This window comes from Eulemur rufifrons, chromosome 6 (assembly GCF_041146395.1).
Source record: "Eulemur rufifrons isolate Redbay chromosome 6, OSU_ERuf_1, whole genome shotgun sequence".
Taxonomy (NCBI): domain Eukaryota; kingdom Metazoa; phylum Chordata; class Mammalia; order Primates; family Lemuridae; genus Eulemur; species Eulemur rufifrons.
Genome location: NC_090988.1, coordinates 94,923,615 through 95,045,640, shown reverse-complemented (window position 1 = coordinate 95,045,640; position 122,026 = coordinate 94,923,615). Strand labels below are relative to the sequence as shown.

Sequence of the window (122,026 nt, the reverse complement as noted above, 5' to 3'; positions counted from 1 at the left end):
AATGAAGCTCCTTTCACCCAGCCAAGTCACTGGGGCCAGCACTGACACAGGGCAGAAACCTTAGGACAAGGAGGCAGAACAGAGCCCGTGATCACCTACTTAGATAATGGCTAACATGTACAAAGGCAAATGTGTTATGAGAATTAAGTCTCATGTCAACAACCCAATGGGGTAGGTACTCCTCTTTTTGGGGGGGAGGGGTGGGGGGGAAGAGTCTCGCTCTGTTGCCTGGGCTACCCGGGCTAGAGTGCCGTGGCATCAGGCTAGCTCACAGCAACCTCAAATTCCTGGGCTCAAGCAATCCTTCTGCCTCAGCCTCCCAAGTAGCTGGGACTACAGGCATGCGCCACCATGCCCGGCTAAGTTTTCTATATATATTTTTAGCTGTCCATATAATTTCTTTCTATTTTTAGTAGACGGGGTCTTGCTCTTGCTCAGGCTGGTCTCGAACTCCTGAGCTCAAACGATCCGCCCACCTCGGCCTCCCAGAGTGCTAGGATTACAGGCGTGAGCCACAGCGCCCGGCCGTAGGTACTCCTCTTATTCATGCTTTACTGATGGGACACGGAGAGGTTCAGTTACTTGTCCATGGTCACACAGCTATCAGGGGCAGAGCTGGGATTCAAACTCCGGCTTTGTGGATCCTGAGCCCACAGTTGTAAGCATTTACCACACTGCCTCTCAGAACGTGGTGAAAGCTCGGGGCTCTCCTCCCAGGGTGACGTACACACAGACTCACACCCAATCTCAGAGCTCCCAAAGCCCATCCGTGGGGCTCAGTGAGACGAAGCAGTTCTGCTCAAGCAACTGGAGTTGTTGACCATGGATAAGGCTCCAATACAGGTAGTGAGCTCTGCTCCATGGGAGGTATGTAAGCAAAAGCTGGGCTGTCATCTGGCAGCTGGTGCAAAAGAGGCATTTCATACAGATTAATAAAGTGAGTGAATGAATGAGCAGCCCCTGAACACTTTCTCTCCCAGGGACAATGGGAGCCTGCTCACCTTCAGGGGCCAGGAGCAAGGGGAATAAGAACCGTCCTAGATTTTCTAACAAGCAGGGATGAGGAAGCTGGATATCCACGTGTGAAAGAATGAAGATGGATCCTTACCTAGCACCAAATACAAAAACTAACTCAAAATGGATCAAAGACCTAAACGTTAGATCTAAAACTGTAAAACCTTTAGAAGAAAACATAGGGCAAGATCTTCATGATGTTGGATTTGGCAATGATTTCTTGGATATGACACCAAAGGCACAGGCAACAAAATTAAAAATAGACAAATTGGACTTCAAAATTCTTAAAAATTGTGCACACGAAGACAATATCAACAGAGTAAAAAATACAACCCATGGGAGAAACTATTTGCAAATCATATATCTGATAAGGGATTAATATGCAGAATAAATAGAGAACTCCTAAATCTCAACAACAAAAAAACCCCACATAGCCTGATTCAACAATGGGCAAAAGACTTGAACGGATATTTCTCAAAGAAGATAAACACGTGGCCAATAAGCAACGGAAAGATGCTCAACATCGCCAGTCACTAGGGAAAAGAAAACCAAAACCGCAAGATACCACCTCATACCCATTAGGATGGCGATTACATAAAAAAGATGGGAAATAATAAGTATTGGAGAGGATGTGGAGAAATTGGAACCCTTGTGCACAGTTAGTGAAAATGTAAAATGGTGCAGCTGTTGTGGAGAAAACAGTATGGCTGATTCTCAAAAAATTAAAAATAGAATTACCATATGATCCAGCAATTCTGAGTATATGCCCAAAAGAACTGAAAGCAGGGTTTTGAAGAGATGTTTGTACACCCAGGTTCACAGTAGCATTATTCACAACAGCTAAAGCTCGGAAGCAGCCCATGGGTTCGCCATGAATGGATGAGCAAAATGTGGTCTATCCATACAGTGGACTATTATTCAGCCTTAAAAAGGATGGAAATTCTGGCTCCCATTGTCCCTGGGAGGGAAAGTGTTCAGGGGCTGCTCATTCATTCACTCACTTTATTAATAATCTGTATGAAAGAGATGGAGCCATCTCTTTTGCACCATCTGCCAGATGACAGCCTGGCTTTTGCTTACATACCTCCCATGGAGCAGAGCTCACTACAATGTGGATAAACTTTGAGGACACTATGCTAAGTGAAAGGAGCTAGTCATGAAAGGACAAATACTGTGTGATTCCTCTTAGACGGGGTTCCTAGAGCAGTCAAATTCCTAGAGACAGAAAGTAGAACTGTGGTTGCCAGGGGCCGGGGAAGGGGAAATGGGGAGTTAGTGTTTAGTGGGTACAGAGTTCCAGTTTTACAAGATGAAAAGAATTCTGGGGATGGATGGTGGTGATGGTTGCAGAACATTATGAATGTGTTTAATACCACTGGACTGTACGCTTAAAAATGATTAAGATGATACATTTTATGCTATGTGTATTTTACTATGATAAAATAATTGGAAAAAACAGAGCCATCCCTGATAGCTCCAAATCTGTGTGCCTTGAACAGGGGGCACTGGGGTCTGTGGTCCAAGCTCTGCAGGCAGAGTCGGGAAGCAGAGAGAGGCAGGGGTTCCTGGGGGCAGGAATGTGCTCGTGCCCCAGCTCTGGAGAGGGCGAGGATGGCCAGAGGCTGACCCCCACCTCCCAGCACCAGGCTGGTTGGCCCTCAGGAAGGGGTCTGGCACCTGCTTTGGGTAAAAGACAAGAGAAGGGCTTGAGGGAGGCGGTGGCAGGAATTGTACTGGACAGAGCAGGGGTTACCTGGGAGCAGAAAAGGAAACATTCAGGACTTTGGAGTGGGCTGGGGGAGGATGGAGAGAGCGTGGAGCTACTAAGCAGGAGATGGAGAATTCCTGGGAGCTGGGGCATAACCAAGGAGTTGGCCTGCCGTCTCCAAGAAGGGCCGGAGAGGTCTGGGCTGGCCGCCTTTGCCCCCATGGCCCCATGCTCCCCTTTAGGGCGCCTCTCCTGTGTTGCACCTGCTCAGACACCTGGTGTGGACCTAGTGGAGCTGGTGGCCTGGGGTGACCCCCTCTTGGGGACAGAGGTTAAGGTCCTCTGATAGTGGCTCCCACCCCACGCAGCCCCAGCTCCTTTGTCCTCGGTATCTGTGACGTGCCATGTTTTCCCAGGTGAGCACAGCTCTGGACCTGGCTTCCTCAGCCTTTTCTGATCCAATCTGACCTGATCTCGGTCTTGTTTCTTTCAAGTGGTGACCTGAGTCCTGGTTTCCAACCTGTGACTCTGCCACATTTGGCTTTAGGGGAGGGAGGCTGGGGGTGTGGCCGGAGGATATTTGAAGCGCCTGTCCCGGGTCTCCTGTTCCGGACGGGCAGAGCCGGGGCACTCAGCTGCCTGCCCCCCAAAGGACCTGGAGCAGCAGCTTCGAGGGGCTTCACGCCTTGGCCTGGCGTGGGAAGCAAGGCAGCAAATGCAAGTGGAAGGTGTTGCCGTCTTCTTATGGCCACCTCCTGCTTTGTATCCTTGGCCAGGTCCCTGAGTACCAGAGCACTCACGAGCCCCTTGCCTTGTCCATCTCCTTGTTCACTGATTCATTCTTTCATTCCGCACGCCAGGCAGTAGGCTTGATAGAGATGAATCAGCCATGAATTTTGCCTTCAGTGGGTTTACCTCTGAATAGAAGACCCATACTCGTGCTGTAATGTAAAGCAGAAAATGGTAGTAACGGTTAACCAGGGCAAGATACCACAAAGGGGAGAAAAGGGGCAACGTGCTATGGGTCATTCAGGAAAAGGAGCTCCCTTCTAGGGGACATCTGGGAGGCCGCCATGGAGGAGGAGGCATTTGAGCTGAACTCAGCCCAGGAGTGTGTTCCCCCTTCCGGGGGTATCTGATTTTTACAAGGACCTGAGCCTGGCACAGAGGACTGTGGAGAGAGTGGCTGAGCATCAAGCGCTCGGGCTGGCCCTCTGGCATGAGGTTTCAATTGCTGAGATAGGCAGAGGGCTGCTGGGCCTGGCTGGGGGTCCGAAATCACGTTGCTTATGGAGGGGGTGGAGCCCTGGGCCTGCCCCGCTGCCCCAGCCCACGCCCCGTGACTGGCCCAGGTAAGGCTGTGGGCAGGACTTGGCCAATAGGCCCGTATGGGGGTGGTGGACGTGGGGTTCAAGCAAGAGGTGTCTCAGTTTCGATTTCTATGCTGAGAGCTGCGACTTGGGCTGAAACAGCTCGCCCTCCTGCCCTCTGCTGCCCTGGGCCATGTGAACCCTCCGGTGGGCCATGTCCACCCTTGCCTTGGGCCTGGGCACACGCCCTTCCCTTTGCGTGCACGTCTCTCTCAAGACCTGCGGGGCCTGTCAGAGTCCTGCGGAAACAGGCGGCGCACCCAGAGCTTCGAAGAGACATGGCGGAGGGAGGACGTGCAGAGGAGTGGGCAGGGGTAGAAGACCCAAAGGGGTGTTGAGGCGCTGGGGCCAGCAGCAGGGAAGCCAAAGAGGCCGGGGAAGGGAGCTGCGCTGCCCGAACCTGGCTTGAGCTGGGGCTGGAGGCAGAGGGCACGGAGCCGCGGGGTCAGCCTCCGGGCTCAGAGCAGGGCAGATCGCGGCAGAAAGCATGGGGGTCGGAACAAGAAGAGCCTCCTGCTAATGCTACCTACCCTCACATCCGTCCCTCCCTCCAGCCCTGCGGCTGCCTTGTCCCCCAGTCCCCAGCAGATGGCGCCCGACCACCCACAGCAGACTGTGAGCTCCAGGCCGGAACCAGTCTCACCATCCTTGCGCTGCGTCACCTGCCCTGGCCTGGCAGGCAGCACGGAGCAACTGGTAGGTAGAAATGGCCAGGGGAGCTGAGACGCGGAAGTCAGGCCTGCGTTCAAATCCTGCTCCCACATCAGTGACCTTGAGCAGTCTTTCTGTGAGCATGAGTGTCCTCATTTATAAAGACCGGCGATCGTGCCTAACCTGTTGGGCCATTGACCAGAATAAATAGGTGCATAGTAGGCAACAGAAAAATGCAGGGCCCTTCTCTCCTCATTTTTGTTGTGGGAAGGGAGAAAGTGTGACCTTTTTATTGCCGAAGCAGTAGAACAATATGAGAAACGAAATCACGGATGCCTTCCGCTTCCTAATGTATTTGCCTTTTTGTAGGAAGCTGTATTTTCCATTGGCAGGAAGTTGTTTAAATTTTTTTTTAACTTTTTATTTTGAAAATATTTTAAGGCTGGGTACGGTGGTCCATGCCTGTAATCCTAGCACTTTGGGAGGCCGAGGTGGGAGGATCTATTGGGCCCAGGAGTTCGGTATCAGCCTGAGCAACATAGCAAGACCCTGTCTCTACAGAAAATTTTAAACAATTAGGTGGGTGTGGTGGTGCACAACTGTAGTCCGAGCTACTCGGGAGGCTGGGGAAGGAGGATCGCTTGAGCCCATGAGTTTGAGGTTGCAGTGAGCTATGTTGACACCACTGCACTCTAGCCTGGGTAACAGTGAGACCCTCTCTCAAAAATAAATACATACATAAATAAATAAAATTTTAGATCCACAGAAAAGTTGCAAGAATGGGGCAACAAATTTCTATATACACTTCACCCAGATTCACTTATCATTGACATCCTACCATATTCACTCTCTTTCTCTCTCTCTCCACACGCGCGCGCACACACACACACACACACACACAATTTTGGTGGGATGATTTGAGTCAATTGCAGACATCCTGACCCCTTGCTCCTAAATCCTTAGTGTGTATCTCCAAAGACATTTGCTTAGACGGGCAATGTCACGGTGATCCCATGCAGGGACTCTAACACTGACAACAATACTATTACTTAACACACAGCACATATTCACATTTCACCAGTTGTCCTAAAATTAATTGTCTTCACTATAGCCCAAGAAGGAAGAGACTATTCTGTCCTGTGATTTTTTTTTTTAGTTTATATAATTTTACAGCTTTATTGAAATGTATTTTATATATCATACATTCTACCATTTAAGGTGTGCAGTTCTGTGGTCTTTAGTATGTTTGCAGAATCGTACAACCAAAACCATGATTTTTTGTGTGTGACTTTTAATTTTCTGACGGAGGGTTGTACATTATTTTTGGTTGCCAGGTTTCTTGAGTTTCCTTCGGTCTTGAACAGACCCTCAAAAGCCTGCCTTTTTTGTTCTGGACTGACATTTTTGAAGAGTACAGGCCAGTTTTGCAAAATGTCCCTCAATTTGGGCTTATGTGATGTTTCCTTATGGTTAGCGTGAGTCTATCTGCTTTTTAGCAGGAATATCACGGAAGTGATATGTGTGCCTCTCGGTGCATCATATCGGGAGGCACCTAGTGTTGACTTGTCCCATTAGTGGTGACAGTAGCTTTGGTAATTTCCCTGCTGTTAGAATATAGGTTGGTTTCCAAGTTTCACGGGTATAGATTGATTCCCTGGGAGAATCTTTATAGCTAATAAATAATTTACGACTACTAATAATAAATATAATATTTATTTATTTGGGGTATATTTGTCAAAGTGGGATTCGCAGGTCTAAAGGTAGGAGAGTTTATATGACAGTGGTTTCATGTCACTAAAGAGCTGTTCAAGTAGGTGGGACCAGTGGGTAGGTCCGAGACATGCAGAGAGTATGTGTGTAATATCCATCTTGGCCACTAGGTGTCAGTCCTCCACTGACCCTTTGCTCCTGGAGGACCTTTTTCCCTGGGAGACAATTCACTCCAGCAGAAACCCAGGTCAGCCCAGCAAAGGTAAGGTCTTCTCTCTGTTGGAGGTCTTTCACTTTCTTTTATAAAATAATGCTTAGCTTTCCCCCGATCTTAAAAGCAATCACTGAAAAAAACTAAGAGAAATATAAGAAGAGAGGAAAAATTGCCCATAGAGCTACCTTCTGGAGATAATGGCTATTATAGCTTTCGATTAACTGTTAACCTTTTGGTCCTTGATATATATTTGAAACAGTAACAGTTTATGCTACTATGTGACTGGCACCGTTCTAAAGGTTTTATCCGATTAATCCATTTAGTCTTAACTACAGCCCAAGAAGGAAGGGGCTGTAGTTCTTTCCTGGGATTTTTTTTTTTAGTTTATATTAATATAATTTTACAGCTTTATTGAGATGCATTTCACATATCATGCATTCTCCCATTTAAGGTGTACAGTTCAGTGGTCTTTATTATGTTCACGGAATTGTACAAATAACACCATGATTTAATTTCAGAACCTTTTCAATACCCCAGAAAGCAATTCCGTTCTTATGAGCATTCCTGCTCTTGTCCTGACTGGAAGGGACTCTTCTTATTCCAAATTTACAGAACAGGAAACAGATGTCCAGAAGTGAACTGTTCCAAGGTCGTGTGACTTGTCAGAGCTGGGGTTTGAACTCAGTCAGAAAGGCTCTGGGACTTGCATGCCTGGCCGCCATGCCTTACTGTCTTCTGTGCACGTAGCAAGCCTGGGGTCATGCCATCCTGTACTCTATTCGTTTCTCTTAACAGCATATTTCTCATGACATTAAATATTCCCCCAAGACCTGACGTAAGATGGCAGGCAGCATGAAGTTCTATCTGTGCTGTGGACATTCCGTGTTTAACAGACATTGGGAGGTTCCAGACTTTCCCTTGTGTGGGAGACTCTGAAGATTACATCCTTGCTCATTCATGTCTGTGGGCATTTCTGACCATTGTTTTAGCATAAATCTTGGAAGCAAAATTGCTGGGACAAAGACTATACATATTTTAAGGACAAATCATCTCCAAAAAATCGTACCAATTTATACTCTTACAAGAAGTGTTCAACAGCCATCTTTTTTCCCCCCAAATAAATGTGTTTTATTTCTTAATATGCTTTAATGCTTTTTTCATGTTACCAAAATTATAACTGCAGGCTAATGTTATCACGTAGAACTAAGGACACTTACTCAACACAAGCTACTGATAGAAGTTATTGTCAGTTGCTCCAATTTCTTCTCACTTTTTGGGAAACAGCGTAAAAATAACGAGAAGAATAGAATGAGATTCTTTACAGAAGCTCTGAAACGAATCCCAGGTAACATGCATTAATAACAAAAGCCTCTCTAACTGAGGGACTCTGATGCAAAACCAGAAGTGGGAATCATTTAACCCAATTCTCTTGTTGAGGTCCCATACAACACAGGGATACCACAACTCTAAAAAGTTTTAAAGAGAAGAAGTTTAGATTTGGTAAGAGCTGTCTTTTCCTCCACAGTCTCTGTCACCAAAGGCAATAAATCTGTTTGGCCTGCAATTGGTAAAGGACAAAAGTGGAGGGGGCAGATTTTTGCTATGAATATCAGAATGCATCCTCATGTTGGTGGCATGAGTCATAAGTATAGGGCCCCAAGGGGCCTGGTTCATTAATAGACACCAGCTCCAGCCTAGGCCTCGGGCACATTTAGGGGAGCAAACCGTGATCTTCTGTGGTTGATATAATTGAAATAAGCCATGTTGACACCAGATGTGTCTCCTGCCCGAGGGGCAGCAGTGTGCTCTAGTGGGAGCACTTACAATTCACTCACTCATTTATTTATATTTGTTTATTTATTTAGTTTTTGAGACAAGGTCTCGCTCTGTTGCCTGGGCTAGAGTGCAGTGGTGTCATCAGAGGTCACTGCAACCTCAAACTCCTGGGCTCAAGTGATCCTCCTGCCTCAGCCTCCAGAGTAGCTGGGACTACAGGCCTGCGCCACCATGTCTAGCTAATTTTTAAATTTTTTGTAGAGATGGGGTCTCGGTCTTGCTCAGGCTGGTCTTGAACTCCTGGCCTCAAGCGATCCTCCCGCCTCGGCCTCCCAGAGTGCTAGGATTACATGGGTGAGCCACCGTGCCTGGGCTTCATTCATTTATTCAGCATGTATTTCCAGAGGGACTGCTATGTGCCCGACACCAGGTGCTGGAGCCAGACAGATCTGAGGCGGCTTCCCTCATCTGGGGGGACAACATTAACCACCTTGCAGGGAGTCGGGGGAGACAATGAAATAATGTATGGAAAGCCCTCAATAAATCAGTTGGAGCTATTTTCTTACTCTTATTGGTGGTTTCTGACCAAGAGAAATGTCGCCTATGGTTCCATGAAGACCTAGTTGGAAAATGACTTTTACAAACCTGAGTCTCCATGAAGCCCAGTTTGTATTTACTGGTTGTTGAAAAACAAAACCACTCTGGTCTCACCCTTTCCTTGCCCTTAACACTATACACAATCCTGCGCCGTCCTAAAGGGATGGCGTCCGCACAGCGGTGCACAAACAGTGGGTGTGCACATAGGCAGGAACTGCAGGGCTTTGGGGTGTGTTTTAGGGGGTGGTGGCAAGAGGGGGCTGCTAGTCTTTGGGGGAACCCTGGGAGGCATGTTTCCAAGGCGGACCTGCCTAGGAGTGGAGTTTGTTGAAGTCCCCGAAGATGATATCTCAGTGGTGAGGGATGTGGGATGTGGGGATGGGGTCCAGGGACAGATGATCTCTGGGACTGTCACAGGGAGGACACCCTTTCATTTGCGGGATGGCCTGGACAGAGGTAGGACATCAGACCAGGTGGCCCTTCACGGTCCTTTCTAGCCTGAGGGTCCCCTGAAATCAGGAAGGTGTCCTTTTGTGACCTGGTGTTTGCACACACACTGCCTCTGTGGCCTGGGGTGGCCTTCCTCCTCCAGAGCTGGGAAATTCCTGGTTGTGACTCAAGACTGAGCTCCACGTCACCCCTCCTGGAAACCTTTTCCTGGCTCCCTGGAGACAGCGCATTGCTCGTTTGGCGACCTCCCGACCTCCCGGCACCTCTGTGGGTCCCCATCAGGCCCTCACTGTTGAGTGTTAGAATTCGTCTCTTTATCTGTCCTCGTGACACAATGGCCAGCCCTCTGCCCCAGGGGTCCACCGCAGTATCCGGCACATGGTGGGTGGTCAGTAAATGTGTGCTGAACGACAGGATGACGAAGGAAGGAAGGCAACATCACTCTTGCTGATGTTTGTCCCACCGGAGTAAAGGGTATTACTGTGCATTGAGTTGGGCGTTATTTTCTGTTTTATTTATTCTTCCTGCTCCTTCTTCCACCTGGGCTCCCCGCCCTCTGCCTTTGACCTCTGCTGCCCTCATCCTGGGCCGCTGCCTGGGCTCTCCAAGTGGGAGGAAGCGATGCCGCCACCCCAAACTTCCCTAACCCTGGCAGCTCAAACCAAGTGGTTTCGTGACTGTGCCCGGTGGAAGCTCAGGGTGCCATGCTCTGGAAGGCTGGGGGCTTTGTCTCCCTTGGTGCCCTTCCATATGACAGACCCCCTCCCCAAGACAGTCTCTGAGGCCAAGGGAAGGGCCGTGCTGGGTGTCTGTGGGGTGGGAACGGCCAAGGAGTCCCTGTGAAAAGCAGGACTGGAACGGACATTGCAGCTGCAGGTGGCAGAGAGCTGGTGGCCCAGGCCCTGTGCCTGCCTTGTGGGGAGCCAGGGTGGAGCCACCCCCATGTGAAGGGCCTTACCCAGAGCCCACCTTGAGCAGAAGGCCACTGTCAAAGGCCCTTTGAAGGTGGGAAGAAGAGAATCTGTTTTTAATTATCCTTCACCGTCCTTCTGCATAAAGCGGTGGCAAACGTGGGTGGGGCAGTCACAGACTGTTCCACCTGTCTACAGCACCCCTCTGCCACTCCTTTTGGGGCCTGCTCCTGCCTAGCTCCAGCCACGTGGTTCTAGAGGAAGCTGTCAATCACCTCCAGGTCCCAGGCCAGGCCAATCATGGTACCCTCTTCCCGGGCCATGATGCTCTGTCCAGGGCTGAACACATGACCTGAGGGGAACCAATCAGAGTCCTCCCCGGTGTGCCCTGGTGTTCTCTGAGCTTCTTTCTGGTTAGGTGCCTTAAGGACACAAAGCCCTGGGGTGGGCAGCGGCAAAGTCTTCCACCATGGGCAGAAGCCTGGGAAAAGAAAGCCATCAGGCGAAGAGAATCGGAGATGAAACAAGGAAAGGAGGGAGGTAAACAGTGAGTGGATGGTTTGTGACTTCTTGGGTCCAGTCACCAAGATCTCTGGACCTGGTCTGGTTCTTGCAACTGCCCCGGAATCCTGCCCTGATAAGCCTCCCTTTTCCTTCCAGCCAGCTGGGTCTGGCTCCTCTCCCTTGTGGCCTGGACTTGACCTAGAGTCCTGCTTCGTTGCGATGTGCCTTCCCGGCCCAAGCAGACCATGACTGTTAGCACCATTGAGAAGAAAATCTTTTATTCTCCACTGAGATTAGGGCTTTGCAGAGCACCACACACAGCTCAAGTCACCCCCGGCCCCGGGCGAGCAGCCCCCGCGGAGGAGTGTTGGAGTTTGTGTTTGGGGGGGGCCTGGCAGCTTTCTGGAGAAGTTACAGCGATGCTGTCGCAGGAGCCAGGCCAATCATGTTGTTCGCCCGATCGAAAACGCTGAAATACAGCCTCAGGAAAACGTCTCCCAAGATCCAGGTGTTTGTTTCTGGCGATTTGCTGTGGAAACTTTCGAAGTTGGTGTAGCAGGTGCCTGCGCGGGACTGGAGAAGACCACGGAGACACGCAGCGGTCAGCCTGCGTCCTCGCCTGCTGCCCCTTCCGTATCCAGTCCTGGTGGCTTCTCAGCTTGGTGTCCCTCCTCTGCCAGGGGCCCAGGGGCTCTCTCTCAGGGGGTGGGGGGGGAGCAGCTGCCCACCCAGGACCCAGAGCCGCTGTGTTCCCCACACACTCGGCCGTGTCTCTCCATCCGACCCTCGTTTGCGCTGTTCCCCTGTGAGAATGCCTTTCCTTCTCCTCTTCCCCCCTCATCCTTCAAGGCTCAGCCCCAGCACCCCAGCCCATCCCAGGGCAGCCTTGCTGGACCCAGGCTTGGCCTCCTCAGCCACTCCAGGCTGGGACAGGAGACTTTCCTCGGTGGTTCCCTGGTCCCAGCTGCGCCCCCAGCCCCCTACCATGGTGGCTCACCCGGTCTGCCAGCTCCTCTGCCCCGGGCTGCCCAGCTCCCCAGGGTGCCATCTGAGTGCAGCCCGGTGTAGACCTGCCCCTAAGCCAAGCAGGCCTCTTCCGACCTCTGCGAGGCTGGAGCTTAGGGTTGTTTAGATTCCCTCTTTCCTCACAGCTTTCTTCTAACCAATTCAGCCTCCCTGACTCCCATGGGCCTCAAATACATGGCAGGTACTGTGTGGTCCCCGAGTGTCCTTCCTCGTGTCAACCTCCTGAGCACCCCACAGAGGGAGGGGCTGTTACCCTACTTTGCAGAGGAGGGAACTGGGCCTCAGCAAGGTGAAGTGTGGCCTGAGACTAGGGGGACCATATAAGTTATCATCCAAACCAGGACAGTTTGGAGAAGGGAAGGGAGCACTGTGAGTAACTGTGGTGGGACAACACACTGGGACTGTCCCCAGCCAACCCTGTCTGTCACTATTCCTTTGGCATATTCCAAGCATTTCTGTAGCCGACGTCCCGAGTTCCGCCTTTGGAGTGTCCTGGTTGAGCTGAAGCTCCTTGGGGCAGATGCTCTTCCTGTCCCTCCCACCCTGTTCCAAGCACCGTGCCAGCATGGGGGGATTATTGCTCAACGTCTATCGGAGGTGTTGGGTGTCCCAGACTGCCCCCGCCAAGCAGGAGTTTGTTGTGGGGGCTGGGCAGGGTCTGCAATGGCTCAGCTTGGCCTCCGGGGGGCCCCCTCCTCCCGCAGCCCAACCGTTCCTGGGAGTCCTGGGATGTGAGGACCAGCCCGGGGCTGGGCACCTCACCTTCCGGGTGTAGGCACTGGCTGGCACTGGGTAGCTGATGCCGTTGATGACGAAGGCGATGTTAGGCAGGGTGTCAATGGTGTCACAGTGGACTCTGTACTGTCGGGGAGAGAGGAGAGAAGGTTGGCCCACCTGGCCCATCAGTGCACGGAGGCCCCGGGTGACCTCTGGCAAGACCCTTTACCTCGCCTCCGTAGGAATACAGGGCACGGAGCTTGTGATTGATGTCGGCGACAGAGGTAGGCGGGCCGGTCAGCATGGAGGTCCCGGTATCAATAATGGCCTGGCAGCCGCCTTTGCACGCGATAACCGTCCCATTCAGGGTGATGCTGAGACGGGGCAAAGCAGACACCAGGGTCACTCTACAGCCTCCCTCCATCCTGCCCCTCCCTGGCTGTCCCCAGAGCAGCCCTTCAGCTCGTGTCCCCACTCTCTGTTTCCCCTTGCACTGGACACACTGACCTTCTGTGACTTCCTTTTGGTTCTTGAATGCTCCAACCTGTTTCTTGCCTCAGGGCCTTTGCACATGCTGGCCTCCCTTTCTAGAACTGCCCTTACCCCCTCTGTCTGGATAATTTCTGCTCATCCTTTAGGTTCCGGCTTAATTGTCACTTTTCCAGGGAAGTAGATCCGGCTCCTCTCTTCGCCTCCCTCGTCATCCTCTTGCTCGTTTCTAGCAGGTACCCAAGTGGGGACTCATCATTCTGTGACTCACTGGTTCATACCCTGCTGCCCTACTGGATGGTGAGGACTGTAGGAGCAGGCTGTGTCCTCAGTGCTTCCACTCAGGTGTCCGGCGCACAGTGGATGCTCTGCGTTTGTTTGTTGAATGAATGAACGAGGGAAACTGGAGACCTGTATCCGGTATCTGACCAATCTCGGGGCCCCAGAGTGAAGCAGGAGGCCTTCTCAGAGAGCAGATGCTCCGAGTGGTGGGAAGGGTGTGCAGGCTGCTCCGGAAGAGGTTGACTCCCAGGAGTCCCAGCTCGGATGCTGAGGCCCGTGGCCCAGGCAATGCCTAAGGCAGCCCGAGGGGCTACAGATGCCTCCAAAGGACATTGTAAGCTTTTGCCAGTGGCATCACACGGAATCCAGGTGGTTACTGTCTCTGTGTTCCCTGGCATTCCAGGACTCCCTGATTCTCTGATTCTCTGTCATAGTCCCTGACCTCACGGTATGCTGAGGATGGGAGTTGGGCGGGGACTGCCTTTTTGTGTGATTCTCTTTCAGTTTGAGAATAAGGCAGACCTCTCTCCGTTGCTGGGCATCTTCTCCCTGGGTTGACCAACCTTCCGGGTTTGCCTAGGACTTCCTCTGTTTTCAAACTGAAAGTCCTGCATACTGGAAGCCTCCTTGGTCCCAGGTAAACCAGGACAGTTGGTCACTTACCGTGCCTCTGTTTGGCCCGGTGGGTTTCTCCCTGATGCTCAGACCACCCTTCCTGCCCACATCACAGCACGCCAGGCCCCCTACACTGCATGGCCTCTTCCAGGGATCCCAGCTTCCCAGCCCTGTGGGGCTGCCCCGCTCCTTCTCTTAGTGCCCAGGACTCAGACCTGATCTGTCTTCTCTCATCAAGACCCTGGTCAGGAGGCCGGGAGGGATTAGGAGCCACAGGTGCACTGTGTGTGCAGGTGTCTGCGTGGCTGTTTCCGTGCGTGGCGTGGCTGTGTGTGTGTATGTCTCGTGACTGCATGAGTTTGTATGTGTCTGTGACTGTTTATCTGTGTAGCTATGTGTACATGTGTGTTTGCGTGTCTGTGCATGCACGTGCATGTGTGTCTGTGCGTCCATGTGTGTGCACGTGTGGGGGAGTGTGTGGCATCACTTGGGGCAGGAATCAGAGGCAGGGGCTTACCTGTCCATGGCTACCTGCCAGTAGAGGGGTTGGGACACTGGCACCCAGTTAAGCTCCCCGGCGTAGTAGGAGGGGTCCACCCCGCCGAGCATCAGCACACTGCCTCTCTCTTTCCTGCTGCGGAGGAAGAAGAGGAAGGGCCCATTGCCATGAATACTGGGTAGCATTCTTCAGGCTCAGCGACACACCGGGCGCTGCCTAGGGGTTTGCTATCGTTGCTCACCCAATCCACACACTCACACAGCCTAGGGAGCAGGCGCTGCTACGATCTCCATTTTATGGATGGGGAGGTTGAGGCAAAGAGAGGTTGAATACCTGCCCAGGGCCGGTCACACGGCTAGTGAGTAGCAAAGCTGAACTTTGAACCAGTCTGGCTTCTGACCTGGGCTCCGACCACCCCACTCTTCTGAGAAGGGCCAGGTCCCCTCCAGCAATCAGAGCAGACTCTAAGTTGCAGTTAGAGGATCCGTGGCGAGGGACGTCTGACCTCCACCTTGTGCAGCCTGTCATTTTCTAGAAAAACCTAGGCCCGAGGGGGACCAAGGGTCGTGTGTTCAGGCTCACACAGGGCTGGCATCATGGGCCTGCGACCTATGCCATCCACAGGGCCCTGTGCCTCTGCTGTTGCTGTTTTGAAATTCGTAATACTTTTTGAACAAGGGTCCCCACATTTTCATTTGCACTCGGCCCTGCAAATTACGTGGCTGCTCCTGGGCTCAGGGTAAAATCTTAGTGTGGGAGGAACATCCCTGCAGACCCCTCTCCTCCCACACGGAATCCATCAGCATTCCTGTCGTCTCTCCCTGCAACCCCAGCCTGCCTCCCCACGGCGCTTCCTTTCCCCGGGGTCCGGCCGCCACCCTTTCTCTTCCCTGGCCTCCAATCCGTCCAGTCACCCTCCAGCGGGCACCCAGGGTGAGCTTTCAAAAACGGAAGTCGGATCCTGTCTCTTCCCTGCTTAGCCCCCTGCCAGAGGTCTCTGCTCCTGCTTAGGACAAAGCCCCAGGGCGGCATGGTCCCTGCCTCCCCCTCCAGGGCTCCAGCCACGAGGGTGCCCTGGCGGGTCCTGGTGCCGCAGCTCTGCACTCGCGTGCGGTTCTCCTCTGGGCTCTGCGCTCGCGCTTCCCCACGCCTGGCTCGCAGAGTCTCAAACCTGGCTCTTTCCCATGGCAGAGGGCCCGGCTCAGAGTGCCCTCTCCCCGCCGCCCAGCTCAGAACTCACCCTCACCCCTGCCTGTTCTGTCAGCCTGATTTATTGCTTTCACAGAACCAGTTACTGTCTGGAATTGTCTTTTTCCTTTATTTATTTACTTATTTCGTGTCTGCCTTCTCTACTTGCCTGTCTGCTTCAGGTGTACAGAGCGGTACCCAGCACATAGTAGGTGCCCAATTATCTCCTTTGATTGGATGCAAGTGTTCCTGAGGCTTAGCGAGTTCAAACCACCTGCTTACAGTCAGGGTTTGGAGCCGGGCTTTGAATCCAGGGCCCCTAGAGCTACAGCCTCAACCACCACACCCTCCTGCCTCCTGCATGACTCTATGGGGCCAATCGCTGCCTTTGTGGGCAAGACATGGTCTGTCAATAGGGTCCTCCTCTTGTCTGTGCTCCACCCCTCTCCCCACCCCCTACCAGATCCTAAGCCAGTCAGGGGACTGCAGCTTTTCTTTACCGAGCCCAGTGAGGGGAAACTTGCTGATGGATTCACCACCTGCCATGAGGGAGAGCCCTGAGGGCTGGGTTTGAGTCCTGCCACTACCAATACCCGACTGGGAAACCTTGTGCAAACCCCTCTCTGAGCCTATTTCCTCATCCATTGAACGACGGGACTGGACGACAGGGGTCAGCAAACTTTTCCTGTAAAGGGCTTTGCGGGCTGCACAATCTCTATTGCACTGCTCAACGCTGCCGCTGTACGTAAAAGTAGCCACAAACAACACGTAAAGGAGTGAACACGGTTGTGTTCCAATAAAACTTTGTTTTTAAACACGGGTGATGGGCCAGATTTGGCCCCCAGGCTATAGTTTGCTGACCCCTGGACTAGACTATCTCCAAGGAAACTTCTGGGTCAGATACTCTATAATTTTCATGCAACCAAAAGTATGTTAGAGCTGAATTGAAGAAAGGGCTTGTCTAGTTCACTTACCTGCTCAAGTAGACAGCAAAGACGTTCTCAGAAAGGAGGCCTTTTTCCCACAGGTTGTCAAAGACAGGGGTGGTTCCTCTAATGGCAAGGCCAGGGTAGCCCAGTCCCAAGATGCCATCAAAGACTGAAAAATCCATGAAATTGCCATGCATTTTACGGCTCAGGCCAAGGGCCTGGTTTTCGTCCACAAGGCCCCCGATCTGTGGGAGAGGAGGATGTTCCCGTGTAAACGTTTGGGGGCGGGGCTGGGGCTGGACTGGGGGGAAGTGGGTGAGGAGATGCCACTAGCACCACGGTCAGGTCCTCAGATGACCACGACCAGCAAGAACAAGAGTGTGGGTTCCGCGTGGGCCGTGCTGCTGATTCTGACAACACCCCCCCTCATGCCACCTGGAGTTAGTCTAATAGGCCTGATCCCCTTTTCCTAGGCGGGGAAACTGAGGCTCTGAGTGTGACCAAGCGGCTCGCACTTGAGGAACCATTAGAGAGAGTAAAGTCATCTTCTTTTTGGTGTCACCAGGGTCTAAGGACAGGAATGGAGGAACCCCAAAAGTGGTCTTTTCTGCACCCACTAGGGAAACGGTTGCCCATGATACCATGTCGCCGCCAGGGTTCTTAGAAAGTTCTGCCTGGGAAACTGTGTGTGTGTGTGTGTGTGTGTGTGTATACTTCAGCACTTTGGCGGAGGGAGTCCCCCAGTTTCCTTAGAGTCTCAAAGGTCTCCGAGGCTTGCAAGGGTTAGAAGCCATTTGTCAGGCAGGGCCCTTCTGAACCTGTGGCCACCCCCTTTCCCTGCCTGGGCCAGAGGCCACAGACTGGGGCCCCACACCTGCGTGGGTCCTGATCCCCACCCCAGCTCTGCCACTTGCCAGCTGTGTGACCTTGGTCAAGGCTCGTACTCTCTCTGTTCCTTCCTCTGTAAAGTGGGGATGTCAGCAGTGCCTGCCACGTGGGGGCTGCTGGGGGATGAAACAGGCAACTACCGTGGCGCACAGTGCCTGACACGGCGTGAGAGCGTGAAAGCGGGTGGGTTTGCCCACCTCTCTTCCTGCTCCCAGCCAAGTCAGCCTCGTGCTAACTACGGGGAAGGGAGCTGCAATTTGTGCCTCCTCCACCCAGGCAGCTCCAGTGGATGCTCCTGCTGTCTGGGGTCAGCTTCCTGGAGGAGTCTGCATGCCAGCAGCGGCACTCCCTCCCCGGGGACACAGCCCCACAGGGGGGGTGGCCTGCCGGTGGCGGACTTTGGGAAAGACAGGTACTCCCTGCTGACCCTGCAACTGGACCGGGGAGTGGTGGTCACACCTAGGGCCAGCCCTGCCTCCACCTCTGGTCCCCATGTTACCCGAACAGTGTCATAGCCAACATGTCCCGATATCTGCCCGGAGCCGTAGGCGATGTTCATGTGCCGTCCCGAGGGCCGGAACGTGGAAGATAGCTGAGGCTTGAAGATGTGGTGGCCACCTGCGGACACAGGGGTGGGTGTCCATCGGGTGCTGAGGATGGAGGGGGCGGGGGGGCACGAGATGGGGGCAGGGGACACTCACCGCAGGGCATGCTGTTGCAATAGGTGGAGGGCACCCACAAGTCAGCAGAGCCTGTGTCAAGGATGACCCTGAACTCCTGAGGGGGCGTTCCGATGGTGATGATGCCAACGTAGGCCATCTGCCAGGGCCAGAGAGGGGTTACGGCAGGCCTGGCCGCCCTGGCCATCCCCTGGTTCCCAGGGTGCCTGCCTTCATTGGGTGTCCCCATGCGTCCTGAAATCACTTTCCAACTGCTCTACCCCTGCTCAAGCCAATGCCTTCACTCGAGAAGCCCTCCAGCCTTCCCTGCAGCTCTCCAAATCCTTTCCACCCTGGAAGGCCCAGCCTGAGTGCCTCCTCCTCCAGGAAGCCCTCCTAAAGTCACCAAGGCCACTGTGCTGTTTCCTGCCTCCAAACTCAAATCACATAATCTCAATACCACAGAGTTGGCCCTTTTATTTGACATTTATTTACTCTTTGCCTGTTTCTCTGGCTGGGGTACAGGTTCTTGAAGACGAGACGGGGCCTTTGGTTATCAGTGACAATGACCATATTGTTAGTGTATCATAGCCTCCCACACCACAGGGCTCAGTAGCTTTTATTAGTGTGATTCTTGGGGCTGAAGAGGCTGAACTTCTCTAGCCAGGGCATCAAACTGGATTTGCACTTGGTTTTGTTGTCATTTGATCAGACATGGCTCACCCTTCAATGCGGCTCTGTTGGCTTAGTGATCCACTTAGTTCAGACAGAGCAAAAATACCCCAACCAAGCACCACTGTGGCTCACAGGTGCCCAGTGACATGTCATTGGCACAGAAATGGAGGTTTACCTGCCATCTGGTCATTGCTGCAGGGCCCAATCAATGCACAGCAACAACGGAGGGTACGAGTGCCTTCTTCCCTGGGCATGGGTCCCTGTCCCCAGTGTTTCTGCCTGCAGGAGCCCCAGCCCTAACCTGCCGGCTCACACCCCCAGCTGAGCCCCCGTGCCCGGCAGGAGCCCTAGGGGGCGCTCTGGAGCTCCATCCTCCCCGCATACTCACGTCCAGGTAGTTCCTCATGGGCTCCAAAGCCAGTTCCCGGTGCTGATGATATTTGCTAAGAAACCTGGCGGGGTTGAAAGGATACTTCTCAAGGTAGTCTCTCAGCGTGTCGTTTTCCCGGAGGTTTTCTCGAATGGATTTGACCTTCGTCAGAGGGATTCTTTAACAGAGCATTGGGAAGGGAAACAAGTAAGGGACGCAGTCGGCTGCCCCTTCCTACAATGTGACTGTCACACCCTGCTTTATAACTGTGCCTTGCCTTTTCCGAGCATTTTAACGAGTGCTATCTTATGATCAGGACAGGCCATCTGACACAATGGAAAGACAGTGGCTCTAGGTTTGAATCCAGGTTCTGTTGTATAATCTTGGGCAAGTCATATGACTTTTCTGAGCCTCAGTTTCCCTACCTGTAAAAAAGGTGGAATGATAATACTCCCCTCACATAGAATGTTTGGAGGTATTAAGTGAGATGGCGCATACAATGCACCTGCCCTGTCGTAGGTCTCGACAGTGACAGCCATTACCACTGCTATTGCCATCTCAGTGCAACCTTCTCAAAGCAGCCCTGGGAGGGAGGTACAGTGGGGATCATTATCCTTTCGTTACAGGTGAGGAATATGAAATGCAGGTAGGTCGTGACTTGGCTGTGGTCACACTGCTCATCAGTGACAAAGCTGGGCCTAGATGTGGCCCTTCTGATCTCACTAGGGTTCAACCAGAAGAGAGGGCCAAGAGAGGAAGCCAGGACATGAGAAAACTCAAGGATGATGAGGTGGGGGATAAATCAGGGAAATGAAGAGGGTAGAGAAACAGAATGAGTTGAAACAGAAAGAAACAGAGTTCTGCATACACAGAGACACCAAAAGAGACAGAGAGATAAAGGAGAGAGATGCAGAAATAGAGATGTAGCCACAGAGACACATACACAAGGAAACAGAGAGGGGAGAGAGCGGAGAGAAGGCCTAGAAAAGTATGCAGAAGACACACTGTTCCTAGATGGGACTACTATACAGCTGCACAGGTTGTGCACTGAACAATTCTGGGGAGTGCCATTCACATAGCTTATGGTGTGACTGGTGCCCCTGGAGTTGTGCAACCCCTCAGGCCTACCGCAAGATCCCGGGGTCCTACAGTGCACATGGCAAACTACACATCAATAAGTGGAGACTTGAACTTAATGAGCATCAGAGAATAAGTTTCCTTCTTCACTCCTGCATTGGAAGGAGAATAAGGGTGAGAGAATAAGAGGGCAAGAAACTGTCTAGAAAGAGAGCTGTTGCCACTTGTCCCATAGCTTACCTGACCAAGCATTCTGAGAGGGCCACCAGCCCGAGGACCCCAAGCCACTTCATGCTTCCTTCCTTTACAGCACTCAGGAAAGAGAAAGTTCTGAGCATGCGATGGCTGTCAAAGGTTGCTCATTTTAAACATGCTCAGATCTGCCCTAATCATCCCCTTAAGGGCCACTACTTGGACTTGTAAGAAATACAAACTTTCCTGATAAGATCTTTACCCCCATGAGTGTTTGTGCAGAGGAGACCCAGAAAATTCTCAGAAAACAAAGATTTCTATTGTAATCTCTACCTTGGGGCTTGGCTGAAAAAACCAAACTAAACCACAGGGGCTAACAAAGAGCACTAGACTCTTGCTATATCTTGGAGATAAAGGCACTGCGAATAATGTGATAAAAATAAGTGCCATGTTTGACAACCATGGTCTCAGGCAGTCTTCTCAGCAACCCTGGGAGGCGTGCATTGCCCTCCTCACCGGAGAGGAGATCGCTAGGAGGAAGAGGGGTCAAACCGCAGTGTGAAAATGCTGGGAGCCGCCCACTGACATAGGAGTGGATTTGGGCGGTGGGTTGGCACAGCGCAGGTACTCCTGATGCCCATCTGCTTCCAGGATCTAGGCTCAGCAGTATGACAACTGTACGATATTAACGTTGGAAGAAATGTGACGTACGCATCCGAAAGATAGTTTTCATGCGATAAGCATCTGTTGAAGACCCACTGTGCTCTAGGGACTGGGCTAGATATTGTGAAATCAAAGTTGAGCAAGACAGAGCAGCCCTTGCCTTTAGGGAGCTTGCATTCCGGGGCCGGGGTCACAAACTCAGGGCCTGAAGCAAAGGAGAGAGTGGCAGTGCTGGGCGGGGCTGTGGCATGGGCAGCACCGTCCCACTGCAGGGGCGCGGGCTCTTCTCTGCTCCACCGGCGGCTGCCATGCTGGAAGGCGGGCTGTGAGGCCAGGTTGGCCAAGTTTTCAAGAGGAGTGGAGAAAACTCAACTTGTGTTTCTCCTACTGTGCTCTCACAATAAGCTTCTGACACCAGATGTGTGCAGCTTTTCTCCCCACCAACAAGCCGGCGATCCGTTCTGCAGCAGATACCGGCTGGGTATCCCCCAGCTCAATTCCGACACCAGCCATCCGGAGAGAGAGCATCAGATCCCACGGGTTGAGGGCTCATTTCCGTAAGACTGTCCCCCACTTCCCATGCCAATCGCAAGCCCCAGGTTGTTTTACCTGTGCTTCTGACCGACCGGCTGTGAGTTAAAGATCCCGCAACGCCATCTTTGGGTTCCATTAATTTGCTAGAGTGGCTCACTTGGCTCAGAGAAACACGTTGACCTGTTTACTACACAGGACGTTACAAAGGACAGGGATGAAGAGACACATAGAGAGAGGTACGGGGGAGGAGTACGGAGCTTCCATGCCCTGCCCGGGTGGCCACCCTCCAGGAACTCTCATCACCCGCCCCCCCACCAATCCTGCTCCATCGTCTCTGATCTTTTAAGGAAACTTCATAGACACGACTGAGGCACTAACCGTGTAGAGAAACGTGACTGGACAAGCAGAGTAGAGCTGATGCTAACAGACCCAGGTGGGAAACCCAGCTGGCCTGTCGGTTCAGATTCTTCTGGGCCTCTCTGTGCATCATTCCTTCCTCCAGGGGGTGGGCAGGGCCTCTTTTGAAATGGGACTTTTACGACTTCCAATCAGACACGGCAGATCAGAGAATTTCTTCATGGCCAGAGGTGGGGAAAGGTTAGAGTACATTTTTAGTTCCTAAGGCCTGCCTTGGGGAGAAAAAGGAGCAGGGGAAAGGAGGGCAGGAGAAGCCGGTCAGAGGGAGAGATGCTGTTTTCTCAGGCCTGCTCCTGAGGCCTAAAGCTCCCCAACGTTATAGCAAAAGACTGAAACAAGGGCCATGGGAGTTACGAACCAAAACTTTATATATCTATCTATCTATCTACCTAAATATCATAAAAAGTCAGAAGTCTCGATGATGTTTATGTGAAATTCCTGATCTTTAAAGGTTGGCAGCTAATTAGTTTGTTTTTCTGAGAAACATGGTACAGGCCACCCCTCAAGTATCTGTGGGCTGGATTCAGCCTGCAGGTTGTGGGGGGGCTTATTTCTGGCCTAGAGGTGGGAGCGGAGAGGGCCTGGGAGGGTGTTCACGTTGGCTGAATGAGTAAGAGACTGAACGCATCCTGACCACATCAATTTTCTTTCCATTTGTAATAAAAGACCACCAGGGTCAGACAAACCAAAGAACTTAATGAGAACTTCCACTCGATGAGCACCTGCTGCAACTCCCCTGATAGGATCCAAGCCTGGAAACATTTTTCTGCCAAATCAAACATATTAAGGAATGATTATTTTTTAAGAGTCTTATCAATCAAAGAAGACAGAAAACGACCACCCAGAGCTTCTGCTCAGCCTGAGAAGAGCAGGGCTACGTCTTAAACTGACATCATTCCAGCCAAGGTAAAGTAAACAGAATTTTATGTCTCCTTCCAAGACTCCCGGGGCCCTGGTGTTCTCTTGTGAGATCCGGATTCGGTCCAGGCCTGTCTTGGGTAGAACTATGCGGAGGCTGACCTGATCCCCAGGCTTGGGTGGCAGATGGAATGAGGGCTCTGAGTCTTACTCCTCATTTCTGCGTAGTCGTAATTCAGTTTTACCCCTATGAAAGGGATTTGATAACATCTAGCAAATTACACACACATACATGCCCTTTAGCTTAGCAACTCTACATCTAGGAATCTATCCCAAAGATACACTGGCAAAATACCAAAAATTGTATGCACAAGCAATTCATTGCAACACTATTTGCGATAGCAAAAGATTAGAAATATACCAGAAATGTCCACCAGTGGTGACCATCGAATAAGCTAGAGTGCAGAGAGTGTATTTCAGGTAACCACAGATGATAAAACAGTTTTTTTTCATTAAAAAATTCCAACGATTAAATTCAGAATGAGTGGTAGAATTAGGAACTCACTGTTTTTCAACTTCTGAGGAAACAATGGGACCAGGCAAAGATGCTCAGTGGATGCCAAGACCATAAGGCGGAAGGTCGAAGGGGAAGCTCATAATGGATGGATTAGGTCGACAACACTGGGACCCACTGATTAATCTTAGCACCTATAAAATTGGGAAACCAGAAATTATGTGCCTCTCGATGTGATGCAATAAGAAATATATGGAACTACTTATGAAGTATTTCAATAAAAAAAATTTCAACTCAAGTCTAGATCTACTTACCAGTTTACAGGAAATATGTAGATAAAGCAACAAGGAAGCAATCATCTACTAAGTGGGACATCTTGTAGGACAAATGACCCCTCCAACCAGCACCCCCCCACTTAAAAAAAAACAGACTTTATTTTTTAGAGCAGTTTTAGTTTCACAGCAAAATTGAACAGAAGGTGCAGATTTCCCCATACCCCCCACCGCACACACATGCACAGCCTCCTCCGTTAACAACACTCTGCACCAGAGCAGGGCATTTGCTACAATCGATGAACCTGCAGTGACACATCACTATCATCCCAAGTCCATCGTTTACATCAGGGTTCACTCTTGGTATTGTACATTCTATGGGTTTGGACAAACGTGTGATGACACGTACCCACCATTAGAGCATCATACACAGTAGTTTCACTGCCCTAAAAATCCTCCGTGCTCTGCCCATTCATCCGTTCCTCCCCCAGCCCCTGGCAACAACTGATCTTTTTATTGCCTCCATAGTTTTGTTTTTCCAAGAATGTCATATAGTTGGAATCATACAGTATGTAGTATTTTAAGATTGGCTTCTTAGGTGCCAAGAACATATGTTGGGGAAAGGACAGTCTCTTCAGTGAATAGTGCTGGGAGAACTGGACACCCATATGCAGAACAATTAAACTAGACCCCTATCTCTTACCATGTACAACAGCAGTTCCCAGCTTTTTTTTAGCACCAGGGACTGGTTTCATGGAAGACAATTTTTTCATAAATTGGGAGGGTTGGGGTGGGAGGTGGAGCTCAGGCGGTGATGCGAGCGATGGGGAGCGGCTATAAACACAGATGAAGCTTCACTCGCTGGCCCACAGCTCACCTCCTGCTGTGTGGCCTGGTTCCTAACAGGCCATGGAGCCCGGGGTTTGGGGACCGCAGATATACAAAAACCAAATCAAAATGGATTAAAGACTTAAATGAAAGACCTGAAACTATGAAACTACTAGAAGAAAACATTGGGGAAACGCTTCAGGATGTTGGTCTGGGCAGAGATTTTTTGAGTAAGACCTCAAAAACACAGGCAACCAAAGCAGAAATTAACAAATGGGTTTACATCAAACTAAGAAGCCTCTGCACACCAAAGGAAGCAATTGGCAAAGTGAAGAAACACCTACAGAGTGGCAGAAAATGTTTGCAAACTATTCACCTGATAAGAGATTGATAACCAGAATATATAAGGAATTCAAAAAACTCAATAGCAAAAACAAACAGAAAAAAGACCCCCAAAATCCCAAAACCCAAACAATATGATTTAAAAATGGGCAAAAGATCTGAAAAGACATTTCTCAAAAGAAGACATACAAATGGCCAACAAGTGTATTAAAAAAAATTACTCGGCTGGGCGCGGTGGCTCACGCCTGTAATCCTAGCACTCTGGGAGGCCGAGGTGGGAGGATCGCTCGAGGTCAGGAGTTCGAGACCAGCCTGAGCAAGAGCGAGACCCCGTCTCTACTAAAAATAGAAAGAAATTATAAAAAAATTAAAAAAAAAAGTTACTCAATATCCCTAATCATTAGGGAAATGCAAATCAAAACCACAGTGAGATATCTTGCCCCAGTTAAAGTGGCTATTATCAAAAAGTCAGCGAATACCAAACGCTGGCGAGGATGCCGAGAAAGGGAATGCTCGTATGCTGTGATGGGAATGTGAATTAGTGCAGCCACTATGGAAAACAGTGTGGAGGCTCTGGACAAGTCCAGTCTCCTCGTCCTGGAGACGGGGAAATTGAGAGCTGGGGTGTGTAACTTACCGAAAGGTTGCCAGGTGATTAGTGAAGTGCTGGGCTCCAGGCAATCTCTTCCCACCCAGGCATAGGCTTGGGGAGCTCTGAGAAGGGAAAGGTCAGAGAATGCCCCATTGCATTCACTGCTGCCAGCTTCCGTGGGTGACTCCCGGAGGCCTGCAGGTGCCAGAGCTGAGGTTCTTTCCGCTTCCTCAAGTCCGACTCCACTTGTATTGCCAGACCTGCCACTGTGTAGCGGCAGGAAAGCACACCGGGAGCTGGCCCTGCCAGGTGCCAGGCACAGAGGGGCAGCCCCAGCTGGAGTGACCAGGAAGCAGGAGGCGGTGGTACCAGTTAGGGCCTGACTTGTGCCCAGTGTGGCAGCCCTACGGCTTCTCCTCCTCGTTCATACAACACTGACCCTCATAAGTTGGCGTAGCGCTGGCTGGTGTTTAGAGTAGTGAGCATTTTCTGGTCGGACTTTGACATCTGAAACCCAATGTCTTATTTCTTCTTCAGGGGATACTTGGCTGAGTTGGGAGGCTCAGATGAGGCTGGGTTCAAGGACTTGTTGCCTCTCTGATGCCCAAGAAAGACCTTGGAGCTTTGAAGGGCCTAATGGGGGACGAAGCCCTCATGCTTCGTGGGGACTTTGCTGTACAGATCTGGATGGGGAAAGCCTGGGTGTTACTCGGTCCCGCCTGATCACGCCCTGAATTCCAGCCAACAGGCCTCGGGGTCAGGTGCTGGTGCTGGTGCCCACGGCCACCTTCCACGAAGAGATGGGGGAACCAGACTCTGCCAAGGGAGCGGCCACCTCCGGGGGCCCCGTGATCCCACTGGGGGAGATTAGACAAGAGTGTTTACTTTCCTCCTGGCCCCGTGGGTGTGCTGGGGGGAGGACAAGCAAACCGAGAGGGCCAGAGTCACTGCTGGTGGAGATGATGTCCCCTGTGTCCCTGGGACGGGTGCTGCTGGTGATAACTGGCTTATCCACATGGCCTTGGGCCCAGAGCAAACTCGGCTCTGTTGACACCCCAGGTTTCCTGCCTCGGGTTGCGTGTAGCCCCAAGCTTGCCATTCTGGGGGAAGGGGGGGCGTTGATGGCTTGTTGCTGGTAACTTGCCTCGAGTCAACGATTCAAGTGTGAGATGAGGTCATGGTGGGTAACTTGTGGCCTCCATGTCCCCTGGTTGGTGATGGTGTGTCCAAGTGTGGAAGGCAGGCTGGAGATGGAAAAGCAGCCACTTCTGGAGCTTGGTTACCCTGGGACTTTGCAGTTGCTCTTTCCCCTGTCTGGAAAGTTCTCCCAGCTCTTTCCATGGCCAGCTCCTCCTCAACACTCAGCTGCCATCTCAATGTCTCCTGCTCAGTGAGGCCTTCCCTGGCCACTCGGTCTCCAGCCGTAGAGCCTGACTCATTGGAGGAGCCCCCTGACACCTGTTGAATGCATTTCCCCTTGTGCTCTTCCAACCCTCCATTTCACTGGAAAGAGAGAGCATGGGGAGGGACGGAGGGAGGTGAGTGGAGCAGAGAGAGACCAGACAGACATTTTGAGGGGTTGCTTAGACTGGAAAATCAAGACTTTGCTGGGGCTTAGGGGCCAACCTCAAATACCTAAAAGGTTTTTATACAAAAATAATGGACTAGGGCCGGGCGCGGTGGCTCACGCCTGTAATCCTAGCACTCTGGGAGGCCGAGGCGGGTGGATCGCTCAAGGTCAGGAGTTCGAGACCAGCCTGAGCAAGAGCGAGACCCCGTCTCTACTAAAAAAATAGAAAGAAATTATCTGGCCAACTAAAATATATATAGAAAAAATTAGCCGGGCATGGTGGCACATGCCTGTAGTCCCAGCTACTCGGGAGGCTGAGGCAGTAGGATCGCTTAAGCCCAGGAGTTTGAGGTTGCTGTGAGCTAGGCTGACGCCACGGCACTCACTCTAGCCCGGGCAACAAAGCGAGACTCTGTCTCAAAAAAAAAAAAAAAAAAAAAAAAAAACAAAAATAATGGACTAGACTTATTCTATGGCAAATTTTCAGAGTAGAACAAGAACAAAGGTTGGGAATTGTAGGGAGGCAGATTTAACTTTTAGCTGATAACAACTTCTGTATCAAATCAACTTTGGTACTTGAACTGTGTGCAAGCACCTTGCACGGATGGGGGATGTGTGTACTATTTTGAAATGTTAATTTCCTTCTTGTTCTCACAGCTGTAGGAGAGAAGGAACGAACATTTAATACTGCAGGCTAGGGCTGTTCTTTGAGAGTGAGAGGTGGTAGTTAATCACTTCGTTGTGTTCTAGGACTGTGCTGAAGGAAACTCCCCCCACCCCCCCAAGCCCATGTTTAGAAGATGAAGTTAAGCGAGAGTGCCCACAGGTGGGGAGGAGGGTAGAGAGGTAAGTGCCTAGGTTAAAAGGAAGGAAGACGTCCCCTTTGGGGGGGAGGGGGTGATGGCTTCCTTGCATGGATTCTGGGCTGCAGAAAAGGGCAGAACTTCTGATCCTAGGTAGGTGGATGCCAGGGCCTGATTGTCATGTGGGCTTGGGAGGAGCTGGTGGGATGCCCAAGGACTGGCCCTCACCCTGGCTCAGGCCCATTGAGGGGCATCTCTGTGACCTGCCCAGAGACAGAGGGCATTGACATGTCATCCTGTGGCTGAGAGAGCTATGGCCAAGAGGTTGATCACCATGTGTCTGAACTTAGTCCCTGTCCTCCACCAGTTTTTCTGGCACCATAATGGTTTGGAAATCTCACAGAATTCTATGGAGGGGAAGGAAGAGTGGGATGTAAGTTTTCTCTGGCCTGGAGTGGGAGGAGGTTCAGTGAAGATCGAACTTGTTAAATGCTACATAAAAGTATGTAGCACTGCTTACAAAATGAGAGGGAGGGAGCATAGCATACCACTTAAGAACCCAGTGTTGGGTTCAAATCCTAGCTCAGCCATTTACAAGCTGTGTGACCGTGGACAAGTTACTTGGTCTTTCTGTGCCTCATTTTCCCCATCTTTAAATGGGGAATAATAACAAACCCTAATGCTTAGACTCATGGTAAGGGCTATATAAGCATTATATAAAATAAATCATACAGTTTGGATTCGAATTCATACCTGTGATATCTGCCATATGAGGAGAGTTTGTCTGGGGTTTAGGGGTTAAGGGGGAGCTGCCTCTTAGTGTAATATAATGTCTTGAGGGCCCTTCTGGTTACGTCCCTGGCTTTACAGGTGGGGAAAATCTAGGCCCAGAGAGCAGAAGGGACTTGGCCAAGATCGCTCTGGACCAAGGTGATTTGTGGGACCGGAACGCAGGAGTCAGAGGGCCCCAAGTCTGAGTCCTGAGTCAGGCTCTTACTCGCTGAGTGATCTTAGCAAGCACCTGGGCTGCCCAGCCGTGGCATGAATGGCTGCTTTGTGAACCTCCAGGCTGTACGGCCTCCAGCTGGCCTGGGGGCTGCTTTGGGGATGCTGCCCAGAAGAGAGGCTACCCTTTCATTCTGAAGTCCAGCTGGCCTCAGATGTTGGGGAGATTCGTTTGACTTCCTGTGGCTTTATCACCGCTGACACCAAGTCATTTCCAAAGACTGGAGAACCCTCACACTGTTCCTGGCAGGATTCTTTCCCAACGAGGATCCAGGTGCGGGGAGTGCAGAGTGCCACCAAAAGCTCAAAGCTCCCAGGGGCCCAAGCTAGGAGGACCAAGTCTGGCCAGTCTTGGTCTTGGGTAAGCACTTTATAACAGTCCCAGCACTCCCTGCATCTTGCTCTTAAAAAACTTGTATGCTGGGGCGGGGGGCAGGGATTTAAGTGCCATGGACACCCCTGGGGTGAACGCACTCTTGCTCCAGCTGCTGGCTTTTCCTTAGCTCATCAGAAATGTCCTTTCCCTTACATTTAGGGAGTTTTTGCCTCTGGGGACCAGAAGAGCTTGCCCCTTAAGCCTTGGTAGGATTCCTAATACGATGCTAGAGAGAGTAGAGGAGGTGTTCAAAGCCCCAACACCATCTGAGGTTGCATTTTCACCCAGCTTTGAGGTGAATGCTTCTAATGGCACCTACGACTTGTCTTTGGAGGATCTGATACAACAGCCCACAGGCACGGGGTGGCCCTTAGACGATGGCTGAGGGGTATGTGTATGAAAGCCCAGCTTTCTTGCCTTGGGTTGGGGCAATTTTTGAGGCACGACTTAGATTCCAGAGCTCCCCTTTGGGGATGAGGATGGAGCTTCCGTCTGGAGGACTTGCATGAAATCACACCCTTGCTTGGCTTCATGTCCCCTTCCCTGTCCTGCTCCCCTGATCCCTTACTGGTTTCCTGGACCAGTTTTGAAATAAATGATTTGCACATGCAACCTTATCTTACTGGCTACTTCTGGGGAGCCTGACCTAAGACAGTCTCCTTTAGGCAACGCACTGAGACCCCAAGTGGGTTAGGTTTTCCTCCCATGTGTTCCTAGAGCACCTTGAAGCTTTCTCTGCCATGTGGCTTGACTTTCTGAACCTCTTGCTAGACCACATATTCCCAAGGGCAAAGATCTCACTTGACTTGTTCATAAGTCCATGTAAGTAGATGTGGTCTCTGTCTGCCATAACTGTAATTGTCAAAACAAGGCTAACACACAGGAAATCCTCTGTATTAGGTTGCAGGTTCAATTGCTGTAACCAAAGCCCGAGTAACAGAGGCTTAAGTAAAATACAATTTTATTTCTCTTTCATGTAATAATCCAAGTGGCTCTATAGTGATGGGGACCCAAATTCTTTCTTGTTGCCTTGCCATCTTCAACATGTGGTATTTGTCTCTTGGTCTATTATGGCTGCTCCAGCTCCTGTCATTATATCTGCATTCCAGCTATCAGGAAATAGAGAAGGGGAAGCAGGATATGCTTCTTTCCTTAAAGAGCATAATCCAGAAGTTGCAAATATTACTTCTGCTCATATGTCCCTGTCCATAGTGCAGTCACAGGGGCCCTCTCGGTGGAAGGGAAGCTGGGAAGTATAGTCTTTTAGCTGGGTGGCTGCATACTGGGGCAAAAGTTGGGGTTTGATTACTAAAGGAAGGAGAGGACAGTTAGCAGTCCCTGTTATATACCCTCCTATTTCAGTGAAGATAAGCTGGGTTATGCCCCTCAAATCTCAGAGGTTCAACACAACTGAGTTTTTTTTTTTCACTCACATCTGACGCGGGTTGGCAGGGAGCTCTGCTCATCCCCATCACTCAGGGATACAGGCTGATGGACGCCCCGTCTTGATGCAGGGGAAGCGGACAGGTGGCCAATCGGACTCTGGTTCCTAAAGGCTTCCACCTGGAAGTGACACACATCACCTCTGCTCACATTCCGTAAGTCACAGTAAATTCCATGGCCATGGCAAACGGGGCAGGGGAGGGGACGAAAGAGAAGGAGGAAGTGTGGCCCTGCTGCAGAATATTTATGAACAGCAGCAATGGCCACCAGTCTTCTTTGATGGACTCATACTTTATTCTTCTCTCATTCTCCTTACCTCCCCGCCTGCCAGCCTCTTTCAGCCAGTATATACGGATTGGGATGAGATTATAGGGGAGGACATATACTAGGCTGTTAATAAGTGGGAGAACCAAGCAAAAAAATGAAAAGAAAAAAATCCCCAAATTATATTTTAACCATGTTTATAATTACAATTTGCATTTATGCATGATTATGTATATGTGTGGCTCTATGCATTAATTTAATAAAATATTAAAAGAAATTTGTAAAATATAAATTCATTTACCAAACCCCCTCCAAAATAATAATAAAGTTGTGCCATGTTGTTATGGATTAAATTGTGTCTCTCCTTCCCCCACCAAGTTCATATATTGAAGTCTTAACCCCCCAAATGTGATGGTATTTGGAGACGAGGCCTTTGGGAGGTAATTAGGTTTCGATGAGTTCATGAGGGCAGGGTACTCATGATGGCATTAATGCCCTTATGAGGAAAGATACCAGACAGCTTGCTTACTCTTTCTTTCTCCACCACGTGAGGACGCAGCCAGAAGGCAGCTGTCTGCAAGCCCGGAAGAGAGCCCTCCCCAGAGCCTGCCCATGCTGGCATCCTGGTCTCAGGCTTCCAGCCTCCAGAACTGTGAAAAAATGAATCTCTGTTGTTTAAGTCACCCAGTCTATGGTATTTTTTAATGGCATCCTGAGCAAAGACACATATATTAACTATGTAGTAGTATCAGGTTTAAGTTTAGGTGCACATGACAGAAAACCTAAAATAACCATAACTTGAGATAAATACTTTATTTTTTCCTCCAACTTAAACAAATCTGTAGGATTTCAAAGTTTGAATGGTTTCCACTTCCAAGGTCACCTCATAGTCCAAGATGACTGCAAGAGCTCCATCTATCACATCTGAAATCCAGACAGTATTTAAGAAGAAGATAGGGGGAGGCAAAACGACTTACCTCCCAGCTGAATCAGCTCCTTTAAAGTGGCCTTCCAAGGAATCCCTTTCAACACCTAGCCACAACTAACAGCACTGCAGGCTGGGAAATGCAGTCTTTTGGCTGACTGAACACATTACTATCCCGAATAAAATATACTGTTTTTAAGGAAAAGGAGAGAATGGATAATTTTGTAGGCAGCTCCCAGCCCCTACCTCAGAGGCACAGTATGTTTTCCGGATTGTGAAGGCTGGGCTGCCCTGCATGGTATGGGGGCCGGAAGGAAGGAGTGGAAGCGACCAACTGGTCAGCCAGATATGACTTCCAACTTTAAGGCGGGGGTGGGGGGGGTGGGAAAGACAAAGTAACTCTTCACCGACTGTCTCCTGAAGACCAAATCAGGGATTACACGTACCACATTGCAAAGTTTCCTTTAAAAACAGCGTTTCCAATCCATTTCCCAAATCTCTCTTAACACCTCAGCTTCTCAAATGTCTCCTTACCGCAAAAGGATAACCCACCTGTCCTGCCTTCCTCAGTTCTGTTTACATCACGTGTCTGTCCTTTCAGCCAGTAAACAACAAACAAACAAATCAAGCTAGCAAAACAGAAACCCCTCCTTTGAAGAAGGGGGTCGAGAGAAAACACAATGTATACTTCAAAATACTCTAATACTTTTTGTTCCTGATAAAGGTCATTGGAAGGACTGAGATATCTTGGGGTAGGGAGAGCTTGTTTCCTGCCACATCCCAGCAGAGAATGGGACTTCCTCGAGGCCGAAGGTGGTGTCTGTTTACCTTTGCATCCACAGTCCTAGCAGTGAACAAGTGGATGAATGAAAGAGCGAGGTGCTGCCTTCTCTAACTGCTGCTATTGGTGTCTATAACTTTCTTTTTTCCCATGTATCAGAGTCACTCCAGATATGAATGAAACTGGGTGTAACTAAGGCACAGGATGGGGGGACATAGGTGTCAGTGGCAGGACGGGAGGGGATGGGAATAGAGCCAGTGGAAGCTGAAAAGGGCCACAGTGGGAAAGAGCAGGAAACAGAGTAGAAAGAGCACCCTTTTCCCTGCCACCTGCCTCAGCTGACCTGATTTCCTGCGACTTCCTCCCCCTCCCTCCTGCGCCCTGATTCTCTATCTTTGGTTATTCAGAAGGGCCAGCACCCTCCCCCGACACCAGATGACTTGACCGTGACCCAGGACGTGCAGAGATAGGCGGAAGTTTGTCATTTCCCTTCAGCACCCTCGGTGGAGTCATTGTGTCTGTCACATTCACAGGGCTTGTTGTTGTTGTTGCAGCTTTAGCAGTTTCTAGCATCTGCATAAAATGATGTGTAAAACAGAGTCTTTGCCTGTCCTTAGAGAAGTTGCTATCTAGGGGGAGTGAATGAGCAAACGCAGAAAAGCGCATAGAAAATGCTAAGAAAGGGAGAAGTGTGGAGTGTTTAAATAACATAGAAGGGGGCACTTACCCAGTCTTAGGGGTACGAGAGGGGAGAGGGGCTTTCTAGAAGCAGAGTCTAAGACCTAAAGGGCACAAGGGACATAAAATCTGAAACAGTGGCTTACACAACGGGGTTTATTTCCCCCTCATGTAGAAGCCCAAAGGCAGCATCCAGTAGCATCACCGTGCTCTACGGTGTCAAGGCCCAGGCTCCTTCTATTTTGTTGTGCTACCAGGTGTGGCCTTTGTTCCCATGGTCGCCTCATGGTTCAAGAGAGTACTCTAGCTCCACCCATCACATCCACATTCCATCTTCCAACCTGGTACCAGTCAGTGAAAAGATTGCTGAATATAAACACAAGCTAATCCAACACTAGTGTTTTCTGTCAACAACAACGACAACAACAAAAAATAAATAAATAAAAAGAAAGAAAGAAAAAATGGAAAAAGGAGAGCTTTATTTCTCATGAAGAGTAGCAACCTGTTGAGTGGCCATTCCAACAGGTTGGGAAGCAGAGCCCCAGGGAGAAGCCAGGCACATGTGCTTCAAAGAAGAGACAAAAGGGAACAGGATTTTATACTGAGTTGGGTAGTCAAATATACATATTCAACAAGCTATAGGAGGAGTGATGAATATTCACGAAGCAAAATATGCATGTAATTGTGCTTTCTCTCTCCCGTCCAGTCATGGCTGGGAACTCAGGGTTTTTTTTTTTTTTTAATTCTTATTTCAGCATATTGTGGGGGTACAAAAGTTTAGGTTACGTATATTGCCCTTGCCCTCCCACTCCCCAGGAACTCAGTTTTAAGGTGTTTTTGGGTCCCCTTGGCAGAGAGGGGTCCATTCAGTTAGCAGAGGGCTTAGGATTTTATTTTTGGTTCATATTTCTAATTTTTTTCCTTCAGAAATAATATACATGCAGAGTTAAGAATCACATAGCACAAAAGGGCTTGTGACAAAAAGTTAAGGTTATCTCCCCTGGCCCTCCCTAGTCCTCAGAAACAGTTTCAGCCTAGCTTTCTGGCGGCTGCTGGCAATGGGCGTCACTCTGACATGTTCAAAGTGAAATGTTTGCAAAACCAACAACATAGCATCCCTCAAAGGAGTCACCATTGTCCTAGGAAGGTCAGTAGCTGAGACTGCCTTCCTCGCTGACCCCTTCTGTTTAAAAAAAACTTGAGACAAATTAAATTTAAGAGAATTTAATTGAGCAAAGAACGATTCGTGAATCAGGCAGCCCACAGAACCAGAGTAGGTTGAGTGACTCTGGGGCCGCTTCATGGTTGGATAACATTTATACACAGAAAAAGAAAAGTGACGTCCAGAAAATGAATGTGAAGTACAGAAACAGCTGGATTGGCTACAGATCAGCATTTGCCTTATTTGAACATGGTTTGAATCGTTGGCTGCCTGTGATTGGCTGAAACTCTGTGATTGGTACAAGAATAGGTTATAGTCTGTTTACATATCCAGTTAGGTTACAGTTAGCTATGGAGAAAACTTTAGGCCTGTCAACATAACATCATGAGGTGTTTTATCAATTGGGAGAGGACAGATTTATTTCTTTTAAAAAGTTACAACTTTCAGGCTGGGACCCAGGCTGAAACCAGAGGCAGATACTTCAAAGGAGGAGGGGTTGGGGCAGGAGCTTTATGCTGAATGGGTTGGCTAAACATACATATTCAACAGGTTGCAAGAAGAGTTATGAATATTCATGATGGGGGTCCTAACACATGTGCATTGAATAAACATGTATGTCATATATGACCCATGTTCACTTGAGGAGAAAGACTTAACATTTAAATGCATTATAATTAGGCCCTATGCATCAAAAGGTGAAGCAGGGACATGAAGACACTCAGTGTGCAGCCTCTGTAAACTGGCCAGACCAGCCCAGGATCCGTGGTCTCTTATCAGGAGAAAGTTACTGAAATCAGTCTCTTGTCCAATCAAAGCTGTAGTTATGGCTTGTGTAACAGTGGGGTCAGTTAGTCAGTGTCTGGCAGTGGATGAGCTGCAATTGTTTCAATATTGCTTATCTTGAGGCCAGTGTTTTGCTCCTAGAGGAAAAGAAAAATCTTGTGGTAGCTTGAACATAGTTTATTCTTTACGTGTAGGGGTGCATAACTTAACCTTTGCCTGGCATAGCCTTAGGTCTTGTTCATAATTGGGTATCTTATTGCCACAAAGAGTCTGTCCTGTCAGTCTTATGATCTCTACTTTAACATTAAAGTTGGTCAATTGTTGTGGCTAAATGCAAAACAGAGGGGGTATAATGAAGTGTGTCTGACCTCCCATCCTGTCATGGCTGGGAACTCAGTTTTTAAGGTTTCTTTGAAGTCCCCTTGGCTAACAGGGCGTCCGTTAGGTCAGTTGGGGGGCTCCGGATTTTATTTTTTGCTCTAAGGCCAAACTTAAAATACATAAGGAGGCAGCTCTAGGCTAAACTTAATGTAATACTTCTAAAGTAGGCTGTGCTCTAAGGCATGACCACTGATTGGAGAAGGCTGAGCACCTGACCCAACAGTCATTAATCCATAGGCTGCCTGGCAGCCTATGAGATGCAAAGGAAGAGGAGCTCTGCTCAGTAGGAGCAATGATGATTATCTTAGCCAATCAGATTCATTCCTTCTAGAATTTGGATTAGAAATTTTAAGAGACTCTGCTGAGAGGGTGATGAAACACAAGAGAAAGAACAGAGTCAAGTTGAGAAGGATGAGGCTTAGGATCCCGCCATGTCTTGTGCTACCACCGCCCCTGGACTTTCTGGTTATGTGACCCAATAATTCCCGTTTTGCAGAAGCTGGTTTGAGTTGGGTTTCTCTCACTAGCAACGCTGGTCTTAATTCAATATCTAACAAGGTTCTGAATTTTGGGCAGCTCGGTTTCCTTGGTCTAAGAAGCCAGTCTCCTGGGGTCCCACTTTTACAAAGTGACAATTGTGACACCATTGAGAGGCAAAACAGGAACTGGGATTCACCTCCAGGCCTGGCTGTTCAGTACAAGCTGTGCAGAGAAGACTGCGCTAGCATCAGGGCCCTGCTTCATTGGTCATCAGCCTTGTCACTCTGGGCAGGTGAGGATGCAAAGGCCGTCTGTGCTTTATAAAGCACTACGCACACAGAACGGACTGAAAGTGTAGACTAGGTCCTTGGGAAACGGGTTACTTTTGGGGACATTTAAGTCTGTTGCCACTCCAGTCCTAGGGACAAACTGTGTCATGGAAATGAGCGTGTGGTTGGCCCAAGGGCTCCTCAATCTGAGCTCAGCCCATCCAGGGACTGCCCTAGGTACTTCTGGGGCACTTTGAGCAGCTTCCCCAAGGCCAGGCACGGTCCAACCCTCGCGAGCCCACTAGAGACGGGACAAGACGATTGCGCAGGCGCACTCGCGCAGAGCGGCCTGGTCTCCGCCCAGTGAGCCGCGTCTCTCGGGGGGCGTGGCCAGCAGGGGCAGGGCCGGGCGTCCAGCGCGCGCGGGAGGGTCTCGTGGGCCCTCCCGCGGGTGTGGTCCCGGGGGGCCGCCAGTGTGCGGTGGTGGTGCCGTGGTGGTAACCCAGAGGCGCGCGAGGCGAGACACCCAGCGTGGTCGCCCGCGCCGGCGCCCGGACGTTGGAGGGGTGTCACATCCGGCGGGAGAGGGCGGGCCTCGCGGATCCCGGAAGTGTGGGCGCGGCTGTGGTTTAACCCGCGGTGGCGGCGGCGGCGGTGGCCACGGCAGGTGAGGTGGCCTTGGGGAGGGTCCCGGCTCTACCGCAGGCGGGTGGGGCCGAGCATGAGGGGTGAGGGCGGCGCTGGCAGTGGCTCCCGGCGCGCCCCCGCCCGTCCCCCTCACCCTGGCAGAGGCCGGTGATTGGGCACGAGGGGCGCGTGACTCGGGCGGAGGGCCGGCGCCCCAGCCCCTAGCGGTGGGAGGGAAGGGAGGGTGCGAGGCGCCGCCCCGGTCCCCCCTCCCATCCCCGGTCTCACCTCCAGCTCCACCCCGCCCCTCACCACCGCGCTCCATACATCACCCCTCTGCAGCCTCTGGTCCAATGTGAGCGTCTTGCTGTCACAATTCTAGTGACGTTAAAGCCAGTTTGCCCATTGTACAGATGCCTAAGAATGGGGTCTGACTTGCCAGAGGGCCCAGGGAAGACCAGTGGCAGAGTGAGGTTGGGATTCTGGTCGTTGGCTCCCTGGCTTTTGCCCTTTCCCCAGGGCGGTGAGAGGCTGGGGCTTGCAGCCTTGGCTCTGTTCTTGTGTTTTATTCTGGAACCCAGACTTGGACATTCCAGCTTCACTGACAAAGGTCAGTGGCGCATATATACCCAGAACATGCCTGGTTCCCCATTTTATTCTCACAGCAGGTGAGGTGATTTCTCACTTTATGGATGGGAGAAGGAGTTACCTACCTAGTGCTATGTTGTGAGTGACTGACAGAGTTGACTCTGCATCTCACGGTTTTAGCCTTTCTCAGCTACACCTTGTCTGGGCTCACTCACCCTGGGAGTGTCCATCTTCAGCCCCGGAAACTTTTCACAGACTCACTTCCCTTCACTGCAGCACTATCTCAGTTCTGTTGCTGCCCAGGGCCTTTCCCACCCCCTTCATTGGCTTTGTGCCTCCTACCCAGGAGTCCCATTTCCTGCTGGTGCACCCAAGGTGCTGCCACCTGACTCTCAGTTCTGTGACTCTCAGCCCTAGAGCTGGAGGTTGTGGTGACAGAGGGACTTGGGAAGGAAAGACTCTTTACTTTGGCTGTTGTGCAAAGCCTGAACTCTGCAAAGACCTGAACTCTGTAGTTCTGGGTTGGACTGAGGACTGCTGGGGTGAAATATTGGATTCCGGAGTCTTTGTTCTTGGCCAGTCATAATGCCCAGAAAGCCTTTTTCCTAGATTATCTTGGAAATCTGACTCTGTGCCTTTGTAATTCCCATTAAGTAGAAAATTTTCATTGTAGACTTCATCTGAGCAGTTTCTGCTGACTGTTTTGCTGGTCACAATAGCTCTGATTATTTGCTTGGCTACCATAGGCTAGGCACTGTTCTAGGGGTTCTCTGAATATACTAAATTTTAAGAACATGTCCAAGTAGGTGGTGATCCCATTTTATAGATGAAGTGAGTGAGTTGTAGAGATATTAGATAACTTGGCTAGTGTCACACAGCCAGAAAGTGGCCAGGATTTTTAACAAGTCAGTCTCATTTCAAGACTAATGTGCATTTTCCTCTGTGATACTGCCTTTTAGATTTCTTATTTCCCACATTTGCTGGACCTTAAGAATCATCTGTGATTCTTGTTAAAAATACAGAGCCTGCCTCTGGAGATTCTGTAATATTGTTTGGAGGGGGACTCGAAATCTATTTTTAACAAGTGCACTGGGTGTAAGGCAAGTTCAGGAAACACTGCTTTGAGAACTTTAGATTTCCTGGGCCAGTGGTAGCTTGGAAGTGATATATTACTAAGGATTGTTTTCTTATTGCTTTGAAATTTGCTAATCTACCCTTAAAAGGGCATTAAGATAACTAGCCACATGAGTTATTTCTGGACACTGTTGGCCAATAGTAGTAGGGTTTTTCCAGGCTGACATAATCAGGTCACTGAAGACCTTGTTTTAATCCAGTTGAATCTCTGTTGTGTGGAAATTCTGTTACAAGTTTCCTTGGAGGACGTAGAGTTTCTGGAAGGTTTTGATTTGTTCCCAAATGGTTGCCCCATGACAGAGAGGTCTCTGTAACGGCAGCAGTCTTTGAGGTTTTCCTAGCTTTAAAGGCATATTTAATTAGCAGGTGCCTCCTCTACTTCATTTCTTTATCTGCTCTTACTGGTTTATGTGAATACCATTAAACAAATACCAAACAGGTTTGTCTTGATTTAGCTGGGGCTGACAAGTAGGGCTCCTGGGGTTTAGGATGGGCTGGAGAGGAGAGGAGCAAGAGGAGCAGAGGGTGTCTCCACCATAAACTTCAGACAGATAGCTCAGGCCAGGTAGGCCTTGCATTGAAGGCCTGTGAATACTTTTAGTCCCTTCTCAAGCAGGATTATAAGTGTCAAAGGGACAAAGTCAGCATTATAGTGTTTCTTTATTGCCCTGTCCGATAAATGTTGATTTCTAATTTAGTTTCTTTGTAAATAGAGGACATACTTAGTATGATTTGAATTGTTTTAAATTTACTGAGACTTGTTGTATGGTCCAGGATGTGGTCTTCTAAATGTTGTGTGAACACTTGAGAAGATGGTGTATTCTGCTATTGTTTGGTCAAATGTTTTATAAATTTCAATGCAGTCAAGGTGGTAGTGTTCAACTCTTCTATTCCTTACTGATTTTCTGTCTACTGTTCTTTTAGTTATTGAGAGAGGGACATTGAAACTTGTGACTATTGTAGGGGTGAGGGGAAGCTTGCCCTTTCCCCAGAAAATTCTCTGAAAGATCAACTCACAATTAAGGCAGATTAATAAGAGAAAGGTTTATTTACCATGTACGTTGAGAGAATCACAGAATGATTACCGAATATCCCAATGAAGTTCAGATATTTTTATAAATGCCTTTTAGAGAGGAGGGGGGAATGAGGAGTGTAGGTAATTCTATTTAGAGGTGATAAAGGGTTGCTAGGGAGGATGAATGGATGTGGGGAAACAGATGACTTGTAAATTAACCTCAGAGACAGGTATTACATTTTAAATGCTTTGGGCCAAGTCTGGTGGCATTCTGCAATAAATTGAGATAACAGGGAGAGAAAGGGAAGTCCATTGGCCCCCTTTGATCTTCTGATTGGGTCAGTCTTTTTATGCCTATAAAAGGAAAGCCCCCTCCAATGCTTTGTTGATCTCTGAAAATACTCTTTATACCAAGGAGTCATATTTTGGGGTGAAATTTCCTGAACTCCTTCACTTTAATTTTGGATTTGTGCATTTCTCCTTGTGGTTTTTATTTTATTTATTTATTTTTTTTTGTTGAGACAGAGTCTCACTTTGTTGCCCAGGTTAGGGTGAGTGCCGTGGCGTCAGCTTAGCTCACAGCAACCTCAGACTCCTCGGCTTAAGCGATCCTACTGCCTCAGCCTCCCGAGTAGCTGGGACTACAGGCATGCGCCACTATGCCCGGCTAATTTTTTCTATATAGATTTTTAGTTGTTCATATAATGTTTCTATTTTTAGTAGAGATGGGGTCTCGCTCTTGCTCAGGCTGGTCTCGAACTCCTGACCTCGAGCGATCCACCCACCTCGGCCTCCCAGAGTGCTAGGATTACAGGCGTGAGCCACCGCGCCCGGCCTCCTTGTGGTTTTTAGTTCATGTGTCTTGAAGCTGTGTTATTGCATAAACATTGATAAGTATTATATTCCCTTGAAGAACTGATCTCCTTTATCATGAAATGACCCTTTTAGTCCCTGGAAATATTCTTTGCTCTGAAATCTGCTTTGTCTGATATTAATATAGCTAATCCAACTTTCTAAAATTAGTGTTAGCAGTTGATATCCAGAATATATAAAGATCTCCTACAACTCAACAACAAAAAACAACCCAATTAAAAAATGGGTGAAGGACTTGAATAGGTATTTCCCCAAAGAAGATATACAAATGGCCAATAAGTACATGAAAAGATGCTCAACATCACTAGTTACTATGGAAATGCCAGTTATTGCCATGAGATACCATTTTGTACCCATTAGGATGGCTATTACCAAAAAAGCAGAAAATAGTAAGTGTTGGTGAAGATTGTGCATTTTTGGTGGGAATGTAAAATGATGCAGCCAGTGGAAAATAGCATGGCAATTGCTCAAAAAATTAAAGGTAGAATTGCCATATGATCTAGCAATTCCACTTCTGTGTATATATCCAAAAGAAGCAGGGACTCGAACAGACATTTGTGCACTCATGTTCATAGCAGCATTATTTACAATAGCCAAAAAGGGAAAGTCACCCAAGTGTCCATTGACAGATGAATGGACAAAATGTGGTACATATATTAGGTAGACTATTACTCAGTCTTAAAAAGGAAAGAAAATTTGATACATGCTTCGGTTTGGATGAACCTTGAAGACATTATACTAAATGAAACAAGCCAGTCACAAAAAAGCAAATATTGTACGATTCTTCTTATATGAGGTTCCTAGAGTAGTCCAGTTCCTAGAGACAAAGTATAATGGTGGCTGCTGGGTGAAGGGGAGAATGGGGAGTTAGTGTTTAATGGGTATAAAGTTTCAGTTTGCGGTAATGAAAAAGTTCTGGAGAGGGGTGGTGGTGTTGGTTGTATCACAAAGTAAATGTACTTAATGTCAAAGATCTGTACACTTAAAAATGACTAAAATGGTAAATTTTATTATGTACATTTTCTATAATTAAAAAAATCAAGATGTAAAAGTTATAGTATATCTTTTTAAATTTTTTTACTTTTTTTTTTTTTTTTGAGACAAGGTCTTGATCTATTGCTCTGGCTAGAATGCAGTGGCATCATCATAGCTTACTGCAACCTCAAACTCCTGTGCTCAAGCGATCCTCCTGCCTCAGCTTCTGGAGTAGCTGGGACTACAGGTGCATGCCACCATAACACCTAGTTAATTTTTCTATATTTTGTAGCGAGGGGGGGGAGTCTCACTCTTGTTTAGGCTGGTCTTGAAGTCCTGGCCTAAAGCCATCTTCCTGCCTTGGTCTCCCAGAGTGCTGGGATTACAGATGTGAGCCACTGTGCCTGGCAATAAATTTTTTTACTTTTAAGTGATTTGTATCTTTATATTTAAAGTGGGTTGTTTGTAGGCAGCTTTATAGATGGATGTTGCTTTTTAAAATCCAATCTTATAATCTCTGCCTTTTAATTGGGGTGTTTAGACTATTAATATTTAATGTGATTATTGATATGGTTAAATTTAAATCTACCATCTTGCTATTTGTTTTCAATCTGTCCCATGTTCTTTGTTCCCCTTTCCCTTTTTTCTGACTTTTTTGGGGTTGAGTAATTTTTATGATTCCATTTTGTTTCCTTTGCTGTCTTATTAGCTATAGCACTTTTTTTTAATGGTTGCTTTAAGATATGTAGTATACATCTTTAATTTATCACAGTCTATCTTCAAGTGATGTTATACCACTTTAGTGTAAGAACTTTGCAGTAGTATGCTTTCATTTCCTCCCTCCTAGATTTTGTACTGTTGTCATCCATTTCACCTCTATATATATTATAAATCTCACAATACATTGTTATTATTTTTGCTTTAAATAGTCAATTATCTTGCAAGGAAATTAAAAGGAATAGAAAAGTTCTTTTGTATTTACTCATGTGTTTTATTCCTCTATGTAGATCCAAATTTCTGTCTTGTTTTATGTTCCTTCTGACTTGAGGACTTGCTTTAACATTTCTTTTAGTGCTGGTCTGTTGGTGGTGAATTCTTCCAGCTCTTGGATGTCTGAAGAAGTCTTTATTTTGGCTTTGTTTTCGAAAACTATTTCCCTGGGTATAGAAAATTATAGGTTAACTAATTTTCTTTCAGTACTTTAAAGATGTTTCAGTGTCTTCTGCTTGCATTGTTTCATATGAAAAATCTGCTATTATTTTTGTTCTTCTATTCATAATGTGTCTTTTCCCTTTTAGTTGCTTTGCTTTTGTCACTGGGTTTAATCAGTTTAATTATGATGTGCTTTGGTGTAGTTTTCTTCATGTTTCTTGTGCTTGGAGTTAATTGAGTTTTTTGGATCTGTGGATTTATAGCTTTCATCAAATTTGGAAATTTTTCAGCCAGTAATTCTTCAAATATTTTCTCTGTTCCTTTTTCTTTTTCCTTTCCCTTTGGGACTTCATGTATGTAAGAGTGCTTGAAGTTGTTCCACAGTCCTCTGGTAATTCATTTTTCCCACCAGTTTTTTTTTTTTCCTCTTTCTCTCTCTTTCTCTCTTTGGTTTATTTGGAATAGCTTCTATTGCTGTGCCTTCAAGTTCACTGGTCTTTTCTTCTGCAGTGTCTAATCTGCTGATATTCCCATTCAGTATACTTTTAATCTCAGATATTGTAGTTTTCTTCTCTAGAAGTTTGATTTGGGTCTTTTTTATATCTTCTGTGTCTCTACTTAACATGCTCAGTCTTTCTTTTAGCTTTTTGAACATATAGAATGTGGTTATAGGAATTGTTTTAATGTCCTTGCCTGCTGGTTTTATTATCTATATAATTTCTGCGTCTGTTTCTATTGATTGTTTTCCTTATCATGGGTCATATTTTCTTGCTCTTTTGTATGTCTGTTTGATTAGCTGTCAGATGTGAATTAGACCTTCTTGGGTGCTGAATATTTCTATATTTCTATAAATATTCTTGATATTGTTTTGGGACACCTAAGTTACTTGGAAACAGTTTGATCCTTTAAGCTTTGTTCTCTTAAGCTTTATTAACTGGGAACAGAATGGCCTTTAAAGCAGGCCTAATTTTTCTTCACTGCTGAGGCAATATCCCCCCTAGTACTCTACTGATGTCCTGTGAATTATGAGGTTTTCCCACTGTGACAGGTGGGGACAAAAACTATTTCTGCCTCCATTTGAGGTCCCAGGATTGTTCCCCACTAGTCCTGATTGGTGCTGATCAGTACTAGCGAGCACTAGAGGACCCTCTGCAGGTTTCTGGGGTTCTCTTGTAGCTCCCTCCTCTCTGGTACTCTGCACTGTGAATTCTGAACCTTGGCTTCCCTGGACTCTGAATTCCTCTCCTCAACTCCCTGTGCCATGGCCTGGAGAACCTCTCAGCAGTAAGTTGGGTCAACTGTAGAGCTCACCTTGTTTGTTTCCCCCGTCAGGGATTCCTCTTCTGTGCTGTCCATGCCCAGTGTTTGAAAACTATTGTTTCACTTATTTTGCCTGGCTTTGTCTGGCTTTGTAGTTGTTTGAGGTGGGAGAGTAAATCTGGTGCCTGTTCCTCCATGTTGGCCAAAAGTGGAAGTCCCTGTTTGGTAAGCACTCATTGGGTGCCTCGTGTGTGCTCAGCGTTGACCTTGGTGCTGGGATGCAGAAACGAGTGAGACATGGGCTGTGCCCTTCGGGAGCCACATTCTTGCTGCAGAAACATGCTGATCCCTAAATAATAAATGCTGTGTGGTATTTACAGCATACCATGGCAAGGCAGGGTGAATTCTTTGAGAGGAAGGAGCAAGGAAAGCTCCACAGGGTTGCTGACATTTGAGGGATGAGCAGGCACTTTCCAGATGGAGGAGGTGTGAAAAAGCATATTCCAGGCAGCGGGAACAGCAAGAGCAAAGACAAGGGTGTGTGTGCTGTGAGCTCCTTGAAGGGCAGGATTTCTGTCTTACTGATCTATTGATCAGTATTTGGCAGGTGACTGGAGTATGTTTTTTGTTCTGGGAATACAAGGTAGAACAGGAGTTGGGTTGGGGTAAGCAGCCCTTGGAGAAAGGGAGTTTGGGGGTCAGCGCCTTGTATACCAAGCCAAGGAGCACAAGATTGTGAACGTAATACCTAAGCACTGGGGAGCCATGGAAGGTTTTAAAGCAGGGCCCCAAGAGCTTGGATTGACTGGGTTCTCTAGAGGTTACTGGGGTATGTGGAGGAGAGCTGGAGAGGGCCCAACCTGTTAGAACCCAGTGGGCAGCTGCTGGCGAGGCTGGCTCAGGACATACGTTCTGCACAAGGATGAAAATAGTCCAGAGCTCAGTGCAGCTGCTGATACAGCATGGCCACCTTTTACCTGTTTGATAATGGCCTTCATGGATTCCTACCTGAGACCAGAGTAGATATGAGGAGGCTCTGGCTTGGTTTCTCTCTTTCTGTGGCTGTACTATAACTCTCAACACACCTGTCTGCCTGTTTATGATTCTGCTGGACCCACAAGTTCATCGGGTCAGGCTTACCACTGGCGTGCGTAGGGTCTGCAGCTGCCCCACCTTATTGATGGCCAAACATCAGAGAGGACAGAGTCTCGTCACCTTGGGCTTTGAACAGACACACCTTGGGTGACCTGTACACACTCGTAGATGTTTGTTCTGAGTGTACCTTTGCCTTGACCTTCATCTTGACCCTTTCTTAATTGAATCTGCTTGCTCAGCTCGCTCTGTGCAGATTAGAGGTGTGGGGTGGGGAAAGACCGACAGCTGCGGATTGCGGATTGAAATCCTTTCTGAGCCAGTCAGGACAAAGGAGAAACAAATGGGAGTCTGGTGTGAAATTGCTGAGGATGTTTTTCTTCTCAGGTCAGAGCCATGAGCCAAAGAAGGAAGAGGCTGCCCCATGGCTGGGCTTTACTGTCAGGAAGTTTCAAGAACAGGCTGCTTATTAAATCACTTGTTTCTTGGCTGTCATGTTGATTGATGCTGAATGCTATTGATCCGATTACATCCGGCCATTGGTGTTGTGTTGCTCTGTTGCCTGCTGCCATCTCTGGAGAAACCTTAGGTTCTGTCCCCTCAGAGTCCTCAGGGAAAGTGCCTGAGTTGCAGAGGTAAGAATGGGCTGTCGCATGAGCTCAGCCGTGATGATAAAAACCACCACCATTTATTGATCTCTGCACGAGAGCCAGACGTTAGACTTTCTAGGCACTAACTCAGTTCATCCTTACGAAAGCCTTGTCTTATAGAAGAAACTGAGGCACGGAGAAGTTAAATTACGCACCCAAGCTCCCCAGCCAGTAAGTGACCGAGAGCGCAGGGCTTCTGACTTCCAGATTCTGAGCCTTTAATCCCGGGTCTCCCCTGCAGAGCTGAGGTGAAGGAGGCGGAGGAGGCGCTGCTGCTGGTGCTGCTGGTGGCTCCGGGGCGGGCACCTGGCCGAGGAGTTGGTAAGGGAGAGAGAGTAGTTCCTGCTCTGGTACTGGTTGAGGACGGTATTAGGCTAGGTTCCTCACATAGTGTAAGTCCTACTCTTTGGGAATCTAGTTGAAAGATATCAGTAATAACGGCTATTTATAGTCCCCAGAGCCGCGCCATGTTCCATGGACGTGGACTTGACTGAGAGGCGGCCTCGCGTAGTGGGGAAGCGCGGGGGCCCCAAAGCCAGGCGCCCCGGCTGAAATTCAGGCTCTGCCATTTCCTCCTTATGGACTGTGGGCAGGCACGAAGCTTCCTTTTGGCCCAGTTTTCTCCTCTGTGAGATGAGGGAAACCCAGGATGTACGGTGGCGTAGGCTCCTTGCGGGATCACGTGAGTTGCCGTGTGCAGAGCACCTAGGACAGCGCTCTGCTCGGTGCACGTGAGCCGTGTGCGTGTCCTTCTGTCTCATGGACGGGTCAGTGAGGCTCGGGAGGGCAGCGGGCAGAGGTGGTGAAGCCTCCCTCTCTCTGTCCTGCCGGGCAGACGTCACAGCTGAGAGGGAGTTGGGGAGGGGTATTGAGCAGGGGGTGGCGTGGGGGTGGCAAGGGCTGACACCACAGAGGTGAGGGGTTAGGCAGTGGTGTTCAAACGGTGTTCTGCGAAGGTGCCTCAGGGGCCGCCTTGAGGTCAGGGGGTCATGAGAGGGGGGCTCTCCCCTGCCCCTTCGCCCAGAGCGTGTCCTTTGTGATCTGTTTTGTGTAGTGGGGTTTGGGGTAATGTTTTGTTTGGAAAAAAAAATTTCTTCTCCTTTAAAAAATGTTGAAAGTGACAGGAGTAGGCCATGCCGAGAAAGTGGGCAAAGAGGACGGAGGCGTCGAGTTGACTGGTCAGGCTGCTTAACTGTGCCCTCCCCATGGAAGGACGGGTGGCAGATACAGGGAGGAGGGGGACAGGGAAGGCAGAGGGAGCCAGAAGCCGTGTGATAGGAAAAACTAATCCAGAGGTGCCGCTGGGATGGGTGTGAGCAGAGTCAGTGGAGGTAGGAAGACTGGTTTGGAGCTTGCCACGGGGTGGAGATGGGTGCACTTAGGAAACTGCCATCCCCAAGTGCACCTGGCCAAATAAAACTTGATGATTGGACATCCCAGATGAGGGAGACCCGTGTGTCCCAGCTGACCTAGAAGATTGGAAGTGGGAGTCTGGAGCTGAAGTCACTGATGGAAGTGGAGATTGGGAGGGAAGTCTGGTTTGGGGAGAGAAAAAGCTGGTGAGTGGGGACATGGGCATTTAGAGTCGGGATGCTGGAAAGCAGGGGAAAGGGGGAGGTTCCTCAGGTTTGGGAGGAGTCCCCTTAGGGGCTGGGTCAGCCAAGGAAAGTGAGGAGCCAGGGCCCCTGGGAGGGGCTCGGGCCCTGCAGCTTGCCCTGTGCTGACACAGCGCCTAGCCAGCCGGGTGGTTTAGCCCATGGGGTGGAGAAGCCAATTTCCTGAAGTCTTCTGCCACTCCCGAGTGCCCCCCACATTCAGCACAGTCACGGGCTCATCCTTCCGGGGTCTTCTCGCTTGGGGGCCCTGCCTGAGAAACAGAATGAGAAAGGCTGAATGATTTGCCCAAGGTTGTATAGCTAGTGGGGATTTAGATGTAGGAATCTTTGGCTCTGAGGCCCCTTCACAAGAAGTCTTAACTATTTAGCCCCGGTGGGTGGGGAAGGATCTCCAACCCCCACCCCAGCAATTCCTTAGAAAGAATGAAAACCATACACGTCGCCCTTTCTGTGGCTTATGTGCCAACTTTCCCCATTATGGGGAAGGTCACTTCAGTGGTACTTTGAGTCAGGGGAGAAGAGTGCGATGATTGGATTTGTTTTTATTACGTCCTGTGGGAAGTTAGGAAACTAAACAGTCTGGCACTTGGTGCATGGCTGGAATCATTCTGGGAAAAGAAAACTAGATCAGGTCAAAACATATTTCCTCATTAAGCATCAGGATTAGGAAGGTTTCTAAGGCAACAGCAGGTGTTTTCTACATGAGGGGTGGGATGGGGCCAGTTCCCTGTAACACATGCGGATTGAACTTCGCAGGTTGCTATGGTAACAACTTCTTCTGATGCCATAGCTGGCTGAGGGGAATTTATAAGAAACCAAGGGACTTCACAACTCTCCTTGCAGTGTGATTTCAGGCTTGAAGTCACTGGCAAGTGAAGGTTGGCTGGCACCTGTGCTGGGAGCCGACAGAGGCTGGAACGCACCCTACCTGATCACAGGGTCTTTGTTATGGTTCAATAATAGCAGTCATTTTGCTTGGCTCATTATTGTACCCCAGGGGTTTCAGGAGTCACCCCTAATCATCAGATTACACCTGAGAGGCAGAATAATTCATGTTTGTTCAGTGCTCAGGAGTTTGCAAGGCGCTTTCAGGGCTGTTTGATTTTCTGAGCCACACGGTAGCCCTAAGGTGGGATTATCATCATGGTGCTCCATTTTCCAAGTAAAGAAGCTGAGGTTAAAGGACTCGATCAAGGTCACATAGTTACAGAGCCGTGGAGCCGAAGCACAAACCCAGGGCATCTGCCCCCAGATTCTGTGCTTTTCTGCTCTGCATCCTGTTGGGGAGAGCTGGCATCAACCACTTAGACCGAGGCAAGGGGTGAGGGGTTCTGCAGGCTGTCTCTGCGACCGACATGCCACACTCTGAGCTCAGCGCCCTCGCTGCCTAGAAAATGCTGCATTTTGCATTCCAACTTCATTTTCCTTTTAAAGTTTATTCTTACAAGAGATTTCTGATCAGTTGAAACTATTCGTTTTTGAGTTGAACAATGAGGGCAAAGATCCTCATTGAGCAAGAACCATCAGTAAGTTGCTTTTCTTCCCTGATAAGGACATATCTGGAAGGCTGCCATGAGTTTGAACCCTCCCCGGCATCCTCCTCCACCCCTGTCCTCTGTGAGGTTCTGCAGCCTCCCCTGCTTGGGGACATGGCACTGCCTTTGGCCTAAATCCACTTTGGCCTGTGCTATCTTTCACTAGATCGTGTTCCCTGTGCTCCAGGCCTGTGGGATCGATTTAGTCAAGATACAAAGTAATGGAAAGAAGTTGAGACCAGAGATAAAAGCAGCAGGTGCCAGTTGGCCAAGGCTTCCCTGTCCCCGAGAGGAGGGCCTGGCTGCACCCAGAAATGCTTCTTCCTTGGTTCTGATTGCAAAGCGCCAGGGTTTTCAGGTTTTGCTATGCGCCCACCCCCACCCCCACTCAGTGCTTTGTGGCAGAAGGTGGGGCTCAGGACTCCTGTGGGGTGTCTTTGTCACCTCTCTCCTCTGTCCCCGCCACTCCCTTTTCTGTGATCTGTCACCCTGCACGTGTCTCCCACTGAGGGTTTGGTGTTGATTTCAGGTTAAAAACCGACTGCAACCCACAGGTTTTCATGGCCCACCCAGAGTTTTTTCCAACTTTGAGTTGGCTGTTGGAATTTAAAATGTGGAGATTCTCCTAGATGTGGATTTCTAGCTTCCCCTGGACAGCTGGCAGGTCTGGCAAGGCTGGGCCTGCCGTCCCCCCTGCAGGAGGGGCCCGGAGCACCAGGGCCGCTTCCCAGCTGGACACACTCCCCGCCTGGCGCTTGGCCTCTGACTCGCAGGCCTGGCCCTTGTGGGCGGCTGGGGTTGTGCCCTCTGGTGGAGGTGAAAACTGCAGAGGAGACAACTTTTTCAGAAAAAAAGAAAAAACAAAAGCAAGCCTTTTCCCTTCTCAGGGGCTCTTAGCGAGGCAACAGGGACACATTTTCTCTTCCTGGTGCAAGGAACACAGACCAGCTCATGCATCGCTTTCCCACCGTGTTCCCAGCCTGATCACCTTCGAGTTGATGGTATCACCCCAAAAAGAGTTGTTGTCCCGCTGTGCCTGTGAGCCTGTGCGGCTGCCAGCCCTCCCGTTCTCTCGGCCCTCGGATCTGCAGTGGCTCCCACAGGGCTCAGCTGCTCCCAGCCGGGCCCTCTGCCCTGAGAGCTGCGCACCCCCCACTCCTCGCTCCACTGGTCCCCCTCCCTCTGTTAGGCCCCTCTCACCTGTATGCACAGTGATTTGTTATGAAGTTTTTTTTTTTTTTTTTTTTCCTTTTTAAAACCTAACCGAGGCCGGGCGCGGTGGCTCACGCCTGTAATCCTAGCACTCTGGGAGGCTGAGGCGGGTGGATCGCTCAAGGTCAGGAGTTCGAGACCAGCCTGAGCAAGAGCGAGACCCCGTCTCTACTAAAAATAGAAAGACATTATATGGACAACTAAAAATCTATATAGAAAAAATGAGCCGGGCATAGTGGCGCATGCCTGTAGTCCCAGCTACTCGGGAGGCTGAGGCAGTAGGATTGCTTAAGCCGAGGAGTCTGAGGTTGCTGTGAGCTAAGCTGACGCCACGGCACTCATTCTAGCCTGGGCAACAAAGTGAGACTCTGTTTCAACAACAACAACAAAAAAAAACCAAACCGAGATACTCGAGAGTTAGGATCAGTTTTTATGTGTCAAGGCTGTGTCTGGCTCACGGTGAGAACCCTCTGCCCGAGTTTATCCTTCCTCCCTCTGTGTGGGGCCTTGTTCTTGGCGCACACTAACTGCTCAGTATGTGTTCATTCAGTAGAGGAGTGAAGAAATGGAGGGAGGCACGAATAAGTGGAAGAGGGTCCTGTCCTCACCTCCTCGTCTCACAGGACTCATCTGCTGGCTGGCTGCCGTGTCTGTCCCTCCCGCCCTTCCTCCACTACTCTTTGGGCAACATTATTCTGAGCTGTCTGCGAGCCTGTCTGGCTGGGCACTGGGAAGACACAGGTGAATAAGACATTCTCTTTGTCTTCGAGGGGCTTATTTCTTCGCTCCTTCAACTTGTCTCCTCCCCTTCCCCAACAGCAAATGCCAGATGTCACCAGAGCAGTCCCCGCATCCTGCTGGGCAGGTTGGCAATGGGAGGCGTCAGGCCAAGGCCCTGCTGCGGAGGGTCCTGGTAATTGGCCTTGCCAGACCGTCCAGAAACAAAAGCCCATGGACTCTGGGTCCCTGAATGACATCTCAGGAACCCTAGTTCTCTACTTCGAGATATCTCGGGTGGCTGTGGCCACTCCGAGAAGCACTGGTTTGGCCTTTCCCCACGCTGGGTGACTGGGAGTCAGATGCTGCCAGCAGGGGGCTTCAGGGGCCCCTTCTTAGTCTGCAGCTTCGTGGGCCCTTCGTGCAAAATAGTTTCCTATTCTCCCTCCCTTTCCAAATTAGGGACCCAGAGAAGTGCTTGCTGCTTCCGACCTCGCTGGGTGGCTCAGAGGAGCAGGTGATGGGTCTGTGACTTGGGAGCGAAAGGTGGTGGTAACTTCCAGGGGCGGGTGATGCTGCAGTAAACCTCACAAGATGGTACTTGCCCGCCCGGCCTGTGCGCTGTGTGAGTGGTGGAGGAGCCGCCTGTCCTGGAGGCGGGGCAGGGAGGGGCCGGGGTAGGCAGCCTGCTTGGGTAGGCTGCCAATCTCCGGATCTTGGGCCTTATCTGTAGCCAAACTCCTTATCTTCCTTGCACCCTGTGGTGGGCGGAGCAGGTGGGGCAAAGGCCTTGGTGGAATGAAAACACCAGGGAGGGAAGGGACAGGGGCCTCTGGTGGTTTGACCCCCAAAAGCATATAGGACCTGAGGCAGTACCCTTCCTATTTCTTTCTGGGCTTCATTTCATCTCTGAAATAAGGGGTAATTAAGCCCTGTGCTCGCTTTACTTACTAGAGTGATTACATAAATTAACGAGAGAGTTTATAGAGGGCTTTGATCTCAGAAGAAAGGAGCCATGTGAGTGTAAGGGTTTGTTTACCCATTTTATAGATGAAGAAAATTGAGTCCCCAAAAAGAGAACGTTTGACCTCTGGCTATTTGGAAAAGTTGGGAGCAGGGTGCTGAGCACACCTCATTCTGGAAGAAACGGGGACATGTGTGTCTTGCACGTGCCGGCAGTGCCTTCTGAAGCAGAGGAGAGGCCGTGGGCAGAAGAGGCGGCAGCTGAGTAGAACCACCTGGGCCCTTCCCCAGCTTGGCCTCCAGGTAGGGTGGGAATCCGTGGCCTGTCAGCCTGATGTTGTGGCAGGCATCGTCTTCGTGTGACTCTCCCCCGTGGAGGTGGGCTCTCTTCTTGTGAGCTGTAGCCCCGATGTTCTGCCTGTTGGTCTTGATAACGTGTTGGCCGACTCTGACGCTGCCTCACTTGGCCATCCACATTGTCAGGGGCCTGCAAATCTAGAGCTTAAATCCTGGAGAGAAAGACCCCTGTCCTGTGCACCTTGGCATCGCCATCTCACCTTGTCCACACGGCCAAGCCGTAGTCACTGGAGGGAAGTACATTGGGGTCCTGGGCAGAGTAGAAACAGCACAGCCTGCGTTCTCATCCTGCCTCTGCCGTGGCTGGTTGACAGACCCCTTCTTCTCCTGGGGTCTTTGCTTTTCCTCTGTCAGATGGGGCCACATCCACCCCAGTTCCCTTGGAGTGTTAGAGAAAGGGAGAAGGAAGAAAATAGAAGCCAAACTAGTTTTATCTGTGTACTTTAGTTATAATGAAACCTTTGTTAAAAATTACGTTAAGAACCCTGGCTATTCTGAAGTTCTAGGTCTGGAGGGGGACTTTGGAGTCTGCCTTTAAGCAGGGATTCCAGGTGACGCTGATGCACATGTTGAGAAACCCCCGGACTGGTTAAGGCCCTGCCATAGAGCTGTGTTACCTTGCGCAAGTTACGTACCTCTCTCTGCCTCCTCTGGGAGGTCGGGTGACATTGATGCTGCTGTATAAGATGGTCTTGAGGGTCGTTGTGACGGCAGTTGCTTATGGGGTGCTTACTGTGTTCTAGGCACTGCTCTGTTTTATGCATGGGGAAACTGAGGCACGAAAGGTTAGATAACACAGCTGGTAAGTGGCAGAGCTGGGATTCATACCCAGGCAGGCTGGCTCCAGAGTATACTCCATACCTGTAGGCTGGTAGCTCTCAGAGTGTGTTCCAGGGACCCCTGGGCGTCTCCAAAGACCCTTTGAGGCCATCCATGAGGTTAGAATGATTTTCATAATAATTCTAAGAAATTATTTTCCTTTTCACCCTCTTTCTCGAATGAGTATACAGCGGAGTTTTCAGAGGCTATGCAACCTGTGATCAGTCATCGTTATGGTGGCTAGTGGGATGTGTGCTTGAATATTCTTCTTGTGTTTTAAAAATTCCTCGCTTTTAATTTCTAATGTGGTAAGTGCTGATACCTATAATCTACATGAACAAAAACTCTTTGGGGTCCTCAGTACTGTTGGGAGTGAAAAGGGGTCTTGAGACCAAAAAGTTTGTGATCTGTTGTTCGAGGCTGTGTTGCCTTAAATGTGACACTTGTGCGTGTGGCCACACCTCCCATGGTGTGTGGCTGGGGGGAGAGTTGGTGCCCATCCCAGGGAAGCTCGGCTCTGCTTCGGACCCTCCCTGGGCGTGGAAGCCTCCTTGCGTGAGAGCGAGCACGGAACCTACGGGGTGCTCTGACCGACAGCACTGGCGACCGCGCTATTTGTGTGTGGTCAGCTAGCTGCCCACGCCAGGGCTCCCATCCTCCGCCTTGCCGTGTCTGCTGTGCTCAGCCCTGACTGCAGGAGCGAGCAGGCACTCTGCTCCGTGGCAGGCCTCTCCCTGGGTGGAGCTGCCGTGGCTCAGCAAGTTCTCCGCTGGGCCACGCCAGAGGACATGGTGATAATAAGTAATTTCTGTGCTGTTGGAATCTTGCACCAGTGTGTGTTCCAGTCCAGGCCTCACGCCAAGCCAGCATGTTGCCTGCGTTTTCTCACGGAACCTCACACCAACCCTGTGAGGGAGGTGCTGTTGTTAGACCCGTTTTACAGATGAAACACCTGAGGCTCAGGGAGGTTCCAGTTGTGTGAGGTCCCACAGCTGGCAGGTGGCAGGGCCTGGACTCAGTCTAGCTCTGCCTGTCTGGAGCCTGGGCCCCTGTTAAGTTCTGGTATCTTCAGAATGGCGCTTCTGCTGTGGCAGACTCACTGGTGTCTGTGGCGTGTTGGCGGTGTGTCTCCTGGAGTTCTGTTCCAACCCAGGGCATTCGTAGTCTGCTGTTCCCTGGCTCCAGCTTTAGACCAGGGGTGTTTGGAGCAGCAGGCTGAGGTGTGAATTTTGGCTCTGCCATTTGCTGGCTGCGACCTCCCTGACCTTTCTGGTCTCCCGTCCGCATGTGGCACAGTTGCTGCTCCCTGACCTCATGAGGAGAGACAGTGCAGGGAAAACTCACGTTGCAGGTGCTTAGAAACCAGTGACTTCCATTGTGACCCGACTGGCACGGAGCTATCGTCTTTCTCAGAATCTGGCCCTGGACCAGCTGTGTCAGTGTCTCCGGGACGGACTCTGGATTTTGGGCCCTGCCCTGACGTACTGATGTGGAGCTCTGCGGCTGGGCCGGGCACCTGCGCTGTCAGCCAGCTTTCCCTGGGACCCTGGTGCACACTGAAGTTTGGCAATCCCTGCTCAGAGGCTGGGAGCTACATTCAACCCTCAGGAGATACAGATAGTTCTTGTGTCCCTATCTGGATAGCTCTTTGTCAGCAGGGTGGCCGTATGATTTGTTGTTTCAACCAGGGCGTTTCTGAGCATGAAAGGGGACCCCCGAGGTGTGCACAGGACTTCTTGGCACACAGGAGCACTTCGGCACTGTTTATCAGTTTCTCCTTTCATCTTTTGGACGGCCCTAGGAGATGCCGTTCCCTTCCTACTGGAGAAGGTTCCTTCCGTCCACACATCTGTAACCCTGGTCCTTGATTCCAAAATGCCTGCGTGGCTCAGTCATCAGCGTTGGCTCACCCTAGCTGAGCACTGGTGCCGGAGGGTGTGGAGGACCCTAGATTTCTGTTGGAATCTTTTGAAAACTAACATAACCTTTGTAGTGAGAAAAGCCAGCGTTAAAGCTATGAAACACACATCTAGAAAAGATAAGACCCAGATGAAAATGGAGGATTTTGTCAGCAGAAAGGAAGCAGGTGTGGGGTGTGTTAGTGCCTCGTCTCCTCAGTCCCTGGGGTTCCCTCCTGGGCCTGGCTGTGACCTGTCAATTAATCGATGGCCCTCTGGGCAGAGGGACAGGGAGAGGACCCTGGCACCAGCTCTCGGACAAAGCAGATGTCCTATTCGGATCAGTCAATTTGTTTTCTTCCTGATTGCCTGAGAGGCCAATTGGGTGATTTTTTTCCCCCCTGCTCTGATAAGGACGTTCATGTAACAGTCTGTTTTTGTGATGTGGAGAAGGCTGCAACTGCAGGGAATTCTTGAGGGAAACCTGAGGTTATCGAGTGCTAAATATAACCAGCAGTGACACAGTTGAGCCTGTGGTGTGAAGCCAGCAAAGCCCCTGTGCATGGAGGTCGGGGTATTTCTGGCTCAGACAGAAATCGACACCTGCCAGAGGGCATGCTGGCATCAGTGCTTGCAGGCAACCTTGGGCCAAATTTAGTCTCTGTCCCTGCTGCCTGGCTCTCTCCTCCTGCCTTTTCCTGTCTGTTCCTTGGGGTGCTCCACCCGGCACCTGAGGGACTGTGGTCCTGCCTGCTGGCTGCCGAGTGCTCTCACCTACCCTCTTGTTCCCGGTGTGGGTGGGAGGAGCAGTTCCTTGGTCTCCCTGGGGAGAGGGGTGGGCAGAGCCTCAGGAATGTGCTCACTGGGACCCTTGCCCCTCCTTGACCCTCCGTGGGGAGTGGTGTCATCGCAGGAAACCCCAGTTGGTTTTTGATGAGTAAGATCTATGGGCTCGGGGGTCCCTTCCCCCTGAACTGCCCCTTCCTCACTTGGGTGGTGCTCTGTGTTCCCAGGGAAAGATGGAGACGCTGAAGGACAAGACCCTGCAGGAGCTGGAGGAGATGCAGAATGACTCGGCGGAGATCGACCGGCTGGCCCTGGAGTCCTCTGAGGTAGAGGGAGGCCACTCTGGGCCCAGCAAAGGCCGGCAGATGGGACTTTTTAAGAGGCCATGTGAAAGAATGCTGCTTGTTAGGAGCTTTGGCCAAATTCATCTCCCTTTTCTGTGGACATCACCCTGGTTTGGACCCAGCCAGAGGAGCCCCTGAGGTTTCAGGCCAGTTCCTGGGTCCTCTGGGAGTTCTCGGCAGTGCTAGGGAGCCCAGGGCCCCCACGTGGACTCGGACTCCGGGCACTCCCCGGGGACCCAGGTGCCCCAGGAGTCTACACTGTCGTTCCAGCCGGAATCTGAGGCAGCTCCTCAAAGCACTGGTATGGCTTTTTAACCACCTTTCTCAGGGCCCTCGTGTGACCCTGTATCTCCAGGTGATTCTAAGATGCCAGAAGCCATTCTTAGCCAGATATAGCCCCTCTCCTCTGTGATGTTGTTTCTTATTGTAACTGGCACCTAATCCTCTCAACTCCTAATCACAGAGCCCTCGTGGGAATAACTGTCACCCTTGTGTGTGTACAGAGCTTTACACTTCATAAAGGACTTTCCCTGCCCTCCCCATCTCCTGTGACCTTGTGACTCCCCTGTGAGGTCAGCAACTAGATGTGGCCACATAGCTGGAAATGCCTGCAGTCACCCCTTGAGTGGCTGCAGTCCGCCCGTTGTTCTGGAAGCTCCTGCCTCCTGCCCCCGAGGTGAGGGAGACACACGAACACAAATAATGCCAAGCTCATTTGATTAGCATTTGGAGTATACTTTTATTTTCATTGATGAACAGGTGTGGTATGTCTCTTCTGTGAATTCACAGTATGTTAAAAAAAAAAAAAAAAGCTCCGCAGCCAGCTTCCCTGTGCTGTGCCCCTTCTCAGAGCACTTCCCCGGCCCTAGGATGTAAGCACCGGCCCGTCCCCTGCTCCTGTCCCTGCCTGTGCTCTGCCCAGCCCCTGCCTGCTGCTACCCAAGTGAGGAATCTTTGCTGGGGTTGGAGGTGGCTCTTGGAGGGCAGGATGTGAGGAGAGGTTTGGGGACTGTGTGGAGTGTCCTGCTGCCCAAGGCTTTATTACTGTCCCCAGCTGAGCTCACCCAGCGAGGGTGTGAAGCAAAGCCTGTCTCGCTTACGCTCCAGGGCCACTCAAGTGGTTACTTAGGCTGTGAGCTGTGCCGGGGCATTGCTCGTACCTGGCACAGGTTCTGGGTAGAGCGCGGGTCTTCATTCCATCATCTTCGGGTCATCACATAGGAAGCACCGAGGGTTTCTTGGCTCTGCTGTGAGCACAGTGTCACGGGAAGTCGAAGGCCTGCTTCCAGAGTGCACAGAGCTGGGGAGGCTCACAGCATCTGTGATGCAGCATAGCTTCACGGGAAATGTAGGCAGAAACAACCTCTTGGGCAAAAGGTAACTTGGCCTGCAGCCACACCTGCCCAGTCGATTTGCAAATCGATTTGAATCCTCTGAGGCCAAATACTCAAATGCATCAGGCAGCAGCGAAGCCTGGTGAACTACGTAGACCTTCCAAACACCTTTGACTAGCGTTTCCACCGTGGGCTGTAAAGCGATGATTGGATCACTGTGGGATTGTGAGAAGAGATAGGAGCTCGTTTAGTTTGGGGCGTGGACACCGCGTGGAGGGAAGAGAGCTGGCAGAGGCTGTTTCTCTGTGTAGAAGACTGCACAGCAGGGTGGAGGCATGGCGGGCGCCACAACTGTCTTATTGACATGTTTTCAGTGACTTTGGGAGGACTCCTAACGGAGAAAGATATTTTTTTATTGTTACATAACATTTTACATGTTTATGGGGTACCCATGATGTTTTGTTACATGTACAGAGTGTGTAGTGATCAAGTCAGGGTATTTGGGGCGTCCCTCACCTGGAGCATTTATCATCTCTGTGTGTTGGGAACATTTCAAGTCCTCAATCCTAGGTCCTTTAAAACAGACAACACGTGTTGCTAACTGCCTCACCCTAGTCCATTGTCGGACGCTAGAACTTTCTCCTTCCATCTGACTCTCGGTTTGTGCCCATTAACCCCTCGTGAGAAAGGTTCTGGCAGGTGGTGAGGAGACAGCAGAAATGGGAAGGGCAGGATTTAGGGGAAGAGGATACAGCGTAGAGTTGTTGGTGGATGCGTATGAGGGCTCTGCGGGGGCGCCTGAGCAGGAAGGCTTCAGGCCTTGCACAGTGTGTCAGCCACATGCGTAAAGAAAACCTTCCGTGACTAATAGAAATGAGATTGAAACTCACCAGTGTCTGTGTCCCTAAGTCAGCGTGCTTGTCCAGTGGCTGAAGAGGGTGTTCATGGCTGGAAACCAGACAGCCCAGTTGTCGGGGCAGCTTGTCAGGACCCAGCAGGATGGGCTCTAGGCTGGACAGACCGTGGGTCCTGCAGTCCCAGAGCCTGGCAGCCCCGCCTGTAGCAGGTGGGCAGATGCCTCGGCAGCCCTTTTCCAGCCTAGAGCACAAGGCGCAGGCTGTGGGCCCGATCTGGAGCGCAGGACCTGAGGCTGTGTGGCTGGGATTGGGAGAGCAGGCTCCCCTGAAAGCCCCTTCTTCCAGGGTGCCCACAGGCTTGCTGTGCCTGGTGGGGGATAAAAGCCAGTCTGACTTGGTCTGTCACACGCTGCCCATGGTGGAGAAGCTGCACGGTGCAGGGCCAGCGGCTCGGAGGTGGTCCTGCCGGGCTGTGCCCTGCACCTGGGAGCGGGTGCTGAGTCCTCTTCTGGTGCCACATGGTACTGTCAGTGTATTGTCACCACCCTCTCAGTGTCACGGGTCTGACTCTTCAGCCCTCTTCTCAGTAAAGAGGAGTTCTTGGCAAATGCACAGGGTCATGGGACAGCTGGCCAGGGTTCCGTGGCTTCTGCCTCAGCGGCTGGCAGCAGCGAAGAGCCTGGGGCAGAGTGCTGCCCGTGGGGAAGCGTTTTCGGCAGGTGCATCCCAGGGTACGTCTGAGGTGGCCCCGCTGTTGGCTCATCGTATAGCTTCTCAGAGGGACATGTGTGGCCTAGGAGGGAGGGACAAGTCTCTCCTGAGTCGGTGTCATGGTCTGGTCCAGGGCCCTGGCTTTCTCACCCCTTGAAATAATTTTATTTGGGGGCCTCATCACACATCCAGCCTGTGGGTCTGGCCTGGGCCGCCTAGTCCACCACAGTAGGTCTCTTGACTCCGAAGCTTGGGGATAAGTGGTGGGGACTTCTGGTCCCTTCCCTCCTATAAAGCCTCCAAACTTTCTTATGTAAACTGGTCCACCGACCCCTCCGTGGAGCTCTGCACACCCCACGTGGGCCTTAATCATGTGGCCTTGTGTGAGCTATTGACCTTCAGTGCCAGTTCGCCACGTGTAGCCACCTCCTGGGCTGACGGTCAGGGATTAAGTGGGACAGAGTACTTTGCTCAGGGTTTGGACCCAGGTTTGTCTGACTGTAGCTGAAGGCTGAGTGTCACCCTGGCTTCCCCACGGTGAGCGATGAGTCGCTGAAGCCCTTGGCCCAGCCTGCTGGGAGACGAGTGGTGGTGGAGGTTTTTCTGATGGTCTGTTGTCCTGCCCTTTTAGGTCCAGGACCTGCAGCTGGCACGGGAGATGGCACTGGCCACCAACCGGAGCCTGGCCGAGCAGAACCTGCAGTTCCAGGGTCCCCTGGAGGTCTCCCGCTCAGTGCTCTCTGACAAATACCAGGAGCTCTGGAAGCTTGTGGAGCGGTGCCAGGAGCAGAAGGCAAAGCTAGGTAGGGTGGCTGCCCTGGGAGTGTGCTCTTGGGAGGCCCCTCTGTTGACTCCGGGTTGGACTGGGCGGGGCGGCTGGGGCAGCGAGAAGGGCAGATGCCCTCTCCTTCCCGGGAGGGGAAAGGGCCCACGCTTCCTGAGGCTCACCGTGTTCTGAGCCCAGTGCTAAATGCTTTACGTACATTTTTTCGCAACAACCATAAAAGGGTAGATACTGTTGTTATTCCCATTTTATAGATGAGAAAAATGAGGTCTAGAGAGATTCAAGAACTTGGCTCAGGTTAACCAGCTGGAAATAGGTGGAGTTGGGGTTTGAATCCAGAGAGCCTGCATCCTTTGCTGCTGCTGTTAACGCAGCCAGCTCAGCTTTGTGCTTTACAGAGCTGGTCCGGCCGTCTGTGTCCCAGGACGCGCCACCTGGGGAGGTGGGAGGGGCTGTCCTGGTCATGACAGTGAGGGAGCCTGATACTCACACAGCTTAGGTAACTTTCCCCAGGCTCAGGGCTGGGTCAGTCGGACTCTGAAGCCTGGGTCCTCTCCTGTCACAGGCTGGCGTAGGGGAGGCTGCTTGGCCAAGGTCTGGGGTGGGCTCAGGCAGGCTCTTTGCTTAGAAAGGGACCCAAGGGAACTGGACTGAAAGCACCCAACGGGCCCACCTGAAGGGACTCTGCGGTAGACCCCAGGGTGGTGGCGGGACCTTGATGCACACAAGCACCTTTCCTGAAAGTTTGGCCTTCAGCACTGAATCAGGAGGCACTTTTGAAATGTCAGCTCTTCTGCCCTTCCTTCCAGAGAAATTTTCTTCAGCACTGCAGCCAGGGACGCTGTTAGACCTTCTGCAGATTGAAGGCATGAAGATTGAAGAAGAGTCCGAGGTGAGAAGCCAAGTTGACCCCCACTCCTCCTTGGACAGGTGTTGGCCCCTGGAGCTGGAGCCCTTGCGAGGGGCAGCAGATGTCTGCAAAGCATGCGGCAAGGGAGCTTTGTAAATGGCAAAAGTGGAGGACACTCTTAGTCCCAGGGAAGGCCCTTTTGGGTACAAATAAGAGGAACTCAGTCCCACTAGCTGAAGCAGAAATGGGTGACGGTGGGCAAGGCCCTGGGCAGCTTGCACAGCACGAGCCCCCGAGGGACCGGACCGAGCCAGGCGCCACCCCGCCCTCTCCCTACTTCCTGCTTCGCTCTCTGGGGTCTCTTCGGTCTCCCAGGTCTGCCCAGCCCCTGGGCTAGTGTTCATCCATGTGTGATGAACGGACACGTGCAGTGGCCACTGTGTGCCTGGCACGATGCCAGGGTGGGGGCGGGGGAAGTAGGGGAGAGTGACCATGACAAACAGATCTCGCCCTCCAGGAGCTGACATTCCACCTGGGGAGACAGTGCGTGTGTAACATGTCAGCAGTGGGAAGGGCGTGAGGAAAAATTCCCAGATAGGGCCAGGGAAGGGCAGGGGGTGCCTGAGGCAGGCCTGAGGTGGCCGCAGTGGAACCCTGACCTGGGGAAAGCAGGAGGCTGCAATCTCGGCAGGCCCCTGTTGTCACCGGACTTTATGTCTTTCCAGGCCATGGCTGAGAAGTTCCTGGAAGGGGAGGTGCCCTTGGAAACGTTTCTGGAGAACTTTTCCTCCATGAGGATGCTGTCCCACCTGCGCCGGGTTCGTGTGGAAAAGCTCCAGGAAGTGGTGAGGAAGCCCAGAGCTTCCCAGGAGCTGGCCGGCAGTGCCCCTCCACCCCGCCCGCCACCCCCGCCTCGCCCAGCGCCCCAGCCAACGCCCCCTGTGGCTGAAGAGCAGCCGCAGCCGCCGCCACCACCACCGTCAGCCGTGCCTCCCTACCCTTTGCCCTACAGCCCGTCCCCCAGCATGCCTGTGGGCCCCACCGCCCAAGGAGCCCTGCCACCAGCCCCTTTCCCTGTGGTGTCCCAGCCCTCATTCTATGGCGGGCCCCTGGGCCCCACTTACCCGGCAGCTCAGTCAGGACTCAGGGCTGCGGGCTACTCCTGGTCCCCACAGAGGAGCATGCCATCCCGGGCGGGCTATCCCGGGACTCCACCTGGTGCTTCTGGCCCTGGGTACCCCTTGGCGGGAGGCAAGGCCCCCAGTCCTGGTTACCCTCAGCAGTCCCCGTACCTCCCGGCAGGAGGAAAACCTCCCTACCCCATGCAGCCCCAGCTCCCCAGCTTCCCCGGACAGCCCCAGCCCTCAGTGCCCACTCAGCCCCCGTATCCTCCCGGGCCTGCCCCTCCCTACGGGTTTCCACCGCCTCCAGGGCCTGCCTGGCCCGGGTATTAGACTCGTGCCTGGCCCTCGGCCCCTCCCTCCTCCCACCAGTACTGCAGCCTTTGGCCCATCCGTCACTGAGACTCAAGAGGAAACTAGGAGTGGCGCTGGCGCTCCCTGTGGACTTGTGTCGACACACAGGCCTTGGAGGGACCTGGCTGGGAGCATGTAGGCCCCCAGAAGGCACTGGGCAGTGTGACCAGGTGGGCCGAGGCAGACGGTCACAACACTTGCTGGCCTTCTGGCCAGAGGTCCTCCTGGGCACTCCTTTCCGTGACTGGCCGTAGCATTTCTGGTGCTAGCCAGGCTGGCAGTTCAGTGCCTCCCGCGGTGTCTGTGTGAGTGAGCGCATGCACGTGTCTGTGAGCATCTGCTGTGCCTGCGCTCAAGGCCGTCTGAACCCCGTGCAGAGCTATCTTGGTGATGAGGCGGCCCCAGGTTTCTGGCCTTGCTCACCTCCTCCCTCTCCCCTGGGATTGGGCATATTTGACTAGGGGCCCATGCCAAGGGATGCAGCTCTGTGTGTCTGCCTAGTCCTTCAAGGCTGGTCTGCCCCATGCACCATGGCAAGGATCAGATTGGAGGGAGACAACAGAGTTAGGAAAAACAATGAGCCCTATAAAGCCATAATTTCACTCCAATAGCTGATGTCAGACAAGCTCGTCCTGGGTGCTGTTTGAATGGCAGCATGCGATGCAGAGAGCAGGCTGTGGGTTGTGAAGGGTGACCCCAGACCTGGCTTGCGCTGGTTTGGGAGCCCCGGGGGCTCCCTTGGGTCCCCTGGCTGGAAGGAAGGAAGTTGCCCTAGCCCAGGAGATTGTGGTCGAATTGGGGTCTTTAAGGAGTAGGGGACCAGGTCACCTCCCCAGCCGCCCTTCTCTCTCCGGCCCTACACTTCAGGTTGACTTTTCCTGAGGTCCACCCATCTGTCCAGTTCTTCAGTGCCTTGAATCTCGCTCACAGCAGCCCCTCCTTCTAGCCCCTCCTCCGGCCTCTTTGATGTAGTTCTCCCCTGCCCCCAGTACCTCTCCTGGGACAGGCATCAAAAGATGCCCTCACAGTTACTTCCCAAGTGGTGCTCTCTGAAACACCGTCACTACATTGGGGGCGGTTTCTTTGCACCTCTCTCATCTTCAGAATGTAAAGGGTGGGGGTTGTGACTCCGTGTCACGCGCAGCCCCAGTGCATTGTGGGGAGGCAGGCATGCTCACTAACGAGAACGACAGCAGTAGACAAAGGGAGTGTGGTAAGTGAAGCATTAACTTGGTGGTTTCGGATATGAACCAGGGCTCAGGGCAGAGCCTGGAGCTGCTATTGGTGGGGAAGTCGTATGTGCCTTGAAATGTCCACTACCTGAAGACCCCGCATCTGGAGGGCCGGGGCTGCTGGGGCCCAGGGAGGAAACCTGCCCTCCTGGTGCCTGCCCCCTCCCCGGCCTGCGTGCCGTCAGTGGGCGTGTGTGATGCTAGGTGAGCGCTGCCGGTTCCTTCCCAATTGTGCTTGCTTCTCCTAAGTTATTTATAAAGAGAAATCACTAATGGACTCTGCTGGTTCCAGTGCTTCTGAACTGGATGAACGATCGCCCATATGTTTGTATAATTAATTGCCATAATAAACTTTGATGAGATATGTGGTGTTGTGGCTCTGCTGGGTTTGAAAAGTGAATATGTGGCTGCTTGCGAGGGTCTTGGTTTCCTCCGGGGCCTTCAGAACCGTGCCCTGCAGAAGGGCCCCTGAGATCCGTGTCCACAAAGCACCATCTGTCTGGATATCACCCTCCCCTGCTCCTTTGCCCAGGGCCTGGGTCTTACTGCATTTCTCTTTCTTCTCCTGCTCTTTTTTTTTTTTTGAGACAGGGTCTTACTCTGTCACCCTGGGTAGAGTGCCATGGCATCATCATAGCTCACTGCAGCCTCAAACTCCTGGGCTCCAGCGATCCTCTTGCCTCAGCCTCCTGAGTAGCTGGGACTACAGGTGTGCACCACCATGCCTGGCTAACTTTTTCTGCTTTTTTTTCAGTGGAGATGGGGTCTCGCTCACTCTTGCTCAGGCTGGTCTTGAACTCCTAGCCTCAAGTGATCCTCCCACCTCAGCTTCCCAGAGTGCTAAGATTATAGGCCTGAGCCACCACAACCGGCCTGGTTTTCTTAGCCATTTTCTTGCTGGAGCCTGCACGGTTGCAGCATGCAAGGCCACACGGTCCCACGAGGGGGCGTCTGGTCCTCAGCCCAGCTTGGAAGGTGCCTGTATTCCCGCCACCCGCTGGCTGGCAGGATGTCTGATTGTCAGCCTGGCCACAGCCCATCCATCTTCTACCCTGGGATTTTGGGGCGTGGGCAGAGGGACTGCAGGCCATAAACTGGCTGTGGCCAGCAGGTCTTCTGCCTTGGCCCAGCCTGCCTCCCTGCCTGGTGTCACCCTGAGCTCTGCTGAGCTTGTTCTCTTGAGGCTGGGGAGGGAGCTTCAGCAGGAAGGGTAGCTTTGAGGGAGTCCGGAGACTGGGCTTTGAACAGTCCCTCTGCCTTTCCTTTCCTGCACTGTGACAAGGGCAGCCACCCGTGCATGATGCCCAGAAATGCCCAGAATCATTAATACTGCATACTCGGCAGGGCCGCAGATTGCGTTGTGCTTGCTGTGAGCACTGTCTCCTTGAGTCCTCTCACAGCCCTACGTTCTCAATTTAAATGGGGAGGAAACCGTAGGGTGGGTGCTTCAGTGACCAGGGTGCACAGCCTGGGGGCGCAGAGGTGAGACTTGGACCTGCCCAGAGGCTGCGGGGGGCTCCTCTGCCCTGCCTCTGTGGTGCTAGAAGTCTGTCCCCAGGACACAGCTGAGTGTTAGCTCTGGTCAAATGTTTACTGCCCTTTGCCCCTGGCTGAACTCTGGCCTTGCCTTGCAAATGTCCGGGGCGCAGGACGCAGGACACCAGGGAGAGCTGGAAGCAACTTGGCTTTGTAGGAAGAAGCTGCAAATCCCATTGTGGGTGCACAGTCAATTCACTTGCCTTGGGTTGGTGCCAGAGTGGCGCTGGGGGCATGGAGGGGCTGACTCTCTAGGAAAGGAGTGTCCTGAAGCTGCCTCAGTGGGTCGCTCAGCACGTCTTGCCCTGCTGCTGTTTGCTCTCCTTTCTCAGGGCCACCACGCCTTAGATCACAGCACACACCTCCCTCCTTGCAACCCCAGGGTGTCGCTGGATGGCCGTCAGCAAACCACAGTGTGCCTCTTGCTGCAGCGCAGCTGCACAGGACAGACCCTAAGTGTCAAGTTTAGAGTCCCAGATTCCCAGCTTAGTGAGGATGCTTTGCTGCGCTGGCTGCAGGGAGGCCATTTGAAATGTCCTTTCAGCTGTTGTGCTGGTTTCATTCCGTACTCCCAGATCCCTGGGTGCGTGGCAACTCTGAAGCTAGACTTGTTGCTTGATAGTCTAAGCGAGCTTTCCTCTGGGCCCTCAGTTGCCTCCACTTGATGTGCTGGAATCAGGGGTTCACACTCAGCTCCTCCAGGGACTGGCGAGGTCGCATAATTTCCCTGGGAACATGATTGATTTTAGGGAAGTGGGCAGCGTGTGGGGGACACACGGGTGAATGGGAGGGGGCCCTGCTGGTCTCTGCAGGTGGCTGTGGTGCAGGAATTGCAGCAGGGCACCATCTACAGGAGGGGCAGTGGGCTGGTCTGCCACCTACTGTATGGTGGCCAAACTATAGATTAAAGAGCGTTCATCCGGAAAGACACTGGTAGGAGATGTTTGGTGCCTCACCTCCTTTGCCCCTTCTAAGAGCAGCCCCTCTGTCCCTTTTGGAGGAATCTCCTCACTCCACCAGGTAGGGGACGTCACTGTTCCCAGCATGGTTGGGGCAGATCTGTGACCACCTGGGCTCTCAGAATGGAAGGCCTGGTTGGGGGTGCTGGGGGCAGAGTGCCACCAGACTCTCTGGCATGCTGGTGTCCCCTTAAGTCCCCCCCTCCCATATCTGCAGTAACTCCCTTTTGCTCTTCTAGAACTGGCTTCTGTGGCTTGGCCCATTGACATCTGCACTCCCAGTAGATCCAGTGCCGAATCACGCTGCTGCGTCCTGAGGGGCTGCCTGGTGCCCGAAGCCTTGGTGGTCCTGGCACAGCCCCTCCCTCTGTGCCGCTCCCGAGCTTCCTAGTGTCCACCTAAAAAGACGCTGAGGCAAAACTGGTAGAGAGTTCGGGCCAAGCTTGAGGACTGCAACCCGGAAGTATAAATTCAGTTTTTAAAGGAAAAGAAGAGGCAGTTCCTAAACTGTTTGGCAAGAATTATGTTAAAATGACATAAGCTGTTGATCAGATCTACTTTGTATCACAAATTCCAGGAACTCAAAGATAATGGGTGAGGCAGCCAGTCAGGAAGAAAATGCCTTCCCACAATTGCGCCCGTGTGTGTGTGTGTGTGTGTGTGTGTGTCTCTCTGGGCCTGATAAACTTTGCATACCTCACACTGCTCTGGGCTATTTTTCTTTTCTCACTAGGTAGATGCCCTCCTCTCACTTGTAGTTAAGGAAACCGAGGCTCTTGGTTAGAAGGTTAGCTGTGATTGGCTGTAACTACCTGAAGTTGGGCCTGCTAAAGTGAAATAAAAAACCGAATTGGTCAGGATTTACTAGGTGCCCCCTCTGCACGGGGCCTTGGGGTGGCACCTGTGCCTCGTGAGTTTGACGGCCAGCGGTCCCTGCTCTGGTGCGGAAGGCATCTGTGGGTGAGGGGTGCAGGGGGGTCACAGGGTGGACGGCGTGGGGTGCGGCTGTGGGTGGGTGGGCGGCCCTGTGAACCTGGTGCCCACACAGCCCCTGGCTCGCAGACGCTGTCACTGTGCTCGGGGCCGCAGCCCCTGACCTTGCCGGCCGCAGAGCTCCCCCGGGAGGTTTCCCCAGAGGGATCCACAGGGGTAGACCATGGACAGAAGAGGCCAGAACATTCCCAGGAAGTACAAAAAGCATTATTTACAAAGAATATATTAAAAATGCACGAGCCCAGGTGTGAGCTTCCTTGTCATCCCTTATCAGGGTCGGAGTCAAGGGCGGAGCTGGGTTCTGCTGGCCTGCTGCTCCCCCGCACACAGGGTTAGGAAAGGGACCCCCTTCTGGACACCCCCGAGTCTCTACGTGGAAGGCTGCTTGTTTCTGGGCTCTGCCCACCCCAGCTTCCTCACTTGGAGTGGCCGCCCGAGCTGTCGGTCATGGTGGTCCCCGCGGGGGCCAGGGGCCAGTGGGGTGTAAGAGCCAGCCTGCCCCTGCAGGGCAGCAGCACCTAAAGGCACCCTGGCCTCTGTCCACGTTCTGTCTGGGCATAGAAATCGGGGTGTCATTTCCAAGTGGTGCATGCAGAGTTTTCTCAGGACAAATAGGTCTGGCTCTTGGTTTTTTGTTCCCGGCTCCCAGTTCTGTGGGGTGGGAAGGAAACGTGTCAGAGGAAGACACTGGGAGGTCATTCAGGGAGATGGGGACAGGCCCCACGCCCTGGGCTCCATCTCAGGGACAGCGGCTGTCCTGCGTCAGGGGCTTCTCCATGCTGTAGGCTGGCATCGCTGCGGGGCGTTACTCCATCATAGAACTCTTAGGGGCTCTGTCTGCGTGGTCTTCCGGGTGGAGTCTACAAGAGGATTTTTGAGGTCCACGATTCCTCTGCTTTAATTGCCAAATCAACTCCCATCACCCAAGTCGCTCAGGGTCCCCTGTTCATGTAAGGGCGGGTGGGGACAAAGCGAGGCGCCGAGTGGCTGGTGCTTATGGGCTCAAGGTCTGTGGGACCCCTGGTGCCGGGAGTCAGGCTGGAGACGGGCTCACCTTTCACAGCCTCTGAGCCCCGTGCAGGTCATAGTCACTGTCGGAGGAGTTGTCGGGCTGGGTGGAGGAGCGACGCAGGGCCCCTTCCAGAGCTGGGGAAAGAAAGGAGGCCGTTTGCAGAGGGCTTGCAGGGGGCTTGTCCCGCCAGGCTACACAGAGCCGCCCCCAACAGTGGGTCGGAAGATCAGAGGGGCTCTAACAGCCAGTGACAGCCTGGTATCTGTTTTGATCAAATCAGCCAAACGTTCACTAATGATGCTGAACTCTAGGCTCCCTGGGGCCCAGGCCTTTGCAGCCCACTTAATGGCTCTCTTCTGGCTCGGGGGGATCCAAGGGGCCTCATTTGCCAGGCTTCTCAGGGCCCTGCAGGGAAGCGGGCCCATTAGGTCGCAGCAAGGCTGGGGTTAATGGCGTCTGAGTGCATTCTTCTCTCCAGAGGAGCGGACAGCTGAGGCCTCTGACAGCTGTATATCCCTCCCGCCCCTGCTGTGACCTGCTGTCTAGCAGGCAGTTTGATCCCCCGTGCCCTGGGGCCTCCCTTCTCTCTTTGGGCCGTCACATGACCTTCACGGCATCACATGACGTGTCTTGGCCGGGCTGCTCCAGCTCTGCCTGCCTGCCTGGGAGCTCCCTGGTGCTTACCTGGGTAAGCGGACACGTAGGAGTTCCTGGGCGGCTGGCTGTATTCGTTATCCACGTGGGAGGCCATGGGGTTCTCAACCTGGGACCGGACGGTGGCCGTGTGGTTGCGGTGGAAAGACACTGCGTGGATGCAGGAGACAGCGTCATTAGACTCGCTGCTCTGTCCTCTTCCTCCTTCCCCAACAGGTGCCCAGAACTTCAGAAATTTAATTTCCTGTTCCCTTTATGTCCCGGGGGCAAGGGCGAAGGCACCCAGAGCCCCATCGTCACATCCCCCTCTCCTTTCTCCCTGGGGAGGTTCGTGCCGGCAGGGCCAGCGGCAGACTCTCAGAGCAGCCTTGGGCAGGCCGGCAATCCTTCCATCGGCCGGTGGTTCATCAAGCATTTACCAAGCAGGAGACCGGAGCAGAAGTGACAGGGCGCACAGGCTCCCTGCCCTTCAGGAGCTGAGGGCCTTTAGATTATAAAAAAAACTGAACAACACAGAGCCTTTTTTTTTTTTTTTGAGACAGGGCCTCGCTCTGTTGCCTGGGCTAGAGTGCAATGGCATCGTCATCGCTCACTGCAGACTCAGACTCCTGGGCTCAGGCAACTGCCCGGCTAAGTTTTAAACTTTTTGTAGAGATGGAGTCTTGCTGTGTTGCTCAGACTGGTCTCAAATTCCTGGGCTCAAGTGATCCTCCTCCCTGGGCCTCCCTGAGCCACTGCACCCAGCTTGAACTTGTGAAGGGGGAAGAATGTGGAATGGGTGGCAGGAGGTGGGATATGGCTCCAGCCACTAGGGTGGCTCGGGCAGTGGCCAGGAGAGAGGACGAAGACCAGGGGTGGGGTGGGGCTGGCTGCACCAGAATGTTCTAAAGCTGTCCCTGAGTTGTTCCATGATAAAACTAGCTTGGCAACCTTTCTTAGTGTCTCCCTGAGTTGCAGATGAACAGCACAAAAAGGCCCGTTGAGATTCTGATAAGTCCTGAAATAATGAGCCGTGTTTAGCTTTGCTTAACTCATGGTTTTCCAGATCTGTTTGATCATGGAGTCCTCTTCTGTGAGTGCAACCTTTTGACAGCTATTGGCCACCATGTTGGGGAATGTGCCGATGGAGGCGAAGGCCCCCGGGGGCCCCAGAGACGAGGCAAGAGACAGAGGGGACACATGGTCTCTGAGGCTTCCGTGGTAGAAACCACTCAGCCATCTGCCCCATCAAGAAGCCTCAGCTTTCCCCAGTGTGGGGACATCTCTTTGTCACAGTCACACCTTAGACGAGCACCGTGGAGATCACAGGCCTCAAGTAGCCACGGGCTTTGTCTGTGGTCAGCAGAGAACCTTGTCTCTGCCCCTGTGGCCTCTATCGTGGGGCCAAGGGAGGCTCCTGCCTCTGGGGACACTTACTGTTCTGGTTCATTCCCGTGGGGCCAATCCACTGGCGTTGCTTCTTCTGGCGGACTGGGCAACAGACAGGAAAGGCGCGTCAGGGCAGGTGGGGCAGGTGGGGGACGTGGGGGAGGTGGGGGCGGGGCAGGGCACGGGAGGGAAGGACGGGGTGTGGGTGCTGCTGAGGCCCGGGCTGCTGGGTTCTCGGGGCCTCAGTTTTCTGACTTCCCCGGGCGGGGAACCCAGCCGAGGAGGGTGCAGAGGTGGCTGGGTCCCCTGGAGAATCAACCACAGGTGTTCAGAACCAGACCTGGGCAGGCGCTGGGCACACAACCCTGCCCCGCTCTGGGCTTTCTGTTCCCAGCCTCTCTGATCTCACTTCGTTGTCTCTGAATAATATTCTCCCGAGTTCTGCAAGGCAGGGGCAACCTCTGCCTTCACAAGGTGCACAACTGCCAGTTTGGTAGATGAGGAAACAGGCTCAGAGAGAGGAAGTGGCCCAGTCAGCATCGCTGGCAGCTGGCAAGTGGTGGTGCCGGGCCTGGGCCGCCTCCGCTGCCGTCAGAGGCCCTGCCGATGACACTGTGGGCAGCCGCAGCCTAGGGAATGGCCACACCCTCTCTGGCCTGGAACAGGTCTCACTGGGCCCCAGATATGGGCAAATCAGTGATTATGATTTCCCTGACTTCCTGCTACTTTGGGCAGGAAAAGGCCAGTGGGGAGGAGGGGGCATGGGGGGTGCAGCAGAGGTGCCCTCAGCCCAGCCCTCTCGAGGCGGGACCCCTCTCCCCAGGGTTCCTGTGCGGCCCCTCATCTCTGCACGTGGGCACAGAGCCGCGTGGGGCACCGGCACCTACATTTCTTCACCAGCTTCTTGTAGGCCAGGGGGCCGAACACCACCAGCAGCACCGCCAGGAGCAGCAGGGCCAGGATGATGCTCACCACGGTGCCGGCCGCCGGGCCCCTGGGGTTTGGATCCTGGCCTGGGGGAGGGGAGGAGCCGGGTCAGTTCTAGCCCTGGGGAATGGAAACTGCCCACCCCAGGGAAGCTGCTGGCTGCCGGCTGCCCCCAGCCACCCTTGCTCCTCCCGGGAGCTCCCCAGGCCTGTGTGGAAGGCAGTCACCTGTCTGGCTGCCCCTCCATTGCTAGAAGTCTCTGCTACCCATTCATCCATCCACCATTTATCATCTAACAATTGATCCTCTAGCTGTCACTTGCCGCCCTCGTTATGAACTAACTCTACCATTTGCTGTCTTACACCATCAAAACCAATCAATATACAATCGCATGCCAGTGGCCGGGCAGCCCTCTGTTTATCCACCCGTCCGTCCATCTCTCTTTTATCTGTGTTCAGTTACCATTCATGTAGCGAATAGGTACCGTCTACCCTTGATTTTCTACCTTCCGTCCTGGAGCGTGGAAGGGAGAGTTCCGCCTCCCGTCAGCTGACCTGCCTGTTGCTGTGCCCTCTCCTTACCCGTACATGTTCATTGCTGTCTGTCTCTTGCTCCCACTTCCCCACGTTCCTCTCTCCCTCCTTCTCTAGGGCCCTGGGGCTCTCTGTCTAGCTCCTGGGCCTTCCTTGAGAGACATGCACCCTGGCCGGTCCTAGAGGGAACGTTCGGAACTGCCCTCCACCCGCCGCGGGCCGGGGCCAACTCACATGCAACAAACACCCTCTTGCAGTAGGATTTTTTCTCCCAAAGCTCGTGGCACTGGGACAGCTTCTCCTGGGAACAGGAAAACCCCCAGGAGGTCTTCTTGCCGGTGTCCAGGACGTGATAGGAGTTGACACTGCCACACTGCTGCTCCTGGCACACCTCCTCCCACCGCGCCATGCCCTTGGCCACAGAGCTGTCGCACAGGGCTGCCCACTGCGTGCCCTGGCGCACCTCCACGCTGCCTTCGCACACGCCACTGCCCCCCACCAGGCGGCTCTGCACCTTGGGCTGGAAATCTGGGAGGGAAGCAATGGGAGGTGAGGGAGCAGGTATGGCCCTGAGCCTCAGTGCTGGTCCCTGCGGCCCATGCCCCCGGCGAAAGAGGGCCCTGGCAGGGTGGAGACACTGTGTGGGACCACCAGGACAGGCCACCTTCCTCTCTGTCCTTCCTTCCTTCTAGAATCGTCTCTGGCTCTTCCCCTGACCAAGCTCTGCCCCTGGTGCCTCTGGGCAGCTGCTGGCACCATCCTGAGACGCAGCCGCACGGGCACTTTCTGTAAAGAGGCTGGCAGTGTGGCAATGCCGGTTGGCAGCCACCAGCAGGGAGCTGGCCCCGTGCCAGGTGGGGCAAGAGAAGAGCGTGGGAAATGGGCTCCACCTGGGCCTGCTTCCCTCTTGACACCGTCTGCTCACTCTCCTGCTGCCCCTTGGCAAGAAGGAGGGCTTTTCAGAAGAGGGAAACTGAGGCCCAGGGAAGGGCAAGACCTCCTGCTCTGAGTCCTGGTGGTTCACAGCGGGACAGAACCGAGGAAGCCCGCTGCCCGGGCCGTGCACCCTGAGGGCCAGGCTTTCAGCACACCGGCCCGCCAGAGACTCACATTCGTTGCTGGGAGCTGAGAGTCCAGAGCGGAGGCCCACGCAGGCTCAGTTTAGAGCGAGCTGTGATCTCACCAGCTTTGGCCAGTTTCCATAGCAACATCCCCCTTCAAAGCCCTAGTGTATCTATTTAGAAGCAGCTTCAAAGGCAAGAACCCAGGGTATGGTTTTGCCCGTGTAGCCTGCAGGAGGATCCTAGCTGAGGGCGAGTGGGGCTGAGAGCCACCCGTGCTCCCCTCGTGGGGCCCGGAGACCCTCGGGGGCTGCCTGTGCGCGGAGGGGCAGCGGTTTACTAATTGGCACCGTGTATCCAGTGGTGTGGGGCGGCCCTGCGTGCAGGATACCAAGGGGCCCAGAGCAGTGCCGCCTAGATCTGTGCACTCGAGTCGCCGGGGACCTTGCTGAACTGTGGATTCTGATTCGCAAAGTCTGGGGCGGGGCCTGAGAGGCTGCATTTCTGACCAGCTCCCAGGTGCCACTGCTGGTCCGGCACCAGCACACCGTGCATAGCTAAGGCTTAGACCACGGGCTCCGGAGCGACACTGCTTGAGCGGACATCCCAGCCAGTGCTCTAGGCTACTGGGCAAGATGTTTGACCTCTCTGAGCCTCACCTTCGTCATCTGCAAAAAGGGGTAACAATAACAGCCACCTCCTGAGGTCACTGTGAAAATGTGTTAATAAAAATGCCCTGGAATGGTCCGTGGCACCAAGCAAGCTCCTGGGAAGTACCGTCTGGCCTCCCCCGGAACACTCCGGGGCCAGGACCTGCTGCCTCTGGAGCCGGGCTCTGACTGGCCTTCCTTGTTTTGAGGCCTTTGATTTCCCCGATCAATCCTGGTTTGGCCCCTTGGGGGTCTCACGGACTCAGTCGCAGCTGCCTCCTCCCCTCGGTCACACCATCACCATTTTCTCGCCTGTCGCCATGGCTCAGGGCCCTCTGTGGCTCGGGGCCCTCTGCAGAGAGCCCTCCTGGGCTCCGATCCCCAGGTCTCAGGGACCTCCCACCTCTCACCATCGCTGCAACCTCAACTCTCAGGATCTACAAACCCCCCTCCTGCAAGGCCCGCCCCTCCAAGTGCTCCGTCTTTGGCACAAGCCACAGTTCCCGCCTACAAACCCTTTTCTCTTTTCCTCCCCAAACCCACAAGGAGACCTTGCCTTCTGCTGGGGCCCTGCATGCAGCCGAGCCACCCATGCGGCAGCCGAGCCAGCGGTTCCCTTGGCTTTGGCTGGCGTTGCTCTGTGGAGACTCCCAGGGCATTGGGTGTGCATGTGTCCTCCCCCCGCCACTCTGTCCCACCTCCTAGAGGCCAAGGACCAGGCCTCAGCCTCCCTTGTGTTCTGCACAGTGCCTCGTACCCTGCGCGGCACGCAGGGCTTTTCAGGAAATGTGTTCCCTGGCCCTGTGGGGATGCACTGGCTGTGCCCACTCCCGGGGCAGCAGGAGGTGCCGGGGGCTTGGCCAGGCCTCACTCACCCGAGCAGACGATCGCAAGAGCTTGGCCACCCTCCTGGGGCTGCACTTTCCTGAAGCACTGTTCCAGGGAGGCACAGCTCGAGTTCTGGATCTTCCACCGAATCGGCAAGGGCCTGTGTTCCCAGAGCTCTCCTAGGTCTGGTGCTCTGGTCGCCTCGGCCTCTGGCAGATGCTTCAAGAAGGAACCGCACTGGAGGGCTGGGCACAGGAGGCTTCCCAGGCTCTGGATGCTGTCCTGGGCCTCATAGCCGATGGTGCCACCCAGGCTGCCGCTGTAGAACTCCACCACGCCGGCACAGCGCAGGCCCCGGGGCCCTGCCACCAGCTGCAGCCTGGGAGGAGCTGGGAGAAGAGAGAGCAGGGCCGGGGGCCGGCCTGAGTGCCCGGGCCTCGTGCGGCAAGCTCGCGGCACTCTCTGCTGTCTGGCCCCAACCCACAGACAAATGCTGACTGACGGTTGGCCTTGGGGGGTGGTGAGGTCCCTAATATTGCACATGACACACTTATACTAGAAATTTCCACGTTTAGCTGACATTCAAACGTAACCGGGCATCCCGGGTTTTCATTTGCTAACTCTGACCGCATGAAGGTCAGAACCCTCTTACCTGTGGGCTCTGGCGTCGTTATGGGCGGGGGGCTTGTGGGTAGAGGAGTGGTCGTCTGCGGCTCTGCAATGACACGATGAGGGGGACTCTGGGAGAGGGAATGGCAGGAGGAGGGAGGACGGGGAAGGGAGGAAGGGGATGCGGCTGGGGGCAGCTGGCTGTGCTGAGACAAACCAGGTGCTTGTGACATAGGTACCCCTTGCCACTTTAAGTCCACTTGATGCACACGTTGTCTCTAAGCCTCCCGGGAGGTGGGCAGTACCACCCCGTTTTACACATGGGACAATGCAGGTTCAGAGAGGGGATGCTGAAGTTAGCAACTGGCAGAACCAGGTCCTCCTTTTCCATCCTACCAGACAGCTGCCGCGCCCAGCAGGCCCCCCACCAGCGTATGTGTCTTGGGGGCTGGTTATCACCTGGGGACCCTTCACCACTTCCACCAGCCTGCTCGGGCCGCAGATGCAGGCCCTGGGCCGGCTCCTCGGAGCCGGTGCCCAGGCCAGGGGTGCCGCGTGGCTGGCTGGTTACCCACCTAAGCAGATGAGGCTCAGAGGGTGGCACCGGTTTGCCAAACTGCAGTTGGAGAAGGACCCCACGTGTCCTTGGCAGGTGATCGGGTTCTGGAATTTGTTGAAGTGAGGCAGGAAGCCCAGGTTCAAGGCCTCCCCACAGTGCAGCTTCTGGCAGACTTTCAAGGCCTGGCTGGCATCCTCCCGGCGGTCTCGTGTCCGGCCCCAGCTCTGGCTGCAAACCGTGCGCCACAGGCCCCTGAACTGGACTTCCAGCAGGCCCTGGCACCGCGAGTTGGAGCCGGTTAGCCTCCCCTGGAAATCTGAGGGTCAGAGAAGGGGGTCAGGCTGGGAAGGGCTGTCCACAGCGGCCCCCCCATGGCTCAGCGAGGTCCCCTCCTGCCCCCTCGCTGCCTTGTGAGCTCTGTCTCCTCTGGCCCCACAGGCACTTTCCAGAAGCCCAGGCTGGGGTGGTCCTGACCCAGGCGGCTCTTAGCTGGACCCAGGAGGGTGGGACTCCAGGTGTCAGAGCCGGAGGCAACTTGGAGCAGGGGCAAGGTGTTCTCAGCACCTACCGTCCACACCATTGCCCGCTCCTGGGAATTCTGTATCAGTAGGTCTGGGATAGGGCCTGACGTCTTTTTTTTAACTTTCAAAATCAATTTTATCGAGGTACAATTTCCATACAGTGCAATGTACTCACATGAAGGATACCCGTTCAATGGAATTTGACAAATGCACGTAACCACCACTGTAATCTAGACATGGAACGTTTCCACCACCTATTTAATAGAAAGTTCTCTCCTGCCCCTTTACAGCTAATTTCCCCGAATGCAGCCTCAGGCAACCACCGATCTGCTTTCTGTCACTAGAGATTAGTTTTGCCTATTTTGCAATGTCATATGAATGGAACCATCTGGAATCATACAGCATGTTTTTTTTTTTTTTTTGGTTTGACTTCTTTCATTCAGCATGTATTGGAGATTTATCCATGTTGCTGCATGTATAAGTGATTCATTCTTTTTTGCTGCTGGATATTTCATCGTATGGATATGCCACAATTGTTGTCCATTCACCATTTGGTTTGTTTTCAGGTTTTTTGACTACTCTAAATAAAGCTGCCACAAACATTCAGACACAGGTCTCTGTGTGGGCACACGTTTCCACTGCTCTTGGGTAAATACCTGGGAGTGGCGCTGGGTCATGGGCATGTGGCTTGTGCGATTTTATAAAGCTCCACAAGGGGAAAATATACGTATATACGTCTGTGCACGTATTTGCATAAAGAGCTTTTGGAAGAAAACGCAGGGAGCAAATAAAAGTGGTCACTACCTGGGGTGTTAGGGTGGTGGGGAGCAGTTGGGGGGCAGAGACGGAAGTGAGACTCTTCACTGTGGATCTTTTCATATTTTTAAATTTTTGAGCCAGATGAACGTGCCACCTATACAAGAATTTTTTAAAAATGTAGACGACTCTTCCAGGTGATTCTGCGGTGGAGCTTTCCCTGGTTGGGAACCACGGTCAGGCTGTCTTTTTCTTTAGATGAGGACACTTTGGGGCCAAAGTGCAGGGCCAGGGCTTGCCAATGTCACTTGGCCAGTGAGAGGCAAAGCGAGCTCGTCTCGACACCTAACTTTGGCAGAACACTTCTCGGCTTCCTGCCCAGCGAGTTGACACATTACAGCTTCACCAGGAAAGAGATTTTATTCCCATTTCATAGGTGGGAAAATCGGGGCTCAGGAAAGTCAAGCAACTTGCTAGAGCTTGGAGCTAGGACTTGAGTGCAGGATCCAGGTCCCAGCTCAGGGCCTGCCAAGGGCCCTGCGGCCCCCTCTGGCTGCACCGTGGCTTTGTGAGACTCTCCAGCCACATTCTTCCACAGACACATTTAGCGCATTGCTGTCCATTCAATGCAAAAAAGAGAGATCTGTGGTGAAATGAGTGTGGGAACTGCTGGGTTAAAAATGGTTTAACATATTTCTTTGCTGTAGGACCTCTCAGAGCCTTTACTAGGCCCGGGTACACTGTCAGCCCCCAGTGGGAGATGAGGTGTTGCCTGCCCTTTTTCCAACACATTCCATGGAACTCTATTTGGGAAATACTGGCCTTTAATGCTGGACATTCAACACACTTTACAATCTGGCCCAGCTCCTCTCTGCAGCCTCAGCTGCAAATGGCTTCGACTATGGAACCAAACACAGAACTGGGGAGGAAACAGGGCTTTGCAAGATGCCTTTATGGGCTGGTATGTTTTCTGTGCCTAGTGATAAAAATGATCATGAGAACCAGCATTTGTTGGTGCTTTGTGGCCAGGGAGGACATGCACCCACATGTGGGCATCTTAAATGTGCACATGTGTGTGTCGGTGTGTGTGGTGGGCTTCACTCTGGCGGAGGCGATGGCTTCTTAATCAGAAGGTCCCCCTATGGCCTGATGGAACTGCAGCCCCACTCTCCCCCTGCCCCAGGCCTCCCTCCATGTGGCTCTTCCTTACCTGGGTCGTCCCAGCTGGGCCCTCCGAGGCAGGAAGTGACTGCAGAAAGGAGAGACAAAGGTCAGGAAGTGAAGCCTCCCACCCTCTCCCTTCTGCCCGGCTCATACCCGCAGCTTGAGCAATGGCCCTTTCTGCCTCCCCGACCCCACTGTCACAGGGTTCAGGGCCAGGGATTTCCATGCTATAGCTTGGAACCCCTAAGTGATCATGAATTCAATTCAGTGGGTTGCAACCATCATTTTTTTTCTTTTAAAAAAACTTTACTTTTTAAATGAACACTCAGTGAAATCGATTTTTGTTTAGTGCACAATTCTACGAATGTTAACAGGTATATACATGTGTCCTGTCCAGGCTGGTATGTCTTGCAAGTGGCAGGACCTGGACTCAAACCATGAGTCTGACTTCAAAACCCATATTCTCTGCTCTCGGCCACCCAGTTGCTCCTCCAAAGTGCCACGTTTGGAGACACAGAGGTGAGCACGACCCAGACCCCCTGGGGGCAGGGACTGGGCCTGACCATCCTTGCAGATCCTACACAGAACAGCCCAGGTCATGCCCAGGAAAGACTGAACAAGCTGGAGAAATTCTGAAAAAGTGAAATTCTAAAAAAGAAATGCTTTGCTGAGAAAAGGTGTCTGTGCACTCCAGGGCGAGACCTCCCTCTGGGCACCTGTCTGGTCCTCAGACTGCTGCGTTTCCTCCCTTCTCCCCTGTGACCATCGTCATCACTGTCATCACCGCTTTTACAGCTTTCACTCTTCCAGGCCTGTTTATATACGGTGACTCTCTCGATCCTCACCCCACCGCTATGAAGCAGGTATTATTATTTTGGTCCCCAGTTTATAGGTGAGGAAACCGAGAGGTTCAATGACTTGTCCAGGCAGCTAGTGAGCGCTGCGGCCGGGACTCTGCCCTGGCTTCCTGGCACCAAGTCTGTGCTTTGCCGGCCCGGCCAAGCTGCCTCCCTTCCCTTCAGTGGGAAGCCTGCGGCGTCCTGCCCTGTGTTTCACCGATTCCCGCATGTCCCTAGCGTGCAACCCTGGCCAGAGGGAACGAACCCAGGGTTCTGTCCAGTCAGTGAGATATGCTGGGGGAAGACTTAGCCATGAACTTGCTGTGTGACCTTGGCAAGTCACTCAACCTTTCTGGGCTCGGTTTCCTCGTCTGTAAAGTAAGGAAGTTAGATTCCTCTATCCCTCACCTTCCTCCTGGTTCAAATTTTAAAAACTATGCAGAACAAATGAAACTTGGTTCTATGATCTGCCATCTTTAGTTCCCTGATGTATCCCAGCAGCCGGTGGAGGGCGGGCAGAGGAGGACAGTGAGCTCCACGCTGGACTGGGAGGCTTCCGGTCTTTGTTCTTTCTACCTGTCCATGAACGAGTGCCACGGCCTATTTTCATTCTTTCAGCTGCTTCTCACCGGGCTCAGACCCACACCATCCTTCCCCTGAACCCTGCAGCCTGTACCAGGGGCCCCCTGACGCCCTACGGGCTACCACTCACCCCCGCCCTGGGCTTCCTGGAACCCCCGCAGCCTGAGGCCCAGTGCTCTGCGGCTGCCAGATTGTGAGCAGAATCCTTGGGACCTGCAAGCATCGTGCCGTTTCCTCATCTGCCATCCACACCTAGACCCCGAGCAGCTGGGGCTGGGAATGAAAATTCTCCGGAGGCCCTTCCTTCCCCCGCCAGCGTCCCCTTGGAGCTCCCGCAATTTACAACTTGGACTGCGCAGGCCCAGGCAAAACTCAAGGCCAAAAATGCCAAAGAGGCTGGGCTCAGCGGCTCACGCCTGTAACCCCAGCACTTTGGGAGGCCGAGGTGGGAAGATCGCTTGAGGCCAGGAGTTTGAGACCGGCTTGGGCAACATGATGAAACCCCCCATATCTATAAAAAAATTAAAAAATTAACTGGGTGTGGTGGTGCACAACTGTAGTCCCAGCTACTCGGGAGGCCGAGACAGGAGGATCACTTGAGCCCAGGAGTTTGAGGTTATAGTGAGCTATGATTGCACCACTGCACTTTAGCCAGGGTAACAGAGCAAGACCCCCCGCCCCCAACCAAAACAGTCTACATATAAAAAAAGCCAGAGAGAGTTGGAAGGCTTTATCACTTTCCTCAAGCCCCGGTTGCTTTGACCCTGCCCGCCTGAGGTCTTGGTGGGGATTAGCTGAGTTCCTGAAAGCAGCTCCGAGACCCTTATAGCCTCCTCCGCTACCTCCCCCCTCCTCTCGCCCCACAGCGTTCAGGAAGAACCTGACTTGGGCCCTTAGCTCGGCATCCCATGGGCCGCATCCCACCATGGGGAAGTTTTGTTTGCTCTATATAGTGTTTAAAAAATTTCGAGCCAACTTTGCGAAAATGTTTCTTGTTATTTTTCTTTGCTTTTTAAACAGATCGTAAGATCCAGATGTTTTTGAGAAACAAGACACGCTGGGCACGCTGGCTGCATCACCGCCAGCCCCAGGCAGTGGCTGTGGCCCGTGCCTTCTGTTTTGCCAACGCCTCGGTGGCATCCTACCATCGCCATGTGTCTGGAGAGCCCTGGCTTCAAACACACGACAGTCTCTGCAGCAAAACGTATGAATTTCACACTCAGTGGGATGCATCGAGATTATAAATAGTCTCCCATTTGTTCAGGTCAGGATCTGCACTAGATGCGTTTGCCAGAAATTTACAAATGCTTTTTGGGTTTTGGAATTGCAGATGATCGTTTGTGGACCTGCACGATCGGTTCCATTTTACAGATGATGAGGCCGCTGCCCCGTGCAGGGGCGAGCACTCACCCAGGAATCCAGCCGAGCCGGCCGGCCTCAGACCCCATACTCCCGACCTCTGTCTCAGACTCACTCCTACGTCCTGCCTGGACCCTTTGGCATTTGCATTCGAAGCCCCTACACGCTGGGGAATGGAGGGCAAGGGCGTGGCCTGCTTAAGGGCCAGTGGGCACCTGGGGACACAGGGAAGGGCTGTGACATTACCAATAACAGTGACAATGACAGTGCTCCTGCCCTGTGCAGACCCCAGGGTGAGGGTTTCCACAGAAGACCCCATTTCTTCCCTGAAGCCTCAAATGAGGGAGGCTGCCGCCAGCCTGTTTCACAGATAAGAAACCTGCGGACCGATTTAGCTTGGTTTGGAAGTCAGGTGTTCCCTTTTTTCCATAAAAAGAGATGCCCTCTGTCAGCCCATAACCCTCTTCATAACCACAGCCAGCTACCTACGTCAAGCGCAATGTGTCTGCCTGTCTTTTTGGGGAGGACTCTGGCTTTTCCTTCCTCGAATCCTCTACTTTCGCTGACTTGGAAGGTCAGAAACGCCGCTGTTCTGAAGTCGCAGTCGTCAGCGCAGCCATGTCTAACGTGCAGCTGTGTCAGGGCTTCGGGCGAACAGAGATCACAGGGCCAAAGTCCTGTTTCTTGGGCTGAACCCCAGACGCAGTGGCCGGTTTATGATGAGGAGCCTTTTATGTGCAAAACACACATGGAACCCCACTGGGTTTAAGCCAGGGAGGCCTGGGGAATGGAGCCGGCCGGAAGGAACCGCCCATTCGGGTCTTTACTTTCGCTCACCCGGGCCCGCACCAGGCAGCAGACAGAGCATGGTGGGCGAGTGGCCTTTGCTGTTTAAATTGTTATTCTCTCCCTCCCCGGCGGCCTGGTGTGTCTAATGGAATTTGCATGAGTTTCGTGCCATGTATGGTGTCTCTGCTGTCACAGTGACAAGGCTTTGTTTTTGTTCAGAGCGTCACATACTCCAAAGCTCCCTTATGCATGAGGGCTTGTTCTTTCCACCCATAGCCCTGTGACGAAGGGACCATTTTCAGATCAGGAAATTGAGGTTCAGAGAAGCTGAGTGACGTGCCCAAGTTCACACAACTAGCTGGTGGTGCATGCAGGACAGAAACCCTGCCTGCCTCACCTGACAGGGCCCCCTGGGAGTCAGCCACTGGGATAATCCAGAGCCTGCTTGCCCCATGGTACAAATGGGGGAAACTGAGGCCGGGGGGCTCCCTCCGATGCCTCCGTGGGAGTCTGTGGTGGTGCATAGGACCTTTGTCATCTCTGCTGACTGCCACCACCCACTTCTTATCCTGCTCCTTTGGCATCTGTCCCTCTGTGCCCCCAGAGAGAAGGGAACACTGGGTCCCTGTGGGAACCATGAGAGTCAAGCCCCTAACCGGACATGATGATGATGGTGACAATAATGGTGATGGTGGCAGTTATAGAGGAAGTGATCCAGGCTCACAATCTCCTATCTGCAATCAAAATCCAACATCCCAAAGTCTTTTCTCGTGCATTTGGCGGGAGGGTGTTAGCTGTCTTCACGGGTCCGTCTGAGTGTGCTAACTCATATGTTTCACTGCAGAAACAGGAATGCGTGTGATTGTGGGGCATGGCCCCAGACCTCATCGTGCATGTTATAAACACGCAGTAGCTACAGGATATTACTTTGTACAATCTGAAAACTGAATTCCCAAACACATCTGGCCCAGGGTCGAGATAAGGGCGTGAGGAGCTGGAGAGGTGAGAGTTATGGTGTCTCCTCTACTCACCCCTGCTCCTGTGTGGCTCTCCAGTGCGTGGGAGAAAAAGCCCAAGTCCTCACGGAGGCCTCTGTGGCCCGTGTGGCCGCCATTTCTCTCCACTGGGCCTCCACCTGCAGTGCTCCCCGCCCGGTCCCGCACGGTGGCCTCACTCACGTGCTTCAGGTACTGGCTCAAACACTGTCTTCTCATGAGGCCCACTGAACCCTCCCTGGATACCGCACAGCCCCGGCGCCCCCTGTCCCGGCTCTCCTCTGTCTGTCCCCACGCCTCTTGTGACTTTCTAGCACCAGCTTAGTTGTCTCTTGTCTGTCTCCCTGTTGCACCACGACTACCCAGATCTACCGGGACAAGGATTTGTGACTGCTGTGTCAAACAGTTCACTGCTATGTCCCCAGCACTTATACCAGTGCCTGGCACACAGCAGGTGCTCAATAAATCCTTGCTCTCTGAATGAATCTGATGTAATGATCACAATTATCCTTTGAGGTGGGCGCAGCTATGAGCCTCTGAGAAGACTGAGGCTCCGACAGATGTTCTTGTCATTTGTGGGTGGCCAAGTAGAAATCAAACCTAGGTCTGCATTGCTCCAAAGGCCCCTCTGCAGGGCTGCACATGTGTGCACACAAGCACACACAGCACACACACATACACACGCACAAGTAGATGCTCAATCACTTCTGTCAGGTTGAGCTGAATTCTCTCCCTGGTCACTGCAGGGAAGACCTCTCTGAACTGGTGGAGCCGAATAGTGACAGAAAGACCAGTGCCAGCCCCTGGGCCTCCAGGTCCCTCCATTCCTTGCTGGGGACAGGGAGCTGTGGGTCTGCAAGGAGCCTGATCCTTTGTGCGCAGAGCCAACCAGGGCCTCAGCTCGGCAGCCCGGACAGTGGGCCTGGCGCCTGCTTGGAGCTGGAGCCCCTCCCTCCTCTACTGTGGACGCCCAGCCCCTCTCGGCCCTTCCTTCCCTGCTGCCTTTGCCCTTGTCGCCCCCTCTGCCTGGGACACCTTTCCCTTTTTCTCTGCCTGGCTGGCTCCTCCCATCCTTTGGGTCTCAGTTGAGAGGTCACCTCCTTAGACAGGCCCACCCTGCCTGCCCAGCCAAGGGGCCACCCTTCTAGTGCACACTGCATTGTGCCTCAGCCAGTGGTGCCCTCCACTGCACTTGTCCCGGGATTTCAAAATCTGTGAGTATCGCGGGTGTTCTGTAACGGGTCTCCACTGTTAGCTGGGCAGACCCATGAGGGCAGGGATTCCTGTCTTGGTCACTGCTATGTCCCTCGTGCTTTGCACAGAGCTGGACACGCATTAGATGCTCAATAAATATGTGTAGATGAATGAATGAATGAATGAATGAAGAAGGAGGGAGGTCAAGGGCTGGGCGGGCCTCTGGCAAGACTCTCCTCCCTCCCGGGTCCTGTCTCTCCTTGTGTCTTGCCGACGCTGGTAATAATAATACTAACTGTTGTTGTTATCACGAACGTTTAGTGGGCACTACTATACCAATGCCAGGCATTGCACTGAAGCTCTATATGCATTAATTTATTTCATCTTTGTAAGCCTCTGTGAGGGACTATTACTATTCCGAATTTACAGATGAGGAAACTGATGCTTATAGAACTTGTCCAGGGTCACCCAGCTGGCAAGTGGCAGACTGGACTTTAAACTGCAGTGGTCAGAGCCTCCCCACCCCCTGCGGATGAGCCCCAGGTAGGCTGGGCTGTGGGAAGCCCTGGCCTGTCGCTAGCACCCCAGGTTCGCCCCAGGGCCCAAAGGTCCCCAAGCCCCCACGCCAGCCAGGAGGCTGCGGGGACCCCCAGGGCTCTGGCTCTGAGCATCTCTTCTTGGAAGGGCTGGAGGGGCCTGTGCTCTCTGCCCCCAGCCTCAGCCCTGGCCCCGGGTGCCCCTGGCCCCTGGGGGCTGCATATCTGCTGGTGGAGGTTGTGTCCCGCGGCCGCTTTCGGGTGTGGAAGTGGCCTGCAGGACCTTACTCCTAGCTGAGGGTGCAGAGGCCCCGCGAGGCAGGCCTGCTGGCTGGGTTCGGCTCTGCTGCCCGCCACCTGCTCCGCCCTGGGTTTGCACTGGCTTTTCTCCACTGCAAAATGGGGGCCGGGGGCCTGCCCACTTCATAGGCTGTTGTGACGCTTACAGCAGAAAATGGCCTCAAAAGTATTTTGTAAGCGGTGACCCCTTGAACTAGGGGAATGCTTGTTACCCACCAACCAGTTCATGCCAACAGACACACCGGGGACCATGTGCCCCTGGCCTTCCAGATGGCCTGCAAGTCTTCCTGACTCTGGGTTGCGTTGGTCCTGCCAGGAGCCTCGCCCCAAGAGGGGATTCACCGGGGAGGGCCGTGCAGCAGGACCCCTGCCCACACCCAGCTGGGAGCTTGGCCGGGCCCAGGCTCCCTGTCCCGGGGGTCTGAGGCCACAGGTGAGGGGCAGGTGGAGGGTTTAAGGGCCTGATCCTAGGAATCCCCAGGACCAAGGAGGCCACAGCGGTTCCTTGGCAGGGTCCCGGAAACCCACCGGAGGCCTGCCTCTAGGCCCCTGACCTGGGGACAGAAGGCATTTTGTACCTCTTGTTATGTGGGATAAGAGCCATGTCAACATGTCTGCACATGAGCCATCGTCACACGCACCGGGGGAGGTGAGCCTGCATTTGGCGGCCATGTGCCCCTGAAAACACACACACACAGTTCTCACACACATTCATGCAGACTCACACACACGCACACCTACACACCCAGCGTCTCTGGGAGGGGACTGAGGCTCCCTGCTCAGGCAGACAAGGCCCCTGAGTCCTTTCCCCCTAGGCTGGAAGCCGCCCACTTCCACCTGTTCCCACCCTGGAGTCAAACCTTCCCCACCTGCCACACCTTCTCAGCCTTGGAAGCGGCCGGGTCTCCCCCAGCTCACACCCCCTGCATTACATACGAGGGGAGATCGAGGGCTGGGGACCTACCCGAGGTCATACACAGTCGGGCTTAGAACCCAGGGCCGGAGTGGGGGCAGACCCAGCGTGTGCTCACGCCCCCCAGCCTGGCTGGGCCCCTCTGGGACCGCCCAGGGCTGTGTGCGGCAGGACCGGGAGCTACGCCGTGTGTCCTCAGAGGAGGCCCCACCCCGCCGCAGCCCACTCTCTGCCCAGAGCATCACCAGAGCTGCCTCAAGAGGTGGCGAGTTTCCCCGTCCCTGGAGGCAACCAAGTAAAGGCTGGGCACCGTGGCGGGGACCCTGTGGAGGGCGCCCACACAGGACGTGGGCCAGACGGCTTGATCTTAGCATGGGTCCCGCCTGGAAGGGTCCGGTGAGGCCCTCAGCCACACCAGGCCACCAGGGGTGGGAAGCAGGGCCGGGAGCTGAGCCGGGGCTGGGAGCAGATGGGGATCCTGGTGGCCCCAAACCTCCCGGGGGCTCCAGAGAGGTGGCATGCGGGCCCAGGGTCAGACTTGGGAAGAACTGGGATCTGCTCCCTTGCCCCACAACGAGCCCAGGTGTCCTGGCATTGGCCCGGAAGAGGTACTCACCCAGCACCCCCAGCAGGTACAAGGCGGCCAGCCGCGGTTGCTGAGACCCCATGGGCGCAGCCTCTTCCCGTCTCAGTGTCGGGGCGCTCGCTGTCGTGGGTGAGGGTGTCTGGCCCAGGGCCTCGCTCCTGCGGAGGGAGGGGCGGGGCGGGGCGGCACACGCAGGGGCAGGGGCGTCGGGGAGTAGCAGTGTGGGGCCTGCGTCATCCGTGTTTGAAGTTGAACTGTCAACTTCCTCCTAGCGAAACCATCTGCCCCAGTTCGAATGGCGGCCCTGGCCTCTGCCAGCTTCCTGCCTGAGGTGCCGAGGCCGGGGCAGTGCCCCGTGACCACCCCACTCGGGACCGGGCCACGCCTTCTGAGGGGACAAGGCTGGGGGGGAGCCTGAGCCCACGTTGCGGAAGGAGGGCAGGCCTGGGGGGCGGAGGGGGGACGTGAGGAGCCCCCGATGCAGTGGGCCCACCGAGAGGGCTCTGAGCTGTGCTGGGTGGTGAGAGCGGGGAGTGGGGGCATCGGTTCTTGCTGCAGACTCTGGTGCAAAACCCAAATGAAACCCTTCGCTTTCCCTGAGGGGCGAGGTCGGGAGTTTGAGGTCGATCCCCGCAGGTGTTATTGCACCAGCAACGTGAGAGGCGACGCCTCCAGGATTGCATCGGAGTGTGCACGCGTGTGAGAGAGCTCCGTGTGGGTCTGTGTGATCGCTATGTCAATGTATGTGATCTCCATGTTGACGTGTGTGTGATCTGTGTGAGTGTGCGTGATCTCCGTGTTGGGGTATATGTGAGCCCCATGTTGGAGCGTGTAATCTCCATGTTGACGTGTGTGTGATCGCCATGTTGGGGGGTGTGATCTGTGTCAGTGTGCGTGATCTCCGTGTTGGGGTATATGTGAGCCCCATGTTGGAGCGTGTAATCTCCATGTTGACGTGTGTGTGATCTGTGTCAGTGTGTGTGATCGCCATGTTGGGGGGTGTGATCTGTGTCAGTGTGCGTGATCTCCGTGTTGGGGTATATGTGAGCCCCATGTTGGAGTGTGTAATCTCCATGTTGACGTGTGTGTGATCTGTGTCAATGTGTGTGATCTGCCTGCTTGGGGGTGTGTGTGTGTGTGTGTGTGTGTGAGCTCCCTGTCAACGTTGTTCCTGGAGGGGCCGGCATCAACCTCTGGCCCTCTGAAGAAGGGGCAGCGTCTCCAGGATTCTGCCAGGCAGAGGGGGAGGCCGGGGGCAGGGGCAGGGTTCTGGCCTCCCCTAGGCTGGGCCGGGTTCAGTTTTGCCCTCATATCCCTTGTGCTCCAGGATGGCAAAGGCCCAGGCCCCTCGGCGCTTCCTATGTTCTGGGCCGTCCCTGGCAGGTGTGTGTGAAGTGGTCGCTGAGTGCTCAGTGTTCGAGGGTGGGGGCCTGAGCCAGGCCTCTCAGCCCCTCCCTGTCCCCCCAGTAGCTCCAGGTCCTTCAGGGTTGGGGCCTCTCCCTCCCTGTGCTGGGGAGGGTGGCTCATGGCCGTGACAGCCACTTAGCTGTCACACTCAACACTCCCCAGTGTCTGCTAACTTGAGGCTGGGGGGGCCCGGGTGCTTGAGCCCATTTAGCTAAGGGCAGCAGCTCGGCCTCCGGCCAAGGAATGAGGACTCCTAAGGACGCTGTGATCCGGGGCCACACCCCCACCTCACCCAGCCTTTCCGGGCCAGGCCTGGCTGGTTCCCTGCCCCTGCCTCCCAGCCATCTCTCTGGTCCTGTGACTCTGGAAATCATTTGTTCACTCATTCATCCAACAGACATTTGCCGCACGCTGAGCGCCGGGGATGCAGAGATGGAGACAGACACGGTCCGTCTCCTGCTTACACGCCACGGCGTCCTCTGGATTAGTTTTCTCTCGATGACGCGGTGTCCATTGGTCTCACAAGCTGTGTGTGTTTCCACACTCAGTTCACGTCATCGCGGCCGGAAAGGGAGAAGGTATTTTCATTGAGCACCTACCTCTAGCCAGGGGTGGCAGCCCCTTTAACCTTCCCAACCGTTGCGAGAGGTGGGCACAGTTTCCCATTTCACGGATGAGGATACCGAGGCTCAGAGAGTACCGTGTTTGGCCCCAGGAGGTCAGAGCTGGGATTTGATGCTGCATTTTTCTCCCTCCACAACCCTTGCCACGACCCCCCACCTCCTTACCTAAAGCAAAGAAAACAAACCCAAACCCCTGGCTTTTTATTTGATCTTGGTGTCTTCATCACAGGCCTGGGTATGGTTTCGTCTCTTTTTTTGCTGGTTTGGTTTTGGAAAACTGAAAGTATCTCAGGGCCTCGGTTGCTGCCTTGCTGGTGTCTTGGCATCTGCCTGGCCCTATTAGGGCCCTGCACCCCCTGAGCCTCCTCCCTGCTCCCCAGCTGCTCCCTCCATGCTGCCCACCCCCCATTAGCTACCCCTGCGCTGGTCCTGGCCACCCGTTCCACCCCTCCCCGGCCCCAGGCCCCTAGGCCTGCTGTCCCCGCTCAGACCCCAGATCCCTGGCGGGAGTTTCCTGTCCTCATCACCATCACCGCACTTTCCATGACACAAGAGGAAGTCAGCTGAGCCCTGGCTGGGTTTTCCACGCAGCCGAAGTGGGGGAGGGGGGTGGCGAGCCCCCGAACTGGTGTCAGAACCTCCTGGCCTCCGCGAGGGAGAGGCATCGGCCTGTGCCACACCAGGTACCGATGGGCGGGTGAGCGTGTGTCTGTCAGCCCCCAGCGCTGCCGCAGCCCCTCTGGACTCGGTGGCTCCCCATGGTTTGCCTTCTTCGCAGGGGCAAAGGGGCCACAGGGGTTGTGGGGAAGGGGGAGGAGCTGAGGGTGCAGGGAGGGGTGGTGCGAGGAGGGGAAGGATGCTGAGCAAAGTGACTGGAGCTTAGTAGGGCCTCAGTGTTTGTTAAGTGGAGGAAGGAAGGAATCTTCAGGAAGGTTCCCAAAGATGGTGGGATGGCCTGGTGGTCTGATGAGAAGGGTGGGAAGAGTGTTGCAAGTGTTTGTTGAATGACTCAGTGACCTGAGTCCTTGAAAACCTCTACATGGCTGCCTGGGTCGGAGGGTCTGTGGGGGAGCTGCCTTTGCAGCAGTCCTCTTCCCACCCCTGTTTAGGAAGTGCATCCCCTCCCTCAGTCAGACCCTGGGTGGAGGGGAGGGAGGGGGAGAAAGAGGGATATAGGCTCCTGGTTCTAGAAGGGTTCTGGACAGTTCTGGATGGTTCTGGGCGGTTCTGGAGGGTTCTGGAGGGTTCTGGAAGGATTCTGGACAGGCAGCTGACTATCAGGCAGGGGTGGTGGAGGGGTGCTGGCCTGGCAAGCACCTGCATTTGAGTCCTGCCTTTGCTGTGTGGCCCTAGGTGAGTCTGTGTCATGCTCTGGGCCTCAGTTGGCTCATCTGTAAAATGGGGAGATCGGATGATTCTGAGCCAGTGCTCTTATCCTGGGAACCCAGCATGAAGGTGGCCAGCCTGCAGGCCACGTCCCGTTGGAGGTGGGGGATTTTTTGTTCTGGGACCTGGAGGGTTTGACGCCTCCGCTGGGTGAGGGGCTGTCCAGTGTCAGGCTTCGGGGGAGGATGGGAGTTGCACTGACTGGGGCCATGCTGGCTCCGTAAGGCATCTCAGTACGTGCACTTCTCCTGAGCACCAGGTAGGGGTGGGGCTGCTCAGGGGGCCTGTCTTGCCTGCAGGGACTGGTCAGGGCACCCCCCAGCCCCACTGTCCCAGCCTCTCCCGGACCCACACCGGCCTCCAGGCCCTGAGGTGAAGCCCTGAGTAAATTGCTCAAGCCAGTTCCCCCAGTTCCTCATCTGTACCCTGCGGGTGTCTGAAGATGAAGCAGAACGACCCGTGCAGAGAGCACGGCTCGGCCTGGCTCCTACCAGGGGCTCCAGGAACCGCAGTTGCTGTGCCTTGATGGCCATTCTCAGGGCGGGGAGTACAGGCTTTGGGGGCCCAGAAGCCAGCTTCACATTTGGATTTGGGTGACCTTGGGCAAGTCACTTTTCTTTTCTTAGACTCATCATCTGCCTGCATCCCGGGGCTTCTGGAAGTTTCCATGATGATGACACGAAGGGCTTGTAAGGCCTAGTACAGCCTGAGTGTGAGGGCGGTCAGTACAGGCCTCCCCTGTGCCCGGCTCACGGATCCCTCCCCGGGGCTGCGTGTGCATGCAGAGGCCCCGAGTGAGCTGAGCGGCCCTTTCCATTCCTGCACCCCGCACTGGGCCTCTGCAGGCCTCCCTGCAGCGGGTGTGTGAATCGTGTCCCACGGCCTGTGACCCCGAGGTGTCGGCATTCACATTGTCTCTGCTGCTGCTCCTGTAAGTGAGATCGGACTTGCTCAACCACAGGGCGTAAGTTTTGGATGAGAAAATAAGGCCACCAAGTAGTGTAGGACAGGTGTTAACCAAACCCATTTTTCAGATGCTATAACTGGGGATCAGAGAGGTTAGGTGAATTCTCCAAGGCACACAGCAACCAACAGTGAGGTTTGGACTGGCCGTGGGCATCCCCTTCCCCAGTGCAGCCTCTCTCAGACGTTCCGGTGCTTCCTCGGCCCCTATGGGGTTTCACTGTGTCATAGCAGAGAGTGTGGGGGCCTAGGGGACAGGCAGACCCCGCCCTGTGCCCTTGGTCTAATCCAGCTGCCTTGGCTCTCAGAGCCTCAGATCCCGTCTGAACAACGGGCAGGACAGAGCCTTCAAGACGTGCAAGGGATGTTGTGAGACTGGCCGGGGGCACGTACTGGGCCTTCAGAGGGAGGCCTCAGAGCAGCCGTTCAGCGATCCCCAAGTCCCGACTCCGGGTGGAAGCTCTCCTGCCTCTTTCTTTCATTATCCAACCCAAGCCTTCTCTCCCCAGCGCCCGGCAGCAGGCACGAAGCCATTTCTCAAACAGATGAATGAATGAATGACAGGGCAGCTTGGACAGGGCACATGAGACAGACTGGCCAACCCCTCACCCCCTGCCCTGAGCTTCCAGGCTAGTGGAGAGACCACCCGGCAGGCTGCTGGGACAGATCATAAGAAGGGCAGGGCTTGAGGGAGCACAGAGGAGATGTGTCCAGCCCAGCCTCGGGGAAAGTCAGGGAAGGCTTCCTGGAGGGGGTGACATCTCGGTGGAGACCCAAAGGATGAGTAGTTTTCCAGCACAGTGGTGGGATCCTGGGCTGAGGGACACGTGAGGGCAAAGGCTTCTGGGTCCTGTCAGCGTCATAGCTGTGCTGCTACAATTGAGAGGCGTCCAGAAGTTGAAGGATGCAGGCAGCAGTCCTGGCTCAACCCCTTACTGGCTCTGTGCCTGGGGATGAGGGTCTCCCGAGGCCTCAGTTTATCTGTGAATAAAGGGCTGCCCCAGCCGGTCCCTGAGATTCCTCAGAGTGGAGGCTTAGAATCTTATTTAAAGAGCACCATTTACCAGAACCTGAAAAATCAATACAGCCTTTTTTAAAGGACAACAGGACAAAAGCGACAACATTTTTTTACACAGTGTCACCTTTAGAGAGCTCTCCTGTACTCACCAGGGAGAAGGCAGTGCACACAGGGGCTTAGGCCACCCAGGGATGAGGGAACAGCGGAAGGACAGGGCGAAAGGCAAGTAAGTTCCAGCCCAGCTTCACTCTGGAACGCTCCGGAATACGGCCACCAAGAAAGGGGAGAGACCCCAGTACAGACGCAGGAACATGGCTATGATATTCCGCTCAGTGGAAAGACGGAACTGCAGAGCGACTTGTGCAGTTTTATTTTCATGAAATAAAAAATATGAGTGAGTTGAATAGTTACAGCTTTTACGTTTATAGAGAAAGGTTTTTCAGAATGTACATCAAAATAATAATAACAGAGATCAATTGTGGAAGTGGGGTTTGGTGGGGATAGGAGAGTAAGGTTGGGCAGGATTTTTGTTTTTATTTTATGCACTTCTGTATTCATTTTTTTCAGAGAAAGCATATTATGAATTTTATGATAAATTAACAAATAACATAAAAGGGATCCGCAGAAAATCTTTTAAAGAAAAGAGTCCCATATATTTGTTTGTATAATTACATATAACTTATATCATTTTAAATATTTTTCTTGTTAATAAATTAATGCATGTTTCTTGAGAAAAATCAGCAAAATACAGTAGAGTATTAAGAAAAGTAAAACCACCCACAGTCCTACCATTCGCTATGACCACGGTTAACACATCAGAGCATACATTTTTATTCCATTTTCTATTTATAAATACAATAATTATACTGTGTTTCAAAATTAGAATCATATATTTGTGATACATATCTTTATATATGAAGCAAATATCTTTTATATAAATATATTTTATATGTATAAAAATATATGTAAAAGATATATCCATATACAAAGAAATATACATAATCTTTGTAACCTGCTTTTTCTCTAAAACTGTATCTTGAGTATCTTCCCATGTCATGGACTTATATAATATGGTTTTTAAAAACGGTTCTACAAAAATTATAGAAAGTTCTGATGGTCATTTAACTAACTCCTATTATGGAACATTTGTTGTTTACTCTTTTTTTTTTGCTATTAAAAATAACTTTCTGAGAAATGTTTTTGCTCAATCATCTTTTTTTCATATCCTTATTTCCTTTAAGTGGAATTATGTGAATCAAAGATCACGACCATTTTAAATACCAAAAGCCCTTGATAAAAATCAAATTAGTAACATCCACCTCAACTTAGTTCCAGTATCTCTGAACGCCGGTCACTGCAGTTGCTTAATGAGGGGCTTGCTCGGATGGGTTCATAACCACCCCAGGGATCAGGGTTTTCCATTTTGTCATGGGCCCTCCGGGTACCCTGTGACAGTCAGGAAGGGGCCAGGCCCCCCGCAGGGGGCAAATCTGAGGTGATAGTAAGCCACGTTTTCGATGATTTGCTGGCGTCCAGGGCTCTCCTTGGATGGCTCCTGTTTGTCTTTGGTTGTGTGTCCCACTCTGGGCCCGCTGGCGGGAGGCTCTGGGGAGCCGAGGCCACAGCGTGTTCCAGGGATGAGACCCATGTTCTGGGAGACGAGGGGACGGCCCGGGTCAGCCTCGGCCTGGGGGAGGAGGCAGGTCCACACAGGCAATGGTCTGGTGTTGGGGGGGTGGGGAGTGCGTACCCCAGCAACTCCCACCCCGTCTGCACCCACGTGGGGCCCTCGCCTGGGCGTGCATCCCAGCAGGCCCCGAAACTTCGGCGTGGCTTCCACGTTCTCGATTCCTTCAGCTCTGCTGAAGGCAGGGCCCCACTGGGTTGATCCTGTGGGATGGTCGGGAAGCAGATATTTCCTGGCTTTGTATGCGGTGATAGATATGACGGTGACGAGGAGGATGTTGCCATTTACTAAGGGCCTGCACAGTGCTGGGGGAGCCAAGTAATGACATTATCTTGGTTTTGTCCCACAGTGAATATGCCACCTTCGCGGATGATTTGAGGTGGCTCCCAGATGAGCATTTTTATCTTAATAATCATGTGTTTGTTTTAATTCATATTAACTTACATACTAGGATATAGATATTTAGCACACGAAATTCATAATTTATGAGGATGATATGAAGTTTCACTTGTAGTGTATTTAGGTAAAACTACTGAGTTATGATTTAAAGGAAAACTATTAAGTGAAGAATAATACGTGGTACTTGGATAAGGTAAACATTGTGAAAGGAAATTTAAATAGTTGACGTTTGGTACCATTTGAGGCACGTATCATTTTCATCCCTATTTTGCAGAGGAGAGAATGGAATCTCAGAGAGTTTAATTAGCCTGAGATTATGCAATTTGCAAGTGGTAGAGCTGGGGCCGGAACCTGGATGCTTAATTAATTGATTGATTGATTTACTTTTTTTTTTTTTTTTTTTTTTGAGACAGAGTCTCACTCTGGTGCCTGGGCTAGAGTGCCGTGGCGTCAGCCTAGCTCACAGCAACCTCAAACTCCTGAGCTCAAGGGATCCTCCTGCCTCAGCCTCCCGAGTAGCTGGGACTACAGGCATGCACCACCATGCCCAGCTAATTATTTTTCTATATATTTTTAGTTGTCTGGTTAATTTCTTTCTATTTTTTAGTGGAGACGGGGTCTCACTCTTGTTCAGAGCTGGTCTCAAACTCCTGACCTCAAGCGATCCTCCCCCCTCGGCCTCCCAGAGTGCTAGGATTACAGGTGTGAGCCACTGCGCCTGGCCTGGATGCTTAATTTAAAAAAACAACTTTTGGCCGGGCGAGGTGGCTCACGCCTGTAATCCCAGCACTCTGGGAGGCCGAGGGGGGCGGATCGTTTGAGCTCAGGAGTTCGAGACCAGCCTGAGCAAGAGCGAAACCCCATCTCTACTAAAAATAGAAAGAAATTATATGGACAGCTAAAATATATATATAGAAAAAATCAGCTGGGCATGGTGGTGCACGCCTGTAGTCCCAGCTACTCGGGAGGCTGAGACAGTAGGATCGCTTGAGCCCAGGAGTTTGAGGTTGCTGTGAGCTAGGCTGACGCCACGGCACTCACTCTAGCCTGGGCAACAGAGTGAGACTCTGTCTCAAAAAAAAAAAAAAAAACAACTTTTTACTTAAATGTAAGATACACACAGAAATGTGTTGCAGTATATTGTAAATGCACCAAACAGCACCCAGAGGCCCCTGACGTGCTGCCTTCTAGACACTCACTGCTTCCCGTGCAGGTATTCACTGTCCTCACTGTCACCCTGGATTGGTTTTGCCTGTTCTTGAATTTTAGCTAAATGGTCTTGCACAGTTTACACTTTTTGGTGTGTGATTTTTTCCCACTCATCATCATGCTTGGGAGATTCACCCATGTGGTCGTGCGTGGCGGGAGCTTGTTCTTTTTCCTTGCTGTGTAGTATTCCCTCTGCGTGACCACACCACCGTTCATTTACGCATCCTACCGTGACAGGCATTTTGTCCGTGCCAAGTCTACATGTTTTAACCTTGAACCTCTGCTGCCACCCGCAGATACGTGCACATCACAGAGTAAACAGGACTTTCTCTTAAAGAGCTGGGAGGCCAAGGAGGATGTGAGACATGCAAAGCCACAGTTACAGAGACGGTGCTTTCCTGGGCGGCCTTGAGGTAGCCCGGGCGGTGAGTGGTTGAGACCACCTTAACACTTCTCTTGCAGCAGAGAACTTTGTAAAGCACCCTCCCAGAAGCATCCCTCTTCATGTCAGGTAGGGGAGGGAGGGTGCCTGTCCCCTTGCTGTAAACGAGGAAACTGAGGTTAAGGGAAGTGACTCCAACACCACCCGGTGAAAGAGAAACAGACACAGAGTCTGAACTCGCACCTCCTGATGCTAAATCCTCGGCTATTGATGCCTCGTTCCAGTTGCTGGCAAACCCAGGGGAGTTTGCAGGCCCTGGAGACCTTTTCTGTCCCCTTTGAGGGGACTCGCAGTCTGGGATTTGAGCCTTCAGAGGATTTAAAGCACAAACAAGTATCTGCTTTTTTCCGGTGCGCAAACCTGCTTTTCCTGAGCCTCGTTTTATTTCGTTCGCAAAGCAGAGGGAGGGTCCCCGCTCCCCTCCAGGGGAAGGACAGTGGCCACAGTTGTCAGCACTGAGCCCTGACTGTCTGAGACAGCCGTCTGTCTGCTCTGAGTACTGCACTTTCACATTCGGTAGCTGCCAGATCTGCATAACAACCCTGGGAGGAAGGCGGCGCAGGTAACAACATTGGCCCTGTTTTCCAGAGAGCTGAAGTGACCCACCCTTGGTGACGTGGCAGTTAAGGAATGAGACGGACCCAGGGCTCCTGATCTCCAGCCCGGGAGGACACCCTCCACTCCTCTCCACTGGGCGTGTCCTCTAGCGGAGGCCTTCTGTTAGGGTGCACCCCACTGTGAGGTTTGGGGGCTCAAAACACAGGGACAGGGAGGCCCGGCTATGTTAGGGGGCTTCCCCAGCACACGTGGCCTGGAGGGTTGGGCCACGGAGGTCCCACGGCTCCGGCATCCTACCCGCTGCAGGACGATGGGGGGAGGCTGGGTGTGAGGACCTGCAGAGGCCCCGGGACAGATGATTCTGGGGCAGCCTCCCTGGCAGGGACAGGGGGCTAAAATGGGTTCCCAGAGCCCCCGCTTAGCCTCTGCCAATCAGCAGTGAGGGAATGGGGGTAATAAGAGTACCTGCCTCATTGGACTGTCCTGAGGTTCAGTGAGATAAAGTGAGGCCAGTGCCTGGCACAGAGCACGCACGACACAACCCCTCCCCCTCGCTCAGCCGGGAACCTGCAAGCACGCCTTGTCCCTGACGTTCCCGAAGCGAAGCTATTTGTAACTGTGGGAAACGCGATGGGGCTGCGTGAAGCAGAGGAAACCAGTGTGTGAACTGCGACCGCTGACTGCTGTTGCCTGGATTCTGCGACAAGACCATTCCGCCACGTTCCACCAGGCTGGAAAATGAAACGTGGCCCACGGCACACAAGCCACACGCTGCCTGCGAGCTGGCCCCGGGGGCAGGGGCTGCAGGGAAGCCCCCTGTCTGGGCTGTGTGTGTCTGTGGGGGCTGGGTCCTGCTCTTTGTGCAGGGCTGGCTGAGGCCCCTGGATGGGACAGGGCCCTGGACAGGAAGCCCCGGGCTTGCTGCTGGGCAACGCACGGGGTGAGGTCTGGGTGGGGTATGGGAAGGAGGGTGGGGGGCAGAAGGAAGCTGGAGCTGGTCCCGCCTCCACTCTCACCCTCAGCCAGGCCCTGGGCCAAGGCCTCCTCCTCCAGGCAGCCCTCCTTGGTTCCCACTCTGCTTTGAGGTATGGCTGGTGCCATCTTTCTCCATCTTCTTTTCTCCTCTAAGCTCCCTCCGACCTCCCCTCTCTGACAAAGGAGTTGGACAGAAGAGCAAAAAGTCTAAACTTTTGTAACTACGAGAGCTCGTTCCTCTCCAGCCCCTGCTCACAGCCAGTGTGGCCACAGGTGTAACGGAGAAATTCCAGGTCACTTCTGATACAGGATTTGTGGAGGGAATGGAATATTTAAGGTGCAAATGAGGATTTCTCATGCAGGGTCAACTGGTTAGCTGGAAGGCCTTCCGGCACCTGGACCCCAAAGAGGGAGGCTGTGTGCGGGGGCTGAGGGCTGAGGCTGGGGCTCAGAGGGGCTTCCCCCACTATGCGGAGGTCCACAGTGGGGCAGGGCACAGAGCAGCCCCCTCTGGACATGGGGTCTTACAGCCCAAGGGACACTCAAAGGCCTTGGGACAGAGAGCTCCTTTTTTGGGGTCCTGTTACCTACTGACCCCCCATTGTGAATGAATCTAAGGGAGGCCGTGGGGCGGCTGCTGGGCTCACTTTGCCCTGAGGGCAGGGATAACACATCCAGGGGCAGCCAGAATGACACCAAGCAGGACAGGGCTTGGGCCCCAGGGCCTGGACGGGGTTCCCTTCCCTGAGAGCTGCTGGGACTCCAGGCTCATTTCTGCTGCCTCTGAACCCCACTTCAGGGCTCCAGCAGCTGCCTGATGTCATGGTGGCCTTTGGGTGTATTTCTGACAAGTCCCACACCTTTGGTCCCAGTCCTGGTGCCTCCCGTGCACCTCACAAAGGCTCGAACCTCTGGCGCGGGAGGAGGCAGTGTGGTGTCGTGGCAACGTGGTTTCGTGCTTTGTTGATTCGCTAGGTTTTGCTGCAGAGAATGCAACGTCTCCCCACTTAAGAAACCGCTGCGTGGTGACCTGGGCTTTGTGCTTTTTGTCGTTATTGCTGGGCGCTGTGTGCAACTGATTGTTCTGTGGAGATGACAGCATTTCCGCACTCTCCCCCAGTCCTGCGAGGCAGAGGGCCCTGTTCTGGGGAGCCTCTGGTAGGATGCTGTCTGCTGGGGCTTGTTTTATTTATATTCAGAGCGGAAATGAGCTTTGTTGTATAGAGGAGCAAACTGAGGCCCGCAGGGTCAAGTGACCGGCACAGGCCCACACGGCCAGTCCTGACTTCAGATTCTGGGTCCTGGGTGCTTTTGTCCCATTTTTCCCAACCTCATGGCTTTCCCCGTTGCTGTGGCAACAACAGAAAAGGGGCCAGAGGGAGTTAATACTAGCACTTCCGAGGCGGTGGCCGTTTACTCTGCTCGGGATTCTTGTCCATACTCGGCCTGGGTTGGATGGCAGACCAGGTCACGGTTCTGTTGTCTGACCCAGAGTCCCTGCAGGTCCCACAGAACCATCCTGTTTCCTTGAATGTTCCTGGCCTCTTCCTGCATCGTCATGGGCTCCTCAGACTCCAGGGACAGCCGCTCATTTCAAGCAAAACTCTAAATTTACCTCCTAAGTATAATCAGCCGAACAGATCTAGGTCCCAGGCCCCTTACTTTTGGTTGACAACGAGGTGTCACATGCTTGGTCTGCCCTGGGGGATTTGAGGAGGCCAGAGATTGGCCAGGTAGAGAGGGAGCCCCCAGAACTCACCCCAAGGAGGGATGTGTTCCTCCTGTGGCCACGGCGCTTTTTGATGTTAGATGCTTCTTTGTTCCCCAGGTGTCCGGGGACCTGGGACCCGTGGGTTTTGGCGTGTTTCCTGTGACCAGTTGCAGCTTTGGGAGCTCACAGGGGCAGGGTGGGGACTCCCAGGTTCTCAGAGGAAAACAAAATCTATATGTGACAGAAATGCGATAGATCTGTTATCAGCTCGGTAAGCTGCAAAACACAAGTTCCTTTCCTATTCTGACAGCGAAAAAATTCACAGACGGTTTATCAGACGGCTAGAAAACAAAAAGGAGCCACTTCTCGGTGCAGATAATCTGCTCCCCATCTCTTCGGTGTGTTTGCCGCTGTGCCCGGCCTGGGTTCACGGGTGGACAAGGGGACGAAGGGAGGCTCTGAGGCCTTCTCGGTCCAGCCCTTACGTGCAGGCCCACAGCGTGGGCCCCCTCGGGGTGTCCGTGGCCCCCCGTGCTAACACTCAGTCCCCCTCACCAATCCAAGGGCAGGGGACCTGGTTTTCTTAACTACCTTTTCTGATTAGGAAAAATAATACCTATTCACTATCCCTGGTACAAAGTTTGGGCAATGCATAAAGTATATAGAAAAAAATTTAAATCCGCCCAGAATCCTACCACCCAGGGTGGGGGGGGGGGTCCCTGTTAACACCCAGTTTCAGCCACTCTCTCACTTAAGTGCTGACCTCCTGGGCTTAAATCTGACTTCTTTAGCACAACCAGTTAAACTTTTATTGACTTCAGCTTTGCTTTCCCTTTGAATGCTTTTTGTTTTTCACTGTGAAGGGGGCATGCTCGCTGGAGACAATTTGGAAAGCACAGAAAGATGTTTTCTTGCTTCTTCAAGCAAAGACAAGACATTCATTCCCACTTCCCTAAAGCGACCACTGTTAACAGTTAGGAATAGTCCCTTCTCATCTGTTGGGACTTTTAAAACATGTTTCCTCATTTGAGATCATGTTATAGAGAGAATTCTGGGTCCTGGTTTGCCACGAGACAGGGGAAACAGCATGTCCCATGTTAATAAAAACCGTGGCTCTCGCGTATGGCCTGTGCACAGACTCCACTGAGCACGTCGCAGGCACCGTCTTGCTGAATCCTCATGCAGCCTGATGGGGCAGGTGTTGTTATTCATTTTGCAGAGGAGGAAACTCAGTTGACCTCATCTGAGGCCTCAGCCCGTCTAGCTTCAAGGTCCTTGCTTTTAATCACTAGATTATGTCTTCTGTGAATTTTTCATAACCGTTCTAGTTTTATATAAAAACAGCAAATGATTGTTGTTAAAAATTCAGTGGTTACTGAACAGCATAAATAATATTCGGGATCCTTTCGCCCAGTGATATTTATTCTGACATTTGGCAGCTTTTTGTGGATATGTAGTCATCAGATTTTTATAGTTGATATCATCCTAACTTCAGTTTTGAATGTGTTGTTGTTTTTTTTAAATCTAATTTAACAGGCATTTCTCAAGTCATCAGACCCTCTCGGAAAAACGTAACACGTACCGGCGGTTTCTCAGGCCGCGGCTGGTTGATCTTAATGAGTGTAATCACTTTGCTGAGGTGGAGCCTTCAGGCCGGGGCGTCTTTCTGAATGTACAAATAATTTAGAAATAAATATGTTTCTGCATAAAACTGTTTCTGTATTTCTGACGGTTTCTTTAGGATGTAACATATTCCCAGAAACTGAATTACTGGGCCGAGGATTTCGATAGCTCTTCGTTTTTTATTAGCCATGTTATTTTGCAGACGGTCAGTAACTCTTTATTCTTCAATTAGCAGCGTGTTGTTTACTTCTAATCAGATGCATCAGATTATGACCTTGTCTTAATTTTTATTCCTTTTATTCCTAACGAAGCTAATGTGTTCATTGGTCACTTGTGTGTCTTCTTTTGTGAATTGTCTAAGACAGCGCTTTCCAATCAAACTTTCTGTGATGATACAGATGGCCTCTACCTGCACGGTGCAGTGGCTGCCAGCCAAATGTGGCTATTGGACGCTTGAAACATGGCTAGTGGACGAACTGAGCTTTTAATTTAATTATATTTAAATTCGGGTTTAATTTAATTTATTTAAGGTTTTCATTTAAATCTGAATTTAAATAGTCCCCTGTGGCACACTCCTAAGCCTTTCCCCAGTTAGGTGTTGGGGTCTCAGTGGGTGATTTGTATTGATTTGTATGAGCTCTTTATTTATTATGGCTATTACTCTTTTGTCATATTTTTTGCAAAGATTTCTCCCAGGTTGCTATTTGACCTTTACTTTTTCATTTATGTTGTTTACAGAGTGTCAAAATGTTAGGTACCCAAATCTAGTGATCTTTTCTTTTGTGGTTTCTCCCATAGCTTTAGGGTTAGAAAGTCCTCCCCCACAGAAAGGTTTGATAAATTCTCTCATCAACTTTATTTGAGTCTTTCTGTGATTTTTTTCCTTTAGCCCTTTAATCCACCCAGAATTAATTTTGCTGTGTGGTATGAGGTACGGCATGTCTTAGTCACCTCTGTGCTTAGTACAGAGAATGTACTCAGTAAATTTTACCTTAGATGAGACTCCTTGGTGCCCTGCAGGTTAGGGTGGGGTGGGCAGTGGGTAAGCAGAGTGAAATTAAGTAGTAGGTAAAACACTACTATTATAAATTTGAAATGTTTTTAAATTTTTATGTTTATGAAGATTTTAATGACACAAGAAACTGACTCTAATGTGATGTTGTCTTCAAAGAAAGATACAAAATCATACCTACAATGTAATATCAACCATGTTTAAAAATGCAATAAAAATATTCGATGAAATATTCCAAAATATTAGTAGTAATTATCTCTGGGTGGTCGGTATTTTTTTTTTCTTGCTTTTTAATTCTTTACATCTCTAGTTGACTATAGTACTTTGATGATCAGAAATGTTATTAAATATAGCCCTTGGAGAAACAATGCATGATCCCTTGCTACCTATAACTCCCCATGGCCATCATCCACCAAATCTGCGATTCACACGGCCGTGCTCTGTGTTGGGTTGGGTGGGCTGTGACCAGGAAAGGTCCTCCCTGGGTTTAGGTTCAGGGTGGGACTGGAACTCCTTCGGAGTTACTCACAGTGTGAGACTTTCTCGGGCGAGTGATAGAACTCAGAACTGTTTTCTCATTCCTAAAATAGAAAAATAACAGCTTTGCACAGGGACGGTGAGGGTATGTTGTTTTTTTGTTAATTATACAAGTATGTGTGTGCATGTGTGCACACACACCATATGTATATGCAAAATCGCACATATCGTCAAAACGCATTCAAAGAGCACCAACATAAATTTGTAAAACGCAACATTCTCTCATCACCATCCCTCTCCACCGACCCTATTTCTCAGATGTAACCACCATTGAAAGTTGGTCTGAATTTTTTTCTTCCTTTCTCTTTCTCTCTCTTTCTTTCTTCTCTCTCTTTCTTTCTTTCTCAAAATGGGATCATATTATACTTATTGCTATATAATTGCTCCTTTTTTTTCACTTTCCGATAAATCGTGAGTGACTTTCCATGTTCGTACACGTGGATCTGTGTCATTCTCTTTAATGTCTGCGTAGTCATCCGCACGATGAATGTGCCACGGTTCTAGTCATCAACACCTTGTCCGCTGTCCCCGTTACAAGGAGAGCACAGCGAACATGCCTTGAGGCACCTGCGTTTGGTGTTTTGCGGGATGGATTTCCAGATGTGGGGCTATTGCGTGCATACGAACATTTAAAAATGTTGGAAGATGATGCCCAAATGGTTCTTTAAAGAAAGTTGAACCACTGACATTATTACTGTCAAGGTAGGAAGGCTCTGACTACCCCTCACCTCCTCAACTTTGGATGTTACTTTTAAAAAAATATTTTAAATTTTTTACCAATGTGATAGGTATAATATACCTAATTGAGTTTTTAATTTTTATTGCTTTAATTCTCAGGGAGATGGAAGACTTTTGTATATGTTTTGTGGACATTTGTGTTTTTTCATTGGTTGATTATTCATATTCTTTGCCAGTTTTTCTTTTGGGTTGTGGGTCCCTTTCTGGTTGATTTGTAGAATCTTTCTCTATATATTATGGATATTAATTCTTTGTCTGTTGCATGTGTTGCAAATATTTTCTCCCAGACTGTCATTTGTTTGCAACTATTTATTTTTATGACATCTCCTACTGTTCATAAGTTTTAAATTTTTATGGGGTTAAAATTCTTTTTCTTTACCTTTATGACTCCTAGGTTTTATATCATCTTAGAAAGACCTTTTCTACATTGAGGTTATAAAAATTTTTTCTATATTTTCTTCTAGTATTTTTGTTGTTTTATTTCATTTCATAGGAGTCTTTAATTCAATTGTACTTCTATTTTTGAGTATGGCGTGAGATATGACTTGTTTTAATTATTTAAAATTATCTTTAAAGTTTTGTATTTTTCAGTTATTTTTCTCCAAAAGGAGAGGAGTTGCTTCAACATTACTTTTTGAAAATTTCATGTTTTCCTGCCATTGATTAAAAATACCACCACATTAGTGAAGTTTTAAAATAAATTTTATAAGTTTATTTTTTTGGATTCTTTCTTTCTTTTCTTTTTTTAGAGACAGGGTCTCTCTCTGTTGCCCAGGCTGGAGAGCAGTGGCCAATCATAGCTCACTGCAACCTCGAACTCCTGGGCTCAAGCCATCCTCCTGCCTCAGCCTCCTGAGTAGCTGGGACTACAGGTAGGCACCACCAGTCCTGGCTAATTAAAAAAATTTTTTTTTTTAGAGATGGGGTTTTGCTATGTTGCCCAGGCTGGTCTCAAACTCCTGGCCTCAAGTGATCCTCCAGCCTTGGATTCTCAAAGTGCTGGGATTACAGGCATGAGCCACTGCACCCCTTTTGTTGGATTCTTTCTTCTTTTCCATTAATTAATCTATTCCTAAAATAGTACATCCAGTTTTAATTTCTGTAAATCTTTAGCTTGAACTATACTCCCAATGTGTGAAAGGACATTATTCTTCTTTGTCTAATACTTCTTAGTTATTCCCATTCATTTTCATTTCAAATAAATTTGTCAAATCTCTCCACCCCTAAAAAATCCCATTGGATTTAAATTTCAATGAACTTACAGATTTGAAGTAGAATCAATGTGTTTACAATACTGAGCCTTCCCATCAAGGATCTAGTATTAGACTAAAATTTATAATCCTGGTCTCAGTTTCCCCATTTGTAAAGAGAAGAGGTTGGATTAGATCTGAAGTTCCCTTCAGGTTCTATAATTGAAAATAACAACAGCAGCAGCAACAACAGCAGCATTCTATGGCCGCGAGCCCCGAGCTGGGCGCTAGACACAAAGCCATAGAAGACATAATCCCCATCCACCCGGAGTTTTTCATCCAGAGGGGAGATGCAGCACATGCAAGAAATTTTGACCAAAAAAAAGTTCCCAGCTAATGTGTTTCGGATTCATGGGCAAAAGTAGGTAAACGAAAAAAGCTAATCAATGATTGGAAAGAGCTACAGCTGTTCATCTGGCCAACGATGTTTAGGTGCTTTGTAGGTGGAAAAGTTTTTCACTATTTTTAGTGAAATAAAAATAGGAAAAAAAACAAGAAAAAGAAATTTAGTAAAAATAAAAATAGCAGTGGTGCCTAGATTCCTGGACGACCCTCCCCTTCCTTGGTGCCTTTGAATTTTTAGTAACCAGCGAGCTGCAACTGATTGTTTGCCTTCGACCCAGTTAGAACGCGGACTCTCACAGCTTCTTAGGGTCAGATGGAGCCTCGGAGACCAAACTCCGCTGTGTAGACCAGGAAAATGAGTCCCAGAGAGGGGAAGGGACTTCCCCAAGGTCACACAGCATACTAGAGCCAGGAGGACTCCGGGTCTGTGAGTGCCTCGTGGTTTATCCCCGGCCTCCAGGGTCTGAGCGCGCAACCTACTCAGTCTGGACAAGGGCAACGTGCCCACTCCGACCCCAGGCAGGGCGGTCTGGGGCTCTGTGGAGGGTCTGGTGGGCAGAGCGTGGGGACTGCCCCCCGGGGGCGAGCTGACACCACATCCTGCTGATTCAGGCCTCTTGGGACGCCCTTGTATCCGGAAGACTCCCCATGCTGCATCACGTGCGGTCTGGGGCCCTGGCTGCGGATCCGGGATCGGGCTCTGACTCGAGCCAGTCCCTCCCCTCGCTGGCCCGCAGAAGGAGTGGGCCAGAGCAGACGGTTTCCAAGTCCCCCTCCCGGGACCCCGACACACCAGAGCTGGCTCGTGGTTTTTTTGCATCTCTGCCTTAGGTTGGGTCTGCAGCTCTGCGTGTCCATCTCGTCGGTCTGGGTGCGACACAATCAGAATGTGTGATGGGGGTGACGGTGGGCAGTGGTGACAGATGGGCCCCCTGGAGTGGTGGAAGATCGGGGAGGAGGGGCACAGCAGCCTCAGGGTCACACTCGGTGGCGTGAAGCCATCTCCATGCACCAAGAGGCCGCCTCCCTAACCGTCACTGAGCTCCCCAGGATCTGCCCCATGTGCAACGTGTCAAGCTGTGCCCACAGGAAGCGCGAATGTCCCCAAGTCACTCAGTCTAACAGAAGAGCCCCCGACTCAGGGTGTCCTCATCTGGCAGGTGGGAAGCTGACCGGGGATGGGACTTGGGCCTTACGACCCTGGGTGAGGACTGGGCCTACTCTCTAGAGGCGGGAAATGGAGGCCCTGCACTGCCAGTGTCCCCTCCCTGTGGGACTGTCCCAGGTCCCCGTTCTTCCCCGCTTGATGGGGTAGGGCCCAGGCACTCCGGCTCAGCCCTACTCTCTTCTCCCTCTGTGAAAACAGCTCCTTCCTTCAGGACTAAGCTGCACCGCCAGCCCCTGAGAAGCCAGAAGGCCCCAGCTCGGGGACTGAGATGTGTCTTTTCACAGCAGGGATGCGGGTCGTCTTGGTGGGTGGCTCGTTCGTTCACCGTCCCTTCACTCCATAAGCTAGTCGCCAGCACCCGGCCCGGGCTGGGTGCACTGAATACGCAGGTGGACAGAACACAGTCCCGTTCACGGACTCGGACTCCGCCTGCATGAGCGGCTTTCCCTTGGGGGGGGGGCGGTGGGGGCTGGCGAGCCTCCCCCATGACCAGACGTCCCTTAAGGAGGGAGGGGTCCCATCCAGAGGCCCTGACATCGGGGCTCAGGAGGTCTGCAGGGGAGTCTGTTGCCTGAGGCCTGGTGCTCACTCATGCTGCAGACCGTGCTCCCCCAGGCAGGCCCTGCTCCTCGTCCCCACGGGGCCCCTGCGTTGCTGGGCACCTGCAGGCCTGCTCGGCCTGTGATCCCTGGCCCTTGGTGGCTGGCAGCGACGGTGCTGCCGATCCCCGGCCACAGTGAGGGCCACGCTGCGCCATGAGTCAGGCGGCCCCGTGTTGCTGAGGGAGCAAGGTTCTCACCTCGGGTGGGCGTCTCTCCTCCCCCAGCGCTGCCACCAGCAGCCGCTCTGCAGGAAGCGGTTCTGTTCTCTCTGTTTCTGCCCCCTCAGTCACACACGGAGGCTCGGCTGGGGGTGCCAGGCTCCCAGCTGCGGAGGCTCGGAGGACGCTCTTGACAGCAGGTCTAGCTGCAGAGATGGCCCCTTGGGGAAACCTCTGGAATGTTTCATTTGTTTTTCTAAAATGGATGCATCTTTTCTGTTTTATTCACTAAGAATATTGCTGTATACTAGTCATAAAATTGTTCACAGCATACAGAAAAGAATAAAAAAGAGAGTAACTTCCCTCTCGGCTCACTAACTAGAGACAACTGCTGTTTATGCGTCTGATTTACGTCTTTGCAGACAGTTTTCTGTGCAAACATGTGCACTTTTAAACAAAAACAAGAATGGACTCACACAACACATAGTTTTATGCTTAATGACACAGCTGACTTTCTGAGTTAGAAATGAAGAAGCACGTTCGTTGTTTTCAAGGAAGTCGTGATGAATGAATCCCATCCTCCTGTCTGGGGACACTCAGGTGATTTCCATTGTTCTCCTCTCACCAGCACTGCCCCGAGGAACCTCCCGTGCAGTTACCGTGTGGCCTCCTTCGCTGACGGCTTTGCAATAAGTCTCTAGGAGTAGGTTTATGGGGCATAAGGAAATGCAAGGCTATTGTTTCCCAAGCAGCATCTGCTTTAGATTGGGGGGGGGGGGAATCCAACGAAGCGCTCCGCTGTCCTCTCAGGCCCACTTTAGCCTAATTGCTTCTGCACCTCCATCCGGAATCCCAGTCTCCTGGTTTCTGGCTGACTCATTTTCCCCTGAGGCAAGAGCCTCACGGGCTCTGTCCCGGCATGGTCACTGTCATCGTGGTGAGCCTGCGCTGCAGGCCTGGAGGAAGCAGGTGGCGGAGAGAGGGTGGAACTGAGCAAGGGCCAAGTTTGATGTCGGGACGGGGGTTCCTGACCCTTCTGTGCTGCACGTCTTCAGGCCTCAGCCTGGGTGTCCCAGCCTGCGCGACAAGGATGCTGAGATCTTGCTCAGGGCCTCAAAGCTCTTTGTAAATTGTAACAAGCAGAACAGATGTGAGGGAGAAGGATGGACAAGGAGGCCAGAGGTATCTTGAGGCATCAGAACCAAGGGGTCCCTTGTCCCCACTTCTAAGGGGACACAGGGAGAACATGCTGTAGACCCACTGGACATCTGTCGTCCTTCCCCGGGTGTGGCACTGAGGGGCCAGGAGAAAGGGCAAGAGCTTTGCTGCCAAGGCTGTGGTCCCAGAGGGAGGGTGCTGACCCTGGACTCGTGGATTTATGCAGCGACTCACTGAGGGCCTGCTGGGCACTGGGCACCGTTCTTGGTGTTGGAGGATACAGCAGTGAACAAAACAGACCCAGAACATCCTGCCCCCGTGATTCTTACAGTCTGTGGGTCAAGTGGCGGTAAATGCTATGGAGGGAATGAAAGCAGAGGAAGGGAGGGGCAAGGAGGGGAGGCACTTTAAATAGAGTTGTTAGGGACGTCCCACCCAAGGTCGGGAGGGACCAAGTGGATATCTAGTGGAAGAGCATGCCAGGCAGAAGGACCAGCCAGTGCAAAGGCCCTGAGGTAGGAGCTGTCTGGTGTGTCTGGTGGCCGGCGTGGTCCAAGTGGTGCGAAAAGGACAGGGAAGTAGGCTGTGAGGTTGGAGAGGCGACATCACTCCGCATGCAGTGTGGAGGACACCCCAAAGGGAGCGAGGGCAGGAAGCAGGCCAGTTAGGAGGTGAGACCAGGGAGTCTGGACCAGGGGTTGCAGTGGAGGTGGTGGGGTCAGAGTCTGGCTACATTTTGAAGGCAGCACCAATAGGATTTCTGGATGGATTGCAGCGGGGATGTGAGAGAAAGAGGAGTCAGGGCTGGCACTGAGGTTTCTGGCCAGAGCACCTGGAAGGATGGAGGATTCCTGTCCTGAGATGGGGACATTCAGGAGTTTGCTTTTGGCCACTGACACTTGCGATGCCGTCAGACACCCAAGTGGAGATGCTGCTCAGGCTCCGAGGGGTGTGGGTCTGGGGCACAGAGAGGGCCAGGCTGGGATTGGTGTCATCAGTGTGGACAGGAGGGACGGTGGGTGCTGGCAGCAGGGTCATGCGGTCACTGCCTGGCCTTTCTCCGCCCCACAGTTGTGCCCCAGAGAAGAGAGCCAGGAGCCCCGGAGCCCACCCCACTCTGCCTGCCAGCCACCCCCTCCCCACCCTCCTCTCCAGCCTTCCCTTCTTAGTCACCTGTTGAGTGTGGGTTGGGGGAGGGGGTTGCTATTTTGGGCTCCCTCCACCCCCCACTGAGCAGAGGAAAGAGCACATCACCAGAGGCCACCAGCTCCAGCCCCAGCTCTCTCAAAACTAGGTCATGCTGGAGCCCGGGGTCTATCATTGACCCGAGACTCACATGTCCCTGCTCCTGGTGGGTGCCATCTGTCACCCACAGCTCCTTGGCCTGAGCTCAGAATGCAGAATGGCTGACTCTTTGGCTGGGTCCAAGCACGGGCTGTGGAGAGGGGCCTTGTTGTGTCCATTGCATTTCCACGGACAGACTTGCTCCCCGGGTGACGTGCACTGTGGTCACTAGGAAGCACACATGGGCTTGCGGGGGCCTCAGTCTCCCATTTCACAGGAAGGATTCGAAACCCCAGCATCACTGCCTACGGCCGAGGCTTCTCACCGTTTGATCAAGCATATGTATGTATAAGGTGAGCTCTGAAAACAGATGTGGAGACAGACACTGTTAATGGCTTTTTTAAAAACACCAGACTTTTTGAGGTATAGCGTGCATGCACACACACACACACGCCTGTGCGCCCACACACACCTACGCCCTGTAACCACCGCCCAGCTTGGGAAAGACACGGGACATTTCCATCCCCCTCCCCAGGGCCTCTTCCCATCCGTCTCCCCCTCCCACCAGGAGCCAAGCCCCGTCCTGACACCTGTCACTATTGCTCGGTTTCTTGCGCTGCACAGAGGACGAACGCTGCCGTTCGCCCTCTGGTTCCCTGGCTCTCGGGATGCCTGTGGAATTCACCTGTGTTTTTGAGTGTAGCAGCAGTTAGCACTTTTCATATTGCTGTGTTGTGTTCCACTGTAGGAAAGCTGCTTTTTGTTTTATGCTAATGATTTTCTTCCAAGCACCTGAAGACCTAGACACTGGGTCTTTTCCAGGACTAGCTGCAGAGCCTGGCGTGGAGGCTGGCACGCGTTTGTTGGATGAGTGAGGCCATCGCTGTTATTCCCCCGGTGGGCTGCAGCCGGGACTGGGTTCTAGCCTCGCAGTGTGTGGTCACCACATTCGTGGGCCGCCTCTCGGTCATGCTGGAATTCTCTTTCAAGGACCAAGTAGCTGCTCATGAAAACCTCTGGGGAGGACCCGGAGGCCACAGTCCCCACCCTCTCCCTACTCTGGCCAGTGAATGTCCTCGTGTCTATCAGCCCCTTAGCAGACCACTCTGTCGCTACAAAGCATGCAGGGGTGAAGTACCCAGGCCAGCATGAGGAGACCCGATCCCAGAGCCTTGCTGTGTGACCGTGGCCACACCACTGCCCTCTCTGGGCCTTGCTGCCCTCATCTGAACAGAAAGTCTGGCTTTGTCTCATCTCGGGTTCTCTCAGGGCTTTTGTTCACCTTTGCCGCAGCTGGCTGTGGGAGCCTGTAGGACGGGACCAGAGGGTGACGTTCCAGGATGTCCCTCCGCTGTGGGCTATCGTCGGGATGGGCCGGGGGTCCCTAGGCTGCCATGTCAGCATTGCCTGGCGGCAGAAAGCTGTCGCCCGGCGTGTTCAGATCAGCCTCCTCCCGGCTCTGCCCTGGCCCCGGCTTTGATGGTGAAATGTGAAATGAGGAAGCGGCGAGCTCTTGAGTAAAGTTGTATCGAAATGAATCCATCAAGGCAAAGGATCTTGATTTTTCTTCTGTTCCGTGGCTGCTGCTGCCTGAGTGGAAACGTAAGGTGACAGGGTGCTTTCAGTAGAAAACAGAGTGAGGTGGGTGACGGGCAAGCACAGCGGGAGCGTTGCAGCCAGGCTCTTTGTGCGGAGAAAGGTCCTCCACGAGGCAGCTGGACCTTCCGCCTTCGTGCCTGGGGCCGGGTCTGCACAGCCTAACATCTGGTGGACCCCGGCGGGAAGAGGCCGGAGGTCTGGATGTTTTGTCTGCTGTTTGTACAGCTTCACGGCCCACGGCATCGGCATGGATGTGCTCCTGACGGACGTCAGTAGTCGCCGATAGCCTCAGTTTCTGCTGGGTTCAGACGCAGCTCAGAGTCACACTCGGCTTACCCAGGGTTTCATGCCGGCAGACCCGGCGTATGAATTGAAACCTGTCTGTTAACTCTGATCTACACGGACCCACAACGTATGTTTCCATGGAAACAAACATTTGCATGTTGGTTGAGTTTTTTAGCTTTTATCCAGGTTTTTGGCTCGACTTAATCTAGGTGCCCACTAGGTGGACTTTGAGAGCTCAGGAAAGGCCCGCCTGGTGCCTCCGGAAACGCCACGATTTGAGAGGCGTTCCTTGGGGTGCCCTTTTAAACATAGGAAATGGGGGACCTTTCTGAATAGCACCTCCGTGTGGAGTTTTTAGCCTGAAAGGGTCCTGGGGCAGCGTCAGAGTGGAGGAACTTTGGGACGGGAGCGGAAAGATGGGCGACTTGACCCTCTTGCCTGACTTCCTTTTTGGGGCCAGCCCTGAATTCCAAAAGATACGAGCGACAATGATGACAACGCACGAGCAGCGACGCCTCTCACGTCTGTAGTCACTTCCCAGTGTACAGAGCACCCTCACAGCATTAACCTCCTCAATCCTCCCCCTGGGACGTGTCATCACCCACACTGTAAAGTCAGGGACACGGTCCCAGAGCAGCACAGCCAGGTGGGCAGCGACACACGCTGGCCGTGGGCATGACCTCTCCACGGCCGAGTGACACGTCCTCATCCATCTCCCAGCTCTCGAATTCCTTTCCTACTTCTCACCTGACCACGGCAACAGCGAGGCAGGGGGTGCCCCAGTGAAGGGAGGAAGCCCCCCGAGCCCTCCAAGTGAGCTCTTGGCTTCGTGCGGGAATGAATCCAAGAGTGAGCCAAGCAGCGACAGAAAGTGTGTTGAGAGAGAGAGACAGACAGCAGATCCTACTGCACAGAGCAGGGCCCCTTCCTGAGCAGGGGGGACCCCTTATGGGGAACGGTAACATCTTTAAATGTTCAAAAACCCCTTTAGGAGCAGCCATATGTGACCAGCATTTTCTTGCGGTCAGGCCTTAAATGTTAATCGTAAGCTGCTGTCACGGAAAGGTAAGCACAGTTTGTAGGGAAAGGTAAGCACAGTTCACAGGGCATCCAGCTGAGAAATTCATCCATCTTCAGGGGGTCCCAGCGGCTCCCTGGTGGCTTCCTTGTTCGGGGAGGTCAGGGCCCGGTATGGGCCAAATGGCTGCACTCGGGCTCTCTCGACCTTCCTTTCCTGCCTGACCTCGGCATCATCAGCACATCCTCACCTGCTGTTCCAGAACTGAGCATGTTACTGGCATGTTTCAAATGCATATATGACCTGTCTTTCTCGCTGTGGACCTTGGGGCTTGGCCCCGTGTCCCCCACTGGAGGGAAGCCCCTAGGGGGACATGACCCTGGGTGCTGCCCTCGGCGTTCCGGACAGTATGCCGTGGTGAGGGGCTGCTTTGAGTTGAAAACATGTCAGGCAAGAGGTTGAAGGGAGGTGGCTGAGCACGTGGTCGACCTGGCCACTGTTTCTGAAACCTCTGCAATTGGTTTAGTTGAACACGGATGGAATCAACATATTAAATGCCACAGGGCTTTCGGGTTAGCTCCCAAGAGCATCTTCCTTACTTTTCCCTCGGCTCTCCGTAGTGGTTCTGGCAGGGTCTCTGGGATCCCAGGCTTCCACATGGAGTCTGCTTGCTAAGTGGCAGCTTCCACCCTGAACCCAGGGAGAGCGTGGGGAAAGAGTCCTTGTAAAATCGGCCCCCATGGAAATTCAGCTGGGGTCAGTCTCCCCTAATTCCGATGCTATGTGGACAGTACTGTGTGTCCTCATCCTCCCACCCTCCCCCCACTTACACCCCTCCTGACCCTCTTACGCAGAGCTGCTGGAGTCATCTCTGTGCAGTAGAAATTTGGTCACATCATCGTTGCCCTCCCCGCACTTAAAACCCTTGAGCTCCAGCTCTTCAGCTCTCTGCCCCGCCCCGTCCCACACCCCGGCAGGCCGTGTCGGTGAGCTAACTGGGCCGACACAGGAGACATCGGGGAGTGACGGGGGCTGCAGTGAACTGGGGTGGGGGGCTACACCCCACCTAAAGAGACTTATCCCAACTCTGATTGTTGCCATGGAAGGCTATGGCCTCCATGTCTCAGATCCTGGTTGTACAACATGCCCTTGGAAATCTGGATTTTTATGTGAAATCTCCCAATTTTCAAATGTTTATATTAAAAAAAAAATAGAACACCACCATGTGGTCACCAACAAAGCACGTCAGTGGGCCACACGCTTGCAAGTGACCACTTTGCCCTACGCGCTACGCTCCATCAAGGCCGGGCTCTTTCCTCCCGTGACTCCCCCGTCCCGATCCCTGCATTGTCCTTGGGAGGTCAGCCTGTCCTCATGTTGTGCTCACATCAGTTATGTGGCTTTGGGCCAGTTACTTACCATCTCAGTGCCTCGGTTCCCTCCTCTGCACAGTGGACATGGTAATGACACCTGCCTCCAAGGGTGACTGGGAAGGTTACACGAGTGAGTGAGTGTCAAGTGTCAGAAAGTGCTTGGCATATTGTAGGGCTGAGCCAGTGCTCACCGACATTCTCATTGTCCTCGTGATTGTGATTGTCATCCTTCTAGTCTTGACTGCTGCCTCCTCTGGGAAGCCTGCCTAGACTTCTTGAGAACGGACTGTCCCCACCCCACCCCATCCCCACCCTGCAGCACCCGGTGCACACGCCATCCTCACACCCGTCTCGCTGTGTGGATTGTCTGTTGGCTTCTCAGTCTCTCCTGGGCTGTGGGCACCTTGAGAAGACAAAGTGTGTGTTTCTTTCCATACACAGCTCCTAACAAACCCGAGTCAGGGAAGGGGCCTCCTTAGAGGTTTACGGAGGGGCTGGACCTTGAATGAATGGTGGCTTGGAAGCCTGAACCCACTTGATACATCAATCCAGATTTTGTTTTTACCACCGGGACCAAGGATGTGCTTCTTCTAGAGGCACAACAGGGTGGGCTTGTCTGGCCCCACTGTGGGGTGACATCATCCTTCCCTTTAGTCCCCCTCCCCATGGAAGCAAGGGCACAGGAAGTGAAGTTGACAGTGGCCTGTCAGGTGTGAATGAAAAGGACCAAGCCTCCCCCGCCCTCCCCCACCCGACTCCAGTCCCTGGGGCTGGGGGTGCATGAGTCATTGTGTTTTATCAAGATTTTTTGGATGCATTTTTCTGTTTCAAAAGCACGAAGCATTATTACTATGGGCTGAGAACCTGGAGTGCCAAATGACTGTGTCCCAAACAGGATGGCGCCATCTGTGTCTGGTAAAGTACCTGGGAGTTTTCTTTGCTCCCGATGACGGTAGTGGCTGAGCTGTGTGGCCTTACAGTGATGTTATGGTCCCATACAGTATCGATCCGGAACCTCTGAGCCCTGACTAATTCTTCTGCCCTTGAGCTGATGTTTAAAAGAAGAAGAGTCAAAAAAACCAAACCCTCTGTGGTCGCAACCAAGATGTAATGATAGACTTCGAGCCCCGAGAGTCGCACCCAGCCCACTCCGGCACGTTTTGGGGACGCAGTGAAACTGAACCAAGCTGCCTGGCGTCATAAGAGAACCGAGCGAGCGGGGTGAGGAGCTGTGATCAGCACGAGTTCTGTTTCTCGGGGGTTGCGCAAACAGGCGCTTGCCGGAAGCTGCCTCGGCGGGAGCAAGGGGGAGCTTTGTGAGGGCCCCATCGAGTCTTTGCTGGGAATGTTGGAGGTTTTTTCCATTTTCTCATTTTCCATTACTCTTATATGGTTATGACCTGGGACTTTTTTTGTGTGGGATCCTGGCGGGATGTTTGTGATATTCAGGAGTTCTGGTGGGAGTCGGGTGGGGCGCGGGTAGGGTGAACCTGAAACTTACCCCAAATTTGTGTTCCATTCATCAGTACCGATTACTCACATCTTTTAACATTTGTTCAGAAGAGGCATGGCGTGGCGCAAAGGATGTGGGATTTGGAGCCAGTTGGGCCTGGTCTTTCCTGGACAACTCGGTTGGACAAGTTCCTCTACCTGTCTGAGTCCCGTTTCTTCATCTTCAATAATGCAATAATGTATTTGTAACATAGAATTTTGGGGAAGGAAGTAAAGGGACCGTGTGCAGATAGATCCAGGCAGATTGACCGTAAAGATGGAGCGGTCAGTTCCAGGGTCCCTCACCTGCCCGGCCCTTCCAAGGCCCTTTATCCAATGCTATTTGGGTAGACTCAAATAACTAGACTCAGCCCTGATCATGTATCTTGAACAAAGGACTGGCTCTGCCGACTAAGTGTTAGAATCTTGGCTTCATCTCTTGGCAGGGTCGAGCTATTGATATACTGTGTTTGTTCGCCTCGTATGTAGTTGCTATGAAAAGTATTATAGTTACTTATCGCCCCAAATAGGAATCACACCCTCAGGGCCAGCCACCCTGTGTAGGTAATAACTACCGAGAGTCCTTACTAGAAAAGAAAAGGCCCAACATGGTCTTCATTTGAATTAGCTTCAGGGGCAGAGAAAGGAGTAGGTGCGAAGGGCTTGGTCCTAGCTGGGGAATGTCCCAGCTGACATGACAGCTGACACGACAGCTGACACATATATTGGCCACTGCGGGATCTCACAGGTAGGGTATAAACGGACAGGATGAGGACCCAAGAAGTGGGCAGGGCAGGGGTCATCATTGTCCCCTTTTAGCAGATGTACACACAGACCCAGAGAGGTCAAGGAGCGCATTGGAGGCTGCACCACCACCAAAGGCACAGCCAGGATTCAAATCCAAATCATCAAAACTCTAAATTCAGTGCCCTTCAACCGACACCACGTTGCTTCTCCAAGAAGCTGCAGGCAAGACAGACCGCAGGGTGGAGTTGCTGACAGCATTTGTTCCTTATGGAGAGTGACCCCATTTTAACTCTACCCACCGTGGGTTGACGGGAGCAGAAGTGAGCGGTAGGGGCTCCGTTTACTGAGCACCCTCCTCGGCTGCGCTCTCCCACTGCAGCCAGGTGCATGTTGGCCTCCCGGGTTTATGGAAGAGGAACCTGAGGCTCACACAGAGGGCAGAGGCTCTTCACGTCTCCCGCTCTCTCTCCTTGTCAGGTTCAAGGTTAAGCGGAGGAGGTTGGCAGTGGTTCAACTTATGGAAACCAAAACGCCCACTTGAGGCATGATGACCCTTTGATTCTGTGACTCTATTTTTCCTGGTTGACTGTGGAATCAAGCATTTGGTATTGTGCTGTGGTTCATGCTAAATACCGCCCATCTAACAGGTCAATGTTAGATACTAGCTGCAACTAATCTACCCGTATGTCTTCAGCGGGGCTAGGTATCAGTGCTACTAAGACTCCTAGAACTCTAGGGCTACAAGGCGCTTTTGGGAGCACTCAGGACCCTGTGGGGGGGTGGGGTCAGGAAGGTGACTGTACCATGTGTTTCAGGCCAGGTGTACACTGACAGGGAGCGGTAGGGCTGTGGCATCCAAATAAAAAACTTCAGTATCCTCTGTGCTGACCAGACGAAACTTGTCGTCTGGGGCAAGTCTGGCCCTATGGTGTCAGTTTGCAACTTGGCTGTGGTCAAACCCCTTCATTACATCCCCAGGAAAACCGAGGTCCTGAGCGGCAAAGTAACCTGCCCAAGGTCAAGTTCGACCATGAATGAGTTCATGAGTCTCAGTTTGTCATTGTAAATTAAGAAACAAAACAGGGCCGGGCGCGGTGGCTCACGCCTGTAATCCTAGCACTCTGGGAGGCCGAGGCGGGCGGATCGCTCGAGGTCAGGAGTTCAAGATCAGCCTGAACAAGAGTGAGACCCCGTCTCTACTAAAAATAGAAAGAAATTATATGGACAACTAAAATATATATATAGAAAAAATTAGCCGGGCATGGTGGCGCATGCCTGTAGTCCCAGCTACTCGGGAGGCTGAGGCAGTAGGATCGCTTAAGCCCAGGAGTTTGAGGTTGCTGTGAGCTAGACTGACGCCACGGCGCTCACTCTAGCCCGGGCAACAGAGTGAGACTCTATCTCAAAAAAAAAAAAAAAAAAAAAAAAAAGAAACAAAACAAAACATCTACACTTGGATATAAGGTTTTATAGTTTATTTAGTGTGGTCACACAAATTATTTTACTGAGTCCGCATAATATCCTCACTTTATTTTTAGATTAGTTAGTTATCATTTAGTGATAAGGTCTCACTCTGTTGCCCAGGCTAGAGTGCAGTGCTGTGATCATAGCTCACTCTAATCTCAAACTCCTGGACTGAAGCCATCCTCCCACCTCAGCCTCCCGAGTAGCTGGGACTACAAGTATGCACCACCATACCTAGCTAATTTTTTAAACATTTTGCAGAGAAGGGGTCTCACTATGTAGCTCAGGCTGGTTTACAATTCCTGGCCTCAAGGGATCCTCCTGCCTCGGCCTCCCAAGGTGGTGGGATTACAGGTGTGAGCCACTGCGCCTGGCCAATATCCTCACTTAGCACACAGCTTGCATTGACATTGTTGTTATTGTTAATACCACGGGGCCGAAGATTAGTTTTTGGAATTGGTTAACCTTGGGCCCCCATGGGGAAGTGTCACGTTCTAAATCATTTGAGGCAATTCTCAGCCAGCAATTCACTCACTGCTCCCGAGGAAAAATAACGGCCTGACTAGCTCCCGGGGCAGGACGCCGGGCACCGGCCCGTGAGCTCGGGAGTGCCCGTGCCACACGGTTGGTGCCTGTGGAACTCAGCAGGGGGGAGGTGGGATCTTCGTGACTCGGCACTTGTCGCACCCAGGTGGTGGGCTTGGAATTGAGTTTCCAGAGTGGGAGGGTGGCAGGTGGGCTGAGGTGCACTTTGGGGGCCAGCTGAGACCTGTTTTCCCAGGAACTGCTGTGGCCGTCGAGGGGGCTGGGGACAAGGGGGGCCGAGCAGGGGAGCTGGCCGGGCCTCAGGGCGGGTGGGCGTTCTCCAGGGAATCCAGGGACATGCACCCAGACTGTGGCCAGGCTGTGGCTCCACCGCAGAGGAGCGCGCAGCCCAGCCTGGCTCTCCCGGGTGCAGCGGCTCACAGCCTCGGCTGTTCTTTGGAGTCCCCTTCATTTCGCTTAAACTAAAAAGTCCCTTTGTCCAGGCAGCACCCCAGGCCGACTGAGTGAGGATTCTGGGGTGGGCGCAGACTTCAGGAGTTCCTGCAGCCCCCCAGGCGGCACCAGGGTTCCAGGCAGTGGCCAGAGCTTGGAGCTCATGCTGGGCCCAACCGTCATTTGCAGACCCATTTGTTACTGTGACGACCAATTATCATTGCAGCAAATGGGGTCATGCTGGGAAGCATCTTGCGAGCCACAAGGGGCCCTGCAGGCACAGGTCATAACCATCAATCCATCGCGGCACCTCAGGGCAGCAGTCTGCCGACAAATGAGTGTCACCAGGCGGCCCCCAGCTTGGTGTTTACCCTGGCAGAGCCCCATTCCCTCCCTCCCTCATTTATCACCCCCCCAACACATCTCCTTCGGGCACCTGTCCTTGGGCTTTGGTGTAAGTGGACCAGGTTTGACTCCTGCGTGTGACCGGGGAGCATGTGTTCCAGTGCTCTGAGCCTCAGTTTCTGTGGCTGTGGAGCAGGGGCACAATTCAGAGGTCGGTAAGAGTCAGCCGGGGTTATCATCTTACCTGGTGCCGGGCGGGGCCCGGGCTGCTCCACCCGCGTCTCCCCCTGATTCCGGCGCCGGCCCCCTCCCCTTGCCCATCGCCCGTCTCGGGAGCTGGCTCCTCCCCACCTGGGCTTTCAGGCTGACCCCACGTCGTGGCCGGTGTTTGGGGAACAGGAAGCAGCTTTGGGATGGGCAGAGCCGAGCTCTGGGCTTGTGTGGCCGATATGAGGAGTTTCAGAACAAACGACCGAATCTCACCTGAAGCCCGGGATGGGCAAATGGCACGAGCCACAGTGGGGACATTGTGATGAGCAGATCGTGTCTCCAGCTCTGCTCTTGGTCTTGGGGGCTTTCTCTGAGCTGCTGGGACAGGAGTAGTGAGGATGAGGATGATAGTAAGAGCTACCGTTTGCTGAGCACCTGGCCACGTGCCAGGCGAGTACCAGCTACAAGTGTATTAATTAACGCGTTGAATCTCCACATCAGCCCCATTAGGCTGAAACTGTTACTGTCTCCCTTGTAGAGGAGAGGGGGCGAGGCCCAGAGACAGCGGGAACTTGCCCATGGTCCCAGCTGGTGGGTTCTGGGGTCCCATGCTGATTCCAGGCCTGAGAGTTTGGTCACAGCCACTCTCTGCTGTGGCCTCACTAATGTATTTAGTCTCATTAGACTGGCCTCTGTAAGCACATTACCGTTCTCAAAATGCTTTCCTATATGGCATCTGAACTGATCCTTACAATAAACACCACCTGCCAGGTACTTTTTAAAAAACAGCTTTATTGAGGTATTAGTTATATACCGTAAAATTCGTCTTTCTTTTTGAGAAGAGGTCTTGCTCTATTGTCCGGCTGGACTCAAACTCCTGGGCTCAAGCAGTCCTCCCACCTCGGCCTCTCAAGTAGCTGGGGCCACAGGAGAATTCACTTGTCTTAGCTGTACAACTTAATGATTTTCAGTAAACTTATAAAGCTGTGCAAATGCAATCTAACACCCCCAAAAGATTCCTTGGTATCCATCTGTAGTCACTCTCCACCCTGCCCCAGCCCTAGGCAGCCACCAACCTACGTTCTGTCTTTATAGTTTCACCTTTTCCGGACATTTCTTATAAACGAAATCATGCAATGTGTGGTCTTTTGTGCCGAACCTCTCTTACTTAGCGTGATGTTTTTGAGGTTCATTTATGTCGTAGCAGGTGCTAATGTGAATTCATTTTTCTGGCTGGGGAGCCTTTCGTTGTATGGATATATCACTTTTTGTTTATCTAGTTGATATGGGCATTTGGGTTGTTTTTAGGTGTGCCACGAGGTTCTCTTGCTGTTGTGCCATTTTATAGTTGAAGAAACTGAGTCCTGAGGATTTTAACTGTCCCCATGTTACAGCAGAAATTCCTGGCTGGTTAACTGGGCATGCAGTGTCAGAGCCAGACCCGCACCCTCGCCAGCCCATCTCCAAACCCATTCTGTGGGCCCCGAAGTCCCCTGGCTTGCGCTACACAGAGCAGCCGTTTTCCCCTTTGCTTTGAGAATTCCTGCCCCCTTCGTCCTCCCGCTGTCCCACGGAGGGGCAGCCGCCAGCCGTGAAGAATTCCTGAGGCTGCTGAGGCCTGGAAATCAATTAAGACTGAATCGTGGCTCGCTCTCCCCAGAGACACGGGCTCATTTCCTGCAGCGGGATGGAGCACAGTGAGGTGTGGTTTGGGCTAGACCCGATCCCCCAGGTGGGAGAGCCACGAATGCGCAGAACACGCTCCTTGGTGTTAATTTAAAAAGTTCCAAAGCGCTGAGAAACTAGACCCAGAAACAAGCTGCTCCGGGGCACACAGACTGCGTTTTCTGGTCTCTGTTTCCCCTTCCACAGAGTTGGGGAGACACTGCTGGCTGTTCCAGGGACTCATTGTTCAGGGCACGGCCCCGAGACCCCCACCTTCCCCACCCGCGGCCCCCAGGTCTCCTCCAAGGTGCAGGGTCCAGGCCATGGCTGGGGAGATGGGGCAAGGCAGGGGCCCCCATCTGCGGGCCACGATCCCTGTGGTTGTGGGGGGAGGGTGGCAAGGACAGGGCTCCCCTTGTCCCCCTGGTTTGGAAGGCCTGCTCCAGAGAGGCAGGGCCAGGTGGGAACTGTAGACAAGGACCTGTCCTGAGCCACCCTGGGATGACATGTGGTGCCATGTGGGTTCGAGTTGGTGTGTGCTGGTTCTGGGCAGCCCCCTGGTCGGGATGGGAGTGTGGGTGTGAGAGGGATCCCTGTGCCCTCGGCCTCCCTGCATCGGCTGCTCTGAGCTCCTCTCTCGGGAGGACACTCACCTTTCCTAGGGGGCAACACGGGGCAGGGGACTCAGCCAGCCCTGGAGGAATCCTGGCTCTGTCACCATCCCTGTGACCCTGGTCTGGGCTCTTCACCTTCCACACGTCCACGTCCACACCTGTGGCGTGGGGTGGGACACCTGCTCTCCCTCCTGCGTGTGTCTCCGGCATTGGAAGGAGAAGGGGGAGCGCCCTGTGATTCAGGCCCAGGCTTGAAGGGTCCCCCGGTTTCAGTGTGACCCAGTGTGACCTGCTGGGAGTATAAAGCCTCTCATTTTCCTGGATTCCTTCCCAGCCCCCAGGCAGTGGTAATCGCAGGCGCCTGCAGGGCCTGGAAGACATTTCAGTAGCTCAGTCCAAGCACTTGAAGTTGAAACACTCGCTGTTTGATTCCTTCCATCCTCCAGAGACGGTTTGTTCGTTTTAGCTGGTGATTATAAATCAAAGGCCGAAAGCACAGGAAGCCGCTTTTACAGAGATGTTAACGAAGCCAAAGGGAGTGGGGTTTGGAAATGGCCATTTGGGAGGCCTGGAACAGGGACTCTCAGTGACTCTCCTATCCTGGCTGTGCCTTTATGGCACTGAGAGCAGCGGTTGGTTCTGTTAAAAATCAGCGATACCGGGGAGTGAGTACGAGGCAGCCTTTGAAAACGATACAACGGTTTGCAGCGACGGGAAATACTGTCGCTCGGGCTTGAAGGGCAGCGATCAAGCGCCACATGTGAACTTACAGCGTAACCACAGCTACATCATGTGCTATAATTTGTGATTTATAACTTTGTATTTTTTAATTTTTAAAATACTGTGTAACGTACACATATAATTTTAATTTACAAAATATTGGCTGCTGATACTTCCGTACTAAAATGAAGGTTTATATTGAAACAGTTACCGTCAGTGGGGGCTCAGCGTGCACAGGTGCTGCAGACGGCCCGCGCCGTGTCTTACGGCATCCGCACCACACCCTCGCCAGGCGAGTCCTCTCTTCCCCCCTTCCGTGGATGGGGAACAAGGCTGGGGAAGGTTGAACCATAGGCCCAGGGCCGCTCGGCTTGGAGGTGAAACAGCCAGACCCCCCCTCAGGGCCTCTGCCACTCCGGCTCCCCTGCACCCCGTGCTGTTCCAGAGACACCCGCTTCCCAGGTGTCTACGCAGCAGGGGCTGGGAGGCCAGGAAAAAAGATGTGTAAATGGGATTCATTGTCTCAGGGCTGGAGAGTTTATTTATGGCTGATTAAAACTTTTTCTTTAGATATTTGTGCATTTTCTAAAATGTCAACGTGTGACTGATTTAGAGCGGGAAAAGCCTTTCCTCTACCCTCTTTGTTTCAGAGCCGGGCACCTGAGAATCGAACTCACGGAAGACAGTTGGGCGGGAGAGAAGGCTGATTTCACACGCATGCAGGGGCTCCACCGGCGAGCAGTGAAAGCCCAAAGAAGGGATCCCACCCTGGGATTTACATACCATTTTAACAAAAGGTAGTAAATCACGGAAAAGCAACTAGTCAAAAGAAAGGGTGGGGGTTTTGACTTCTGGGGGCAGTCAATTGTGGGAAGGCAAATGCATGGGGGAAAGTAAGGGGAGATAAGGAGGATTAGTAAGGGTTGTTATGCAGACTAAGGGGGTTGCCGTATCCCCAGCGAGAAAGAGTGTCCTCCTCTTTCTGGTCTGGGGCAAGGAGATATCTTTACAAGTGGAATTTTATGTTTCTTTGATTTTTTTTATTTGAGCATATTATGGGGGGTACATAAGTTTAGGTTACGTATATTGCCCTTGCCTGGAATTTTATGTTTCTTTTACAAAAGGAAAGGTATCTGCTTTTACATAGAGGGAGAGCGGAGAGCTTATTGCTTTCAGCTTAAAATAGCCCCGATGCCAAAGCAGCATATTTGGGGGTGGCATACTCTGATCTCCTTCAACTATATATCACATTTACGCCAGGAAAAATGTGATTACATTTTTTGTTTTGAGTGTCCTACCTTTAAGGATACAAATGAAAGAAGAAAGATTGTGCATTTAAAATGTCCACTGCAGACTTGCCTATTGGGTAGAAAACCAATGTGCCACTTCTTAAGTGACTTAGGAAAGGACTGAAAAGCCACTTGGATTAAACAGGGATTAAGAACAACAGGCTGGGCTGGGCGTGGTGGCTCACGCCTGTAATCCTAGCACTCTGGGAGGCTGAGGCCGGAGGATCACTTGAGGTCAGGAGTTCAAGACCAGCCTGAGCAAGAGCAAGACCCAGTTTCTACTAGAAAAATAGAAAAATTAGCCAGGTGTCTTGACACGTGCCTATAGTCCCAGCTACTCAAGAGACTGAGGCAGGAGGATAGCTTGAGCCCAGGAGTTCAAGGTTGCAGTGAGCTATGATGACGCCACTGTACTCTCCCTGGGTAACAGAGCAAGACTTAGTCA

The 122,026-nt window shown here is 52.4% G+C and overlaps 3 protein-coding genes across 5 annotated transcripts; 1 reads left to right on the top strand and 2 right to left on the bottom strand.

Moving 5' to 3' along the window:
- Window positions 1–10,655: 10,655 nt before the first annotated feature.
- Window positions 10,656–20,612, bottom strand: LOC138385018 (pepsin F-like). Its single transcript, XM_069470653.1, has 10 exons — window positions 20,560–20,612; window positions 19,261–19,420; window positions 18,240–18,357; window positions 18,038–18,156; window positions 16,696–16,895; window positions 14,552–14,668; window positions 12,878–13,022; window positions 12,694–12,792; window positions 11,346–11,478; window positions 10,656–10,753 (listed from the first exon to the last, which is right to left on the bottom strand). The coding sequence occupies exons 1-10, from the start codon at window positions 20,610–20,612 to the stop codon at window positions 10,656–10,658; spliced, it is 1,242 nt and encodes a 413-aa protein (XP_069326754.1).
- Window positions 20,613–37,103: 16,491 nt separating this feature from the next.
- On the top strand, window positions 37,104–63,645 carry VPS37C (VPS37C subunit of ESCRT-I). 3 transcript variants are annotated; one of them, XM_069470087.1, is made up of 5 exons: window positions 37,104–37,118; window positions 55,948–56,046; window positions 59,598–59,769; window positions 60,560–60,642; window positions 61,326–63,645. In XM_069470087.1, exons 2-5 carry the CDS (start codon window positions 55,954–55,956, stop codon window positions 62,052–62,054), a joined length of 1,077 nt encoding a protein of 358 aa, XP_069326188.1. In that variant the 5' UTR covers window positions 37,104–37,118; window positions 55,948–55,953; the 3' UTR covers window positions 62,055–63,645. The 3 variants fall into 3 exon arrangements, with proteins under 3 accessions (XP_069326188.1, XP_069326190.1, XP_069326189.1); XM_069470089.1 differs by lacking the exon at window positions 37,104–37,118 and adding an exon at window positions 47,308–47,376; XM_069470088.1 differs by lacking the exon at window positions 37,104–37,118 and adding an exon at window positions 52,122–52,163.
- Window positions 63,646–67,391: 3,746 nt separating this feature from the next.
- Window positions 67,392–96,323, bottom strand: CD5 (CD5 molecule). Its single transcript, XM_069470652.1, has 13 exons — window positions 96,239–96,323; window positions 92,708–92,817; window positions 92,373–92,614; window positions 85,561–85,688; window positions 75,013–75,312; window positions 74,481–74,543; window positions 73,876–74,217; window positions 71,524–71,817; window positions 70,717–70,842; window positions 69,878–69,931; window positions 68,492–68,611; window positions 67,850–67,941; window positions 67,392–67,446 (listed from the first exon to the last, which is right to left on the bottom strand). Exons 1-12 carry the CDS (start codon window positions 96,321–96,323, stop codon window positions 67,853–67,855), a joined length of 1,953 nt encoding a protein of 650 aa, XP_069326753.1. The 3' UTR covers window positions 67,392–67,446; window positions 67,850–67,852.
- Window positions 96,324–122,026: the final 25,703 nt, after the last annotated feature.

Excerpts from the sequence above, each read along its gene's own strand:
- VPS37C (XM_069470087.1), top strand. The coding sequence starts at position 55,954 with ATGGAGACGCTGAAGGACAAGACCCTGCAGGAGCTGGAGGAGATGCAG. Across the intron at positions 59,770-60,559 it reads GGAGCAGAAGGCAAAGCTAG|AGAAATTTTCTTCAGCACTG; the intron begins GTAGGGTGGCTG and ends CCTTCCTTCCAG. Across the intron at positions 60,643-61,325 it reads AGATTGAAGAAGAGTCCGAG|GCCATGGCTGAGAAGTTCCT; the intron begins GTGAGAAGCCAA and ends ATGTCTTTCCAG.
- LOC138385018 (XM_069470653.1), bottom strand. The coding sequence starts at position 20,612 with ATGAAGTGGCTTGGGGTCCTCGGGCTGGTGGCCCTCTCAGAATGCTTG. Across the intron at positions 14,669-16,695 it reads TTTGCTGTCTACTTGAGCAG|CAGGAAAGAGAGAGGCAGTG; the intron begins GTAAGTGAACTA and ends CTTCCTCCGCAG. Across the intron at positions 10,754-11,345 it reads TCGGGCGAACAACATGATTG|GTCATGTGTTCAGCCCTGGA; the intron begins GCCTGGCTCCTG and ends GGTTCCCCTCAG.
- CD5 (XM_069470652.1), bottom strand. The coding sequence starts at position 96,323 with ATGGCACCAGCCATACCTCAAAGCAGAGTGGGAACCAAGGAGGGCTGC. Across the intron at positions 74,218-74,480 it reads AACGACGCCAGAGCCCACAG|CTCCTCCCAGGCTGCAGCTG; the intron begins GTAAGAGGGTTC and ends CTCTTCTCCCAG. Across the intron at positions 71,818-73,875 it reads TCTTGCGATCGTCTGCTCGG|ATTTCCAGCCCAAGGTGCAG; the intron begins GTGAGTGAGGCC and ends CTTCCCTCCCAG.